Genomic DNA, 144179 nt, shown 5'->3' on the forward strand with positions numbered 1-144179 from the left:
ACCATTCTCCACATCCACCTGACTCAAGCATGCAGGACATGGTTCTGCCACGTGTCTACACATACCTGGGACTCCCACCCCAGGACACTCCACATGATCCCTGACCTCTGCGCATGACTGTTGCTCTTCTAAATAGGTCTGTAGGCACAGTTGTGCGGGCACCCCCTCAGCTGGTTGGGCCCATCACGGGTGAGTATGGTGCTCCATGTCTGTCTTGGATGGTACATTGTGACCCATGTGTGTCCTGTGCCAGACTCAGACCCCAGGGTATGGATGTTTGGAGTTACTTCTGAAATCAGGCATGGTTTGACTTTACAACACACACATGTAGTGGAATAATACAAAATGTTGGCATCATCTTGTGATTGTGATTAATTTTATTAGTGCTGGGGTACGTGTTTGGGGGGGTGACAAGAGGTGCTTGGCGGGAGTGTAGAATCCAAAGTTCACAGGGGGAGTTGGTATCCTTGCCATTGAAAGTCATCAGAGTCTGTGCCACAGTCTTTGTCAACATTGGTCAGACAGTGACCAGCAAGGCCATGTGGCAGAGAATGTCATTTGCTGCTGTGCTGCTGTTGGGCCAGAGGGCCAGGTGCCAGGCCAGGTGACCTGGGTGATGGTGATGTTCCGCTGACTCTCACGGTCTTTTGCGTGGACGACCCACCTTCCTGCGGGGACCCTCAGAAGCAGGCCTTGACGATGCTAGGGACGCTCCGTCAGATGAATCCTCCTCCTCCTCCCTCCCTGTTTCTGGTGCTGGTCTACGCCTGGTGGCACAGGGAGGGTTTGCCAGGCTTTGGGCGATCTGACGGAGTGATTGGCTCACGTCCCTGTGCACCGCCAGGAGCTCAGCCAGTCTTGCCTCCATCCGTCCATGGTGTTGTAGATGACTGGCATGATGCTCGACCTGCATGTTCTTGATCTCATTGAGAGTCTCCACTACCTGGTCGATGCCTCTGGAGTCACGCCGGTGGGTGTCAAGGATGTTGTGGACGTGTGACATTACCGGTTCCTGAGCCAACTGGTCAGGTTCGCGCCTCCGCTGTCCTCCACTCCCACCACCCCTGCCCACTTGCGCCTGGCCTGCCGTTGTGGGCACATCGGGTCTCCGGGACCCCTGAGGGATGGCATTTGCGGTGTCGCCTGCCTCCTCCTGGGTGCCCGGAGCACCTTGTCCCTCGTGGGCAGACTGGCTGTGTTGTTGTGTGCGGGCAGGGCTCCTGGGTGTCTCCTGGGATGTGGCAGGAATGGGGGTGGTGGTTGGCACAGTTGTACCTGACGCAGGTGCTGCAGGTGGTTGGACACCAGAGGGGCCAGGTTGGTCTGGGTCATCCACGAAGTGGTGAGAGCCGGACCTCCTCCAGTGATGTTGGCCTGGTTGTGGTCGTCCGTCATTTTGCGGCGGACCGTCCTCCGCAGATCGTACCACCTGGCTTGGCACTCATGCCTGGTCCTTCTGGTGGACCCAACAGCATTCACAGAATTGACAATCCTCTCCCACATGGCAGATTTTTCAGATATGCTGGTCCGTCTGACCAATGTTCCAAAGAGCTGTGGCTCGACTCTGACGATTTCGTCGACAAGGACCTCCAGCTCCTCCTTTGTGAACTTTGGATTCTTGTTAGTGGGCATGATGTGGGGTGTGGGTGTGGATGATTGTGGGGGTGTGGGTGTGGATGGTTGTGGGTGTGTGAGTGTGGTTGTGCAGGTGTGTGTGTGTGAATGTGATGAGGGTGTGTTTGTGATGGTGGTTGTGTGAAGGAGTTCAAGTGTAAGGTGTATTGATGTATGTAGTATGGTGCAGTGCGTTGTCTCTGTGGTCTGGCAGTAGGGGATCTGTTGCAAAGGATCATGGTTTGTGTGTGCTGGGCCTTTTTATTGGTCCATTTGTGGGTGTGGCTGTGTTTGAACTTTGGGTGGGTGTGTTATAAGGAGTGGTAGTGGTTTGGGCCTCTGTTTAGCTGTTTGTCAGTTGCAGGTCAGTGTATAGGATGTATTTGGGCTTGTTGGATATGTTTAGTGGTGTTGTGTGCATCGAATTGACTCTCCTTGTGTTTTTTTGGTTTGTCCTGGTTCAGTACGAGTGTTTTTTGCGTCTGTACGGTGCGTACATGGGCCATGTTGTTGTACAGTGCTGTCCTTTGCTATGGCTTAGTACGACTTGTACATGCGCGATGTTGTGTGAGGGTGCTGGTGTGTGGGCCTGGGGTAGGGTGCGTACGAACACGGGCAGGGTGTTGGTCCGCACCATCCATCGGTGGTGGTGTTTCGCACCGTACATACAGGGGGGGCTGGGTGTAGGGTCCGTATATACACAGGTGGGGTGTGGGTACGGTCCGTACATACATGGGTGGGGGTACGCTCCATACATACATGGGTGGGGAGTTGGTATGCTCCATGCATACACGGGTGGGGGTACGGTCCGTACATACACTGGTGGGGTGTGGGTATGGTCCGTACATACACGGGTGGGGGTATGCTCCATACATACACGGGTGGGGAGTTGGTACGCTCCATGCATACACGGGTGGGGGTATGGTCCATACATACACTGGTGGGTGTGGGTACGGTCCGTACATACACGGGTGGGGGTACGGTCCGTACATACATGGGTGGGGGTACGGTCCGTACATACACGGGTGGGGGTACGATCTGTACATACACTGGTGGGGTGTGGGTACGGTCCGTACATACACGGGTGGGGGTACGGTCCGTACATACATGGGTGGGGGTACAGTCCATACATACACTGGTGGGGTGTGGGTACGGTCCGTACATACATGGGTGGGGGTACGCTCCATACATACACGGGTGGGGAGTTGGTACGATCCATGCATACACGGGTGGGGGTACGGTCCATACATACATGGGTGGGGGTACGGTCCGTACATACACTGGTGGGGTGTGGGTACGGTCCGTACATACACGGGTGGGGGTACGCTCCATACATATATGGGTGGGGAGTTGGTACGCTTCATGCATACACGGGTGGGAGTACAGTCCTTACATACACGGGTGGGGGTACGCTCCATACATACACTGGTGGGGTGTGGGTACGGTCCGTACATACACGGGTGGGGAGTTGGTACGCTCCATGCATACACGGGTGGGGGTACGCTCCATACATACACTGGTGGGGGTTCGGCGCGTACATCCGCGGCCGGAGGGCGTTTTGCGCGTACATGCGGAGGATGGGGGGGTGTTCTGCGCGTACATACGGGGTCTGTGGTGGGGTGTTCGGCGCGTATGCGGGCACATGTCTCCATGGTTGCTATAGGAGTTCGGTCCGTACGGTGTTTTCTCCATCCAGTTGTAAAATCGAAGGGACGGGAGTGATCGTACTTGCGCGGTCTGACTTCATGTTTCTGATTCGTACGGTAAATCGTCCGGGGATGTGTCGGACACATTTTCCGACCCGAGGACGTGTGGGGAAATTTTCCCAATGCGATTCGTGTGGACTTTTTCCCATGCGAATCGTACTTGGCAGTTTGTACGACGCTACTTGTACGATTCGTACGGTAAAAAATCCGGATACGATTCGTACGGGGAAAATTTTTCCAGGATCGGAATCGGCCCCTAAGTGTTCATAGTGCAGAGAATGCAGTGCTCCAATGGTGACTATATATTCCAAGAACATAGATACAAGACATTGTATAATCCATAATGGTTTTATGCACTGAGTGAAAAAATTCAGGGTTTGTATATCTCAGCATGGAATCCCTTGAAATTAAATTACTAGTAAATTAATTATTTAATTGAATTTTAAATCCTTAAATTGTGGAATGCATATTGAATTTTATTTTAGTTACAGGATGCTTGCTTTTAGAGGTTCCAGGGTGGGAAGTTAATACATTTTTGATTGAATAACAAATATCTATTCATTGATAATTCATTATTTATTGAAAGTAAATATGCAAATATGACTTTTTAGTTTTTTAGATACATATGTATATTTTTTATGTTAACACTTCATTTTATTAATACTTTAAAATTTTTAAAGGAGGAGGAGGGTTTGTCGATGTTTTTACCTCCTGTGACTGTTAAGGTCTCTTCAGGATGTAATCATCTGACTACCAGGACTATACATAAGAGAAACAGAAATAAAAAGAACATTTGTAAGTCCTATGCTTTTACATACTGTAAACTCCCATTAAGCAACCAATGAGGCAACAGGCAACAGACACTCGTGCAGCAGAGGTTTGCCAAAAATGGTTGGGCTGTGGCCAGGTCCTTCGCCAAACTCCCTGTCAGTGGCCAACCTCCCCCACCATGCATGGTCAAGGGGTCCTGATGGTCGCTTCCCGTCCTGACATCCGGCCAGGCCTTGCGCTCAGCTTCCGTTGGACGGCTAACATCCTGTGGTGCATGAACACGGCAGAGGATTGTCCACTGCACTGAATCCTCCTTAGTTCGTCAGACCGCTAGGCATCCTCACCCCATATTTTTCTTATTTAAGTTTTTTTAAACATTATGTTACATTACTGCCATTCAAGGATCACCCGATGGAACAATGAGACCACGCAAGCTTCACTCAGTAGTCCCTGGGACTACTGTAGAAGACTGGTGCTGCAAGACTAAGCAAGCTTCAATGAGTGAAGCTTGCGCAGTTTAGCTGTGTCAATGTACCACGGGAGCCCAGCGATAGCCTCATGGGAGGGCTGCTCTGGGTCCCGCAGAGTACTAAGGTTCCCACGGCACAAATGTTATTGATTCATTTTTGGCCCTTGGTGGGATACCTCTGGGTTAACCCCAGAAGTGTCAGGGTACTCCTACATTGCCCTCCTTCTATCTTATTTTTTTTACTAAGTTCAGGACCCAGGAACCGAGTCCCTCTTCCTGTCATGGCAGCCGCAGCATTTTCTTTCAGGTTAAGGTTAGCCAATCAGACCACTCTTCACCACAGGACAGACAGTACCTATAAATCCATGACTAACAATTAGAGAGAATAGGCTACATATGTGAAGGAACAAACCCACCCATTCATGCCCAAATCAATACTATAGATGCAGACTGTATCACAACCACATCATCTGTGACCCCTGAAAAATGATCTCTATTAAGTCTTTGTTTTAGCCATCAAAGGCTGTTGAAGCAAGACAGACAACTTTCCCTCCAAATTCTTATTCAGTTACAAGTCTTGAAGAGTGTCATTCACAAGGAGTTAGGTGTCATAAAGTGAGGGAATTGTCTAAACCATCACTCACAGGTATAGGGTTGTGATTCTTCCAAAGGTAGTTCCACCCAGCCTATGTGTGTTCTTGTTAAGGGACTTGGAGTCCAGCTCTACAGTTTCCTTACCATCAAATTAATGAGAAGGCCAGGAGACCAGCAAGAAAGAGGGAAAGGAGCAAATAATGTGAAATTTCTTTTGAAGCGAAAACTGACATCTTGCCTGGTGCTCTGTTTTGGAATCCTTTGTCATGGATAGCCTCAGCATTATTTAGTTTGTCCTGGGACATCCGAGGAAGATCAGGGTGTCAGGGAACATTAACTCTCCACCTTCACACCAAGCACCAAATACATTTATTTGGTAGACTACATTGGCCTCTCCTCTCACTACTCTGATTCCTTCCTTATAAGAGGCAATACCTCTCTACTCATTCTCACAAGGGGAGAGTTATACACCTTTGAAACTATTTCATTCTCATAAAATGCCAAATTATTCTGCTGGACTTAAAAAAAGTTACTATTTATTTACTTCAATGGGATTGCCTTCCAAAAACCTTAATTAACTCCTCGGAGACTCAAGAATGTTACGTTATTGTGGGCAAAGTTGTATTTTAATGCATCTTTCACTATCAATTCCTGTTTAACATTTTGCCGCTTGTGTTCATGTGGTTACAGGTTGATTAGACAGTGGTACACTTGGCGAAACATAGACCAAGGCAATCTGGTTCCGTATATGGAATTTCCTTGCTTTTTGTTGGGTGAAACATTTATCTCACCACTTTTTCACTTAGCTACACTAACCTCAGACACCTCTGTACTGATAAGTAATGAATTGGGTAGTGCATATACCGGGAGTTTGGTCCCGCAGAAAATATCAGACCTGTGTGCTCCTAATATTATATTGTGTAGGCTGAAACATGGTGACCTCTTAGGAGAGGATCCCCCTGCAATTATAATTTTAACCCTTCCAACAAATGACAAATATAAACTGTGTGTCAGCTAGTTGGTAGTTTTATCCATATCTTTCCCTGCCACTTTCCTTTCCATACCATCTAAAGATGTTCAGATCCCAACAAAACAAGATGGCCTTATCCACCAAACAAGAAGCTTGTGATACAAGGGTTCCCCTACATGAGGTTGAGCATTTTCTTGTTGGTATAATTTTTCACATGCATAGGAGGGAGCTCTATGATGAAGCATTATTATTATACAGCTACAATGGTTCAAGAGAAAAGATAAAAATAACAACAATAGACTGTCAACGTTTTTACATAAATACCCAACAATAAATTCAAACATTTCAGAAATTGTGACAGAGTAAACAAATCATGAGAAGGCACCCCAAATGATTCAAAAGTGCGTATAATTATTAATGCAAAAACATCTTTTTACTAAAAATACAATTATATAGGATAACAATATAACAATACTTAATAGGGGATCATACAGTTACAAAGAAATAGCTAAAGACATAGTTTACAGTGTAAACAAGAAAACAATGGCAGAGGAAAGAAAATTAAAACAAAAACAAGTCTGACAGATCACAAGAACAAATCTTGCAATAAACGCTTCCTCTTTAATGAGTGCCAGGGACAAGTATTGACAAAGTTTCGACCTATTCAATTTGTAAGGTGATCATAAGGACAGAAAACAGAATTTTTTGAGCAGTCAGTTGAAGTAATTTGTCATATCTGAATCGGAACATATTCAGATGAAGTCAAAACAAGGATACCTCATGGTTATTTTTACGAAATTAGAAATCCAGCCATAACTGTTAAGGAACACCCTTATAATTCCTAAGGCCTTTATACGGCCCAGTAAAACCTTGGCATCAGCCGACTTGAAATTCAACTTCATGGGAGCAAAACTCTTCCCGATCAAGCAAGCACGTCTGATGAAGCAGGACACCAATCGTTGGGCAAGAACCTTTGTCCTTTTAACTGAACAACCCCGAGCGTTAATCGTAGATCTCTCCCAGAGTGGTCCACTCTTGAAGAGATCTGTGATTACCGCTCAGGGTTAATAATAAATGTCAAATACCCTGACCTAATGTAAAACATTCATCCCAATCATACAACAGAGAGAGGGGAAGTGAGGAGGGGGAGTGCGTTGGTCAACCACAATTACACCAACTCCTGGTTATGGATGAAAACCATTACCAATAATCCAGTTCTTCTGTTCTGTCTACTTGACAGCTGTGGTGTGGTGTTGAAAAAAACAGGTAGTAGGTATACTGCTTACAAAGTGGCATATTCTAGTCCTATCAAAGGCATTCAGCTAACCTCACTTCTATTAGGATGGAACAAGGGACAATAAGAGTGTATTCAAAACATATATCATAAAAAGAAAGCATTGCCTCTGACATTATGTCCAGGTACAAATCTCTGTTTCGACATCCAAAGAACATACAGATCCTGCTGTTGTAAAAGCAGTTACAAGAAGTGAAACCAGATTTGTGAAGCAATATCCATTTGATTTTGCACTCTATTAGCACCTTACTTGCAGTCCCCTACTTTCAGCAATCCAATCAGCCAATCATCTCAATCGTGAAAGGCAGCTTTCCTTCAGCGTATCATAATTCTCAGTGTGAAAATGTTATGGATTCGAATCTTTGCCTATGATTGGGTAAACCAACGACACGCATCTTGTGGTTTGGTGGTTCTTTCTGTACAGATTGCATAAGCACAAGACCACGTGCCCTGGATAGCTTGTCCCATGCACATGACCAAAAGTTAGATATTTCAGGCTACAACCAGAGAATACGGAGCAACTCACCTGGCGGCATTGACATTAGTCTGAGTGAGGAAGTATACAAACTTGAGACCTGCGTTTCTGAAATATTTATCCTGAGTAGACAGTAAAGTAGTCCAGTCATCTTCAGAGTATTTGATTTGTAGAGTAGATTGCCATAATTGTCTAGTGGCACTTGGGACTGGTTTTGATGAGTTTTTCTGAGTGCACCCTGGAGTTCAGATTCCAATGTTCCAAGGTTGCCCATGGGCTGAGGTACAAACTTTCAGTAGGCAATGTGATAGTTGTCAATACTGCCAAGAATAACTGTCGGTCAAGCTGAATTCAACACATAAAGATTGAGAAGATTAAAGGGTGCCAAGTGCAAACATATGATCTAAATTTGTGATACTTCTAGAGAGCCACTAACCCCTGATCTCAGAATTACAGTAGTATGCCTGGGTGGTGCTAAGAAATAGAGAAAGAGACCAACTGAAAGAGGGTTATGAACCGACCTCCAGACAGTCACGTTGGCAAAGACTATAGGGTTGCCCGGCAACAAAGGCAGCAATTTGTGTTCATAGGGCAAGGATAACCCCCTGTACTAGACAAAATGTTCCTTTCTATGATGACACAATTTGGAGGAGTTGTAAAGTGACAAAAAAAATATTAGCTGAAAGTATTGGTAAGCTAGGTAGTACAAGTCCATGGGGGAACAAAAAGATACGTCATATTTACAACAATATGGCATATCCCTGAGCACAATTGACTGCCATGCACCAGCGTAGGCACCCTTGCACCATTGCGCCAGGGTGCCTGCATTGTGGAGATGATTGTTTTTGTGCAGAAAGGGAAACCTTCCAGCACAAAAACAATCATGAGAGCAGTTTTCCTCTTTCTATGTGTCCTGCAGAGTGTCTAATATATATAAAAAGTGCCACTCCATATTAAAGTATGCCCTTACAGTGCCTTAAGGCCTAAAAACTATTTCACTGGTCTAGGTTGAGCTAAACTTTCCATAGAGCAGCCCTTCGTGTGATTACATTTTGTTATTATAGATCTACAGCTGGGAATGTACTAGTAAAGTCAAACACATTTATTTCCTTGCTAATTTTCTTAATCTGATATGATGGTAGTTGGAAATGGCCATTTTTGCAAGGTAACCCCCAAACCCAGACTCTGAGCACTTTACCACTGCTAATCAGCACTAAAGTGCATATGCTCTCTTATAAAACATGGTTTACATTGGCTCATATCCAATTGGCATATGTAACTTAAAGTGCACTACATGTGCCCAGTTCAGACTGAGGGTGCAGACTGATTTGAGTATGGCAGGGTCTAAACTGGAATGGGATGGTGAGCAAAATACGATAGATCTTGGCCCCGAACTCTGTACTGGGTGTGAATGTTTGATATTGTTAAGCAATTCGTCCATCAATTGTTGTTTTGCACTTTTAGAAAGTTGGCATTTTCTTACTCTCTAGTCACATTTCTGGGGTGAGTGACAGCTGGTCTTTGTGTAGTTCTCCTAGACAGCCACACACAATGGGAGCTTAGGTGTGACTTGATTGGCCATCCTGGGAGGGTGTGCAGGATAACCTGGACTCAGCATCACTTACACCCGAATGGGCTGTGTCATGTCCCCACACAAAGGTCTGCATACCCTCTTGTAGTGAGTCTGGAGCAAGGCCAGGAAGGCCAGGGACTTGTGCATTTCAAAGGCAAGTCTTTGAATCCTCCTCCACCTCAAAGGCTCAACTGGGTAGAAGTACTGGACCGCTGACACCACCACTTCAGTAGATTTCAGAACCTGTGGATATTCTGTCAGGAAGGACTCTTGTGCTGCTTAAAGGGCCACCACTCTGCTGGACTGCTACTCTAAAGGAGCTGCTGCCTTGCTCTGCTGACCTCCTACCTGCTGCCCTCTTGCATTGGGAAGAAGAATCAGACTTAGAAACCATCTTGAACATAGGACCACAGAGTGACTCAAAGGGCCTCCTAATCCGATCCTCAGGGACATAACAGGGCCCCCACAGCTCCTGAATCCATCTTCAATAAGTGTCTGACCCCCAAGAGGTGCCTTCAAGTACTGGGCCCTTGAATGTGGTCTTTTTACTTTTAAAATCAAGCCTTTGGGCTCTTCACAAACAAAAATGTTTCCATTCGCTCCGGATCCTTGTAGTTTACCTGCAAATCCAGCTCAAGGGGCTGCAAGTTCGTCTCTTCACACAGCAAGTATTGCCACTCACGACCCCGAGGCTCCAGCCCATCCGTCTGTGACACCCGGCTGGCTCTTTGCACCCCAGGGACCAGTGACTTTCCTTGCTCTCTGCAAACTTCTTCCCCTCAAACTGGACTCTTGGCACAATTCTTGAGAAGGTAAACCTTCAGCTGGACTAAGCTGTGACTGTATCCAACCCACACTCTTTTGCAGTTGGCCTGATCCTTTGGATTTGACCTAGTCTAATGCAGCGAGATATTCCCAGCTGGCATTTATGCTTTTAAGCACTGCATTGCATTTTAATCTTTAGAAGAGAATAACTCTGGTTCTACTTACTGAATATTTGTCATTTTGGTCTTGTTATGTTTATTAAATTAAGGTCTATTTGTGTAACCTGGTGTGGATTTTTTTAGTGTCGTGTTTCCACTGTTTTACTGTTTGAATTGTTGCACAAATACTTTACACATTGCATTTAAAGTTAAGCCTGACTGCTCTGTGACAAGTTGCCAGAGGGTGAGCAAAGGTTAATTTAGCATATACTTTTGCCTTACCCTGACTAGGACTGTGGTTACTGCTTGATCAAGGCTTATACCCAAGTCAACCAGGAACCCAATTTCTAATAATGGTAAACAGAATTTTGATAACAAATGTGGAAAACTTTTTAAAAATGTACTTTAAGCTGCCTAGCTTAAAACCAGCTCTGTCACTCACCACATCATTAGAGCAGGAATACACATCATTGGCTGAAAGGTTTAAGGTCCCTTGCACAGAAGACAATTGCCTGTCACTGAGCCAAGGAAGGACAGGTTGGTATTTATTGCTGGTCACATAGCAGGAATTAGCTCTTTGGGAGTGGACAAGGACAGTTGGGAGAGCAAAGGACAGATTTACCACTACCTCTTTTGTTCAGGGAAGACCTGGCTTGGCAGTTCAGGCTGGACTGTTCCCATGAGGCACAGGGTCAAGACTGATTTGCATATAGCTTGGTCTGAACTGAGGTGGTAAAGTGAGCTAAACAATGATGATGGATTCCACCCAGATCTATGACTGGGGGCAAGTAATATGTATCTGGAAAGTTTCAGCGCTCCGTCCATCATCAGTTTGTGTATACTTTTTTACAATACATTGTTTTATCAAAATTCCAAATAAAAATTATTCTTTCAAATTGATTACTCCATGTTTCAAGCAATATTAGCTGTCAAGATTTTGCAGTCCAACCCATGTGATTAGTGGAAAAAGCTCAGTTGGTCATGGTCTTCTTTACTCTAAACTCAGTAATCTCTGAACATAGAGTTATAAATTGGTAACAGTGAATCAAGAGGCTGTTTTTCACTAAGCGCTTCTGTCAAATAGACAACACCAGCAAAGCTCGAGTTGCCTATGATGTCACTCAGAACCCAAAGTGAAAAAACATCCCCATAATTCACTTTTAATCCATTCATACTTGTATGCAATATATGGCCTCAAAATCATCTTGCCCTGCTTTCAACTGCTACGCTGGGGAAGAGGAGTAATGGGGGAGCCATATATAACACAGCCTCTCCTCCTTGTTCCAAACTTAAATCTTTACCTGCAGTCCATAACCAACCCTGATCACCTTCCCTCTCCTGCAGCTGTGCTTTCTGCTTTCATTCAAAGCAGACAAGTAGAGCTGCGCTGACAGACTCTCAGATATCCCTGTCAGCCTGCCCTGGAAAGGCCTATGACTTCTTAAAAGTGGGTAACCAATTTTGTTATCAACTGTTGCTATGTCATAGCAGTGAGTTATGCCATTCAGAAACTGAGATAAATGATAGAGGATCTCTATGAGAGCAATACATGACACATGCTTAAACCAACAGTGTCTTATGGAGAGGCAAAGAATTATAAATAAATAATTGAATGCATCTCTATATACAATATCTTCCAATGAACAGCCAGGGTCCATGCAGGTAACAGCGGTGGGGCCGCGTGGGGGTATTTCGAGGGACGATGCAGAGGGAGAATTCATTATCTATTTAATTTTCTCTCTGCATCATCCCTCGAAATACCCCCAACGCGGCCCCACCGCCCCATCACTGTTACCTGCACGGACCACGGCTGCCAATGAACCTACAATGCTGTCTTGAAATCACGGATATGCTGCCTAATTTCTATGAGTTATGTAATGAAACTATAACTGAGACTTAGTATTAAAGTATACTTTCAATTAAAAGACGTGTTGTTCTATGATTTCCATTTAACCAAATGGGCATTTCAAATGGCTGCATTTAATTTTATCAACAGACACTGGGATGTGGGTAACAGTTCAAAGAAGTTACATTTTCTGAATTTAAGCAATAAGCCTATGTGAATGTTTTTTACAGTTGTGTTCCTGTATCATATTTAATATTGTATTTTTTAATAATCACGTTTTATTGATTTTAATAGAGAAAACACAGCACTAGTACAGTTGAAACTTCCCTGGCAAAGACAACACTATGGGGCACTTATGCAGAATGATCATTTATCGGAACCCAGGCATATACTTATTTCAGGTACAAGACTTTTTTCTGAATTAACTTAGCCGATTAAACACAATTAGTCAATTCCCATGCTGCTTAGAAAGAAACAATCAGGTTTCGTCAAAGGGCGCAATATCACTGACAATACCCGCTTATTCTTTGACATTTTATCTAAGTCATCACATTACTCTGACTTTTTGGCAGCAATCGCGCTAGACGCGGAAAAAGCTATTGATAGGGTATACAAGCCTTTCATTTTCCACGCTCTCGAATGGTTTGGTTTTGGACCGAAAAGCATTTCTTTAATTGCCCTACTATACTCTAATCCTAAGGCTGCCATTTCTACCAATGGCCTTATTTTCCCGTATTTTAATCTTAAACGTGGAGTACGCCAAGGCTGCCCCCTGTCCCCTTTTCTTTTCAATTTGGCCTTAGAACCTTTCTTATCAAGAATTCGCCAGAACCATCCAATTACAGGTTTCGTTTCTGACTCTCAACAAATTAAATTAGCAGCATATGCTGACAACATTTTAGTGTTTCTCTCCCAACCACAATCTTCAGTTACAGCTTTCATGGAAGAGGTGGAGGCCTATGGATGGGTATCTGGAGATATTACCCGTAACCAAATACACCTTTAAGGATGATTTTAAAGTCTCTAACTTCACTTGGAATCCTAAACATATAAAATATCTTGGCATCTGGTTCTCTCCCTCTATAAATACATCTATTTCCTTAAACATAGACAAATGTTCTGCTAAACTTAAAACATTAATCACAGGCTGGCATCCCCTTCATCTCTCTTGGTGGGGCCGTCTTGACACAATCAAAATGATGCTAACTCCAATAGTTTTGTATATCCTCTCCAACATCCCACTACCTATTCCATCTAAATTCTTTCAGAAGGTCAACTCTATTCTGATCTCCTTTTTATGGAATGCTGAAAAATCAAGACTGGCGTTACAGAAATTAGTAAGACCAAAATCTGAGGGCGGTGTCAATTTCCCCCATTTCTCCAATTATCACAAGGCCTTTCAGTTACGCCAACTAACAAATTGGATCATTCCCGCTTGTAGGAATATGGGTTTCATCAGGTGCCACGAAGCCTTTAGAATTCTCAAGAGTGAAATGGCTGTTCACATTGTGTTTGCTGTGGCCAAATTTCTGGGGGCTTTATGGCACAAGCGGAAACGGTATTTAAAAATGTTATCATGATTCATCTTGCACTGTGCTAAATGGCATATGATTTCATGTAATCAGCAGATATCTAGCTGTGTGGCTGAACCAATGTTATATTCCCTTTTATCCCCTTTTATTACTAATTTTAATACCAAATGTATGGTTTTTAAATGCTTTTATACTCATCTTATGTACTTTTATGGAGATTTCTCCGAAATAAAGTTTTCTTGAATGAATGAATGATTGCCAATCAGACTGAGGATAAACCTCTCTGGGTAGATCTTGAGATCTCATTTTTAGTTCCCTTCTCATTTCAGGAATATTTCTCGTTCACCCGCAAACCGCAAAAGCTCTCTACTCCCATAATTAAGCAATCTTGTAAATTACTATCTATTGCACCCCATTTAGTTCTACATAATTTAGATACTTTCCTCAATTCTACAATCTGGCACAACAAACAAATCATTCTTAACAAGAAACCTATATACTGGAAGAGCTGGAGAAACAAGGGTCTGCTCTGGATTCATCAACTTTTTGATCAGGGCTCCCCTTTTCAATTTACGCAATTACAGTCCCTCTATCATCTACCTTCTTCCTTTAAACCTACATTTTTGATCTTGCGGAATGTAATACTTGATACTTATACTAAACTCAATTCTTCATCTTCTTCACCCACCCAACCCCTCTTCCCTTGGCATAATCTTCTCCGCATAACCCCCAAAGCGTCCACCATTTATTTCATTTAATGGCACCCCGTGAGCTCCGTGATAAAACTAAAGTAGAAATTTTATGGGAATCTGATTTGGGAGTGAATTGGCCTATTTCATTTTAGTATAGAATTTGGCCGAAAATCAGGAAATCATCTAGAGCAGACAGCACAACACAAACACTTTTCTTTATTCATAATCGATTATTTTTTACACCTGTATACCTAAATAAAATTTACAACACAAATCTTAATACTTGCTGGACATGCTCCCAGGTTAACCCTGATCTTCATCATATGTTATTCACCTGTCCACATGTTTTTATATTTTGGAAACAGGTCTGGCATCAAATTAACACTATTTTTCACACCACAATCCTCCTCTCCTTCACAAATGTTTTCCTAGGCAGTCTAACACCGGACTGGGAGGGAGGCCAATCCCAATTGCTACTTATTGACTTATTAATAACCATAGCTTTTCAGCAGATATCAAAGAACTGGAAAGATTCCTCTAAATTTTCTTATTTAGCTTGGTGGTATGCGGTATGTCATAACCATCGCCTTGATACAGCATTTGTCCATCCTATCTCTCTTGCTACAAAATGACTACACCTCTGGGGCCCTTTCACACAATATCTAGACGATACTGGGAAGAGAACTTCTTTACCCGATCTCTCACAACAAGAAGTCTCCAATCCTCCTTGACTTCCTATTGCTCATTTTACAGTTATGCTTAGTTTGTCATTTCCTATAATGTCTTTTAAGATTATGTTTTATTCACAAGTATTGGTATCTACATTTCATGTGAACCTGTGACTATACTCATATCCTCTTCTATAATTCCTTTTATTATTTTCATGAGTATAGTATATCATTACACGTTTTATTGTACCTTCTTGCATTTGTGCATTAACAAATAATTGCTTATACGAAGTATTGGGTTTTTTTGTATGACCATATTAATATTTCTAAAAAAGCCTCTTCTTGAACTTAAAAAACACACAATTAGTCAAATATAATCAATATTGCATCAACTTCTCTTTTAACGCCTATCTCTAATTTGTGCATTATGCTGTAAGACTCATATTCACTTTTTGACACAACATTATACTTCTGTCTGCAAGTATCCACTATTCTTGGATGTGTGGCACATTGATTGCTTTTCTCTTTTAATGTTATTGACATTATTTAGAGGACGCCAGGGTCGCAGTTGCAACCCTTAGTTTGCCCTGGCCTCAGAGGTAGCAAAATCAGTGCCAAGAACACATGGATGTCTCGCATTCTCAGAGTCAGGCTCTAACCTCGCTTTCTGCTCATTTTTATTACATTAAGAATGAATATTAGTTCATTATTCACTATTAGTGTAATAAAAGGTGGAGCATCAAGATCTGGACATTCACTGGCATCTTAGATAAGAAAAAAAATGGTTTTAATGTATGTTGTGTGCATGCATGTGGGCGAGAGTGAGTTTGGTTGCGAATACTATGTCAATTCAGGCTAAGAGTGGATGCATGAAAGTAGGTAAAAATGAATGAGTGCAAGTCAGTGCTAATGATAGAATGATTGTTAATAAGTGAATGTAAGTGAGCATGTGTTATGCTTGCAGATCTGCTGTTGGACATGGCATGCTTCTTGGCTTATAGAAGCTTCCTTGACAAAATAGTGGCACTGGAATACTGGAGGCAATACTTGCATATGGGAAACCCTCAGCAAAATACTACTGCTGGCACTCTGTAGGTAAATATTGGCATGGAGATGGAGAACCCATGAAAAAATGCCAACGCTGGCCTCCTGGAGGAAATTCTTGGCATAGTTGGTACCTGTGGCAAATTGCTTGCAATGGCACATTGGAGAACTTTTTGGCATATGGGAAAACAACTGTGGCAACGTCATGGGGCCATCCATGACAAAATGTGCTCCTTGACATTTTAGGCATAACCTTTGATAAACATGACCTCCACAGTGCAAGAAAAGCAGTATTAGGACAATTCTTGCACTGGCATATTGTATTTAATGTCTGGGCAAAAGGGGCCACCATGGCAAAATGCTGATCGTAGCAATTGAGGTAATTTTTTTACATAAGGGGTCACACAGAGAGCATATTTAAAACCTAATTGGGTGAGCTTATGGGGACTGTCAGATTTCAGTAGCTTGGCACACCATGAAAGAACTTGACTATTTAGTGAGATTTTTTAGAGCCTATGGCTATTTAGAAAATTTATGTGAAAATTGTACATATAAATGCACTAGTGAAGCCCATTTTTTTCAAACTTTTCTCAGGGAAGTGAACCCCTCCTTTGCTCTCCCTTAAAAGAATAGATAATATTAATAATGCACTTATGCCTTCAGCAAATTATTATTGTGATGTCATCAGGATTAAGTTTATGACATGACTTCTTGTAACTAAGCAGGGTCAAAGGTCATATGATTTCCTTCCTGTGACATCATTAATGTCAAAGGGTATATGATGTCATTTCCGCTACCCCAGGCATTTTGGTGAATCGACAATCATGTTTAATTCTCGTGTTTGTTTCTAATATTTACAACTTTTGGACAGTTTAACAATTGGTCAATAAGGTGTATGCTGTCCTTCAATCGCGTTTTACTAGCTGTAATATGTAGAATTATTAATCGCCTCCCTTTTCTTTACTAGTACAGCGAAAAATGCTGACTGCTCGTGTTTATAGACCTACAATTATTCCAAATAGTACCAGTGTGGATCATCAGAATATCTATGGTTACTATCAAAAGTCCATATTTATTAACTATAATTTAATTGAATATAATTTCACGCATTGTGGTTAAAAACAAGGCATCGTTTATTTGTACAGCAAAGATCAATTAATTGAATTAATTTTACTGGCATAAAATATTCTACTTTTCCTAGTAATTCATATGAAACACTACGTTTCAATTCTGAATCAGTCCATTAGGCTTGAACCTGCTCATGATTTGTATCCAAATCTGGGTAAGGTGTATAACATTTTTGCAGTTATAAACACTCCGATTTAGAGTTTACGGATGAAAACATGTTTTACCAACTCCTCAAAATGGGATTGCAACTGGATACCAATTCGGTATTTGGCAGGGGCCTGTTTTGGGTGTTGATACCAAATACCAGATGTATCAGTGAATTGTGACTAAAATTCTAGTCGCAAATCATGGAAAAGGTACTGACTCCCAAGTTAGGAGTTAGGGTTGTACTTTATTTACTTCATTTCTGTTGGACTCCTTCCTCTTTGTGAATTGGGGCACAACTTTCAGGGGAAGTCATTTTTCCTGTTAGCCTCGTTGTAAGCTTTGTAGGCCGTATTTCATTTACACGTTACTACATAAGCACGCACGCTTTGTGCCACATTGTATTTTCACGCATTTACGTATTCTGTTCTTTTTCCTGGGATTTAGTCTGAACGCCATAGAAAAGGTCAAACAACAATGCCCCTTGTTATTCGCTCTGGTCGGACACTATCACCTAGACATAACATTAGAATGCAGCTGCTGTCTGTGAGCAAACATGTCTTGTCACATAACTGATTACATGTGTTCAAAACACACCCACTGAGTGAAGGTCCTGAGGCAAGATTACCACGTCAGCTGAGATGTTGAATGTCCATCTATGTATGCTAAGGTACGAGGTCCACCACTAGCCCCAGAGATCTTTGATATATAATCGTGTAGCTTCAGTGGAAAGGGGGGTAGGCTAATCCGTTTTAGAACATGACAGGGTTTTTATGATTTCTTAACCATGCTAGCAATATTTTTGCTAACCATTTGCTCTCTAACTGTGGTATAAATACTGCATCTTAGTGCACAATAGTTTAAATAAATATTTTAAACTTCCTTTGTGTCTCTTGTTTATCTTATTGTGGACAAGTGAGAGAGCGAAAGAGTGTCCTGTTACTGCAATCTCCGAGAGGATCGAGATTATTGTGTTCTGCCAACTCACTTGTTTCTGTGGAACTGTTTGGAGGGCAAGTGAGGCACTATATCTAGTCAGACTCTGGCTCATAGATATGAGGTAGTATGGTGACTCAGTCCCTACATGCAGATGTTCTATGATCCCAAGCATAGGTCTGTTCCGTAGCAGAAATCAGGAATGTTTCTATTTTTTTTTCTTTAAAACCAATCATAGGGACTATGGTTTGCGGATCCTTGCAGGTTACGATCCCTCTGATTTGGCAAATTAGAGTGAGTTGCTATTTGCACCCAGCCTAATTAACATTAATTAGTTAGGTCAGGCTCTGTATCTTTATTTTGTGAAGTGACCTAATAGTTCATTGGCTAGCTCGCAAAATAAGATTCTGGTTGCAAAACAACTGGTCACCAATTCCAATTGTGAGTAGAATAATAGTACATATGCCCAGTGTTTCCTTCCCCACAGTAATCAGTCTATGTCCCGTGCTCTTTCTGGTTTGCTGACTTTCTCCAAGATTTGGATTTGGTTGCTATCATATTTCAAGTTCACCCAATGAACAGTGACTGGTTCCTATACATCTCTCAGCCTTACTTCATTTTGCACCTAAAATAAAACACGCATGGTCATTTCTTCAGATAAATACGGTTGTCAGCCTCACACGTAGAAAAATGTTTCAGTAGAAATATTGTGTTTTTTCTTGGATGATATGCTGATGGAGCTGTGATATTTCAACAGTGGATACCATTTTAACAAGGGTATGTACCTTTTCTTTATATTCATAAATGGCTCTGAGACATTGAACTTCCCCTTAATTTTATTTTAATTAAAATGTCCTACATGTTTCTCCTTCACTTAAATGCCAGGATAGGTTTATTTGTTCCTTTCTTTCATTAGAATATCAATGACATCATGTAAGCCTTCTTTGTTTGAGCCTCTGTGAGAAGTGTTGGGTGTGAGCGGGGTCTCAGTAGAGTGATGAAATGGCACTGATGTTGTGTTAATATTGCACCTATTAGAGGTTTCTCCCCTGTGTCTTCTGATGCTAAGCTGAGGATCCTGAAAAGCTTTGAGGGCATTAGGATTGGTATATTTAGTTGTTTTACCATCCAGTGTCATAAGCATAACCGCTGGTTCTAGAGGGCCATGCTTTATATCCCATTATTTGATCCAGAGCTGTAGGCTAATCTATCAACTTTTCCATTGTCAGGGGAGTAGTTGGCTGACAATTGTATTGGACAGTCTTCGAAACGGAATAGATCACCTAATTTTTTCACAGTCTAAAGAACTGCCATGTGTTGGTGCTGTAACATGCATGCAGTTATAGGTCAGTGAGTGTTGGCCAATAACTTGGATCTGAAATTCCAGTAGCTCTGAGAATTTCTGTCTTGTAGTCATAGGAAATAAGGCTGAGAAATGCCAATCCTAACCTCTCCCTTCACCCTCTCTAGGAAAACATAAAGACCAATATTGGCGCTATGAGTATGACCTTCTAAGTCTGTTCCCTTATTTGTTTAGAACTATATCTCTACAATTTATCTTCAATTTTCGAAGCCACCTCTTCATAGAATTCAGGCCTAGGTGAAAGGAAACAAGATGTTGGTGCATAAACCTCACATCTATTGACATTTCCATCATTAGTGACTTTATAATGCCAATATTTGTGTTATTCAATTCAATAATCTTTATTCAGATAAAAAATGTCCATAAAAGCACAAACAATTCTCGCAAAGTTAATCACTTAAACATTTACATAAAAAACATCATCTGAGTTTATAGCATATATAAGAACAGGGCGATGAATCGTCATAAAGTTGACACAGAGGCCAAACATATGTATCAAATTATTTAGCAGCGTCATATAATAAAGTACAAAGTGCAAAGTGCAAATGGTTTTGGGGGGACTAGCAGCAGGGGAAAATAAGCTATTAAACCCCATACATAAAACTCCACAAATGTTGGACATAGGTCAAGAAACAAAAAGCATATTCTTTATCTGCATAAAACCAAGAGGTGCATATGATACAATCAAATCCACTTATCAGGGGTTCATAGAGGCACTTGAACGAATACAGACACGGAATGTTAAGTTTTCCCCATTAAGCTGAAGGATAGTCCCGTAAGCAACCTTGAAGTCCGCTATTCCAGTGGCCCTAAAGAAGGGAATCAAAACTTGTTTGCTGTACCTTTGACAGAAATTACAGGAGAACAGGAAATGTAACATGGATTGCTTACCTAAGTTGCCGCAGGGGCAAGGCAATTCCTCAATATTGGGCTGGAAGCCTAAGGGGAAGCACAACAAACATTTTAATTTACCCGATCTAAGGCGAAAGAGCAAGCTTCGATCCCAGCGGGTAATATCTCTTAAAAGATAACTAACTGGTAAATAGGAGGGGGAGCCTCCGTCGTCCACCATTGATATATAACATGCGACGGATACTTTGGAGAGCTCTTGTGCCAGTCTTATGTCCCAATTGTATTCATATATAGCTTCTCGGATAGTCTTTTTGTTAATACCCTCTAACTGGTCTGGGTTATAAAAAATGTGACCAAGATTTACTCTAGTTAAACTTGCCCTTACTTCTGCAAGCCACGGTATATCTCCGCCTTTGTCGCATTTTAAACAGTCGACTATAATTTCCCTGGTTAGCGAGGCTGCCGGATTTTGCCAAACCTTCAACCAAAACAGGGCAGGGCGAGACCTGATATAATCTTCTACATAAGATAATTTTAACTCGTTATGACAGACAAAGGATGAAGAGGAGATAGGTATCCCCAAAATTCTCCTACAAAATCTATTTTCTTCGACCTGGGTGGTTTTAGAATTTATAAAGCCCCAGATTTCGGCCCCATATGTTATAGTGGGTACACACTGTGTTCTATAGATTTTGAGTGGGGACAACACTACCTCAATTCTTTGCGGTTGGGGGAGATTTAGAATCGAATTAACTGCCTTTAAGAATTTACTTTGCCCGTATGCCAAGTGCGATGCCCAGGATCCATTGTCTGAAAATTGTAGGGCCAAATATGGAAAAGTGCGTGTGCGTAGCAAAGTTTCAGAACTAGAAGTAATAGCATTAATAAGAAATGTTTTCGGACCACAACACATTAAAAAAGATTTCTTAAAATTCGTACAAAGGTTTAGGCCATTCATAAAATCAACAAAACCCCTAACTAATATACGCAGTGCATTAGGTGTACGGCTCATTAAAACCACGTCGTCCGCATATAAAAGGGCGGGCAGTTTATTACCATTAATCATTGGGATATCTGTGGTCAGGTCAGACAACACATTATGTAACTTATTAATATATAAAATAAACAAGAGTGGGGCTAAGACGCACCCTTGTCTTACCCCTCTTCCAACCACTATGTCCCCTGAAACTTCCTCATCTGTGCTAATTCTCACCCATGCCCTTAGGGCCCTGTGTAAATATGCTAAAAAGTGCTCTATGTCCTCATTCAACCCATAGTTTAAAAGGCATGTCCAGAGCCGTGATCTATTAACAAAATCAAAGGCCGAGGTAAAGTCCATGAATGCTAGGTAGATGGGGCAGTGTCGAGCTATGGTATATTTACCTATGATCAAATTAAGGTTAAGACACTGTTCCACCATTCCAAGATTGCTTCTGAAACCTAGCTGACATCTGTTTAAAATATTTTCCTCCTCGGCCCAGGTTCTGATTTTGTTAAATATTACCCTCCCCAATATCTTAAGTGTATTGTCGATTAAATAAATTGGTCTATAACAACTCGGGTTGGATCTGTCACCCTTTTTAAAAATTGGAACAATAACAGATGCAGACCATGTATTGGGAATTTTAGCTATTGTCAAGTTATTAAAAACATTAAGTAAAAGAGGGGCCTAAAACTCTGACCTAAATTTTACGAGGTCAATAGGAAGCCCGTCCGGGCCAGGGGCCTTATTACCCAGACTTTGGTCAATAGCATCCTCAACCTCACACAATGATACTTGAATTCAGGAGGCAGCAAGATTATCAACAGTATCCTCGCACTGGGGCGTAGCAGCATATAGATTGGAAAAGTGGGCAACCCAGGCTTCAGTCGTTATATTGCAACTTAAAGGGGTGAGTGTATTGCCCAATGATCTTAGTGACTTGGCCGCTGTCCAAAATCCATTTGAGTTGTTAAATCTTGCAGCACAAGCCAAGTTGTTCCAATGTTCTTTTAGGATCTCATCTTTCCTCAGCTTAGTAACTCTTTTGTATTCATGCCTCAGTAATCTAATGAGGTTAGAATCCCTAGGGGCAGCTGAGAGGGCAGCTCTAAGCTCTCAGTTTGCCCGTGAGCAAGTGTTGTTAAACCACCTAGGGTTAGAGTTGGGTACAAGTGCGGGTCTTGAGATCAATTTTTCAATACCTGCACATAGTTGAACAAAAGCAGAAACTACTTCTGGATTAGGATCAGCGGGCGAAAGACAAGTCTCACAGAGGGATCGATACGTTTTTACAATTTTTTGGAACACGCTGCTATTATCAATACCTTTCCATTTGACAAGAAAAAGGCAAAAGAGGAAGGTGCACCAGTAAGAAGTCCAAGTCCAAACAATATCTTTGAAATATTCCTTTAATTTTCTTGTAATAAAGACTCGCAGCCAACGCGTTTCGTTCCACACTGGAACTTCTTCAAGGCTGAAAACATGCAACATAACCACATTTAAATACCAAAACACACCACAGAACATCACATGACACAGCACTACATTCTATCTGTTAGTCGAATTGTTCAGAACTGGCAGAGGCAAACAATACATCAAAAACTTAATTAATTAATAAAGACAAATGCGAACAACATCAAAAACTTCACAAAAAGGACAAATTTGCCAAAGAAAAAACATCACAACATTTATATCATAAATAATTAAAAACATAAAACCACATTTATATCATATATATCTTGTACAACTAAAAATACTGCGTACACGCCTATAATGAAGCAAAGAATATAAAGCATTCAGACGTCGTCAGTACCGATTATCAGGTAAATATCTCTAGTAAGTGGCTTGGAGGAGTTGATTTATATATATAAGGCAAGGAATCATACCCCAAAGATAGAATAACCACAAACTTCTATGAGAGACGTGAAAGAGAAGGGGAGAAAGGTAGAAAGAAAGAAAGAGCGAGAGAGAAAAGAGGGGGAGGGGGGAGGAGAGAGAAACAGGGGGGAGGGGGGAAAGAAAAAAGGGGGGGGAAAGAGAGTGGATGGGGGAATGGGGGGAGTAGAGGGAATATAGGGGGGGAGGGGTGGGGTTAAAAACCCAGTAAAAGTGGTCGACCAAAAAGTAATTGCAAGAAAACTCACCAAAAAACAGGCTTCCGTTAAACAAACAACGTAGTCAGGTGATCGACTCTTCCTGTGAGCGGCAGATTTTGTATTTTTAACCATGGCTCGGTGCGGCTTTCCTCGCCTTTTGCACTTTTCGGTTGTACGCTCTGAGGACAGGTTGCGGATTTCAAGGTAAGAGCCACTCGTGTCTCTGGATTTTTTGGGATGTGTTTGGAGCGTATACTACCTTTATAGATATACCCTGAGTCCTTCCGTAACGTCTCTTATGTACACGATGTCTTAAACACGAAATCGCGTGTTCTGCCGTCTTGGATGTTATTGCGCATTTACACAGCCATGTGATATGAGTGGTCTGACAGTGGACGACTATGCTGCCACCGTGACTTTGGGTGGTGTTTACCCTACATAGTTTCCAGCATAAGATCCACTCCTTACGGACTTCCGTTTTTTAGCTGACCTTTACCGAGCACCTAGCATGTAGCAATTACCTAGGCGTTCACTCTTGACAGACTTTCCACGATTACGAAACTATCTTGGCCAATTGTATAGTGTATTACCTTTTGATTTTGATGTGAAGGGCTTGACCCTGCAGACACCCCCAATTGGCCCATGTTCCATTTTGTTCCAGTACTATATTGTATATCTACCACTGGTTACTTGTACCATAAAAATACCAGAAAACTTGATTTCAGTCTTGGGGTGCAATTGAGTATTTTTAATTATTCATTATACTTTGTCTTTTAGAATATTGGAATCCTTGATATTTTTGTGCTCGTATTATGGAGCCGTTATTCTGGTCACCTGCATTATAAAGCTACATATGCTGTCGAGGTGACTCTTCCTGTTCTGAACTCTAACATGAGACGAAGCGATAATTTACTTTTACAATTGGTAAGCCCATGCTTATTATTTTTGAGATACTGTTAGTATATCTTACGCTTCTTTCTCTATCCCTTTTCTTGGAATGCCTTACTTGTAATATTTGGCTGTCTCATTTGTTCTCTCCAAAATAAATCTTATAATTTTCCCCCCAAAAATATCTTTCTTAAACAGATACTCTTACCATTTGACTACTGTCTGTGAACTTATATTCTTCATACGTGCGAGACACAATTACGTTGCACCCTTAACTACGTTGTTTGTTTAACGGAAGCCTGTTTTTTGGTGAGATTTCTTGCAATTTTTCAATTTACTTTTTGGTCGACCACTTTCACTGGGTTTTTAACCCCACCCCTCCCCCCCTATATTCCCTCTACTGCCCCCATTCCCCCATCCACTCTCTTTCCCCCCCCCTTTTTTCTTTCCCCCCCCTCCCCCCTGTTTCTCTCTCCTCCCCCCTCCCCCTCTTTTCTCTCTCGCTCTTTCTTTCTTTCTACCTTTCTCTCCTTCTCTTTCGCGTCTCTCATAGAAGTTTGTGGTTATTCTATCTTTGGGGTATGATTCCTTGCCTTATATATATAAATCAACTCCTCCAAGCCACTTACTAGAGATATTTACCTGATAATCGGTACTGACGACGTCTGAATGCTTTATATTCTTTGCTTCATTATAGGCGTGTACGCAGTATTTTTAGTTGTACAAGATATATATGATATAAATGTGGTTTTGTGTTTTTAATTATTTATGATATAAATGTCGTGATGTTTTTTCGTTGGCCAATTTGTCCTTTTTGTGAAGTTTTTGATGTTGTTCGCACTTGTCTTTATTAATTAATTAAGTTTTTGATGTATTGTTTGCCTCTGCCAGTTCTGAACAATTCGACTAACAGATAGAATGTAGTGCTGGGTCATGTGATGTTCTGTGGTGTGTTTTGGTATTTAAATGTGGTTATGTTGCATGTTTTCAGCCTTGAAGAAGTTCCAGTGTGGAACGAAACGCGTTGGCTGCGAGTCTTTTTTACAAGAAAATTAAAGGAATATTTCAAAGATATTGTTTGGACTTGGACTTCTTACTGGTGCACCTTCCTCTTTTGCCTTTTTCTCGTCTAGCTGGCCTACAGTGGAGTCGATCTACGGCGTGCTCCAGGAAGATCTGTGCACAGGAACTGAACTTTTAACAATAAATCTGTGGTTTGAAGTGCTCAACTTATGGTCAGCCGTAGCTTGTTCTTTTGTATAAACCTTTCCGTTTGACCCCTACGTTGTCCGTTGAGGATACTAAGTTACCGGCCCCTATCTCTTTTCTAGGACCACATCTGGGGGCGACCCTGAATAAAACTGAAATTGGGTTATGATCCCCAAAAGTGGATGGTTTAACCTCTGCTTTAACTAAGCAATCTTCTAATGTGGTTGTTATAAAAACGTAATCTATTGTTGAGGCGCAGCCATGATCTCTATAGGTGGGTATTGGGCTGTCCCTATTGTTTGTAGCTGCAATATCCATTACGTTTGATAGGATACTATTTAATAGATGGTGCAATAACTCAAGCCCCCTTTTACATGGATTGACCAGAGGGAGATAGAGGGGAGTTTAAATGTTTTCCCCTGCAATCTTTGCATTAAAATCCCCGCCCAAACAAATTCCTGCAAGTGTTTGATTTCCCATAAAATTAGGAATATCCAAAATAAAGTTAAAAAGGTTGGCAAAATTCATGTTAGGTGTGGTTAAAAACTAATTATTATGAAAATTAATAAACCAAATCGAGACCCCCGTGTGTATATCAGGGCTTGGATGTTAGCACTTTTGGTGGGGATTGTTTTTACAATACCACTCAACGAAATGCTCACCCAGGTGGATAAACCACCAGAAGGTCTGCCTTGTTTAGGGGGGGGGGGTGAGGTAATATTGAGGCATTCATACCCTTCGAGATAAAGCTCTGTTGTTGCCCAAGTCTATTGAAACATTAGGATATCATATTTGTTTACCATCATGACCCAATCATCACTACTTAGTTTGGAAGCCAAGCCGGCGACATTCCAGCTTAGCACATGTAACATTGGGTCATAAGGCTCAGAGCCGTCATTTTCTGAGATGGCCAACATAGGTGTCCAAGGGGCGATTTCAGTAGGATTTGGTATATATGACGGTCAATCTAAGCTGTCGAGATCAGAAAAGGCAGAGAACCTTTTTACAGACAGGTATGGAGGGGTAATTGAGGGTATCTGCTCAGAATTTGGTTTATAAAAGAAACCAAGAGGCAATGCCCCGATATTTGTAGGTAAAGAGCAATAAATCTCCTTTGCCATCAGTATTGATCTAACAAGTGTTGGTCGTCGAAAATTGATAACAATGCAATCTCCCTCAATGGTCTTTTCTGTCGGTCCAACCCAACCAACCCTACGTACCATTATAATGTCATTTATATTAAACCTCCAGAACCCTTTATGTTTAGCCAGCCAATCAATGCTTTTATTCCGTAGTTGGTCACAAGTCTCAGATTTGTTCCTCTCTAATGGGGGAACACCTGCGAGAATCAGGACATACGGGCAGGCTGCTGGCGGTAGACTTAAAACATCTTTGCTTGCCTCTGCGGAACAGCTAGCGTTGTAACTAACAGTATTGACGGCGGCTGTAGGGAGAACATGATCGGCAGTCTGGGTAGATGGATATAATGTAGTGGTAATGGCTAAATTTTTAGTTTTAACAGAGTCGCTGGGAGGTTTAAGAGGGATACAATCTTTGGCTTTACGGCAGATGTCACCAGAGACAACAGGGAATTATACTCCCATGTTGTACTTTAAGAGTTCCATCACTCAGGGTCTGTGAAATAAAAGTACAACCCTGTAGAGATGACTGCTTAGATACCTTACTAGGTGAATTTAATTTATTAGTTAGAGATTCTAAGCGGTCTAAATGCTTCCATAATGTAGCAAAATTCTTGTCTACAAGCTCTTTAACTCGCTTGTACATTGTGTCTATGATAATATCAAAGGCAGTATCCCCAAGTCTGAGATTAGAAAAAGGTGTCGGTGTTGATTCAGTTTGAGTATATACAGAGTATTTTAATGTCTCTAAGGTTGTTATATCAACAGAAGCGCTAACAGATACTAAGTCGACTGGACCTGTCGGACCCTGAATCCATGTAGTTAGCGCAGTGCGTTGGGGATTTGATTGTGGGGGTTGTTTCCGTTTCGGGCAGACCTGCTTAGCTGTTTTCCTTTTTCTTTTTGCCCCGGTAACTTCAGGGTTCGGGGAGACATTACAATTGCTGGTGCAAAAGTGTCCTTAGAGTAAGCCATGGATGCGGATTCCTCCATTGCCTCAATATGTCCGAAGTCCACAATTCCCTCAGCGCCCAGTTTGCTTTCTCGGGCAGACAAATGTAAATTATAATCAACTTGTGTAGTCAACATTGGTTGAGAGTCACTATTACCAATATTCTCAGTTTGAAAAGAAAAATGGGGTTTTGTTAAACCCAAGGACAGGCGCCTCTCAGCTCGATTTCGGTGCTAACAATGTTAACTGCTCTCTCCAGTATACTATCTATGGATGTAGTATTACGCAGTGCTGGGGTAATATTGCGTTTGCACATGGCGGTTTCTTCCCCAAACATGAAGACGATATAATTTACCACTCACTCACTCACCGCTGCAAAACACGTATGATGAGAGATGTCAGAGGGGTGGCCCGACCCGGCTTCTGACGGGGCCTGTGTCCCTGCGTTGCGGTGGGAGATGCGCTATGAGTACATTGGCCCCACCTCCCCCTCACTCGTGGCAGCTGCGGAGTACAGTGGTGCACTCTGGGGATTGCAGTCCACCCCAGAGTGTGAAGGCGTGGATGGCGGCGTTGCCCCTCAGACCCTCGTCCCACCAGGGCTAATCAGGAGTTGCTGTGTTGCGGTGGTGGCAGGGAGGCACCACAGACACCACCGGCAGGCAAGAGAAACCATAAAGGCGAAGACTCCCACCAAGCCTGAAGGGATTGGAAGTCCTGGAAATTGTAGAAACCTTCCTGAGGTAACACGCTGGTTCTGCGTGTTCTGTAGGTGATCCTACAGTCGTGAAAATACTGCCAGATTCTCTGACTCCAACCGGCTCCTTGGGGAGTTGAAAAGCAAGCCGTAGGCCGCAAAGGAAACAAAGTACAGGCTGCCAACTGCCCCAGGACAGCTCGCCAGAAGCGCTCTAGCCTGGTGTAAACACAAGGAGTTCCGGCATTCCAGGAATCCGTCTCGTGCACCACTGCGGAGGAAACATTTCCCGGAGCGGACCCAGAGGAAGAATGCTCGGAGCTTACTGCGACTCGTAACCGCGCTACAGCGTGGCAGACCCGGAAGTAGTTCCGTCGAGCGTTGCTGCTGCTGACACCGAATATGTGACGATTGTGAGACTTTTATTGATTTGATCAATTACTGCCGATTCTCGCGTTGCATCAAGGCCTTGGGTGGAATGACGCCCGTTCCTTCCGACGCCCGCCTCTCTGAGCGTTCCTCCGGAGCGCCGAGCTGAGTATTCTCTGTGGCCTGGTTCCGGGGGCAAGCAGTAACAATTCACAACAGCCCGTCCCCATGCGCTGGATGGTATTTGTATTTGTATTTGTAATTGAATTTATAGGGCGTGCAGCTACCCACAAGGGGTCTCCCGATGCATGATTATGCATCGCAGTTGTTATTGAGAGAAGGGCCAGGTTTTAAGGTCTTTGCGGAATTTTAACAGAGATGGTTCGAGTTTCAGTGTAGCCGGAAGAGAATTCCACAACCTGGGGGCAACGCAGGAGAAAGAGCATCCACCCATTCTCGTCAGTTTGAAGCGCGGAATCAGAAAGTTGCCATGAGCTGATGATCTAAGGAGGCGGGATGGAGAGTATTGTTGGACAAGGGCCTTGAGGTAACCTGGGGCCGACCCTTGCTTGATTTTATGCAGAAAACAGAGGGCCTTGAATTTGACACAGTTAGCGATACGGAGCCAGTGAATGTCTCTAAGAAAGGGGGAAATTGGAGATCTCCACGGGACCTTGCAGAGGAGGCGGGCGGCTGAATTCTGTACAAGCTGAAGTCTCCTCTGAAGCTCCAGGGTAACTCCTAGGTAAAGCACATTGCCGTAGTCCAGGCGAGAGGTGATTAAAGCCTGGACCACCGAGCGTCTTGTCCATACTGGGAGCATCCATAAAATTTTACGGAGCCACCCCAGGATGGAAAAACAAGTGGCTGCCACCTTAACCGATTTAATTGCTTTATTCGGGATAAAAAACTCATAAAAGCATGAAACATTTATAACATATTTACAATCTCTTATAAAATCTTTAAAATTATAAAACATCATGGCATCAATAATATTAAAATTCATCAATGAAAACTAAAGATCATGTCAAATGCAGTTATTTAGCCAGTATAAACACAAAGAGACTAGAATCTCATTGACTGGGGGAACAGGCAATGGACTAATATTCATTTCACCTAGCCTACTATTAGGGGAGAGATTTCCTTCTAATGGCCCAAGCCCAACCCAGAAATTTAGCAACTGCCACAGCAATGAATGTTGAAGGACTGTTGCGAATAATCCTAAGAGCCATGCCGCTCTCTCTCGTGCCTAGCTGTTTGCACATAGCCCTCAGCCAGACACGTCGGGGGACTGAATAAGCCCCACACACAAAGAGTAAGTGGGCAGTGGTCTCAGTGCTTTTTTTACAGACTGGGCAGGCTTGGGAACTACCCTCTGCCCATCTTCCAGTTAGTGATCTAATTGGGAGAGACCCCACTCTAAGCTGGAAATATAGCTTCCTATCCAGGGGTTTGGTTATAATATCCCAATAGGGCTCAAGGAAGAGGGAAGCTTTTACTTCAAGAAATAGTCCCTCCATGGTAGAAGAATCGGCGTCGTTCCAATCCCGATGTTCTACCATTTCCCAATACTTTGTTTTTATAACTGCTTTAGTCGGGAACAAGTCCTCCTCTGGATTCACCCATAGCTCATTCATGCCCAAAATCCCAAGCATTCTGCGCAAATCCCCCAACCAACCAATCTTATGGAACTTATCATGATTAATTAAATCCAGGAAGCCCCTTGTGTAGTGAGCGAGTTCAGGGGTGACGCAAATGCGCCGCCAGTATAAAATGGGTCTTAGTCTAGCCATATCTGAAATGGCTTTCCTGCCTAGCTCACAACGCAGAGGCCTCATGGGTGTACTTTTGGGAAGGCCGATGAGGTTTCGAAGAAATTTATTCTCGGCGAGCGTTAATGGTGCTAAATTGCCATTGCCCCAAAGCTCTGAGCCATAGAGCGCCGAGCTAATGGCTTTGGCCTCATATACTTGGAGTGCTGGCGCAATAGGTTTGGTCAAAGACCTTTTGTGTTCAGCACTTATAACACCAGTGTTTTGGCGAAATTTAAGAGCAGCCACTTCTGTGTATTTCCCCCACTTTGCGCCCTTGGCTATGTGGATGCCCAGATAAACAAAATCCGAAACCATTTCTAGCTTTTGGCCATCCATGAAAAAGTTCCCTCTAAAGCTGGAGTGGGGATTGAATGTCATGAACTTTGTTTTGGCTACATTTACTTCTAGGCCTCGATCAGTAGAAAAGCCCTCGAAGATATTCAGGGCTCGCTGCAGGCCGCTGGGAGTTTTGAATAGAATGAGCGTGTCGTCTGCAAATAATAGGATTGGCGTTTTCACTCCATCCAATGTTGGAGCATCTGCAGAAGCAGACAACATACGCTCCACTACTCCGTTAATATAAAGGGAGAAGAGCATCGGGGCCATGCCATTGCGCAGCCTTGGCGTACCCCCCGTTCTACCGGGAACTCATCAGATATTTTCCCATGTTTCCCCCACTGGATCCTTGCGGAGTTTGACTCGTGCAATCTCATCACTAGCGATAGTATTTCAAGTGGCATGCCCTTTTCAGCTAATACTTTCCATAACAGGGAGCGAGGGACTAGATCGAAAGCTGCACATAAATCTATGAAGGCAGCATAAAGACTGACCTTCGCCAGCTCTACTGTCTTCCAGTGCAGTAGCATAAACCGGAAGATCTGGTCTATTGTACTAGTCAATTTGCGAAAACCTGCCTGGAAGGGAGATAGAACATTATTTTCTTCCTCCCAGGCTATGATTTTTGCCAAGGTCATTTTACCTACGACCTTCTGAACTGTGTCTATAAGGCTGATGGGCCGATAATTCCCTGGTAGAGTTTTGTCCCCTTTTTTATATGTAGGAATTATTACCGCCCCCCAGCCAGGACTTTGGTACCGGAGCCCCTTGTGCTACTGCATTGGCCAAATTCAAAATATACTTGCCCCAGCATGATTTCTCATAGAGAAATACATCTGCAGGCACCCCGTCAGGGCCCGGGGCCTTGCCCCGAGTAACTGAATCCAAGGCCAATGCTACATCCACGTTGTTCAAAGGAGGAGCTTGGAATATAACATAGGGCACAGACTCCCCATTCCTGTCCTCCGGACGGCACCTATATAGGGGTTCCCCCGAAGGCAAACAAAGCCTAATCAGCTGCATGTCATTATTGCCTGTGGGGAGCTCTGCTATCTTACCGAAGAGAGCCTGCCGAGCCCAAATGGTTAGACCCCCTTTTGGTCTTCCCTTTGGCCCTTTGACGGCCGAAACAGAAAAATTAAGGAAGCCCAAGAGGAAAAGAGGCTCGCAGGCCCATGTCTCCTGGAAGATACAGACATCAAAGTCGTTTATAAACGACACCCACTCTGGAGAGTACATTCTAGGGCCCAAACCCGCGACATTCCACGAGACTATTCTGCCCCTAGACCTACTGGAATCACCCCCCAGTAGAGCGATGGCTGGCAGCTGGACCCCTGGGCCACTAATATTTCGCAGTTCACAACCTCCTGCTAGCTCATTAATGGCAATTCCTAATTCATTCCTCCCACCTGGGCTGGCCACAACATCTTCTGCCAGAGGAAAGTCTGCCAAGCCTGGATGTTCAGCCCCCTCCACCCTACTAAATATCTTGGGGAGGATCCTGCCCTTTGGCCCCTGTTGGACAGTTGACAACTCTCCTGGCCCACTATCACAGGAATCGCTCACTACATGCTGGAAACTAGTTTGGGTTAAAAGCGTAATGTGTGGTCTACCATTGGGTAAGGGTTCTGTGGTTATGAGAGGTACCTTTTGTGAGCCATCCACGGCAGTATTTATTGTACCCCCGAATTGCAGTCAATCTACTCCCTCCAAGCCTGATAGAACCCCTTATCGATTGTAAACATGAGGGTAGCGAACGACCTGCTGACGGGAAAAGTGCCTTGGATGGCCTACTTGGTATTGGAATGGTGCCCCAAAATGGTCTACCTGATTTAGAGATGGAGGCCCGGTGTGGCTGAGCTGGGATTGTAACAGGGGCATAACATTGATTGCAGGGGCCACTGAACCTCTTGGATAAAAATAAGTCAAATCCTGGGTGGAAATTACACTACTGCCGTTTTGGGGGAACCAGTTTGTGATGTGTCTAACAGCTCTATTATCACGAAAATTTATTATTACAATATCCCCTTTTATGTCCTTTTTTCTTTGGCCTAACCATGGGAGACGCCTGACATATAGGATTTCGCCGCTTATATTTGGCGGTAGAGGGCGATTCTGTCTAAGCCAAAATATGTCTTATTTTTCAATTGGCAGACAGCTTCTCGCCTACCCTCCTCTAGGGGTGGCACACCAGTAAGAACCACCACATACGGAACTGATTCCGGGGGCAGTTCTACTGAGTGCTTTTTTTGTGTAGTAGACCTCGCCGGCTTGTTCAAGCCGTTCAGTTTTGGGAGATTTGATGTTAAAACAGTTCTCGGAGGATTTGTAATTCCACCAACTTGAGCCCCCATGTTTTCCCTATTTGCATTTAGCCCTATAGATTTAGAGGGGGTTGCTTCGACAGTTTTGTCTTGACTACATTAGTTGCTGTTGGTTCCTTTTGAGGCACATAGTTGGGGCCCGAAGCGGAATCAGAAAGGACTGGAGATGGCATATTTAGATCCTTGGTTGCCCCTTTGATTGCCCAAATAGACTGTTCCAAACTATACAATTGTACAGCAATTCTTTTTATCCTCTCTACTAACGGAGATATAAGTGATCTAATTAGCTGTTCCATGCTGCCCATTAGGTCGGTAGTGGATGCATCTTTCAATGGTATGTGGAGGAGTTACTACTACGGGTATTGGTGGAACATTGAGAGAGGGGCTTTGCAGGATCCCAGAGTTAGAATGACTAAGCAACTTTTTTTCTGAGGACCATTCCCCCTCTTTCTCTTTTTCCCCGGTGGTGGGCCTTGGGCGCGAGGGGTTTTAAGATTTTTTTGGGTTTTTTGGACAGACTATAATGGTGGCAATGGAGTATCCATCGTAATCACATCCTGTGGAATCAAATTATTCGAGGAGGCAGAAACATTCATGATCAGTGCATCGGGTTCTACTAGGCTAGGGGATCTATCTCGTAGAAGTAAAGGGATACTGTCGCTTGGGGATAACCCACAATCCTCCCTTACACAATATGTGCTCAAGGCAGGCGAGATAGCTAACTGGATCGTGCCCAGAGACGAACGTTTGTTCTTCATAAATTCTATAGAGCGTCGTCTCTCGGCCCGTCGCTCTTCAAGTATGATTTCCCTGTCGATATCTGGGATAGCCCTGATGACAAAATTATCCAGTGTACCTTGATTGACTCCTCCAGCCATTGTAGGTTTACCTCTAACAAGAGACAACATCACAATAACAATAATGAAAACTAGTTCTAGTCGGGACTAAGGGGGCATAGTTCATGGGCCCTAGGACAATAACAATAGACTCTCCAATCGACCAATTAAGAATTTATAACACTCATTCACTCACCGCTGCAAAACACGAATGATGAGAGATGTCAGAGGGGTGGCCCGACCCGGCCTCTGACGGTGCCTGTGTCCCTGCGTCGCGGTGGGAGATGCGCTATGAGTACATTGGCCCCGCCTCCCCCTCACTCGTGGCAACTGCGGAGTACAGTGGTGCACTCTGGGGATTGTAGTCCACCCCAGAGTATGAAGGCGCGGATGGTGGCGTTGCCCCTCGGACCCTCGTCCCACCAGGGGTAATCAGGAGTTGCTGTGTTGCGGTGGCGGCAGGGAGGCACCACAGACACCACCGGCAGGCAAGAGAAACCATAAAGGCGAAGACTCCCACCAAGCCTGAAGGGATTGGAAGTCCTGGAAATTGTAGAAACCTTCCTGAGGTAACACTCTGGTTCTGCGTGTTCTGTAGGTGATCCTACAGTCGTGAAAATACTGCCAGATTCTCTGACTCCAACCGGCTCCTTGGGGAGTTGAAAAGCAAGCCGTAGACCGCAAAGGAAACAAAGTACAGGCTGCCAACTGCCCCAGGACAGCTCGCCAGAAACGCTCTAGCGCGGTGTAAACACAAGGAGTTCCGGCATTCCAGGAATCCGTCTCGTGCACCAGTGCGGAGGAAACATTTCCCGGAGCGGACCCAGAGGAAGACCCAGAGGAAGAATGCTCGGAGCTTACTGCGACTCGTAACCGCGCTACAGCGCGGCAGACCCGGAAGTAGTTCCGTCGAGCGTTGCTGCTGCTGACACCGAATATGTGACGATTGTGAGACTTTTATTGATTTGATCAATTACTGCCGATTCTCGCGTTGCATCAAGGCCTTGGGTGGAATGACGCCCGTTCCTTCCGACGCCCGCCTCTCTGAGCGTTCCTCCGGAGCGCCGAGCTGAGTATTCTCTGTGGCCTGGTTCCGGGGGCAAGCAGTAACAATTCACAACAGCCCGTCCCCATGCGCTGGATGGTATTTGCATTTGTATTTGTAATTGAATTTATAGGGCGTGCAGCTACCCACAAGGGGTCTCCCGGCGCCAGTAGAGTTAATGATTACGCATCGCAGTTGTTATTGAGAGAAGGGCCAGGTTTTAAGGTCTTTTTTAACAGAGATGGTTCGAGTTTCAGTGTAGCCGGAAGAGAATTCCACAACCTGGGGGCAACGCAGGAGAAATAGCATCCGCCCATTCTCGTCAGTTTGAAGCGCGGAATCAGAAAGTTGCCATGAGCTGATGATCTAAGGAGGCGGGATGGAGAGTATTGTTGGACAAGGGCCTTGAGGTAACCTGGGGCCGACCCTTGCTTGATTTTATGCAGAAAACAGAGGGCCTTGAGTTTGACACGGTTAGCGATACGGAGCCAGTGAAGGTCTCTAAGAAAGGGGGAAATTGGAGATCTCCACGGGACCTTGCAGAGGAGGCGGGTGGCTGAATTCTGTACAAGCTGAAGTCTCCTCTGAAGCTCCAGGGTAACTCCTAGGTAAAGCACATTGCCGTAGTCCAGGCGAGAGGTGATTAAAGCCTGGACCACCGAGCGTCTTGTCCATACTGGGAGCATCCATAACATTTTACGGAGCCACCCCAGGATGGAAAAGCAAGTGGCTGCCACCTTAACCACTTGATGTCGCATGGTGAGCGAATCGTCCAGGACAAAGCCAAGATTGCGAACCTGGGTCACTGGAAGGGGTGGTGGGCCCATTTCTGACGGCCAGTGTACAGGGCTCCAGAGGTGCTTTTGCTTCCCCAGAATGAGCACCTCCGTCTTATCTCCGTTCAGTTTCAGGAGGTTCGCCTGCATCCACTCTGCCACTCGGCTAAGTCCTAGTTTAAGAGCAGATGGAGCGTTTGCTGCAGCCGAGGAGAGGGAAAAAAGGATCTGAGTGTCATTCAGTGTATTAATCAATGAGATTTCTTTTACGATTATCCTCAGAGGAGTGTTCGCCACTCCCATATTCAGGGGTGCAACAGTGTGCCCTGCTACATAAATTGCCTCCAAGAATTAGAGATCTATTACCAGTTTTGAAGGAAACATGAAGGTCACCGACTTGCTCTACAATTATGAAATTGTAAGCAATAGTTGCAAAAGATGACAAGACAATCGCACAACTACAGTAAAATGCCATGCAGTAGTAATATGAATCAATAATTTGACCACCGGAGACCTGTGGCTTATTAGTCCAGTTTACATGTCTCAGACTATAGACATACACACAAAGGAGTGGCCACCAGCATATACCTTCATCACCTATGCATGCACTTCGGTCACAGGCAAATGTGAGAAAATTACCAGCTTTGATATTTCCACAGTGGAAACCGTTTTAACAAGGGTATGTACCTTTTCTTTATATTTGTAAATGGCTCTGAGACATTGAACGTCTGCTTAATGTTTTGTAAATTAAAATGTCCTACATGTTTCTCCTTCACACTTAAATGCCAGGATAGGTTTATTTGCTCCTTTCTTTCATTAGAATTTTAATTACATCATATAAGCCTTCTTTGTTTGAGCCTCTGTCGGAGGTCCTGGGCTTGAGAGGTGTCTCAGTACAGCGATGACATGGCACTGATGTTGAGTTTCATATTGCCCAAATAAGAGGTTTCTTCACTGTGTCTTTTGATGTTGAGCTGAGGATCCTGAAATTCTTTGTGGGCATCAGGATTGGTATATTTAGTTGTTTTACCATCCAGTGTCATAAGCATGACCTCTGGTTCTAAAAGGCCATGCTTTATATCCCATTATTTCATTCAGAGCTGTAGGCTATCAACTTTTCCGTTTGTCATGGGATTAGTTGTCTGGCATTTGTATGGGACAATCTTCGAAACGGAATAGACCACTACTTTTTTCACAGTCTAAAGAACTGCCACATGTTGGTGCTTTAACATGCAGGCAGTTATAGGTCAGTGAGTGTTGGTCAATAACTTGGATCTGAAATTCCAGTAGGTCTGAGAATTTCTGACTCGTAGTCATGGGATATAGGGTTGAGAAATGCCAATTCTAACATCTCCCTTCACCTTCTCTAGGAATACAAAATGACCAATATAGGCACTATGGGGCATATTCGCAAGGGCTGGCGATATAATTATCCCCGCTTTAGCGTCCGTTTTTGGGCGAAAAGCGGCGATAATTATATTGCAATATCATCAAGGACACGCTAGCGCGTGTTTCCTTGATGTAGAGCCTGTTTTTTCACAGCCTCACTAATGAGATGCAAAAGAGGCGTGGCTGTGAAACAACACATGTTAATATCGTGAAGGCAGCTTCGCGATATTAACAAGGAGGTGCAGCGATAAAAAAAATTGCGCTACCTCAGCCTTAACTCAGGAATTTAACACCTGTTAAATTCCTGACTAAGGCATACTTTTAATGGGATATGGATTATGCTGATAGGACCACAGGGTCCTATCAGCAATGTTATCGCTGTTTTCAATGGAACATCGCTGGAAAACCAGCGATGTTCCATTGAAAACACAGCTGTCGCTGAAATATTATCGCCATAGCGCTATGCGTTGTAAATATAGCGTTATCATGGCGATAATATTCAGCGATAGCTGGCGATAATTTTTCTATCGCTATGAACATCCAGCGATAATTATCGCTGGCCGTTGATAATATGCCCCCAAGTGTGTGATGTTTTAAGTCTGTTCCCTTATTTGTCTTGAACCATATCTCTACAATTTATCTTCAATTTTCTAAGCCACCTCTTCATTGAATTCAGGCCTAGGCGAAAGGAAACTAGATCTTGGTGCATAAACCTCACATCTGTTAACATTTTCATCATTAGTCGCTGTTGGAAATGGCCCTTTTTGCAGGGTTACCCCCAAACCTTTTGCTTCTTCCTCCTATTTTTTCCTGACCTGCTGATGTTGGTTTTAGGACTCTAGGCACTTTATCACTGCTGATCAGTGCTAAAGTGCATATGCTCTCTGTGTAAATTGTGTTATGGATTGGTGTTTCCATGATTAATTTATTTGATTTACTTGTCAGTCCCTGGTAAAGTGCACTGAGTGGGCCAGGGCCTGTAAATCAAATGCTACTAGTGGGCCTGCAGCTCTGATTGTGCCATCCACATGAGTAGCCCTGAAAAGGTAACTCAGACCTGCCACTGCAGAGTCTGCGTGCAGTCTGTAACTGCCATTTCAACTTGGCAAGTGCACCCACTTGCCAGGCCCTAACCTTTCCTTTTCTTACATGTGAGTTACCGCTAAGGTAGACCCAAGGTACCCCTGTGGGCAGGGTGCAGTGTATGTGAAAGATAAGACATGTCCTGATGTGTGTGGCATGTCCTGATAGTTAAATACTGCCAATTTCATTTTTCATTCTTGTAAGGCTATCTGCACTATAGGAAACCATGGGAGTTAATTTATAACATCTTATAAATATAACTTCCTATTGGGACCAGATAGGAAAATAAAGTTTAGTATGCCTGAACTCAGAATCTAAAGATGCATCTTTTAGTAAAGGTGAGTTTTACATTCTGTGTTTGAAAATACCACTTTTAGAAAGTAGGTATTATCGTGCTTAACCATCCTGTGTGCCTCTGCTAGGATGTAGATTGACTGTCTGGGTTTGGAGTGACAGCGGCTGGGGATGTGCAGTGGCTCCAGGTCTGGATGAGTCAGGGCTGGGCTGAATAGAGCAGTGGGAGGAGATTTAACTAGCACCTGAATAGGCCCGGTCTGCATTTAGAGTAGTGGGAGGAGATTCCTTTCACACCTGAATGGGCCTGATCTGCCAGAGAGAATGCTGTCTCTGCCTCCTGCTGGGCAGCTACACTAAGAGGACAGAACTGGCTCTGGCTGGGCACAGGGCACTGGGCACAGGGCTTCTCTGCCACCAGAGAACAAAGGAATTTTGGGTAAAAGTACTGGGGCCCATACACCAGAATTTAGAACTCTTTTGGAGCAAGAAGACTGTCAAGAAGAAGAGCTGGAGAAGCGGTGAGGAGGAACTACCACTTTGCTGTGTGCTTTGCTGTGTTGGCCTGCGGTGGCTGCTTCTGTCTTGGGCAGTAAAAGGACTGGACTGAACTTTCTGCAATCTACTTTTCTGAGTTTCTCCAAGGGCTTGAGGTAGAGCTTGCCCCCTGTTCAAGAAGTCTTGGGAACAGCAACGACTCCAAGTTCTTCTATGCTCAGCACTGGGGACTGTGTGTTTTGTGCTGCAACAGAAGAAAAAGCAACCCTACGCCATCTATGACACCGCTGCCGACTCTGTCCTGAAGGTACAGCAGAGGGCACCGCCGCAACGGCGCACTGCAACCCTGGTCTCACCGATGATGCCAGCTGACGCCACCACCGAGCTGCTGCTTTCACTGCGACCTGTGGGCACTGCACTCCTCACCGCCTCGCTTCACCTCATCGCCTTGGTATCCCCGACTATGCTGCTTCACGCCGACATTGATGCTGCTGCTTGCACTGTGGTTCGAGGGCACCGCTCGTAAAGTTACACAACGCACACCGTCCTCATCCCGCACCACAGCCTTGGCCTACCAACGCCGGCACCATCAACCCGAGCTCGCCAGCCGACGACAACGCTTCAGCAATGACAACGCTGCTGCTTGCACTGTGACCTGCCAGCACCGCGACGAGCACCGCATCACTTTGCACTGTGACCCTGGTATCACCGACGATGCCATCTGATGCTGCCACTGAGCCACTGCTACACTACGACCTGAGGGCATCGCATGCTGCACTGCTGCGCGTCGCACCGCAGCACCCGATGACTGCTGACGCCAGCGCTCCTGACTTCAACCGCGAAGAGTTCGATCTGCAACGCGCATGACTTCAAGGGCCCGACGACTCCTGCACCGACCTCTGGAACCGATGCCTGCAGACACCGTGCTTTTGGAGCTCAACGAGAGGTCACCGAACCCCTGCATTTCTAAAGGTATTGTTTTTCGGGTCTTCCTGACACCGTAGCTGGCCCGCAACGCCACGGTCAGCCAGAACTCTTCAGAATGTGTTGTTCATGACGCCGTGATAGCCCCAGACGGAGCTATCGAATTCAAATAACTTTATTTCAAGTTTATTTTGATAACTGAAGATTTCTAAGTACTGTATTGTGGATTTTTTTTAATCATTTTCGGTATTTCCTTAAGTATATACAAATATTGGCTATTTTTCTAAACTGGTGTGGTGTCCTTTTGTAGTGCTTACACTGTATTACTGTAGGTTATGTGCAAATGCTTTACACACTGCCTCTAAGATAAGCCTGACTGCTCGTGCCAAGCTACCAAGGGGGTGAGCAGGGGTTATTTTAGGAATGTAACTCCCTTATCCTGACTGGGAAGAAGGGTCCCTACTTGGACATAGGTACTCTACCTCTGCCAACTAGAGACCCCCTTTGTAACAGTGACTTTATAATGCCAATATCTGTTTTAATCAATGAGATTTCCTTCAAGATTATGCTAAGTGGAGTGTCCGCCACTCCCGTATTCAGGGGTGCAGCAGTGTGCCCCGCTACATAAATTGCCTCCAAGAATTAGAGATGTATTACCAGTTTTGAAGGAAACATGAAGGTCACCGACTTGCTCTACAAGGATGAATTTGTAAGGTAGAGTGGCAGAAGATGACAAGACAATCGCACAACTACAGAGCCACACAGTAGGAATAAGAATCAATAATTTGACCACAAGAGATCTGTGGCTTATAAGTCCAGTTTACATGTTTCAGACTATACACATACACAAAAAGGAGTGGCCATCAGCACATACCACTATGCATGCACATCGGTCACTGGCAAATGTGAGAAAATTAGCAGCTAAACCAATAATACAGGGTTGTACACACCAGTCTTACTAACAAGTCACAGCTACAAGGGACTGATGTTGACACTAAATACTTCCCATGAGGGCATAAGGCATTATAAGAAGAACCACTGGGCCCTGTTCAAATGTAGTACCTCAGCTGGTGCCTCAATAGAGCAGCAAACCCTTTTGTGATACACATTCTGAGGTAATGTTATTTGCAAATGCATAGCAGGATGGGGTAGACTAAGAAGCAAAAGGGAATCAGGCGAGCATGGGCTTGTGATACAGCCAGGACTTGTGACCAGCAACAGGGTCCAATCTTCTCCCGCCACTCACCTCTCTGCTGAGGAATGGCTCTTCGGGATCCTAGCCAGTCCAGGTTACAAACAAACACTGCCTGCTGCAGTGGATGGTCTGCTCTTTGAGCAAATGGTCAGGTCTGCACTGTTCATCATGTGTGCAGCCTGTCCAGCTACCAGCCTTTGTTGGGGTAAGGAGAAACATGCTGAGCTTCAGAATGAGGGACTTTGTTTCCCTGCATGCTCAACAGAAACCTCCCTATGCACAGCATGCATGTGATAGTGATAGTTACAAGTGGGTCGGTAACAGGCTCCTTACTGAAGAATTCTTTAGGATGCAGATATCTTAAGTGTGGCTAAGTTGGGCTACCAAGGGACATTTCAGTGAGGGGAAGCCAAATGGACTCCCACTTTGGGGGTATATTTTCAATATTTACATAGTGTGTCCACACCTCTACCACTCTGAAAGACATGGTTCAATGGGCCACGCAAACATGTTTTTTCAAGAAGTGCCTCCAGGCAAGCATACGCAGAGCCTGGTTAATATGTGATTTACCAGGTGAATGTATGGCTTGATGGCTTGTGTGAGCGAGTACCACACCTGACGGTGTTTGTTATATAACGTGAAGCCACTTCTAAAACTTCCTAGTGGGCCTAATCTATATGTTTTCCACTTGCGAGAGTTAGATCTTGTCCTACATTGTTACTAGAAGTGGCAAAGTAGAACAGTTTTTTTCTTGTTACCTTTGCATATTTCCTACCACAAGTACGAAAAAAATGCAAACACGAAATGTTATGTGATTTGGGTTCTTTTGTGATCAGTTGGTCTTTTTTAATGCATTATTATTATTGCCAACTTTGCATTTACATGTCTATACAAGTGTAATCTAGCCTTGCTATCCCCCATGAGCGCTGAGTCGCCTATTCAGGAAATGTATGTGGTATGCACCCAAGTACAAAATGGTCAAGAATTGGTGGTGTCATGTGATACTAATGTGCAATACATTTCTTTCATCTTTGGAATGGAGTTTAGTCTCGGAAGTTACTTGGCCAGGCCTTCCATCCTTCCTATTTCCTTGCTTTGCATTTTTGTCACCTGTTTGCTGATAGATTTCCTTTCATTTTTACTTTTAATTTTGTGTTTTTTAAAACAAATTCCTTATTTTTTTGCTAGGAACACTGCAGACCAGGCCACGCCTGGTGCAGCCACAGCAGTCACTGACATTTTGCAAGAGGGAGGGGGTGGCAAACACCTCCTCTATGTGCTAGCAACTAGTGCCAGCCTTAGGAAGTGCTGCCCTCTCTCGGAGAAATTAGTCCACTGGGGGCCTTTGGATAGGGGCCTACTCACCATCATGGTGATTACGTGCTCCCAAAGGGCTGACTTTATCTGCCAGGATGTGGACCTTCTGGATGTCTTTGGGCTGGATTTGTCAGCACCAAGGCATGGTTGTAAATAATGTTGCAGATTTCTCAGTTATTATTATTGTTCATTAATTCAATTAGTAAACCTGCTATGTTCTTCACAACTTTGCATACATTTTAAACTTTTGCCAGGCTTCCAGTTGCACAGTGGGCATAGTTTCAAAGATGAAAATACAATAAAAAGGGTCTTCTTCAATTATATCCATGTTCCTTATGCTGTTCAGGGCTACACTTAAGCTCCTCTGTGTGCCCTGACAAGCCATTGAATTCCTCCCCCCATGATGCTGAATTCCTAGTGCAAGACTTCTACCTGCAGGTAAGGAATAGAAAGGATGTCATAGACTTGGCAGGGCAAGTGAGTTTCATCGCTGCTAATCAATTTATGCATTTTTACGTGACTTAATTACTTTATGAATTTTAAAATAGGTCCTACTCTGCCATTTGGAACCTTTAAAAATGATTCACCCGACCACCCCCAAGGCAGCTCTCATGGCAATTCTAAATGCAAAGAACACGTTTAACATTTCATTCAGTTTTTCCCCATGTTCAGTTCTTATTTACCTGCACTCAGCAATACATCTTTCGCCTGTACAGTCCCCATGCCACAAGGCCAGCCCTAAAGCCTATTATGGAGAAGCACAGAATATCCTCTGTTTATTTGTGTAGGACTACTTTCTCTCTGAGACTGTCTGCAAATCCTTAACCAAATGCGACTCCACGGACCCCATGTCAGTCTGTGGATCATGTACATCCCACATGTATTCTTATATTGTAAATAAATCTACACAATGGGCCAGTATTCATCTAGGACTTCTGTTAGCAACATTCAAGAATGTACTGCTAGCACGGAAATCTCGTAGTAATCCCTATGGAAAGTTTAGTAAATGTGGCACAATTACCTTTAATTGACATTACCCTTTTTCCAGGCCAATATCTATTCTCGAGGCAATGAATCTTCACCACTGAATTTTTATCAAAGGCTCTTTCCTAAACACATGCAAGTATTTAAATGCAAATAAATATTTTAGTCAATAATGAGTTTGTGAATAGTTTTACAGGGTTTTATTCTCTAATTAAAGAATATGATTCTCTGATTCTTTATTCAGTAGCCAAATATCAATCAGGTTACAGAATTTATAACAGAAGAATGAAGTTTGTGCAGAGCATATTATAATGTGCATACAATGTGTTCCATAAAGGAAACAGTCCTTTTAAAGAAAAGAGGCGTAAATGATGTCAGTCAGAATCAATGAAGAGTTTAAAAATAAACGCAAGAGTGAGATTAGCATGAAGCTAAATCAATAGCTAATAAATGCAGAATCTCCCATTAAGAGAGAAATAAATTATAGAGCAAATAATCTTTGGCAAAGCCAGTCAGTCAAAGCATACATTTTGGATATAAAGTAAAAGTCAAATGGGACATAGCCTTCACCTAATCAGCCCTCATCTGAATCTGTTCTGCTCTCCATCAAAGTCTGCCCTCGCCTCCTTTGCATCTGTTCTCTGTGAGTCACCTCTGCTCTGCTCCCTTCAGTTCTGCATCTAAGTCTCAGAGGGCCAGATGTATGATGTGATTTTGCATGCACAAACTGGTTTGCGAACCCATTTGCGCATGCAAAATCACTGTTGCCAATGTAAAATTCCTGAATAGTGAGTCGCAATTTAACTGTGACTCGCTGTTTAGGAATTGGAGTTGCACTTAGGAAGGGGCATTCCCTTCCTAATTGCGTCCGCAATGCTATGTGTGCATGTTTTGTGACCGCTATTGCAGTCGCACACACACTCGCAAATTACCACCCTCTTCAAGAGGGTGGTAATGCAGTCGCAATTTGGAAGGGGACCTCTTCCACTTTGTGACTGTCTCTAAAAATATTTTTAAGGGCAGGCAGTGGTCCTATGGACCACTGCCTGCCCTTAAAGAATGAAATTAAACCGTTTAATCTTTTTTCTTTAAATGCATCCCGTTTTCCTTTAAGGAAAATAGGCCTCCTTAAAAAAAAAAAGAAAGCTACTTTATTAATAAGCAGTCCCAGACATGGGGATCTGCTGAGCCCAGCAGGCCTCCATCCCTGGGAGGGCTGGCATTCCCAATGGTCTCGCAAATTGCGAGGGGCTCATTAATATTAATGAGCCTCGCAATTTGCGACCCCATTGGGAATCTCAAAACAGTGTAACAACACTGTTGTACATTTCATTTTGCGCCTCGCAATTTGCAACTCGTAATGAGTCGCAAAATGCGAGGTGCTAAATGAAAGTGTCGTACATCTGGCCCCAAGTCTTCTTCTCTAAAGGAATCTCTCTCTCCTCTCTCTCTGCAGATCTCCAGCTCTAAGTCTGAAGCTCATAAGCTAGGAATGTATTTTTGAATCTGTACAAATGTTGCTAAAAGTATGTTGCATGTTCTACGTCTCTGCCAATGAAATCCATCTTTCTCCAGAAGCACATTTCCACCTCCTCCTGCTGTCTACACATCATACATCAGGCCCTGTTCTCACGGCACATTTGAATCTTATTTAAAATGAATTCATCTCCTAATCTTCTGTTAAAGAAATGTTTAGTTTACCAAAACACATTGCATTAGCTGCAAAGGAATATATTTAAGCAGGAATTATTCAAACTACATATGGGACTACATTTTGATATGCGCGTGCTTTTCTGTTCTCTCTAAGGCAAAGAAATAAATGGGGCTTTGGTTTAAAACATTTTACCAGCATCTAAATATGTTAAGTCTCTGAGGTTACTTGCTGTAAATTATACCAGGTGTCTCTATTTCTCATGAAAGGCACATTCATCTTTTATCTGGATGGTCAAGTTGGAGCTCTATGAGCAAGCTAAACCATTAGCTGTTTTCTGTTTTCCACACTTTAAAAAGCTGTGTCAATTCAATACAAACTATATGCTACTGCTGTACACATGTTTAAACATTTTTGTAAGTTAAAACCACATCCTATAATGTGGACAAAATCAAAAATGGTCACATTAAGGACAAACTATAAATTAATTGTGCAAAGTGAAAGTTTCTGGTTAAAGGTTTGTGAATATTAAAGCCTCATGTTTTCATTTGCAGCACCAAATGTCTGCGTGTCATGTTTGAAAATGCATTTTTATGTTTGAAGCTCAAGGCAGATTTGTCATTAGTAGGGCTTACTTCTATAGGACATTTTCATGCTTACTCAGTCCCTCCCTTTGATGAATTCTAAAATCATAACACCTCTAATGATTTGTAAACCATCACACCAACTTTATTCCACATGTGAAATCATTCAAAGAGCACTCTTATCATTAGTTGAATCAAATATATAAATATTTTTCTGTATCTAAACTATTGCTTCTCATTCGTGGTGTGTGTAGATGTGGTAATTCCATTAGCAGAGCTGATTTCTATTGGGTTTGTAAAAGGACCCTGCTACAACTAGTATGATCAGTATCAATGTTATTACAAAAATTGAGCACAACATAATTTGACATCTATTTCTAAGGCAACACAAGTTTATCTGTAATCAGATCATATATAGTCAAACTCAAAGGTTCAGTGCAGAGTTCCCTAAGTAGCTTCTTAGAACAGTTAGTTTTCCCCAGTTTAAATGTCTAAATAGTCAATCCATAAACCCACACCGTGTTCTTCTCAAAATGTTATCCCTATCTCTTCTTGTAGCTTTTTCTCAGGCCTAGGTTGATCTTCTGTAAAATAAGTAAGTAAAATAATAAATGTCATTGATCAATTATTATTTTCTTTTCAGCTCCAGATAGTTCTCAGGCATTCTTTCAGCTTTTCTCAGTCCTTTTCATCTCAAGCTTGAAATCAGAGTGGCTCCTACAGTTCAAATCCTGCATCACACAATTCATCCAATGTGATGTTCAGTACTTTGTCCGTGCAATAAGACCACTGAGGTGCTGAATGCCTCTGACAGGGCACCCTCAATCTTTTGTACTTTTTCAACCCAAGCCTTCCACTTTCATCTTCACTTTGTTCCTATTCAGACGTTTCAGCTATGGGTGCAAGTACTTTTTCAGGGGACAACGGCAGACTTCTCCTCGAGCACCTCTTTGGCCAGCTTTCTTTCATCTCCACTCATGGGCCCACTGCACTAGTTCCTTCATCAGAGGTAGGACCTGGCTAATTCACCACTTCAACACCAGTTTCATCTGAGTCAATTTCTACTTCTCGCTTTTCTGGTACCACCTCGGTTTGCTCTGGTGCTCTTTCAGACTCAGTATGTTCCCTTACAGCTTGACTGACCCCCTCCTGTGGCCTTTTGAACCCTGCTGGTATCTCTTGTGGAAGAGGAGCTGTTTTATCAAGGGGACATGAGACCCTATGGGTATGGGAGGCATGGACCCAGTTTGGCACTTCAGTACCATTAACAGAAGTACTCGTGACCAGAATATTATGGAAGGAGTCTTTCTATCTTGGTTTCAATCAAGTCTGCAAAACTTGCTTCTGGATCATAACACCATCTATCAGATCAAGGTTGTGGCACCATTCACTATGCAGATCTTGTGTAGCAGCTGCAACCTGGTGAGAAACTGTGTGCACCACATTTGCCAATCCTTCGCAGCAATTGCTCTTCTTTTCATCTGTGATTTGCACAAGTGTTTTAACAGGTACAGACAGCATCAAGCCACTTCTGTGATGTTGAGACACAGACATTTGCAAAGCGAGACTCTTTGGTGTCTTTGTGTTGTTCGATTATACTTGAAACTTCAGGTTGATAGCTACAGTGCAATCCTTGTTCACTCTGTAGTTCTGCACACATCACACTCGGAACCTGATTTGGTACAAACTCTTCCACATGGATACCAAATACTCCACCATGACCGCAAAACAGGAATCGGTGGAGGACTAGCAGTGATTCACAAGATAGGCTATGAAATCACCAGCACCCCCGTTTGTGTTCCAGATAGTGAATGTCTTCCCTTCACTATAAAATTCAGCCCCACCAATACGTTCTCAGGTTTGCTTATATACCGCCCTCCCGGGACGCAAGGACAATTTCTTTCTAACCTTGCCCCAACGGCTGCAAACCTCGCACTCAGCTCCGCTAACTTCACGCTCCTGGGTGACCTTAATACTCACCTTGATGACCCTAACGACTCAAACGCTAGAGAACTATCCTCCAGTCTAGGTGCCCTCGAACTACAGCAACTAGTCCTCGGGCTCACCCACCTAAAGGGCCATCTTTTGGACCCCATATTCAGCAACTGCCCGAACCTACAAGTTGGAAACCCTTCCCCCCTTCCCTGGACTGATCACTTCCCCATCCCTTTCACATGGACTCTCCCCAACCACCCCTTACCTAAACCCATGACTGCCCAAAAGTCACGTAACTGGTCCAAACTTCCCCAGCCGGTATGGCTTGGAGAACCTTAATCTAACCCTACCCACTAAAACCTCCAACCCCATAGAGGGCAACGAGAACTACAACAGCTGGATTACCAATTCTCTAGATCTGGTACTTCCATTTAAACGCACCCACCCCAAGCGGGGGAACCCAACCGCCCCTTGGTACACTGCTGACCTCCGAGACGCCAAACGCAACTGTAAAAGAATTGAGAGAAAATGGCGTCTCAACTACTTACCCACATACAAAACAGCTTACAAAGCAGCTATCAAAAGCTACAAATCTAGTATTAAATTAGCGCAGGCAAAATACATTGAGGAAAAAATTGACAAGGCAGCCTCTAAACCCAAAGAGATCTATCGGATAGCAAAATCCCTCCTTCAACTACCCGAGACACCAAAGGAGCACAGCAACACCCAGGCCCACTGTAACGAGCTAGCGGACTTCTTTCACAGAAAAATAGAAATCATTAATTCTTCTTTCTCACAAAATATCCCTCTGCCCAGCTGCCCTGTAGACTCAGGTTCTGTGGCAGCACCACCCGTCTCCCTCACATATATCCCGCCCTTAGATCTTAGCCATGTAGAAAGTATTATGCAACAGGTCAAATCAGGATCACCCACTGACCCGGCCCCTCCGCGAGTTCTCACCCGATCACCAGTCAGATCTCACCCACCATTCGGGACCTGCTCAACTCCTCTCTCCACACTGGCATCGTCCCGCCTTTATGGAAGAGAGCAATGGTCAAGGCTTTATTAAAAAAACCTAGCCTTGATCAAAACAATCCCTCCAACTATAGACCTATTTCTCTGCTACCCTGGCTCAGCAAACTACTAGAGAAATATGTCAACTCAGTCTTGACACACTTCTTGGAATCAAACGACATACTTGATTCCTCGAAGACGGGCTTTCGGCCCCTTCACGGATCCGAAACAGCTTTGGTCGCAGTGACGGAGGAGGCAAGAAGGATCTTAGACACCGGTGGGTCTTCGGCCATCGTTCTACTCGACCTTAGTGCCGCCTTCGACACTGTAAACCACAACATTCTTCTCCATCGTCTCAGTAGGATAGGAATCTCGGGAGCGGCGCTCACCTGGCTGAGATCTTTTCTCACAGATCGATCTTTTCAGGTATTTGAGAAAGACTTCACTTCCTCCAGTAGACCCCTGAACTGTGGGGTGCCCCAGGGCTCTTCCCTGAGCCCCACCCTTTTTAATGTTTACCTTAGTCCTTTGGCCGATGTCGTCCGTCCCTTTGGAGTGAAAATTGTCACTTATGCGGACGACACACAGCTGGTGGTGGCATTGGACCCCCTCTCAATTCTCACCACAGCCTACACAAATGTCTGACGTATCTCAGCTCACTGTAATCAGGCATTTGAAAGATGTTCGTTTGCATTCTATTGAAGACACCTTCTGATCTCCCTATGTGGCTCAGTGTAACGTGTGTTCTTTTCCCTGCATTCATTTGTTGACATGTCACATCTTGATGACATTTTTGTTTTTCTCAAAAACTACTGTGATCCAACCTTGTTGTTCTGCCTCTGAAACATTTTCTTGTACCCCTTTTAACTCTTCACAAGTGTAAGTTATTGACATCAACATTGAATAGACAGTGTCCTTCTCAGATTCACATGTGAAATTTTCTTTAAATGTGTAGGCTAGCAGGACACAATATTGTGCAACTGAATTAGCATCTCTCTTTCCCATGACAATAGTGACTCGCATTGAGCAGATGACTGCATGCTATGGTAAGGGTAATCAGTTTTGTAACGTGCTGAGGTAACTTCTTGAAGCCTTGAAGCTTCAATAACATAATTTATAGTGCACAGGGCATATGCTGCTCCTAATATGCCATTGTTACCTCTTAAACATGGACCATCTACAAAATGGACATAGTCAGGCTTAATCAGGGGTTCATCATAAATGTCTAACCTTGGTTTCATGCATAGATCCATGACACCTAGACATTCACATTCAACTCCATCACAAACATTTTCAATTAATGGCAGTATACTGAATACATTTGAAATTAGACATCTTTTGATCACAAAATACTTCAGTGGCAATTCCACAAAGTAAGGGACCATTTCAGTTACTGGAGATTCCATCATTATGTTCTCACTCTTTTTGTAACTGACATCAACCGCAGCTACTAATTTAAGGCAGCTGGGTATTTTATGCGATGATAGGGTGAATGGATGTTGGGAAATGCACCACAGACATTTGAATGTCTTCATGTTTTTGAACAGGCACTGAAGAGAGTGCAGCCCTCCCTCTCACTGCAAATTAGTTTATATTCTTTTAAATAAATTGGCATCCCTAGTGCTTGGGCACAACACACTTTCACTTTCTCTTTCAACTCTAGGAACGCTTTTGTGCAATTGTTGTCCCATGGTAGCGGATCAGACACATCCTTGTGCATCAGTCTTAGTAAAGGCTCAGCCACTAGGGAAAGATTTGGTATCCACTGTCTACAGTAGCCAACCATTCCCAAAAGCATCCTGACTTCTCTCTGAGTTCAAGGTGGATTCATCTAGTGAATTGCTTCCACTCTCTCTGTTGACACCTATCTAGCTCCTTTTTCAATTATGTGTCCCAGATTTTGATCTTCTTTTTGACAGTACTCCTGACTATCCCCATGTAATCGTACTGTGATACCAGCCTGACAATAATCAATAACAGTAAGCCATTTTTCAGTACACAGGATTTGAAAATGTATGTTGGCTGGATTCGGTGCCATGGGTCACCATGGAGGAATTATGCTAAAGTTCTGCACTAATCTGTACTTCTCATTATGTTTCTGTATTCTTCCTATCAGGTTTACAGGGCTTGAGTCACAAACAACAAATTGGTAACTTTCCTCAAATTAACCTATTTTTACTGCAACCTTCTCTAAAACTGGATTTGTAATCTGTTTGTTTAAAACTCCTACAACTTGGATCTCCTTTTCTAAGTGAGTTAGGTCTGGTTCTTAAGAGTTCTCACAATGGATCTGGTACCATCAGAAATGTCGGGCTAAAACTGTTATTTTCAAATACAGCAAACTGTTGAAACAGGTTTTGATTTTGGTTCTGATAAGAATTCAAATTTACTTTGGAAAACTGATTTAAATCAGATTTAAGGTTTCCCATTTTTGTGGGACCATCTGGGCTTGAAGAACTTGTATCATTAGGACCTGTTTATGAATTGACATTGCATTTGCTGAACTTTCACATTTTGTATCTGCATTCCTCCCTGTATTTGCACATTTCCATTTACTGCATCAGGTTTAAGTCTACACTTCCTCTTCTAATGCTCAAATCTGTTACAAAGATGGCAAAAGGTCATTTTCTTCAGCATCGAGAACATCCATAGCTGAATATGGACCAACCAAAACCCCCCTACCTCTATCCTGTGAAATACCAAATCTTCCTTGAGCACCTTGTACTCCTACTTGTGGAACGACACCTTGGATTCCACCTTCATTCACTGCAAACAACCTATTCTGAAATCCTGTCTAATCAACCTCCCTCTGAAACATCATACGTTTCTCCTTAGACTCTTTTCCCTTCATTAATCATTATCCCATCTATCAGCTTTCTCTGCCAACAAATCACACTTTGCTGTATATGCACACTGATCTGACCAGAGATCATTAATCCAATAACAAATTGAGACACAAAGAATATCATGTCATTTGCATCAAGACATTCTCCCCCGCTGTGTTGTTGAAAGGTGGGTCCCTGCTAGTCAGGGCCCCAGCCTCTCTGCTCTCTCTAAACAACTTGGAGTGCATATTAGATGCACTAGTGATTGGATACTGTGGTACCTTATGAGCCCCTAGTATATGGTACCTTAGGTACCAAGGGCATAGATACTTCACAGGCCTACCAGGGGCTGAAGCATGTATTATGCCACCCCTGGGAAGCAGATTAAATCTGACACCACAGGCCTGCTACAGCAGCCTGGGTGAGGTAGTGTTAGCACTCCTCACTGAGGTATAGGTTCCCTATATCTCACCTTACACACATATATAAACCTATCAGTCACCCCAAGGCAGGCCCTAACAATCCTGAGGGCAGGGTGCTTGGTTTCCATGTGAGGGGGTGCCTCTGCCTGAGCAGGGCCCCTCTGCAGCTCTCAGAGTCCATTCTCTGTGGCTGCTTGTGGATGCGGTTAAACCATATACTCTTAAGTGCAATATAACCTAGCAGTAAATGCTAACTTTGGGATGGCTGCATCAAAACATGTCGTGTTTGGTGTCAAACGCTTTGGAATGATACCCCCACACCAGTAACTGGTGTGGGAGTATGATACCACCCTTCTAGAGGGATAGACATGTACCCACTGTGGAAACACAGTGGAATCCTGAAGAGCCCTGGCATCACAAAATGGATGCCACCAGCACAGACACTGGGCTGCCCTCCTGCTGCTGACCGAAACTCGCAGTGGAGGAGGCCCAACAATAGGCATCCTGTCACGGGGAGGTGTAACCACCTTCCAGACAGGGTTTAGTGTATTGGGGCTGGGTGGGTGCACTCCTAGAGTGCTTTGAAGTCCTGCACTGGGGGAGCAGTAGGCTCCTCTGTGCATATGCCAGCTCAAACCAGTTCAGGGGCTACCAGCCCCTGCCTTGGCGTGAGACTGGACAAAGGGAAGTGGGTGTAGCCACCCACTCCCCTGACCCTCCTAATAGTAGTGGTCATAGAGCTAGTCCCTCCCTTCCTTGTAGTATAAGTTAGGGAACCCTTGCCATTGCAAACTAGATATCCCTGGACGACACTCTGAAGAAGAATCCTGGACCTTCGATGTTCCACTACCTTTGGAAGACTGAAGAATCTCCCTTGGAGTCAAGGAGTGACTCCCCTGCTTGGCAGGCACCAAAACTTTGCATCAACAGTCGCAAACTTTCCCGCTCCTGCCGGGGTCCGAAGTCCCTGCAGCCCCACAAGTAGATTTCCTGACTTCTCTACGGCCATCGTGAGTCCCCAGTGAAGCTGAGGCAAGTGGACCCCATGAGTGACGAGGAACAGCAATACACGGGTACCATGTACTATTGTCAAGTGCAACCCCTTCATGACGTTCTACGAACTTGTGCTTTAGGCCACATGTTTTCCAAGCCTCCAGCAGAATTTCCTCCGAAGATCAGAGGCCTATCTTGTCCCGAGTGACCGTGGGCTCCTGGTGAGGTAATCCTCCTGAGGCGTCTTTCCAATCCCTTGCCGGTTGGCTTGTGGGTCCCCAGAAGACTTTTCTACAGAACCAAAGGGCTCCCCTGGTTGCTTCAGGCCTGCCCTGACTTACCCTCACTGGGTGAGTCCCTCAGACCTTGCTGGTCTGCACCGCTGACTTTCTTCACTTTCCACAAGACTTGCTGTTGCCAAGGTTTGTTGGCTTCAATCCAGTTGCAGACACCTTGGTAAGCTGCAGACTTTGTGGGACACACCGAATCCAGCTCCTGCTCATCATCAACACCTCCTGGACCTCGTGACTGAAGAGTCAAGACACCTGTGATCACCTGAAATCACCCGACTACTGTGGACATCCAGCTTCCTGGCCCCGGGTCACTGGCAAGTGACTTTGAACACTGTCTCCTCTGCTTTCAGGTCTCCTTTCTTCTGAATCCAGCCTTGGATTCCACCGGACACTTCTCCTGTCTTCACAAGCAGCAAGTCTTCTTTGGCTCCCATTGAAAACGACGCCGCGACCCGACACCAAAAGACACCTATGCGCCCGGCTTCCCTGGGTGAGGTAACTCCAGCACTAGGGTGCTCCTGGGGGTGTTGGCTTTAGAACTACTTACCCTGTAAGTGACTTGCTTGTAGACTCTCCCGAAGTATCCTAAAACTTTAAAATTCCAACAGCGACTTGCTCCATTGAAGTCAATTGGGATCCGCGGCTGTGTTCTCACACTGCATGCGTCTCCCGTGGGTCCTTTACTGACCTGCCTTGGGTGGATTAGTGAGGCCCCAGTGCTTCTACAGGTCCTAGGCCCTGTCCCCTCGCAAGTCAATATTCTTATACCTCTTTTTTAGTATATGGTCTGGTACGCCCCTAGGGCCCCAGCCATATAAGTGCTTACTTTGTTGTGAAACGTTGATTTGTGCATATGTTGAATTGTACTGGTGCAAGGTGTCCACTTTAACTAGTGACCAGCATAAACCAGGCCAACTTCTCACAGTAGTTACTACACATATTGTAATTTCCTTACTCAGGTAGATTAATACTTTTTTCTAATATTGGTTCAAATTTTCAAGATCGAACCCATCCCTTATAATTTCTTCAAGTTAAATTTTGAACTTTGGAACATTAAGTGGTTTCTCTTTTTTGGGTTATGGGTCAACTTGTTATACCGTGCTCTCTATCTTTTGGTCCCAGCTGCTTCCTCAAACAATGATCAAAAATCCCATCAGCAAATATTTCTGTATCTCCCTGGGCTATCGGTCTTCTAAAGACAATTCTTCCCCATCTTTTAAAGCTTGAACTGTCTGGGGCAGTTTCCATTCAATAATCTGTGAATTCTCAGATATTGGGATAAACCCTGATGTAATTACTCCTTCTACAAATCTTTGAACGTCTTCAGTTAGGACCATAATAGTTAGGACAGTCACGATCTGTCTAAGCACTCTTTGTGCAGCTACAGTTTGTAGTATTTGTACCGAATCAGTGACAATTGGAGCAGTAACACCTGGAGGTATCACTGTCTGTATCAAGTCAACAGGTGGTAGGTCAATCTAAACTGTCTGTAGTTCTCTCAATCTGTATTTCTTTTGGTTCAGCAGAAGCAGTAGCCACTGTAGTATTTGCTGGTACACTATTGTCAGTATTTGTACCAGGGACCACATAAGGTGCTGGAAACTCAGTTAACAATGCTTCAAATATTTCATCCCCTAAATCACTATCCGTTTGAGGCTTTTTGTCATCCTTAATTTCCTTCTCCTGCACCTTATCCTTTTCCTGCTTCTCAGATCTCTCAGTAGTAATGGCTTTGTAGAATCTGGTTTACTCAACTATAACGTTCTTACATCTCTGTAGTGCTTCATCCCAATGAGCATCTGCATGATTACGCTCTGCTCACCTAGTTCCATCTTGGCATTTCTCTTTTTCCTTGTCTCTTGCTGTCTTTTCTGACACATTTAAGGCTTCAAATTGTGAGGCTCTAGATGGTGACTTTATTTCACATAACGTTTCCCTTAATCTGTCAATTATTTGCAATTCAAAAGTACCATATTTTGGAAAACTCAAAGGACCTTCTTTCTCAGTAATCTTGCACCATTGGCAGATCCACAAACATGAATTTATTCCCAAATTTGTTAACATAAAATGTGCAGGTGTACCCTCAGGTGGTTGCTCATCACCGACACAAATCAAAGTTCTCACATTACCTTACAAAAAAATTCCTAAGGCCTTTTAACCATTTAATTTCTACAATAATTCAATGCAATGTTTTTATTTAATTCCGTAAATGTAAGATTTCTTTCCTACAAACCTGTCACAGTTTTAAATTCTTGAAGACTTTCAACCTATCTCAAGACGGTAATCACTCAACTGACCTATCACAGTGCGGCACACTGACATCACTCTCACTCCTCACAGCAGCTCACCCTCCTTCATAATTTCTCCGTACAGAGTCGCTCACACAATCATCTTAAGTATCTGTAATTGTCTGCTTTTCTAAAAGAAATAAAGACACATTCATGCAAGAATACCCACTTGAAGTGAAATCTTCAGCAGACAATTATGGTGTCTTCTACACCTTCAAATATCCTCGGATCTTAGGCCATGTTAGACTCGATAGTAATTTCTTAAACCGACTCTCACAACAACTCTGCAAGACATTGCACAATCGAATCACCACCACAATCTAACCCCACGCAATTGCTGCAAATGCTATTACTGCAAACATAATAACCACATACCACAATCTTATCCAACACAATTACTGCAAATGCAATTACCGCAATTACAATTATCGCAACATATTTCTCCCTAATAATACTCACACCTTCTTCAGCAACCGCCTTCTTGTACCACCTTCTAATGCCTATTTGCCAGTCTTCAAGTTCTGGGCATTGGAATCAGGAATCAGGCTTTATTAAAACTTGTGCATTTATTCTATATATATTTTCTTGATTTATACAAAGAGTAAAAAGGAATTCATTTTCTAAACTTATTTCATCGTTATGTGTTTGTGTGTTCCCTTCATTGGATGATTAGTGAAATATTCATGACTCGTATTAGGTACATTAGAAACTAAGTTTACGTGACTCCCGACAGAACCACTGTTTTTGTTTTGCTAAATATCTGTGACCAGGGCCTAATTTTATTCTTATAATTTACAAAGTGCATGGACCTGCAGGTTGGTATGGCTTTTTTAGGAGAAGCTGTTCCAGGAGGTGTGGAGAGTGATGGCAGTGAAAGCTGAGTTAACACTACAACACTGTCTGTTGGGACTGTTGCCGTCCCTTAGGAAAGGTCACAAGATGCAGTACAGATTTGCCCAGCTGGGACTGGTGTTGGCCAGATGGTGCATCACCATCCACTGGGCTAGTCCGGCATCTCTGATACGGGTTAAGTGGAGGGGTGGTTTCTTGGAGTGGGTGGTGGTGAAAGAGTGCCAGCTCCCAAAGTTTAGACTGGAAGATAATGCAGAACAGGACATGGTGATGTGGGGTGTAAGGGTGGACCTTCTGGGAGGAAATTATGACACTGTGCTTGGCCATTCTGCCCCAAGTTCACCCAGAGATATGGCGATCTCTGCCATTGCATTGGTTGCGAACCTAGCCGAACCCTAGTGGCCCCGGAGGTACCCCCGCATCCTGTGATGTGGGTTGAATGCTTTGAGAGCTTGGATGGTTACTCCTTGCCCTGTAGTCATTGCAAATAGGGTACTGAGTAAAGTACCTTGTCTTGTTCGATCTGGGTCATTAGCGATGGATTGGCAAGGGCACATTGGTTCATGCCCAATTGTGATTGTGTGAATTCCATGGAACTCCCTCCCCCGGGAGATTGTGGATCATTCCTCCTTGTTGGGCGCGGTACTCCAATACGGCAGACTTGTTTAATTGATTATTTGTTACAGGGCAGTGTCTTCTCAGCCATGTTCTTTTTCTTCTTTGATATCTGTATTGTGTAAATTTAGATGCTTTAGATGTGAATTAACAGATTCTTAAAAAAAAGAACTTCTGCAGCTAATAAAATGAATTTCATACTCAGCTCTCCTTTACTAATATGTACCACACCTGTGTATATCACTAAGAGTATATCACTTGCCTATAAAGTGTTTCTATTTAAATACACAATGCTAATTACATGTATTCATATATAATATAGGGTCCCAGAACCTAGAAAGAAAACAGATTGATCATACTTCTCCTAGTCCTACACTGGACATCCACTAGAACTATATAATGTTAACCTAATTTCTACTCAATATGATTCAGAAACCTCCAAGCATATCCCAGAGGTTACCTATAAGCTATCACAATCTGTTACCATGTCCCAAGTACAACATTATTTTAGGGATGACTGGATACTGTAAACAATTGGTTTTGGATTGCGCTAGCACTGTGAAACCATTACAAGATTATTTTTTTAAGTATATACCAGCAATGTTGCTGTATCTCATGCCATGGCTGCACCGTTGATGATGACTAAAACTTAGCACACCAATCAATGTCCAGATTGTCTAAGTATGAAAAAGTGTTAGGTGCTGCTTTTCACATTACTCTGGTACAATGTACTTTGTTAAATCCAGCTTCATTGCTAACCAATTTCCTTGAAGGAGAACCACAAAACCGTCTCTTTTCAAGTGCCTCCTCACAAAGCCCGGTGTTGATGTCACTGATAGGTCACTGCTTGAATATGGCCCTATATATTTCGTTCACTACACTTGTTTTATAATGATGAAGTTCAGTTGGTTGCTTGGTATGTTGTTTGTCGCCTGCATGAAATTGTTGAAAGATGAAGTCTGTCACAAAGGGGTTTGCAGTTCCTAGGGGAAACGGAGGGGAAAGGGAGGTCTTTCTTCATGATGCCTTCACACACCCAGGAGGATGTCATGCTTCATCATTGGGCCTGCTCTTCATCGGGCCGGCGCTCCAATGCCCGATGGGCACCCATGAACGGGGCTCTATGGCGGAGATCTTTTGATGAAGCCGTAGGGTGAGTGTGGGTGTGTAGACTGGGTAGTACAGTGAGTAGGTGGAATAAAATAAGTCTAGGACAGTCAGTCCAACTGTTGGGTTTATTCTTATGGTAGTGCTAGCCTAATTAAAAATTGGTAAGCCCCTATATGGATGTAATGTTCCTATAGGGCTAAAGTGGTGTAGTGGGTCGACATGTTTCGTGCCTGTTAAGGCCCTAACAGGTCTCGTAGCACTTCATCAGGACCATATGTGAAGTTTAAAGAACAGTGCAATTCGTGTGCACTATAGCAAGTGTGGTTCAGTTAATTCTTTACTGATGGCCAGATGCAGTAGAGGGCCCCGGTTGGAATCATACCGGGGTGTAAAGGACCTAGGGGAAAAGGGAGGGAGAAAATAAAAGAGAGAAGACACCAAGGACTTGTTAAAAACAATGCGTAATTGTGGAGGCACTCAGAAGTTGGCCAAGCCAGAGAACATCTATAGTGTTAGGTGAGACAAAGGTAGCTCCACTGATGCATATAGTGAGAGATCCTATGTAACTTGGAAGTGTAAATGGGCACCTGTGGGCTACTCTCGGGCTAGTGAAGGCAATGTGGCTAAAGAGATCTGGGTGCTACAGATCGTGGTGCCGGTACTGTGATCTAGAAGTGTGAAATCCCAGCTGGTGAGTGACCGGGAGTGAGGATTACAATGCTAGTATAGGTAGAGGCATGGGCAAGTGACCAAGTTATTTTTTGGAAAGCTCACAATCTATGAAGGCAAAGGCCGACTACCAGCAAATCAAAACCGTGTGGTGGGAGTGAGCGTTTTGTGGCGACATGGTGTGCCTGTTGTGGCAATTGGAGGGTAATTACCGTATATGTGATAACGAACATGTGCCTGTGTGCAACCGGTCCGGGCTAATTATAGTGCATTGCAGCAGTGGCAGAAACTGTGCGCGTAGCGCTGTTGCTAGGTCTCAAATACAGAAACGGCGTGATGCTGGACAATACTCGAGTAAATACATGGGACTCACCAGGTTAAGGATGGTCAAGTACTGACGGGGGAGGCAGAGCACATCGTTGCTCGCGTTACTGTGGAAAAGAAAAATAGATACATATACATGTAACAGTCTTATCGTGATGGAGGTGAGGAAACAACTTGCTTCTGTCCTACCCTGGCTCTGGGCCCCGTAGAGGTTACTTTCGGGGTCAAGGCTTTTAAAGGGGCCTCAAGGACGTTCCATAGTGGAGGGCTAGAGCGCAACTTGTGGCGGCCATGTTGGATTAGTGTTATTTTTGTAATGGCCGGAGCGTTCAAAGTAAATAAGTAAAGACCTGCAGTGAGAATATGCCCACAGTGAGGCCTCTAAAGTATGAGGAACTTTTTTTTGGAAAGAAATCTAAGTCTCCCATGTTTCAAAGTGCAGGGCCGGTGTATTGCATAGGGCGGCCAAGTTAAATTGGGTTATAATAAGGTCAGAGTGTCCGGAAGGTTGGCAGGGACCTACGGTGAAATTGTACCCACATGGTGATCTCTGGGTAAATATAAGAAAGTCTATGTATCCCATGCCTCAGAGGGCCGTGGAGAGCACAGAAGGGTCAAAGGGCAGTTTGTTGGGCAGGGGTCACTGAGACTGATCAAAAGGTTGGCGGGGTTGTTTTTTGCCCAGGGAGCATTTTTGTCCCCAATAGTATGGCGAGGCCTGTGTGTCATGGGTAATCCAAGGTGGTGTTGAAACTAGAGGGACAACTGGTCATAGGTGTGTATACGGATAATGCTTTAGATTGAAGAAGAGCAGAAGAACATTTCAGTGTGTTCAAGGGCGGTTGAGTTCAGCCCAGGGAATGTCATCATTTAGACCATGTGTGTGCGAAGAAAATTTGAAAACCCAGTTCTTCTCCTTCCTAAAGAGGGCCACCTTGGTAATTTGTGGGAATGCTTTCAAGATAGTCCACGAGAGATCATTAGTGGTATGGTTGTGGTCTGCAAAATGTGTGTACCTTTTTGTGTTGGTTTTTTTGCACCTGATGTTAGTTCTATGTTTTGTCATTCTGGTTTTTACTAGGCGGGCTGTCATGCCTATGTATTGTAGCTGACAGGGACAGGTGATGAGGTAGATGCAATTACGCGTATTGCAATTAGTATGCCTGTTTTGGTGCCATATCAGATTGTCGGTAAGCATGATGCTTTTAGAAGCTTTTGTCAAGGGGCAGACAGCACAATTACCACATGGAAAGTGGCCTGTCACTGGCGGTAAGTTCCATAAGGTGTTGAGGGGTGGAGGGGCTCTCCTTTTAGGTCTGGTGTTAATAAGTAGATCTTTGAGGTTTTCGGTTTGTTTAAAGGCAAATCTGGGTTTGTCTAGGGTGTGATGCCCTACTTGGAGGATATTCCAGTGCTTATTGATTGCTTATTTTATCATGTTAGACTCTGGAGTGCTCACACAGGTCGGATCTCTTTAGCTACATTACCTTCACTAGCCCCAGAGTAGCCCAGAGGTGCCAATTTACGCCTCCAAGTTACTCAGCAGCTCTCACTATATGGGCCAGTGGAGCTACCTTAGTCTCACCTAACACTATTGATGTTCTCTGGCTTGACCAACTTTTGAGTGCCTCCACAATTACGCATTGTTTTTAACAAGTCCTTGGTGCCCTCTGTCTTTTATTGTCTCCCTCCCTTTTCCCCTAGGTCTTTTACACCCCGGTATGATTCCAACTGGGACCCTCTACTGCGTCTGGCTAACAGTAAAGAATTAACTGAACCACACTTGCGGTAGTGCACACAAATTGCACTGTTCTGTAAACTTCACATATGGTCCTGATGAAGTGCCACAAGACACGTTAGGGGCTTAACAGGCACAAAACATGTCGACCAACTACACCACTTTAGCCCTTTAGGAACATCCCATCCATATAGGGGCTTACCAATTTTTAATTTAGCTAGCGCTACCATAAGAATAAACACAACAGTTAGACTGCCCTAGACTTATTTTATCCCACCTACTCACTGCATTACCCAGTCCACACACCCGCACTCACCCTATGGCTTCATCAAAAGATCTCCGCCAAAGAGCCCAGTTCACGGGTGCCCGTCGGGCATTGCAGCGCCGGCCCGACGAGGAGCAGGCCCAATGATGAAGCATGACATCCTCCGGGGTGTGTAAGGGCATCACGAAGAAAGACCTCCTTTTCCCCTCCGTTTCCCCTAGGAACTGCACACCCGTTTGTGATATATTATCCCCTTGGAGCTTGTGGGCAGGACCTGCCTAAACATAGCTCCTGGTTTCCTCTTGTTTATGACATGAAAGTTGAAGTCTACCACAAATGTATTATGCCCAAGTTGCAGAACTAATGTTTCTTACCAGTGCTTGCATTTTAGCTGGTTATAAAATTGTAACCATCTTTCCTGATTCAAAGTAGGCATTTGTGGTTGCAGCGTATTTTGTACCACTCTAGTTTCAACAAGTGTTTTATAGGGCTCCAGGGACCCCGATCACAATTGGGTTTCATTTCAAAGAGTTTCTTGATATCATCCAAGTACCACAGAAAGGTACTGTTGTTAAATGTGCTTCCCATTATATTGATTTCTGTCAACTGGGAGGAAGAGTGTTCTGATCTACACCTAAATGGGCACTTTATACCTGATTGCGGCAACTACTCCACACAATTGTTATCCTTGATGGCCTGACTATGACCTTAGCCAACAAGAACTGTTGCTTGCTGCTGTCCAGTGAGCCACATCTACTACTGAAATGGTTTGTGAAGAAGGGGTTGAGAGCATCTTCATGGGATGCAATGAGTGCAATCCGGCCATATCTAATCAAATTACCCCTTTTCCGTATTTCACTCAAGTTGAGATTCAAAGAATAATTTTCCCTTTCAGTGTGCTATTTACCAAAAGGGGGTTCCTGATGAAACTGGGATTTACTACATTTGTGGAAAACAAGCTTGTGTGGCTACCCAAAGACAGTTCTGGATCTTTTTGTCTTGTACACATTGTGCCTTCTAACAGACATTTTGTCACACACCCTGATACCTTGAGCAGAAGGGAAAAAAGCACACCAGGAACTTCCGATTTCTCCGGCATCCTGATCTCAATTTACAGGATGGGTCTACCTATCTATAAAATTTGTTAATTTGCTTAAGTATTGGAGGACATGGCTTTTTCGAACGCTAATGTTCTTGCACTCATAATCGATAATGTGGTTGCTCAACACAATGAAGTTTTACCTTATAATGGCTTTGGATTTTGTATTCGCCACTGATGGTGGAGTACGCACTGTAATCAATGTTCAATGTTGTACTTGTACCACTGATTTGATCAGTCTTTTCTTCCTGACTTACATTCTCATCTGAGTGTGTATTGCCTCCATCTCAAATCTAACTCAGAGCAAGGGAACATGATGATGATGACAATGAGGAAAAATATGATGATGGTACCTCGGGAAGTAAAGAAGGCACTAAAGTGCAAGAAGCCTTTCAACTACTTAATATTGACTTGTCGTAGTCTTGCAATAATACAGTGCATTTGCATATCATAGTGTAAAGGAAGCCTGCTATTGGCATGCCTCCTTGCTCATGCTATTTCAGTTTACAGAGTGGGCCCCTCTCTGAGCCTCAGATGAGCTGCGTCTTAGTACTCTAGATGCAAAGCTTAACAACCAGCTTGCTACTCTTGAAATTATGAGCTCAGCTAGGCTCCTGCTAGTTCTCTTGTTAGGCCATTTGTGATGTGAGTGAGACAAAAACTGAGTGTGTAGTACGGTATCTTTTTGAGCTCTGCTTTGCATTGGGAAGCTTAACTCCGCAAATGATTTATCAAAGATTACATGTTGGTTATCTTTGTGATTGACAAACTATTACTTTTCATTGTAAAGGCTTGAAGACTTAAATAAAACTTGAGACAGAGGGCTTCATTTAGAGTTTGAAGTACAGATTGTACACTGTCAGGGCAACAGAGTAAAATTAAATGCTCCGAATTTAGAGATGTTCACCGACCCAGCGGATATCTCTAGTCTTTGGCAGGAACTGCTGTCACTGTGGTTACTATCAATGACTTAACAAATGAGGGCCACACATCAAACTCTTAAATAGTTTTTGCTTTTATAAAACACAAAATCCCAAAGCGGGATTGGAAAAACAAAAATTATTGACCTCCGCACCATGGGAGTTTTCTCCCACGGTATGGGGGTAATTTAAAAGCTTTTACAGCCAGGAGTTTCTTGATGTTAAGGAATAGTAAAAACTGGCCATTTGACCACCCAATATAAATGAGGAAGATAGTCAAATGGCCGAACTCCAAAGGACCATTACTCTGTCAGGTCATAAGAGGAGTATGTCCGTGATGGAGTCGGAGTAGGTTCCGTCACTGACATACTAAAGGTCTGTTCAGCTTTAAGTCAGGTAGGCGCCCCTCCAATTTTCACCAAACTCAAATTCAGACCCAGAGTTGTCTTCCACAACAGACTCAGGATCAATGTCATTTCTCAGACATCTATCTAAAGCAATGATATTCGGTCAGCTTTCCTGTGACCCACTGATTCTGGTTGTGTGTCCTTTTGTGAACCCTAAACCAATTGTAATAAATGCTGCACTCTTCCAATTTGTCGATGTGTTGAATTTGTTATTTTAAAAGAAATAGCAATATGTATTGCTTTTAATATTGATGACCATAATTTCACAACTATCTTGTAGAAACACAGAGAGAATAAATAATCTCGCAATGGCTCTAACTTTTCAGTTTTTCACGCTATTAAAGAAAGGCATTTTATTTATAAATAGTGAATGCTTTCTCTCTGTTCTGAGATTATGCCTCAAGCGTTGTCACGAACTTTCTGGAAATCTTTGAGCAGTAGCAAAAATAATATTCTGATGTTTACACCTTAGCACAGAAACGTCCTGTTATCAAAAACAAAGCACGTTGTTTCTGCTATGTGTTTATTGAGTTACATTATAAAACATCACCTGGGACTCTGAAAGCACAGTGCCTGTTCTGCAAGCAATCACCTTTGGCAATTTATTGTGAATCTAGCAAGTCCTGTCACATTGAGCAGGCTAAAAGGATGATGAATTCCATGAAGGCAATAGAATTTAATTGGCGTTTTGTGAAAGAGCCAGTACGGCAGAGTGATGGATGAACTAATTTAATCATTTTTTTTGTTCCGGTAGATGGCATGTGAGAAATTGGGTTGTTGTTTGACTGGAGTGTGAGCCCCAGCCAAGCAACAGCCACTATCCCTTGCAGATTGAACCACAACGTCACTAAATTAGCCTTTGTTTAACCCTGGGTAGCTTGGCACGAAAAGCAGTGAGGCTTAACTTGAAAGAAATGTGTAAATTATTTATGATGCACACAAACAGAATAAAAGTGAAAACACAACACAAGAAAAATCCTAAACCAATTTGAAGAAATATAGTGAATCGTAATAAATTATTTGACACACAAATTAGAAAAATCCAATCAGTTGAACCAGAGTTATGAATCTTTATGATTTTTTTGTAAAAACTAGCAGCTAAAAGATCAAAGCGCCAACCGTGGACATCGAGTCGCGCGAGACCAGGTGAAAGTCAAACATTAAGGCCAACCGTGATGGAGCGCTGTTCGGATTCAAGCAGTGGATTCGACCCGGTTACCACTAACCTTCAGACTTCTTGAAGATAAGTCTAAGAGGGTAAGGTTCGGTGGGGCAAGGCTGCAGGAGGTGTCAGTGGAGGGAGCGTCATCAGATGACCTTGGATTGAAACCGTAGTGAAGATTTCTACTTTCAGAGTAAGTCGCTAAAATGGAAAAAACTCCAGCAGGATGAAGCAGAGGGCTGCAACTGAAGACAGTTCCACGAGGTCGGATACCCCTTTGGTGAAGGACTTCTAATATTGGATTTGATCTTTTGGAGGAGGACGTAGCGGGAGAAGCCATAAATTCAATCTGACCAGCGATGCACCTCGGGTGGATAGACGAGCAGGTTGGTCCCTGTATACCCCTGATTCTCTTAGCAATATATGTCTGAATATTGTCTAAGTCCTCAGTTTCGGAAATTGACCATTTGTGCACCTTTAGCACATCCCACATCCAAGGGTCCAGGACTGGCGAGACACCTTTTAAGGGTTCAAGACTCACTCAGGCTGGGTCCAGGTGTAGGTCCAAGATGGTGGGATCCTGTTATGCCCCTGTAGCTCTGAACAGGAAGCCAGCAAACTAGCCTTTGGAGTTTCTTGTGGGAATCCTTGGTGCAGGTGGAGATGCAAGGCTGGTCTCTGAGTGGTCAAGGCAGACTCCAGTCAGCAAAGCAGTCTGGCAGAGTGCACAGCAGGTCACAGAAGCAGGCAGTCCTCAGAGTCCTTCTGCAGGTCCAGCAGTGAACTGAAGTGTTGGTGTCTGGGTCCCTCTTTTATACCCTAGTGCCTTGGTTCTAGAAGGTGGGAGACACTTCTAGACAGTGACTTTGAAGTGCATGAAATTCCTCACCTTCCCTGTCTCCAAGCTCCCAGGAATTACCATGCAGGGTCATTGGGCCCTTTGTGTGAAGGCAGATCACAGGCTAGTCAGTTCTAAGTGGGCCTGTGGTTAGCTCCTTCCCCCCTCCTGTGAGCAGAGGGCTCTTCGAGGCACACCTAATCCCACAATTGTGTGACTGTCTGGGAGGAATTCACAAACTCTGTTAGCTACACTTAGTCATGTGACTTAAGCCAGGCGACAGGCAGAAAAGAGCTAAGGGCAGGAAAATGCCAACTTTCTAAAAGGGCAATTTTCATAATTGTAAAGAAAAATCACACTTTACCATTGAAGAGGGCTTATCAATCCAATTTCATTGAAACCAAACATGACATAACCTCCAGGTCCCATTTGGAAATTACTGATTAATAAATGTAATAAGGAATCTCCAATATCATCCTATATGCAGGGCAGACCTAATAGTACTGAAAAACAAATGTGGGAGTTTTTCACTACAAGGACATAATAATAAACAATCTTTATTTGGCAGTGAAACCACTATAAAAGAGATCCTGCACTCAAACAGTAACAAGTTCATTAGAGCATGTTTCACATAATAAATATACGCATATCGTTATCATTTTTAAAGGATTCTAAATAAAAAAACTATTCTTACAATTTATCTTAGGAGTGTTTCAGAGTTACGTGTAATTGTTACATAAACTTTCCTGTGACTTAAAAAATTCATTCATATTGGCCTTCCTTTAAAAATAATCATATCATACTTCAAATACATTTCAATTATGTTATCTGCCAAACCAAGTTTCATAGTATTCCTCCTGAGCTCAATCAAATCTGGACATGTAAAACTTAAAAGTATATGTCCAAACATTTAATTACACAGCACACTGCTCTTTGGGCTACCTAGGCCCTACCCTAGGGGAACTTTTCTGTAATAAAAGGGGAGTTTAAGGTTCAGCAAGAGGGGTTAAATGCCAAGTCAACATGGCAGGTAAAAACTGCACACACAGGCTCTGCAATTCTTTATTTTTTCATATTAGTTTGGGAATTTAATAGTCTTGTGTTCTCATTTTTAGGTCTCGCCTGCGAACGCAGCGCGGAGCGCTGCTTTCGGCGAGATCTATTGTTGCTGACTTGCCTCGGAAGGGGGACAGGAGATGTGCACGCGCAGGCTCTTAGCGGATTTGAATTGGTGTACGCGCTTACAGCCACGCGGCGTGCACATCTCCTGTCCCCCTTCCGACCACATGTCAGCCCACGCAGCGCGAAGCGCTGCTGTCGCCAAGGACGCTGTGCCTCGATCAGGCACCAACAATAGCCCACACGGAACCCCCCAGCCCTTCTTCACTCACCGGGCTGCTCTTCTGGGGGGGGGCTCCTCCTCGCGGCTGGAGCACTTCTCTTGCGGGGCTTCCCTGCACTCCCTGGAGCCCCATGCTGCCGTGGGCAGCCTCGTCCGCCGCAGTCTTCACCCGGGCCCCCTCCTGGGACCCGGGGCTTCGCTCCACTCCGGACGCCACCGCGGGGCTCTCCCTTCAGCATGGGAGCCCCGCGTTAGCATGGTACGCCGTCTCTCTTCCTGCCGGAGCAGGCCCCGCCCACGTCCCGGGCAAGGGCGCCTGACTTCCGGCTTGTTTTTAGATGTCATTGAAGAGCTTTCTGCCAGGTAAGCCTGCATTGTGTTTTTGGGGAGATATTAATATGCAGACGTGTTTTAGCGGTTGGACGAATTTGCACGTTTAAATTGTTTAGCACTCGGTGAAGCTTGACAGAGTGGGCGGAAACTCGTTTTCGATCTGCTTTTCTCAAGCTGGGGACATAACAATAATTTAGTGAGCCACGTTTTGCAATCTTGCATTCATGCCAAAAGCCGATAACACATGATTCTTGCAAAAATTGCTGTTTGGTCAAGCAGAATTCCAGACGTAGCTTTGCCTGAGATGTGGAGGTTGGACAAGAAACAATCATTTGCAATGCAATACGTCTCGCATTTACGCACGTTTATGCTATTGGCATTGTAAATGACACCGCCTTTTATTTATGTTTTAAAAACCAAAACATAAATAAAAGGCATTGTCATTTACAATGTCAATAGCTCAAACTTGCGTAAATGCGAGACCTATTGCATTGCAAATGCTTGTTAATGTTGTTTGGTACTTCTTGAACTTAGCACAAATTTCACTACCAAGTGTTAGGTAGAGAGTCAATTAGAGCTCTTTGAGAGACCTCAGTTGCAACTATCTGCTGTCAGTGGGGTTTATCAACCATTTTTCGAGTAGGAGTCGCATATGCTCCTAAGGCCTTTGGTGAAGGTGTTACCAGCAAGCACATGTGTTTATCTGTAGTCAGCCTCAGATTGCCTAGCTGCAAGTTCTGCGATAGATAGACATAAAAACGACAAAAAGGACATAAAGTATGTATTTTTTTGTTTCACTGCATGCCTAACCTATTTAGTCTTTCTTGGTCTGTATTCCTATCCAGGGCAAAGATTAATGTTTTAAAGAATAAAATGAATCCTTAGAGTCTGTTTTTTACCCTCAAAAACAAGCAAATCAATATTGATTACACGTTGCAGAAATGACATTCTAGAAAATAAGGCATATTTTGGAATGCACTTTATATACACTAGAGAAGACTTTCTCAATTTTCTGTACTGCATCGGAGCTATGGGTTTGTGGAGCAAACAAACGATTTCATACAAGGTACACAAATTGCACGATAGTAATTGATTATGTATGTATTTTGTGAGACAGTGGGGTGATTTTTACGGTGTTCTGAAATGATTTGGTGTTCAGGCACCTCCAGATTACTCAGAATTTGTTGTTCGCTCCATGCAATGATCCATATAACCTGAACTTTAAGTGGGTCGGGTCCTGCCGGTGCTCAGCAATGCAGTTCTAAAAAGCAGAAGCTGAGACGGGTCCTTATCGAGCTCTCCATTTTTGCCATCACCCTAAGGATGACAAAAAAATATTAACTCTTCAGCAGTACCACCCTTCACTGGTGTTGATCTAATGTCAAAAAGACTCGGTTCTTTCACGGTCTCATTATTTCAGAACTGAAGCATTTTCAATATGATATACCACATGGAATGAGGCTGCCTGCGGCCCAAGCAGGGGGCCCCCATAGGAGGGCGGCCACCTTAGTGCCACATGAGGGCACCAACCCGACGGGGCTAGTGTGTGGATCCCCGGGGGTCTGGTGCTACTGCGTCATCTCCGGCATGCCAGTGGGCAGGTATATCTACCACCTCCGCACAGCTGGCGATCCTTTTTGCGGCGAGGCATCACGCCATCTGGTCTAGTGTCGTGTCTCCTGTCTCACGAGCAGTGGCCGTCCTTTTCTGGTTGCTGTGAGCATGGCCCCTACTTCTCTCAGTGAGGGTGAGTTAATGCTCGAGGTTAATGTGGCACTGGGTGCAGCAGTGGCCTCAACGTCTTGTGGTCGATTGAGGGGTCTGCCCCCCACCCCTGTACTTGGGGTGCGGTGTATGCGGGGGGCAGGCGCGTGTCTGGGCCGGTTTTCTCAAATCGGGGTGGCCAGGGGCCACATTAGGGTGAGTTAATGTCCTATTACTTACCGGTAATCTTCATTACTCCGGGTCCCGTAGTCCTCAACACCGTCATGGACAAGTGAGATGTAACTATCTCACTGACCGAAAAAAGAACGCAGGAATGCTGGACCTATCCTCCCCCCTCCCACTGGGAGTACCGGTCCCAGCATTCCTCCTGAAATACCAAGCCCCAATGAAGGCCGGCAGACAGGGAGGGAGGGAGGGAGGGAAGTCATGACGGTGTCGAGAACTACGGGACCCGGAGTAACGAAGATTACCGGTAAGTAATAGGACATTACCCCCAGGTCCCTACGTCCTCGACACCGTCATGGACAAGTGAGAAATACCAAAGCCAACCCCGGCATTCATACCAGAAAACACAACAAACCACCAGGACAGCAAACAAACCCAGAGATTTATTGGAAACAATTAAGAAAAAAACATCAGGAGCGAACAGAGCTCAACATCCCCAATGCAAAACCTCCATCATCCCCCAACAGATTGAGGAGCCGATAATGCCTGATGAAAGTATTAGAAGAGGCCCACGTGGCAGCTCTACAAATCTCAGAGAGAGGAACACCCCGAACCTCCGCCCAAGATGCAGCCACCCCTCTCGTAGAACGACCCTGAACTTCCAAAGGAGGAGGAGACCCAGACAGAGAGTAGGCCAAGGAAATGACTTGCTTCAGCCAACGGCCGATCGACACAGAAGAAGCCTTACCCCCAAGCGAAGCCACCCCAAAGGAGACAAAAAGGGAGTCCGACTTGCAAAACACCGCCGTGCGGGCAAGATAAATGCGCAAAGCCCGGCAAACATCCAACAAGGACCACTGTGGACCACCAGGAGAATCCAAAACAGATCCCAGGGCAGGTAACACCAACTCCTGGCACCTGTGAAATTGCAAAGAAACCTTCGGCACAAAAGAAGAATCAAGGCGGAGCACCACCCCACCCTCCGTGAAGGACAGAAAAGGAGCACGCGCCATCAAGGACCCCAACTCCCCAAGACGACGAGCAGATGTGACAGCCACCAGAAAAACCACCTTGAGAGTGAGAAATTTCAAATCCACCTCATCCAAAGGCTCAAAAGGAGGATTGATCAAAACCCGAAGGACCAAAGGCAAATCCCACAGGGGATAGGAAGGACGAGGCACAGGCCGAGAAATAGTAAAATGCGGAGAAGACGAGAGACCAAGTCCTCAATATCCGAAAGATTCCCCCACGGGGAACGAAATGCCCAAACAGCGGCCCACTGGGCACGCAGAGTAGACACAGCCAAACCCTTCTCGAACCCCTCCCACAAAAATTGAAGGACAACCTGCAAGGAACAGAAGAAAGGGGAGACGCCCAACGCCGAACACCAATGACCAAAATTACCCCAATGCCGATCATAAGCCTTGAGGGTAGAAGGCCGCCGGGAGCGCTGAAGAGCCACCGCTAAATGCTCCGGGAAACCGCGCCGTCTCCAACCCTGCCTCTCAACTTCCACACCGACAACCTCAACTGGAGAAGAGACAGGGACGGGGAAGACCGCAGGGGAGACGGAGACAGGGGAAGAAACCAGGGACCCTGAACCGCCAAAAGACGCACCGTCGGAAACCAGGACCTCCGAGGCCAAAATGGCAGGACCGCCACCACCTCCCGATCTTCCCGACACAGACGGGCCAGAAATCTGGGAACCAGAGCCAGAGGGGGAAAGGCATAGAGGAGACGCGCCGGCCAAGGTAGCGACAGCGCGTCTACACCCCAGCAACCGTCCTGCAGAAACCGGGAGCAGAATCGAGGGAGCTGAGCATTGTGCTGGGAGGCAAAGAGGTCCAGAAAGGGACGCCCAAACCTGACCGGCGACTCTCCAGGAGGGACCAACGACCCTGAAGGGAGCAAGACCCCAAGGTCGCACCCCAACCCAAGGCGCTGGCATCCGTCGTCAAGACCGGAGAAGGAGAAGACTGCCGGGGCAAACCCAGCGACAGATGACCCCTCACAGACGACCATAGAAGAACCGGGAGGACCACCAGAGACACAGGAACCAGAACATCCAAATCGCGGGACAGGGGATCCCAGAGAGACAGGAGGTACACCCAAAGGGGGCGCAGATGAAAACACGCCCAGGCCACCATAAAAACAAGTCGCCGCCATCAGACCCATAAGACGCAACCAAAGGCGTACCGGAAAGGCACCCCCGACCCTGAAACGTTGGGCAAGGGACACCAACGTCACAACCCGAGGCTCGGGGAGGAACACTCGGTTCAGATCCGAACGGAAGCGGGCCCCAATAAAAACCATGTCCTGAGACGGCGTCAGCTGACACTTGGGCAAGTTGATCAGGAAACCATGGGCCCGCAACGCCGAGAACACCACCTCCCTGGCCTCCAGCAACAGGACCCGAGATGGTGCATGGATCAACCAGTCGTCCAAGTAAGGGTACACCATCACCCCTTGGAGATGAAGCCACGTGACCAAAGGCGCCACCACCTTCGTAAACACCCTCGGCGCCGACCGGAGACCGAATGGCAACACCACGAATTGTAAATGACGCCCCAGAACACAAAACCGCAGAAACCTGCGGGACCGAGAATGGATCGGAACATGGTAATACGCATCCTGAAGATCCAGGGTACACATGAAGTGACCCGGCGCTGGTCCTATGTTCAAACTCCACAACTTATAATTTTAATCATCAATATATTGTTGTTTCTTTGAGTTTTCAGGTTTATTGTCTTTAATTGTTTGTAATATATGTTGTATATATGTTTCTTATTTATGTCATGGTTGTACAGTGTTTATGATTAGTCATAATTGTGCTTCAATATTTCGATGTTAAATGTATTACATGTATCATTATACAGTCTGAAAAATATATATGTATATGTTCTTTGAGTTCTTTGAAAAAATGATCAAAAATGAAAAAATGAGTTAATAAATGAAATAACATAGTTTTATACACCGTTGACTGTGGGTTCTACTTTATTTCATGGACATATTGCCTTTCACTTAAATAAATTAGTGTAGGAAGTTTTGTTTTTTGAATAACAAGTTGATCAGGAAACCATGGGCCCGCAACGCCGAGAACACCACCTCCCTGGCCTCCAGCAACAGGACCCGAGATGGTGCATGGATCAACCAGTCGTCCAAGTAAGGGTACACCATCACCCCTTGGAGATGAAGCCACGTGACCAAAGGCGCCACCACCTTCGTAAACACCCTCGGCGCCGACCGGAGACCGAATGGCAACACCACGAATTGTAAATGACGCCCCAGAACACAAAACCGCAGAAACCTGCGGGACCGAGGATGGATCGGGACATGGTAATACGCATCCTGAAGATCCAGGGTACACATGAAGTGACCCGGCAGCACCAAAGGAATCACCCTTTGCAACATCTCCATGCGAAAAGGAATCCTGGTCACCCACTTGTTCATAACCCGCAGATCTAAAACCAAGCGGAAACCCCCCGTGTTTTTGGGAACCAGAAAGATAAGGGAATAAAAGCCCACCCCTCTCTCTCACAGAGGAACCTCCTGAATGGCACCCTTCCGAAGAAGGTCCAGAATCCCTCGAGAAAGATGAGACCGCTTCACACGACTCGAAGGCCAGGGAGTCGGCCGAACTCCGGAGTCTGGAGGAGGAACCGAAAACTCCAGAGTATAACCCTGGCGAATGATCTCCAACACCCAGACGTCGGAACAAGACTGAACCCAGGCATCCAGGAAGAAGCGCAGCCGCCCTCCAACCAACAACCCGGGAACCACCGCCAAAGAGTCAGGAACGCGGCTTGACAGGCGCAGGGGACTTAGCCTTACGATCCCGACCATGGCCAGACGCAAACCTACCCTGGCCCCTCACAAACTGTCTACGAGAGGCAGGACGAAAGAAAGATTTGGATTTAGAAAGGACAGGAGCAGAAGCGGAGACTTTAAAAGAAGAAGAATGCTTTTTCTCCTTAAATAGCTTGTGCAATTTGGCCTCCAATTCCCCCCCAAACAACATAGTACCCTGAAAAGGCAACCTCAACGCGCATGACTTCTGAGCAGAGTCAGTTTTCCAGTCCTTAAGGACAAGACTGCGACGTGCAGCCACACAAGCCCCTCCGGACAGAGCAGAAGCACGCACAACGTTAAAGGAGACATCAGACAGAAGCTCCCCCTGACGCTCGATCTGCTCGAGCAAACCCGAACAGTCCGTGGCATTGTCCATAGATTGATAGAGTGACTTCAGGTCAGATAGCAGGGACTGCGAAACATAAGTCCCATAGATGCCAGCCCGCAAGGCCAAGTGGGAACCAGAATACACCTTTCGGAGTGCAACATCCGCTTTCTTGTCAACAGGATCTTTCAGCACAGCGTCCTCAGCAAGGGAAGTGTGCCCCATCAAACTAGCCACAAAGGAGTCAATGGGAATAGAATCCGGCAGATCAGAAGCCATATCCTGCAGAGGATAAAGCCGAGCCATGAATCGCGGAATCAAAATGCGATCAGGATCAGCCCACTCGCTCTTCAAAACATCTTTAATGAAGGGATGTACAGGAACATCGACTGTGGCAGCACTCTGAAATTGCCTCAACAAAGGGCCCCTAGAGGTACTAGGTGCGTCCTTGTCAGGGAACCCCATGTTCTCCTTAACATGCTTCAGAATACTGGGCATTGCGTCTTTGTCCACATATTTGCCCTTCAATTCGCCGTCCCCCAACCACGCAGACTGATCGCCACTAGAGTCCGAAGAAACAGGAGCAGGGCACCCAACATCACCCATCTCAGTCAAAGTCTCCCTGATCAAGCGTTTAATATGCGCATCACCACCAGCATCACAGCGCCTGGACCTGGCAGGGGAAGGAGACCTGGAAGCAGTAGAGGAAGATGAAGACCTCTCCCGGTGATGACGCTTCCTAGAACGCTTCCCCATCGCAGAGTAATACACCAAACACAGCCAAAACTCAATAGCAAACAACCGCTATGCTGTACTCACCCCATCGGCTCGTTTTAAACGAGCCTCCCACAGCCAGGAACCTCGAGGCGCCTGACTTCCGTCCGCACGTCCAAAAAACGGAAGTCAGGCAGGACGAAACCCGGAAGGGGAAGGAGCTGTAACCAATCAACGAGCAGCACACCGGCCGCGCCCCCTAGCAAGCCCGGCAGGCCAGGAGGGGCAGCCATCGGGCCATGATAGAGCCAACACGGTATTACACCGCCGCGCAGCTAAGGATCCAAAGAAGCCCGTGCCACTCCCCCCAAGCCCGGCAGGGAGGGAGAGGCCATCAACGAAGGGCCGCCGGCACAAGGAATGAACCAGCAGCCACCACGTAAGTCCAGAAACAAGGCAGGAGCGCCCCCGCTCCTGCCGCGTCCACACACTGTCAGGATGACAGAAAAAAGAACAGGAGGAATGCTGGGACCGGTACTCCTTATGTACTCCCAGTGGGAGGGGGGAGGAGAGGTCCAGCATTCCTGCGTTCTTTTTTCTGTCAGTGAGATAGTTACATCTCACTTGTCCATGACGGTGTCGAGGACTACGGGACCTGGGGGTAATGATGTGGTGTCGCACGGAGTTGCCGCGGGGCTTGGGTTTGCTCGGGTGAGTCTAGCCACTTCTCTTGCGGGCAGTATACTCAGTGCATGGGGACAGCCTTGTGATTGCACCAGGGTGCCCGAGAGATCAGCAGCCTTTCATTATTCATCACCGTTTTTGGGCATATTGTACCAGCAACGAAGGTGCTTGCAGAATCTGTGGGTGAGCCAAAGCAGCTGATGAGGAGGATGAGGAGGGCTCTTCGGCCTCTTCGCATGCCAAGCTGGTGTGCGTTCTCGGATGGGTGCATCCACGGGCCCCACTCCTGTGGGTTTCTTGTGCACCACTTGAGAGTGCAGCAGGCTCGAACCCTGCACCACCGCACGTTCAATGCCGAGGTCTGGCGATGCCAACAGGGGCAATTAAGGGAGACAGTCGGGGTGGGGGCACAGAACTGCATGCTTGTTGGTGGTGAGGATTGTTTTTCACGAGTTTGCACCGGGTGTAGCAGTGGCCTCCGCGTCTGGGAACCGTGGTCACTTAATTTGTCTCTCCAATGGCGGCGAGTCAAGGGGACTGGAGTGTAGCACGGCGCAAATGTACAAAATCCACAGTCTATTTATTTGTCTTTAATCGAAAGGTACAAGTTTGCTATGTTTTTTGACTACAGAAAGATGAAGGCGAAGACGGTGATGTCGAGATTCGGTTTGAACTTAACGCCATAGATAGCTACCTATAAGAAGTATACAGCCCACTGAGCTATTTATCACAATGGGACAACGCACGGGAATAAGTCACTACAAACAGAATTATGCTTTCATATTGATGAAACAACGTTCTCGAAACGAGCACAAGCATACTTTCTTCCCTTCAAAGCCTTCCTTATTTTCCAGAAACGCCCATACAGAGACATGCAGTGCAGTTGACACGTTCTCCCAAACTTTCGATCACTCACGCACTTATTAAGAAACCATTGCGTTCTTGGAGTGCAAATTTTAGACTATTTATGTAGAAAGAAAAAATTTGCTTAAATACAAAGAATATGTAAGTAAATAAATTGACACAATAGTATGGAAATATATACAAGGAGGGAGGCGGCTAGGTCTATTGCTGATTCAAGCAACAAGGGTCACGGATGGTTAGCAGGTATGGTGCATCTGTGATCAGACTGCAGTTAAGCAAGCCTGGTGGGAGGTGTAAGCTGTCACTCCAAGAAAAGGTGTGGTGTCGGCAATAGTGGGCACAATACACACATTCCCTACCTGATTTGATACCATTAATGTGTTCGCCTTGGGTTCTGCGATCAATAAGGGAGTTGCTAATGTCTAGTCAAACTCTGCAAAGTATTGCACCCTGGAACTGAAGGTAGGTTACAGGCTGCTGCAGTTAAGCAAAAAATCCCCAGCCCTGCTAGCCTTAGTGGGTAGGCTGTATGGGGAAGGGTCAGCCGACAAGGGTGCTCCTGTCCCAAAGATGGGGAAACAAGGGGTAAAAGCATTATAAGGCTACAATATAATAGGAAGACTGGGCATGTCCATTATTCAGGGAAATTCAGATGTGGAAGGAGCAGGTAAACTTCCACTGCTGGTGCAGTACACGATTATCAGTGTGAACCCCCAAAATTTGGGAATAAGAAAGTATGGGGGTAAAACAAGGGCTTAGTCTTCAGGGCTGAGGTGCATTGGAGCACCATGTGTTTATATGTGAGCAGTACGACTTCTGAGCAAACTAAGTGCAATCTGGCGTAGCAGCAGGTCCTAATATGTGTGCAGTGTGATTTCTGAACAAACGAGGTGCAACCTTGCATGGACCTTATACAATTGTGTGTAGGGTTGTGGGCTACTACTCAGGTGGGGACTCCAGCATGGCAACCCAGCATCTGTCACAAGTCTCCCCCTATCCCCGCCCCTTGACCCTCCCCAGGGGGTCTATATTTCTCTTGGTACCGCACATGGTCATCAGGGAACCTCCAAAGTTGTACATGCCAAGCAAGGGGGTAACCAAGGGCTTGGTCAACCCCCATCTGGAACTGCACATAATGGTACACAGTGAACTATGGAGTATACCCGCAGAAGCCTGGTCAAGAGGAGAGCAGTAGTTTTAATTTCTATAGTAATATCTCTGGCCGACTCTGTTCTCCCATACAACGGAAGTCAGCAGGTAACAATTAATAACTTAACAATCATACTGAGAGCCTTGGTGGCGAAGTCCATTATGTTTACCGCAAATCTTATACCAGGGACGGGGCGGTAATGGGTAAACACATGACTAGTGGTAAATAAAATCTTCTTTACCGGACTGAATTTCATACTGGATCTTTAATAAAAATAGCTCAGAATAATAAGAGGCAGAATCCGTGGTATAAGAGGTTTCTGAATGGGCTTTATTCCAAAATGGCCGACTCGAGTCGCGGCCTTCAGGTTCCGTCCCCACGAGGGTTCAGGAAGTGAAGTACGATATTTTATTGACAGACATGCATTTTTATAATAAGTACATTACAATGAAACGAATGTAGAAGGCGTAACATTTGATAAGAAAAGTGACATAACAGGTACGTAATCGAAACTAGGCGTAATAAGGAATAAAAGAAACATGATTGGTTAGGATTATCAGACATAGGTGGATCTATAAGATAATACTTGGCATAGATGCGCGCGCAGCAGCATGACGTGTAATTGACGTGCAACTAGGGGGTGAAGGGGACTTGACATTAACTCTACATATGGAGACGAAAAGTCTGGGGGGTCAAGTCAACCTAATCCCAAATCATATCTAACATCCTATGTTTAAAGAACTATGTTATCCACAAGGAAGGTCTCTCGGACAGAATCTAGTCTATACTGACTGTGTGCGTGCACAAACGCCTAAGTGTCTATATGAGATGCGAGAGGCAGAAAACTTTCCATGGCAACAGGGCTATGAATCACTTGCAGGAGGACGGAAAGGCTGAGTCCTTTGCTTGTGAGCTAAAGGAAATGTTTACCTAAATCACTAGACAGGAATGCATCGGCTGAAGAGCAAAATAGATAATTCGAAGGTGAAATACAGCTTCTTGGCAGGCAGGCGAAAACTGGCCGAGGCAGGCACCGTTAGCTGCACAGGGAGTAGGACAAAGTTCATGGATACAGATGCGAGCTCAAGCTGAAGCTGTCAGAGACAGAGAGCAGGGAAAGGCTTTGAGGACAGAATCGGGCCTACTTGCCTGAACTGTAAAAATGGAGTAACTTAGCCATATAAAGTCGGTGGCCTTTCATACTTAGGAATCGAATATCCAGCCCATTGATGGCGGATCTGACAGAGAACATGTCGACGGTAGACACACATATGTTTGCGTCTTAGAAACTGGAACTGGAGGGAACATACATGTACTTGTAACATGCATATAGAACCGTTGGGGTCCAAGATAGGGGACATAATCTGATCAGGAAAATCCACATTTCCACATTCCCTCCTTGTCCCCTACTTGCCCTTCAAGAGATATCAATCTTCATCATTCCATCGATTTGCTCATGGAGCATCATTTCTTCTTCCTTCTTCTTCCGGCATTTTGAACGAGAACTGTGATATGGAATGCATGATGTGGCACACAGACCACAAATCGCTGGTCCACATTGCAGGCATAAACAACAACTGAAGAGCATAAGAAGGCCAATACCTAGGAAGGATAGAATTCTCCATCCCCCGGCTGATATCACACTCCAAAACCACCCGGACCACGTCCAAGTGCCTGGATTCTCGTGTATCTGGCTTACAATCTTATGAAGGCGTGTTATAGCTTTATATACAGATGGTGAATTTTCTGGTATGAATATGCAGCAGCTGGATCCGATGACCCTGCAAGCTCCGCCCCTATCGGCCAGGATGACGTCAAGGACAAGACGATTCTGGAGAACAACAATTCTCATCACTGATTGTTCTTCTGTCAGATTGCCTAGGGCGGCTATAGTCTCGTTTACTACAGCTTCAAGAGTCTTGGTGAGTCTGCGTATCAGCTTACTATTTGATATTGTACCTATATAGGGAAAGATACCTTTATTGAAATCTACATACTTGTCCCATGCCGTCTCAGTATAATCGACAACTGGGAGATCTCTTCGCTCTCTATTGTGTACTAAATGAACATTTCGATAATAATCAGGGGGAGCTAGGAAAACAGGTGGCAAAAGGAATGCTATGTAACAGGTACCATCCCAATCTAGAGGCAGACGCATATATGCCGTCTGACCACATATAAAGTAAGAATGGCTAGAAGCTCTAAATGAAGATTTACCTTGATCACTATATTCTACTGTAGTAACGCATTTACTATGGCCCATATGTATGGAACCAACTTTTCTCACACATAATTCACCCTTGACTGGAAATACTGACATAGTGGGCAGAATTAGTTCAACTTCGGATTTGACATTCAAAATCATAAGATTAGGCGTAAAATTACCTAATTTATACACTTCATTTTCTAAATCAGTTCCTGTTCTACTGGGGTGACCCTCCTTATTAGGGTGACAGATTTTGAATAGAACTAGATTCAGATTTCCCCATATCCAATGTTGTTGATAAACTGCTGTGTCTGGGTCTATGGAATTTAATAACCTAAACCATGCTCCACAGGAGCCATTGTGTGTGAACGGATGTGGAAAGAAAGGCAGAACTCCTTTGTTATTCTGATAGGGAGGGAGTCGGCCACACACCCAACAATTGGTGGCATTACTAGTCTGATGGGAATGATGTAACATACTAATGAAGGTGTTGTTGCGCAGCGCAAGTCTGTAGGACAACTCATGTGGGGGTAGGTCACTAAAAGAATGTTCATCAGTTATATTGAAAGCACGTTTAGGAACAGGATAATACATATGCAACAATATACTTGCAGTAACTATTAAAAAACTCAAGAAAAACAAAATTAATAAAGTCACAATACAGTGGCTACGCAGTAATTTACAATAAGCATGTCGTTTCATTATGATTCTGGACTCTACATCATTCAGACCTAAGGGATACATGTCGGGACAGATTCAACCGCTTCACCTTGGAGAGGACTTAAACAATCAAATCGTCCGACAGTTTGGATCTGGACCTGAGTTTCTGCTTATGGAGTTCGGTGCTACTGGCCTCAGCCAAAGGTAGCTTTGAGTCAATGGGGGAAGACACACGGGGAGTACTGTTTGTGTCAGGAGGAAGTCCATGAAATTTCTTGATATGGCTGGAATGCACCCAGCCTTTTCTCCCTTCGATCTTCACAGCTGTTCTGGTCGTCAGCAGGACCAACTTAGGAAGCCTCCACCTTGGCTCCAGTTGGGTTTTCCGATCGAAATTCCTGACGAGAACATAATCGCCGGGAATTACGTCATGAGGTTTCACCTCGGTGTTGTCGGGAAAAGCTGCGACCACCTGTGAACGACAAGATTGTAGTGCAGACATCAAGGAAGCCAGGTAATCTGTCAGCATATTACAGTCAACATCAGTTATTTTACGGGGTATAGGCGTCCCCCACATATTCGGTGGTCTACCAAAGATCACCTCATAAGGGGATAGCCCTGTTCGAGAGTGTGCTACCATCCTCATGTAAAATAGCGCAACTGGTAAGGCTACTATCCAGTCCACACCTTTTTCCTGACATATTTTAGACAATCTGATTTTTAAAAGTTGATTATGTCGTTCCACGAGACCTGCTGCCTCGGGGTGTCGGACACAGTGGAATTTCCACTGATATCCCAACAAAAGTGAGACATGTTTCATTAATTCGGATGAGAAAGGCTGACCGTTATCTGAATATACAACACGTGGTAAACCGTACCGTGGGAAGAATTCTCGAACTAGCTGCTTGGCAGTAGTCGGGGCAGTGTAATCTGATACGGGATACGCCTCTGTCCAACGGGAGAGAGCGCAGACAACTACGAGAACATATTTGAATCCTCGACAACGTTCCATCTGAATATAATCCATCTGGAGGACTTCAAAAGGATGGTCAGGAGGCTGAAATCCACCCTGCTCTACGGGAACACTCTTTCCTGGATTAAACTGACAACATATCATACAGGTACGAACTTTTTGTTTAGCTGCGGCTCGTAAATGTTTGTTGAACCAAATGTGCTGAATGCTGTCTAGCATAGCCTTCTCTCCTAAATGTGCTGGACTGTGAACTGTAGCTATAATGGCTTGAACCATGGAATCAGGGAGAAACCATACAGATTTCTCCTTCGTCATCCATCCTTGATCTGTCTGGATCCCTCCTAGTTCAGTCCACTTCTTTATTTCGTCTGCTGTGGCATGTGTCTGTATGTCAATTACGTCAAGTGCGGGATCCTTAATTGTCATACACTGTGTTGGTGTCTGAACTATTGGCTTTGTCATGTCTAATGTGCGATTCTGAGCAGTCTGTTTAGCTGTTCTGTCAGCTAAATCATTGCCTTGAGAAATGATATCAATAACCTTCGTGTGTGCTTTACATTTCATAATCGATATAGCAGTGGGTAGATGTATTGCATCTAACAGGGCATGAATGAGGGGTCCGTGCTGAATGTGGGCACCATGGGAGGTTAAATAACCTCTCTCTCGCCACAGCACGCCGAAGTCGTGTACAACTCCGAATGCATAACGTGAGTCAGTGTATACATTAACTTTCTTATTTGTGGCTTGAATACAGGCTTGTGTTAGAGCAATAAGTTCTGCTGCTTGGGCTGACAAAGTATCTATACAATTTGTCTCAATAACTTCAGTGTCTGTTGTGACTGCATACGCGGCCACTAAATCTCCTGTACTTGTTCTCATGCACGATCCGTCTACATACAACGTCAGGTCTGGATCTAACAATGGAACGTCTGTCAAGTCTTGTCTAGGTTTCGTCTTTATTTCAATGATTTCAACACAATCATGAGCTAGTGGGTCTGTTCCAATTACAGGTAATAGTGTAGCAGGATTCAATGTATTACACCGTCGGATCTCTATGTGTGGTTGAAACAATGTTAGTTCATAACCGGTAAGTCTTGCTATGGTCAAGTGTTGTGTTTGTGTTCGGTTCACAAGAACCTCTACTGCATGTGGTACTTGTACTGTCAATGGGTGTCCTAATACTATGGCATCGCTTTGTCTGATTGCTAAAGCTGTCGCTGCCACTGATTTCAGGCATGCAGGCAAAGCCTGAGCTACGGGATCTAATGTACTGGAAAAATAAGCACATGGCTTGCGTGATCCTGCTTGATCCTGAGTGAGTACTGACAAGGCAGTACCTTCGCGTTCTGTAACAAAGAGTGTAAAATGTTTGCTATAACATGGTGTTGCTAAAACAGGTGCTTGACATAAAGCTTCCTTTAGGCTTTCAAAAGCTTGTGTATGTTCCTGAGTCCAAGGGAGAACAGTCGATGTGGCTGCCTCCTGTGTGGTTAACTGAATGAGTGGTTTTGCTAGAAATGCGTACTGAGGGATCCACTGCCTACAATATGAAGTGAGGCCTATGAAAGCTCGCACCTCCTTTTGCGTCTGGGGTATTGACATGTTAGCAATTAACTGGATGCGATCTGGTGTAAGCTGCCTTCCCTCCTTGGACAGCGAGTGACCAAGATAAATAACTCGCTGGACACAGAATTGCAGCTTAGAAGGAGACACCTTGTGCCCCTTGTCGGCTAGAAAATGTAGAACTGTCAGAGAAGCCTTTTCACATTCAGGTTCGCTTCTCGCGGTGATCAGCAGATCATCAACATATTGAAGCAGTGCAGTATTGACTGGCATATGGATACTGTCAAGTTCTCGTTTCAGTGCTTGGCTGTAGATGCTGGGGCTTTCTGTGAATCCTTGGGGAGCGCGTGAGAATTTAAAGCTGCGCCCATTTAGACTGAATCCGAACAAGTATTGGCTTTCCGGATCTATTGGGACGCTGAAAAAGGCATTCTTGAGATCGATTACAGTAAAGAATGTTGCTTCGGAATCAATTGCTGTCAACAATGATGATATATCAGGGACCACAGGGAATTGTGGTACAATGCACTTGTTTAGTTCACGCAAATCAATAACCAATCGGTACACGGGTGGGGCAGTAGGATCAGTTCGTTTAAGAATCGGAATTATCGGTGAATTACATACATTGGAGTCTGTTTCTATAACTACTCCCTGGGCAATCAGCTCATCAATGATTTTCAGCAAAGCCACTACAGCATCATGCGGTAACTTGTATTGTCGCATTCGTGGTAGTACCACTCCTGCTTTCAATGTGACTCGATAGGGTGTAATGTTCATGCAGCCAACATCCGTAGGGCCTTGTGCCCATAGATGTACTGGTAAAGTCTGTAGTCGGGGATCCATGTCTCTAGACACATAGTGACCTTTAAAATCACGTAAAAACAACCTTACTCCTTCCGGAGAACAACATATTATGGCTCCTAGTGCTTTCAGAGTTTTAATTCCTAACAGATTTTCTGGGCATGATTTAGTAAGCAATAAATCTGTAGTTCGTGTCAAAGGACCTATCGTAAGTGGTAGAGGCTGTGATACTTCATTAACAATAGGTTTTCCTGAAAAACCAAGGGAAACATTTTGAGAGCCTGAGAGGGGTGCCCCTGGAACTTCACTACGTTTTATAGTTGTTCGACTTGCCCCTGTATCGAGTAAGAATTTTCTATCTTGACCTAATAATTCACTATGTACATAAGGTCCTTCTTGATCTACAGGAATCTCGATAAGCGGTAAGTCAACTTCCCTCTCTAGGCTGGTTCATGCGTAACGCTGATACTCAGGGTATTCATACTGTGCAGTCTGATACATTTGTCGTGTTGTGGCTTGTGTGGCAGTAGCAGGCAACGGTGGTGCAGCTGGCACAAACTGTATGGGTTGCTGTGAGGCTGGCATTGACTGTTGCTGAACTGGCATGGACTGTCCATGCTGCATAGCTCCTTGTTCATTCTGATCTTGTCTAACTAATCGTGGTCTCTCTTTTGCAATACCTGTAGCTATATTACGTTTCAGGACTGGACAATCGTGTACATAATGGCCTAGTTGTTTACAGTAATTGCAGGTTCCCTTTACAGGAACTGCAGAATCACCAGAATGTGTCACACCCTTTTTGTGACCGTCTGCTGGTACTGTCTGAGAAACTAGCATTTTCATTTTTGTATCCTTCATGCGTCTATGCTCGTGTTCTTGTTCATCCCTAATTCTATTGTGATGATACTGTAACATTTGTAGCATTTGTGACGGAGTGTTACTTTGCCAGGTACTCTCGAATTTCAATATTCTATTCTTCACTGGAGGCAATGCATTTTCCACTAATTTTGTCACAAATAAATGTGGATATGAGTCACTACTTGCTTTTATACCACTATTTATACCAAAACATTTTTCAAAACGAGCATAATAATCGCTTGTGTCTTCATCTTGCTTTTGTTTGCAGGCTGTGATTGCACCCCAATCTTCCTTTTTTGTAGTTAATAAACGTGGCAGTACCTGTACTAGTAAACCTGGTAACAGTTTAACTTTATCCCCGAGCCCTGAACCTGCAGTTCGGCCCCTTTCTTCCTCTGCTAATGCTGTCCAGTCTATCTTTTGGTCTCCCACTTCCCACTCTTTTTCTTTCAGTTTTTCATAAATGCCAGCAGGCAAAAGCACCTTTAATATCGTCATAATATCAGGAAAGGTGTACTCTCCCATTAGTAACATGTCTTTAATTTCTCGGTGGAAACCCGCTGGGTCTTTGTCATGACTAGGTACTACTTTCTTCATTTCTAATAATTCCATTTTTGATATGGGTGTGTAAACAAATACACGGTGAAACTCATTGTCTTCGCCTTTTATTGGGTGCACTTCTCGTAAGGGATTTTGTCTATCCATATAGTACGGCGCTCTTTCTCTGCGGGGCAGCGAGAGAGAATCCGGACTTACAAAAAGGACATACTGTTTACGTGACACTAATATCTCTTTAATTAGCTTGTTACTAGAACCTCTCCATCTGCTCGTGAGTAGTTCCGTTAATATATCAGGTAAAGGACCAGGGTCAGCATGTTGGCTCTTATATAATATGAGGAGTTGCTGAATCATATAGATTCCAGCTAAACGTTGTTCATCTGTACTGAGATTAAAAAATGTGTGTGCTACGGTCTCATCACCGTATTTTTCAGGACTGTCAATCCAGTGAACGGCTGATCTGGCTAATTCTTGCTCATCCATGGAATCGAGGAGGTGGTAACCCCTTCGTTCTCGTAGTATTTTATCTGCGGCTTGAAACGAATGTTCAGGAGACTTCAGATTTATTACAGGCGTCGGATACGTTCTGCTATTATTTGGGCATACAGAGTGTATGGGATCAGAAAAACATCTAGTATTTTCACAGGATCTTCCTCTGCCTACATAGGCTATGGTCTCTGACTGTCTTGCGGAATTCCCTGATTCGGACACTTCATCTTGCTCGAACTCGTCTGTTCTCAATCTTTCTTCATGAATACGCTCTATTTCCCTACGAATTTTTCGGCACATGGCTATTATACAATTTTGCTTATCGTGTCTCCCTTCTGATATATTCTGGCTCCATCTTGTAAGAATAAGCATTGCATTCGGGTCTACCCCCGGACGGTCTTGATTTCTGATCACACAGTTTATGAGGAAACGTAACAGTTCCCCCTGTATCTCTACTTTCTGGAATTCCATAGCTCTGTTAATACATCCTGGATCTCGTCCTGTTTGGACAAAATGATATATGTTATCTAGATGCGTAGTCATTCCTGGTAACCTTGCTAAATACTCTGCGGCTCGCCTGATACGTAATGATGCCAGGACCATTTCGTCCTCTTTACCAACCACCGGGTCATATCTACAATTTACAAGGAGTTCCTTAAGCGTACGTTCACTTACGAATTTAGGTGTACGTGAATGTGCTGACTCTTGAAAGACAAGTTTATTTATTCTAGGTGGTGTAAAGGTATTGCTAGCACCTCCCGTGGCCCCATCTGGGGCGTCGGGTGTGAATGGGTTCGTTGAACGTGACACAGCAACTATGGGTGTCGATACCCCTGTAGAATCGACTGCGGAGACAGATGCGGAAACAGATGTGCTTGCCGAAGCTTGTGTCGGGACTTGCTGTTGCACGGGGACAGATACCTGATCCTGACGTTGAACCCCTCCGCCAGACGGTCTATGTGGTGTGGGGTTAGCATACTCGGGAGCTGCGTCGTCTAGATATGAGGAAAGAAAAACATCTTCTGCGGTTCTGGGATGCCCTTTTGGATGTACCTTAATTGGAAATAATGGGGGTGGCAAGTCTTTTGGCATCTCTGGAGCAGCCTTAGGTAGTCCTTCGGCTAGGAGGGGATACATACCATTCATAAGAGCATTTCTTTGTCTATTTACTTGTTCTGATTTCACTCGGATACCTTCCTCAATTAATAGATTTTCTTGAGCTTTATTTGAACCTTCTTTACTCCTCTCTTCTTGTCTACGTGCTTTTTCTGTTCGTCTATGAGATTCTTTACGCCATAACTCAACAGCGTCTTTCTGTGACTGTCTGACCTTTCTTTTCCATAACTCTTCCTCCACTTTCATGATGCACTCTGCATCCCAGGTTCCCGCTGCGGGCCACCTTTGACTTTCCGGCAATCCCTTGGTATAATCTACCCATAGATCAAGAAACAATATGGCATCCAAGCCATGCTTATGGTACATAAAATGCCCTGGAGTGTCCCTAGGAGGAATAGGAACTGCTTCTTCAAGCACCCCTTTTCTGGTAGTAATCTGTCTTAACTTCGAGAAGAGCGGCATATTGACAACTGATCTGATACTTACTCTTGAACTCACTTAATACGAAAAAACACAATAATGAACAGTGAATAATGAACAATCATTCATACCACAATATTTGAACACTTTAAACATTAAACATTAAACATTTTAACAACGACCGACAATGATGACAGTCTGCCTAACTAATCACCACGCTGAATTCTTGACAGTAACTGAATACTTCGGAATACTTGATATACTGCTAAACAGTACATATACACTGCTAAACAGTGCAGACCGGATTTGTGTACCCAAATCCGTCTTGACCGGCACAAACTATGTGCGCGTCAACACGCCTCCTCGGCGATGGTACTCACCGAGTAGCTCCTTGAAACGGAAGGCCTCAGAGAATGGACAGGACTCGATGACTGCGGACAGCGGACCCTCTGGACATCGGGATTTCGAAAACCTGGTGGGCCTCTGTATACCTCGGATCTTGCTCTCTCAGCTAGGCTCTGGTCGGGATACTTCGCACTTCTCACCGCCTCGTCTGGGTTGATCGCAGCCTCAGTCGCCCCCGCTTGACCGGAGGGAGCTTACAGGAAATCCTGCTGGTACGCGTTTATGGTCCGTCCAGCTGTGGCAGGAGACCGGGCCTGCAACGCACCGCCGGCGCGTGAGATGAGAAAGTGTCCCTGTTCGGGCGCCATTATGTGGTAAATAAAATCTTCTTTACCGGACTGAATTTCATACTGGATCTTTAATAAAAATAGCTCAGAATAATAAGAGGCAGAATCCGTGGTATAAGAGGTTTCTGAATGGGCTTTATTCCAAAATGGCCGACTCGAGTCGCGGCCTTCAGGTTCCGTCACCACGAGGGTTCAGGAAGTGAAGTACGATATTTTATTGACAGACATGCATTTTTATAATAAGTACATTACAATGAAACGAATGTAGAAGGCGTAACATTTGATAAGAAAAGTGACATAACAGGTACGTAATCGAAACTAGGCGTAATAAGGAATAAAAGAAACATGATTGGTTAGGATTATCAGACATAGGTGGATCTATAAGATAATACTTGGCATAGATGCGCGCGCAGCAGCATGACGTGTAATTGACGTGCAACTAGGGGGTGAAGGGGACTTGACATTAACTCTACATATGGAGACGAAAAGTCTGGGGGGTCAAGTCAACCTAATCCCAAATCATATCTAACATCCTATGTTTAAAGAACTATGTTATCCACAAGGAAGGTCTCTCGGACAGAATCTAGTCTATACTGACTGTGTGCGTGCACAAACGCCTAAGTGTCTATATGAGATGCGAGAGGCAGAAAACTTTCCATGGCAACAGGGCTATGAATCACTTGCAGGAGGACGGAAAGGCTGAGTCCTTTGCTTGTGAGCTAAAGGAAATGTTTACCTAAATCACTAGACAGGAATGCATCGGCTGAAGAGCAAAATAGATAATTCGAAGGTGAAATACAGCTTCTTGGCAGGCAGGCGAAAACTGGCCGAGGCAGGCACCGTTAGCTGCACAGGGAGTAGGACAAAGTTCATGGATACAGATGCGAGCTCAAGCTGAAGCTGTCAGAGACAGAGAGCAGGGAAAGGCTTTGAGGACAGAATCGGGCCTACTTGCCTGAACTGTAAAAATGGAGTAACTTAGCCATATAAAGTCGGTGGCCTTTCATACTTAGGAATCGAATATCCAGCCCATTGATGGCGGATCTGACAGAGAACATGTCGACGGTAGACACACATATGTTTGCGTCTTAGAAACTGGAACTGGAGGGAACATACATGTACTTGTAACATGCATATAGAACCGTTGGGGTCCAAGATAGGGGACATAATCTGATCAGGAAAATCCACATTTCCACAACAACACCTAACAAGATGGCCCTTGTTGGCACAAAGGGCACTATAGGGATTTCTTCCTGAAAAGTGGTTAAGGTAGAGATCAGTTGTCGCAATCCCGGGGAGGCCATTGAACATGCCCATGGGGGTAAATAAAGCTGGGGTTAAAACAGAGAACAGTAGTTCCCAAATTAAGTGGAAGCCATCGAACTTGCCTAAGTAAGGGTAAATATGCCATTTACAAGCCCACCAAGCAGGAGGGCTTGGTTCAACTCTACTTAAAAATCAAACAAAATTTGGAAGGACTTGGTGAATTAGGCTTGGTCTCTTTTGGTGCATACACCAGAAGGTCCCCCCGATGGGGCCGGTAAACACCTGCAGAGGCAGAGGGGAATTGTCCAGCTGGAAGGACTGCTAACCATGTCAGAGGTAAACGGGAATTGTCTGGGTCTGGAGAGGCCGTTGAAATTTCTCGCAGGAGGGTAAACGGCGCCATGGGCAAAATTCACGGAACAGAAGACCATGGGATGTTTTGATGTGGATGGGGGTCTATTTGTCTATAATGGGCATGGACCTGTTTCTGTTGGACCTGGGTGATGCCCAAGAATCAGCAAGATGTAAGTAAGAATGCCTGCCTTAGTGGGAGGCCCTGGGTATGAAGGGTTCCATACCCAGAGCTGTGGAGGAGTTACAGGGTGATCCAGAGGCTGAATGGTACATAGGGGTACCCTCTTCAGGAGCAGAAGAAGGGTGCAAATGCCAAATAGTCCCAGGAAGTCCTTACAGCAGAACCCTGGAGGAATGACGGTGTCATGTTATTCCTTCGGGCGGTTGTAAACCTGAGCAACCGGGGGTTTGCCTGGATATGCTCCGCCCCCTCAAGGGGCATGAGTAAATGGGTGGACTGGTGGTCTACAGGATGTAAGGGGTAATCCCCCAAAGTGGTTAGCACCAATTGGTTATGCCATGGTGCAATTTGGCTCCTCAGGTGGGCAGGCAGCATAGGAGCTGTCTGCCCTTGGATCGCCCGTAAGTTGACCAACCATGTTGGCATATTTCTTATGCAAAATAAACCTGCAGCAATGTTTTCTCCAACAACCAATGTGTCTTGTGTGTTCTTTTTTATGGTATTGCTGTGTTTGCGGGTTGGGTGTGTTGCAGATATTGGCACTAATGGCTGGTACTTATTTATGCTATGCAACTAACAACCATTGACAAAGCCAATAGTAAGTGTAATGTTACTTTGCTGTATTTTATACCTGGATGTAATGACAGAAGCAGCAAAATGCCAGTCGGAAGGCACACTAAGCTAAGCATAGATTTTCAGTTTAGTTGTTTTTAAGCCACGACGTTCATTACATCGGTCACGCCCCTTTGAGAGACCCCCAGTTTTTTCATCCCATTTAAAGACCTGCATATAAATCATCCTTTAGGCATAAATATATATATATAACTCCCCTGAAGCTTAACACTCTCTCCCTCTGTGCCCAGAAAATGTCTAAAGGTGTAATGCTGGGGTCCCAAGCCCAGCAGGGGCCCGTACTCCTTTTCTTCGTCTCCGTCACGACCCGGAAAAACAGGAAGTGCCGGGCCCCGGGGGAAGCAGAGTCGCAGACTAGTCTTCCCCCGGGGTCATTCGCGCGAGGGTAGGACCAGGTAGGGTCAAGGGGTGGAGTTAGGGGGTGGGTATATGAGCGCAGGGGAGGAAGGCGACTTCCTCTTCCTGCGCTCGGCACCATCAGGAGGGTTTAGAAAAGGCTCTTCCTGCGCTCTGCACCATCGGGAGGGTTTAGAAAAGGGTGTGTGACGAGAGTAGTGTAGGGTTAGGCCTTGGGTAGTTTGTCGGTGTTTCCTCGTTGTGGGAGGCGGGACGTTGCGGATGGCGTTTAACGGTGCAGACGGTGTGGCGACCTCTGAGGAGGTGAGGTGGGCGCTGTTGGTTCTGGGGCGGGCCGGGCGGGAGGACCTCCTGCGGCCCGGTGTGCTGGGGGAGGCGTGGGTGGGATTTGAGAGGGCCCCGCGGGCGGCTTCGGCGGGGGAGCGACCTGGGGGGTGGGGGGGGGACCCAAGCCGGCGGCTGTCAGCAGAGTTAAGGGGAGTACGGTGGGGCGCAAGACGGCCCCTTACCGCCGTCCAGAAGCAGTAGGGCGGTCCGCGGCGGCCATCCCTCCAGCGTGGGAGCGGGCAGCGGGGGGGAAGGGGTCACGCATGTCTGGCGCGGTGAGTGGCAAGGGTGTGAAGAGAGCGGTGAGAGAGGTGTTGTGGGTGCCTGACGGTGGGGAGGCGGAGGTGGAGTTGGATTATGAGGCGGAAAGTGATGAGCTTGAGGACGGGGAGGTGCGGGATGACTGTGACGAGACGGGCGCAGGCAAGGACAACAGGGGGGTTGGTGTGTTACAGGTGCCCCAGAGACCGGCGGACAAAGAGACGGTAGAGACGCGGCGGGCGGCCCCCTCTGGAGGACGACTCAGCGGGCGACATCCGACTTTGACAGGTGAGCGGGTTTGGTGGTCGGTGTGGGACGGGGGTCCCAAGGGTGGAAGGAAGAAGGCTTATAGGTCGGTTGGGGTTGGAGAAGGCTCCGTGAGGGAAGTGGTGGGGGTCCCCAAGGGTGGGCTCACGATTGAGGACAAAGCGGTCAGGAGCAAGGCGGTGGCGTCGGCGGGGGTGCAGACAGAGAAGGACGGGGGCAAAGAGGAGGCGTCGGGGAGTAAGCTCCCGAAAAAACTGCCTTACATGGGCCTGGCTATGCCGTTGGGGTCGCATTTGTCTGACAAAATTAAGGGTAAGATCTGGAAGCACGAGTACGTGGACGTGTTTAAATTACTGCATAGCGAGGTGCAGACCAAGGAGGGCTCCAAGGAGGAGGAGTGGGAGCTGACTAGGCGGCCGAGGGTGCCGGTGAACATGGAGAATTGGACTTCGGCCTTTCTCATTTATGCGAGTATATATTGCGAGAAGCATCCCGATAGGGCAATCGCATTGTTGAAATACATGGATATAATCAGGAAGGCTCAGATGCAGTTTGGGGGTTTCGCGTGGCTGAGTTACGATGAGGAGTTCAGGGCACGGGTCAGTGCGAACCCCGAGAAGCATTGGGGTGAGGTGGACCAGGAATTATGGATGCAATGGATGGCGTCCACGCATTCATCCGCATCCACTCACACGGCGAGTGATTTACCGGTCACGTACCGGTCTTTTCCGTCGTGTCCCGCCCATACTGGGGCGGGGGGGACCACAGCACCCACAGGTGGGGCCGGACAGACTAGCAAGCCCGGCACTTACAATACCGGGGCCTGTTGGAGTTACAATAGGGGTTATTGTTCCAGGTACCCGTGCAAGTTGAAGCACAAGTGTTCTAAGTGCGGGGGGAAGCACCCCCTTACACAATGTCTTACTCTCACCACTCCTTCCGAACAATGGCGGAATTCCAAGGGGAGGGGGCAGACTGGACAGAAGGGCCCCTACACCGGTTAGGGTGGAGGCGATGGCCCCGTGGCTCTCCCTTTACCCGGACAGGGAGGCCGCCTTGAAGATTCAGTGGGGCTTTACAGACGGTTTTCGGGTCGGGTATCAAGGTCCCAGATCACGGAGATGGGCCGACAATCTCAAATCAGCGAAGGAATTGCCGGGGGTGGTGGCGGCCAAACTCCTGAAGGAGGTGGAGGAGGGGAGGATTTGGGGCCCCTTTTATGAATGGCCGATGGAGGATTTGATCATTTCTCCACTGGGGGTGGTGCCCAAAAAGGAGGAGGGTGAGTATCGAATGATTCATCACCTATCGTGGCCGGAGGGACAGTCAGTGAATGACTTCATCGCGGAGGAGGATTCCCGGGTGCTGTATGCGTCGGTGGATGATGCGATCCACCTTGTGCGGGTGTGTGGGCCGGGGGCGGAATTGGCGAAATGTGACGTGAAGTCGGCTTTCCGCTTGCTGCCTATACACCCGGCAGATTTTGTGCTCCTCGGGATGCAGTTCGGGGGGGCCATCTTCGTCGACAAAGTCGACCCAAATCGCACACCCATGGGGTGTGCGATTTCTTGCGCCTTGTTCGAGATGTTTAGCACCTTCCTGCAGTGGGCCTTCACGCAGCGGAGTGGGCACCGGGATGTCACGCACTATCTGGACGATTTCCTCTTCCTGGGGAGGGCAGGTTCGGGGGACTGTGGCAGGGCTCTGTCAGGGTTCCAGGAGTTGGCGGAGGGATTTGGGGTTCCGTTGGCGCCCGAAAAGACGAGTGGGCCGGGTTGCGTCTTGACATTCTTGGGCATTGAGCTGGATTCCGTCCAATGGACAGCGAGGCTCCCGGTCACAAAGGTATTGGAAATTCAGGAGTGCCTCCAGTGGGCGATTGGTGAGAAACGGATTGCGCTGCGGGCGGTCCAGCGGCTGCTGTGGTTCTTGAACTTTGCGTGCAGGGTGGTCAGGGCGGGGCGGACGTTCTGCAGGCAGCTCGGCATGGCCATGTCGGGGGCAGTGCTTCCACACCACAGGGTCAGGATCTCCATGGGAGTGAGGGCGGATCTGCGGACATGGTTGGTGTTCTTGATGGATTTCAATGGGGTCTCCTTGGACTTTGTGGAGGAAAACACGGTTTGGCAAATCCAAATTTACTCGGATGCAGCCAGGGCAGATGGCTTTGGTATTTTCTGGGACGGGAGGTGGTGCGCAGAGACCTGGCCGGAGCACTGGAGGAAGCAGGAGAGGAGCATTGCCTTTTTGGAATTCTTTCCTTTGTTGGTGGCGCTGGAAGTGTGGGGTTCTGAGTTTCAAAACAGGGCGGTGTTGTTCCATGTGGACAACATGACGGTGGTCGAGTTGGTCAACCGGCAGAGGGCAAGGGACCTGAGGGTGTTGCGCTTGTTGAGAAGTTTCATGCTGAAGTGTTTGCGTCTGAATGTGACTTTTCGTGCCAAGCATGTTCTGGGGGCGAATAATGACATTGCGGATGCTTTGTCTCGTTCGCAGTGGCAGCGATTCCGGCGACTGGCACCTGGAGCAGATCTGTGCAAGACGGGGCTGCCGGATGGCATCTGGGCCCAGGGGGAGTGAGGGTGGTTGACCTAGTGGAGAATTCTGTTGCTGTTACCACCAGGCGGACCTACAGACGGGCGTGGGCAGAGTTTGTCGCCTTTATGGGTTGGAACGGGGTTTCTGAGGCTGGGGAACAGGTGGTGGTGGAGCGTGGAGTGTTACAGTTTGTACTGCACTGCGTGGATAAGGGGTTGTCGGCAGCAACCATTTCAGGAAAGCTGGCAGGGGTGTCCTTTTATTGCTGTCTGTTTTTTGGTTTTGACCCTACAAAAAGTGTGATTGTTAGTAGGGTGTTGCGGGGTTGGGTTAGGGAGAGAGCGGGGGGCATGGTGCCGAGGGAGGCCATAACGTTTGAGGTGTTGGTTCGGTTGGTTGCGGCGTTGCCGCTCTGTTGTTATGATGAGTTTGAGGTTCGGATTTTTCGCTTGTGTATGATCTGGATGTTTTTTGGGGCATTTCGGGTTTCTGAGTTACTGGGTACGCATGCTGGGGAGGGGCGGAGGTATGAGGAAATCAGATTGGATGCGGGGCGCCTGGGGATTTGGCTCGGTCGGTCGAAGACAGACCAGTTGGGCCGGGGTAAGTGGGTTTGGCTGAATGAGAATCAGGGAGGGGGTGTGTGCCCGGTGGCTGAGTGGCGGGCGTGTGTGAGTGTGAGGCAGCTTGGGGTAGGGGAAATATTTTGTCACAGGTCTGGGCACGGGTGACGGCTGGCCAGTTGTTGGCGGTGTTGCGCATGGCATTGGTGCGTGTGGGTTTGGAGCCGGCGGGTTTTGGAACTCACTCATTTCGGATTTGGGCAGCGACAGCGGCGGCCCGGCTGGAGTGGTCCTGGGATAGGATCCGGCAGATTGGGAGATGGAGGTCAAGGTGTTGTGAGCGGTATGTGCGGAAGTGATAGGGTGGGGTGCAGGGCGTGGGGGGTCGGATGGGGCTGGGGAGTGGTTTTCTTTGTGCGTCTCTAACCTATGTTTCTCTCTTAGGTTGCGTGGGAGGCCCTGGGGCCAAGACGGTCACATGGATCGTGGGGCATTCATTTGTGCACTGGGCGTCGAAATACGGGGAGCAACAGGTGTACGGGCGTAACCTGGGACTCAAAGGACAACTTCACGAAGTGCACTGGTGGGGTAAAGGGGGAATGCGATGGGGGGCACTACTGCCCTGGCTCGCGAAGATGGTCCCACAGAAGGGTTGCCCGGATCTGTTGATTATACACTTGGGGGAGAATGACTTGGTTCGGCTGTCGGGTTTAGCGCTCTTACAGCTGATGCAGAGAGACTTGGAGGTACTAAAGCACAGACTGGCAGGGGCTTGCATTGCCTGGACGGAGTTTGTTCCGAGGAGGATCTGGAGGGGAGCTGTTAAGCATGGGGCAATTGAAAAGGCGCGACGGAAATTGAACAGAGCTATGCAAGTTTTTTGTGGGGAGAAAGACATTAAGGTGATCAGTCACCCGGGACTACGACTGGAGGAACCACTGTTATTTAGGGATGACGGGGTGCATCTGTCTAGACTGGGGAACGCCTACTATATGATGGAGATGAGGGATGTGGTCAGCAAGCTCTGGAATGAGGCAATCTGGTGTCGCAGGGATGTGTGAGGGGTCCTGGCCTAGGGGGTGGGGCAGGTATCCGCCCTACAGGGGGCTACCTGGTTGGCGGTACTTTGGAGGGGTGGGGGGAGTCATTAGCGGGCACACCCATCCCTCGGGGGGGAAGAGTGAATGAGGTGGGGGTATTGGAGGCGTGAGTGAAATGGCCAAGGAGAGCCGGGAGGATGCAAGGAGGTTTGTGGAATGGTGAGGAACGGAAGGGGCATGGAGTGGTACAAAAGGGGAGTGTGGAGTGGGTGAAAGGAGTGAAGGATGGTAGAGTGTTGTGGGAAAGTTTTATTCAGATAATGTTTGGTTATTGTTTAATGTTGTGCAGCCTGGTCCTAATAAATGGCCTTTTACGCTAAAGACACGGTGTGGTCTGTTAATTGCGCGATGCCGGGCCCCGGGGGAAGCAGAGTCGCAGACTAGTCTTCCCCCGGGGTCATTCGCGCGAGGGTAGGACCAGGTAGGGTCAAGGGGTGGAGTTAGGGGGTGGGTATATGAGCGCAGGGGAGGAAGGCGACTTCCTCTTCCTGCGCTTGGCACCATCGGGAGGGTTTAGAAAAGGCCACCCACCCGCCCTGCAGTTGAGGGTTGGGTTTCAGGGTTGGCTACAGCGTGCCAGTTTAGGACAGGCTGCGGGGTGGCGGTACTTTGGAGGGGTGGGGGGAGTCATTAGCGGGCACACCCATCCCTCGGGGGGGGGAAGAGTGAACGAGGTGGGGGTATTGGAGGCGTGAGTGAAATGGCCGAGGAGAGCCGGGAGGATGCAAGGAGGTTTGTGGAATGGTGAGGAACGGAAGGGGCATGGAGTGGTACAAAAGGGGAGTGTGGAGTGGGTGAAAGGAGTGAAGGATGGTAGAGTGTTGTGGGAAAGTTTTATTCAGATAATGTTTGGTTATTGTTTAATGTTGTGCAGCCTGGTCCTAATAAATGGCCTTTTACGCTAAAGACACGGTGTGGTCTGTTTATTGCGCGAGATGATTGGTAGGCTATGTTTTATAGCACCCATCATCCCTACGTCCCACGTCACTACCACCTCCTGCTTTTCTTTCCTGGACTGAGGCAGAGTGCACCTCAAAATTAAGGACTGTGAGGGGGACATTAGGAACCAACGGGTGAGATTTACCGGTAAGTAACCGGGCAACAGGGCGGGCGAAACGCAGCTTTACTGCGAGGTACAGGAACAGAAAAACCACGAGAGAGCGTAGCCTTTACCTATTTGTAGTGCTTTTAACTGTTATTTACTTTACGTTATTTTAGAATGCATTATCACCTTGTTGGCAAATTCAGCATACACATTATAGGCAATGTATGATTAAGAGCGTGGCTTCAAGGCAGAGATATAGCAGCAAACAAGTCTATGAATGTTAATGAGCCGCTGAGCTCACTCACGGACTTCTTTTCCGTCGACCTTGCAGTTGTAAGGACAATGTGGGGAGCAACAGTGAATAAAAAATGTATACTCCATGCCGCCCAGTAGCATATGCCACAATTTAGGCCATGCTTTGTTTTCCCGGTTTCCGAAATGTAATTCCTTGCTCGTATTAGCGAAGATTGCTTTTCTGTGGCTGGAGGAGGCGGCGCGCGCTCGGCTGTCTTGAAGACCCGCGTCTCCGACAGAGTCAGTTAAAATCGAAAACTACCGCGGCGTGAAGATCAGACCAAAGGCAGTGACGGGGAGCAGCAGGTTCGAATCAGCCGTGATTACTCTCTCATCCGTGAATTAAAACCGAGTGTGTAAAACCGTCAAGGTCGCTAGGGATGGACAGAGCCACAGATGTGCGTCCCCGTAGGAACGCTCAGTCTGACAAGTTCACGCGCGATGTCCTAAATTAGCTGTAATTATAGAGGCGCTGGGGCTCTGGACGTCTGGTATTCCGAATCTTCACAACAGACGTTTTAAAGATGCCACACATTTTATTTCCAGAATCTCCGTTTTGCTACTGGCAAGGTCAATGGTTTGAGGCAAATTGATGCACCCCACCCACTTAGTCCTCTATGTTACCCCCCTGCACAAGGCACATCTGGCGATGTCACGCAACCTGCTGTATGGGAACGGACATAACAAGAACCGCGCTAGGAATTAATAGCGCCCTCATGGGTTCCACAGTCAGGAGGATTTAAGACAGGCATCCGCCCCTTCCTCATCAGAACTTCTCACCGTGGGAAGAGGCGTCTTCTAGGTGCTGCATGTGGTTGGACAGGCTCCTCCCCAGAGTAACCTGACTGCAGATATGAAAGAGCTATACATAGATGTGAAGGAGGTGACTGTTCCAGATCATGTACACAGTAAGGGGCAGAGGAGTTCTGTAAGAAATTCAGTTGTTTGTTGACGGGGTGTGAGCCCTGGATAAGCAGCAAGTACAATCCTTTTCAGGGTGAGGCACAAATCAGCCCTAAATGAGCATGTGCGCACATTCTGGTAGCTTTGCACAGAGCAGTCAGGCTTAATTCAGAGGCAATGTGTAAAGAATTTGAGTAACATCACAAACAGTGATAACGTGAAAAACACAACACAAAAAAAGGATCCCTTACTGAAATGGAAAAATAGAGCTATTTTTAATAAATAAAACACGACCAAAACACCAAAAATACAATTAGTAGAACCGGGTATATGTAATTTTAAAGATCTTAGTATAAATATCACCCAAGAATGCAAAGAGACAACTGTAGAAATCTGGTTGCGCTGGACTGTGATAAAGTTACCAATTTGGGCTGACAGCGATGGACTGCAGGCCAGCTGCCAGGACCCAGTTAAGCTTGCTGAACAAAGTACCCTAAACCCTGGTTCGCGGAGCGTTGCAACAATCTGAGTCGAAGGTGCGTCGCAGAGCTGAAGCGATGCACCAGTTCCTAGGTGCGGCATGGCTGAGAAGTGAGATCCTTCATCATCGCTGAGGATCCCATCGACGAGGGTTTGCAATGTGAAATCTGGCATCAAGGATGCGTCACACAGTCGAGGTGATGCGTCGGTTCTAGGGAGCTGGGAGGCTGCGACGCGGAGTCTTGCATCATCGTCATGGCTGCTGCTGACCAGGGAAGCTAGGGCCTTCGTGGAGGATGCGTTGCGCAGCATCGGTTCAGAAGAGGCTGAGGAGGCGATGCAGATCTTTGCGACAAGTCTGATCCCCGCAGCAGTGGCGATGCATCAACTCTGCTCAGAGTTGTGCCGCACTGCAGAGGAGATGCGTTGGTTCCACTGGGTCCACAGCAGGTGGCAATGCACATTAGGGCCACTTCCAAGGGTCCAGGACTGGGATAGCAACATTTGGCAGGGTAGACTCACAAATGGCAGAGTCCAGGTGCAAAGCTCTTGAAAGCCTGTTATGTCACACCTAAGCTCCTTATTGTGTGTGGCTGTCTAGGAGGAATACATGAAGTCAAACTGTCAACTACACCCAGTCATGTGACTCAGAGACAGGCTGCAGGCACCAAATGGCTAAGGCAGGAAAATGCCAAACTTCTAAAAGTATGAAGTAAACTAGGACGCAAGTCTTAGAGCTCTGCATGCATTACCTAAGGTCACTCTAAGGAGTGTTTAACAATATAACATAATGATGATCATGTTGCCATCAATCAGATGCACAAAGTAAACTCTTCAATACAATAAGTATATTGAAGAAAATTCTCTGTAGAAACTTTTCTTGCTTTCTATGACTTTACCTCTAGTCCTCTCGTCCTTTTCCTGCTATTCGTTTTATGTCCATGGTCATTTGAACCCTGTGAGTTTATAATGTCTGTTCTTATGTGCCACACTTTTCTAGCTCATTGTTATTCATTTTTAGTCTCCACCATTAGTCATGTCATTATGTTGGGGGATCCTAACTTGGTTAGGCACCCCGTTCCATATGTATCGTTCTCATATTATTTTCACTTTGATGAATTGTTTTCACTTTGATGTCTGGATGATGATCTATAAGCATCATAATTTGCATTTATGATTTCATTGATGACATTGTTTTTTCACCATTCGTCTCATTTAGAATTCACTGTCATTCTTATAATGCACTACATTTGTATTTTTCTACACTTGATATGTACTGTTTTATCTATTGCACATATGCAGCATGAGCATTTTCGTTTGAGTCTTTCCTTTATCTCTAATTTTTAAATAGTTTTATTTTCCCATCAATCTCTTCATCTGCTACTTGACACTGTCTTAATTCTTTATTTCTATTTACACTTGTTACACTGGTGGTATGGGTATATGAGGACACTGCAAGCCCTTTTGGTAGTTCATCTTCGTTCATTGCACTGTCCCTTTAGTGCATGGCGCTTGGTTTGACGTTTTTTATTTAAATGGTGGTCAAGTACGCATACGCATAGTTGCAAGCCTCGGTGACTATGCTTTTTTCCTTGGATGTTTGCTGAGATACGGCGTTTCTCTTCACCACTTGGGGTCATATGTATCAAATACTGTTATTGCGATTCTCAAATAGCGATTTTTAGGGAATCGCTATTTGAGAATCGCAAAACGGGATGTAATAAAAAATTTGCAAATGTTTTGCGCTTCCTTGGCATTCCTTAATTGCGATTAGCAAATTGCTAATCACAATTAAGGAATACCTTCCCATTCATTCCTATGGGCTAGGAGTCCGATAGGAATGAATGGGAAGACATTCTCAATTTGCGATTCGCAATTTGAGAATCACAAAATGAGAATGCAATTTCAAGGGTGCCAGGGTGTCAAAAGCACACCCTGTTGCACCCCTGAAATATGTATGTGCACAAATGTGACGCACATATATGCACTAAGGACATGTATGTGCGTCACATGGCACTTTGAAAAATGCAAAAAGGTGCATTTTTCGAAGAAATCCCAAATTACCACCAACTTGAGGTTGGTGGTAATTTGCAATTACTTATGGCCAAATCACACTTTTTCTGTGCTTCATACATTGCATTTAAGGAATCGCAATTTGCATACGGAAAATGGCACAGAAAAAATAGATCAACTCCGGAGTACCACGGAAGAACCCTGACCGACTGCAGAGGACAAAATGTACCCCACAACATCCAAGCACCGTGGAAGAAAAGTACCAACAGGCACACTGCATGAAAGAGACCAGTGGAAGACAAATCAGAGCTGCAAGAGCGACTCGCCCACCGTGCAGCATACGCACATAAGTATAAGTGCACCTCGACATTGACAACATCCCGGTACAAACAGCAACACCTCCACAACAGTACACAGGACACAACTGGTTCCGCAGATGTGCACAACATGGCAAATCACATCTCAAACTGTAGGAAAATGTAACATGACAATGTACAAGTACAACCTGTAACCTGCAAATATGTTTTAATCACACATGCAGTGCAATTGGACATCTTCTATTGTTCCATGATTGCCATGGATGGCCACAATGTGACGTGCTCATGAGAAGCAAGTGTAAATGATGGAGTACCTACGGGCCATTCCTGCCGCAGCTGCAGTGGGATGTGGGCCACCTGCCCCAACGTCACCATCATCGCCCGGTACCCCTGGAACTGGGATCCATGGGGCATTGGTGCGAACAAAGATGTTGTGCAGCACACAACATGCAACGATCATCTTGTACACGGTGTCCGGGATGTACAGGAGCTTTCCACCTGTGCTGTCCAGGCACCTGAAACGTGACTTCAACACGCCAAATGTGCGTTCAATGATGCCTCTGGTGCGTATGTGGGCCGCATTGTACTGCCTCTGGGTAGGTGTGTCCGGGTCTCAGAGGGGTGTCATCATCCAAGGTCAGGGTGTATATCCTTGATCGCCTGTGACAGTGCAGGGAGAAAGGAGTCAATACTTGGTTCGGCAAGATGTGATGGCAGACCCACTAATCCAGTGACGCCTGTGCTGGCTGTGTGTGTGGTGAGTGTAAGCCAGCCCAAAGGGAGTAGCTGGTGCTGGCAACAACTCCAACAGTCATCAGGCACTCAGAAATGCAATGTCAGTACAACAAGGGGGAATGACTCGAGTCGCACAGGGCCAGTGGCCCCGGATGTACAGAGGCCGACATGAGCCCACCGCCACAGGACGCTGACCTGCGGGAGACTGGGGTAGGATCATGAGGGCAGAGCAGGGCCTTGCATGTGTCATAGGTGCCTTGCGCGGAGTGTCACGGGGGAGAATTGGAGGTCTACCCCAGGGCATGATGCAGAGGGCACATGCCAGCTGTGTCTGGCAACATGGCGGCTATGAAAGCCACAGACCCATGCCAGTCACCAAGTCCGTACCTGCCCCCAGGCCACAGGCTCAGACACCAATGATGTTCCACCGGAGGATGACGGTCACTCATGGCGCACAGGGTTAGTGGCACCACGTTTTGCAGGCCTGCGATATGGAATTATGCCTCACTGATCGAAGGGAGTCTAGTGCTGTGACCACTGCCACAGACTTGGGGTCATAGCCATTCAGGACACTGTTCCACATGTGGGACATACTGGGATGAAGAGGATGCCGGTGGAGCATGTTAATAAGTTAGGAGTGATGTGGGCCAGCGATGGTCTGCGGAGGCTGCAGAGGTCGCGGGACTGGGGCTTGGAGCTTACACCGGCACGTGGTAGGCCCTCTTTGACACACAACGGTGTCGGCGGGTGAGCAGTGCGGCCCTGGTGCGCTGGGGCAGACAGGCCTGGTCTGTGCATCAGCGTCCTGGGTTGCAGCAGGTTCACAGGGTCACATGCCCTGCTGCTCACGGCGTCGGCCTCGTGGCAGGCTGCGCGGCGCTGCACTGTCAGTGACGTTGGCCTTCCCGGGAGTGAACCACGCTCTGCGCAATGGGGTTTTTGACCACACCCCTGCGCAGCCCTGGGGTACTCAGGGCCAACCCACTACACTCACGCACACAGGGGGGACGCAGCGTGTGACACTTCCGCTATCTGACCCACGGCTTGGAGTGACATGGTTGCGTCCACTGCTCACTACTCTCCAGTCACCAGCAGTTGTGGTCTGCATGGACATGTCTGTGGTTTGCATACCCATGTCTGTCCTGCACATCCACGGCTTAGTTCTCGTTGTGTACATTCCCATTCATGGGTCACTTGCATCCTCGCACATGCCTTCATTCCGCATCTCCACACGTTCAGCTGTTGTGTGGCTCTGGTGCCATGTTATGTCTGTATTGGGTGCAGGGGTAGCCCGGGATGACCATGGAGTGGTGTTGTCATGTCTGGTAGGTGGTTGTGTAGTTTGACATGTTGTCTGTTGTTTGGTCACGTGTCCATTCCCACAGTTGTGCGTTGTGTGGTGGTGGCTTTGGGGTGTGTGATGTGTTGATTTGGCACTTACCAACGAGCAGTCCAGATCCATATGTGCCATCCTGGAAGCGCTGGTTGATGATGGACTGTCGGAAGATGAAGGAATCATGCACACTGCCTGGGTAGTTGGTGACGACATTTGGTGAAGAGTCCCCGGTGGTCCACTATTGCCTGCACATTGATGGAATGCGTGTGCTTTCTGTTGCAGTAGTGTTCTGCAGTATCTGCAGGGGGCACAAGTGGGACATGTGTGCAGTTGATTGCCCCCAACACAACCGACAATCCGGCTATGGCGTAGAAGCCTTGCTTTGTCTCCAGCTGTTCCTGCGCAGTGTTGTGGAAGTGAAGGTACTAGGGTATGAAGCTGAGGATGGCATCCAGGACAGGTGTGATGAATTTTGATAGGGCTCACTGTGAGACCCCTCCGACTTTGGCAGTTGTTTGTTGGAAGGTACCAGAGGCCAACAGGTGCAGCACAGCCATCAGCTTTGTCTGCGGAGGGATGTTGGTTCCCCGCTGTGTTCGGACCATCAGCCTGTGGGCGATGTGGGTCATGATGCGGAGGATGGTTGTCCTTTTGAGACTGTAGTGGGCAATGACTTCCTCGGGTGTTAGGTCTGTGAGAGTGGTGCATTTTCGGTAGGTTCGCTGTTTTACTCTGTGCTGCCTCTGTGGTGGTCTGGGGGGGCGGGTCCAGGTTCTGAGGGTGGTGGCAGTGGGTGTTGTGGCCCTGTTGGGGCTCCGAGCTGCATGATGAGTAGCTCCATGACGTCGTTTGTTCTTCGGGTGTGGTTGTGTGCGGGGCTCCGTTGCCTACCCAAGGTAGTCGTCCGTCCTTACACCTGCTTGAGGCAGGTGTTAAATACCTGCGGCTACCGTGGCTTATTGCCTGATTTTGGTTCGCTTTGCGGATCTGGCAGTTCGTTGTGAAAGTGGTGTTGTGTTTTTTTTGTGTGTTTTTGCACAGGAACGCCTACTCTGCATCTCATTAGGGTTAGTTGGTAGTGTCCACTGTGGAGATACATTTTGGGACAGTTATCGCGGGAATACTGGCGTTATCTGCAGTTCACACTAGCTAGGGAATGGCGTGTTCGGTCTATCTCCACTTTTGATCTGTTAAGGTGGAGATAAATCGAAGATAAGTCATTGTGAATATCCCCCTTGGTGTGCAATTTACCACCACTTTTTTCTGCCTGTCTGTTGGTGCATCTGGCATGTTAGCTCCATTTAATTCCTATGCTGCCTATGAAGCTGAAATATCTCATTAAAAGAAAAGTGAGCGATGCCATTGCAAGGGTGACCTTGTCATTATTTCTTATTGCCAACATTTTAACATTTTTTAATAACTCAGTCTGATTATCTGTCAACTCAAGCTGAATGCAATTTTCATTCTTCACTACCCATCATTAGTTTGCGGCGGGTGTTGTGTTGTAATTAAAACATTTTTTAAAGAAAGTGGCATTTGGACAGAGCATGTTCGAGAATTGCAATACATGTCAAGGCTGGCGTTCCAGTACATGAATCAAGTGATGCACATACGTCATAAATGTGAAAGCAGGCTCTTCATAACCAACCCACTTTCTAAAAATATCATTCAATTTGATGGATTCCCTGACACAGCAGGGGTGAGATCAACCAAACGATTGTAAAATTGTCTCTACTTCAAAATTATATCAATAATTTAGAAATGTAAGCATACTTTGTGAGACCATGTTGAAAAGGTGTTGATGCATATATTCATTCATATAATTCCTGTTTTTAATTGTTTGTGTAAATTTGTAAGTGACCTGAAACCAGTGACAATTTTGTCACTTAAAATTGTTGCCTTGGAAACAGCTACACTGACGTGCATTTCGCATTGATTATGAGGCTTTAAACATAACAAAAGGAATTGAAACAGCATTGTTTCTATGTTTTTTCAATGTTATGGACAAATATGTGAATTATTCCCAATAAGTAAACTATTTAACACATTCCTCCTTGCGATATTTCCAAATTTGACGGCCCACAGCTTAAGATTGTTGGAAGTGTAAATAAAATGTGTGTTAAATGTTCCATATTTGTATGTCAACACATTTAGCATGGTTTTTGTATTTACATGAAATTAGTTTTACTACATAAACAACTTCACTACACAGGAGAGCAATGCCTGGCAGCAGCATCAGAAACATGTAGGAACACCAATGTAGCCTGTTAGTCTTCATTTAGAAATCCGTTTCTAGTTACATGCCAATTACTGGTTGCAGTAATGTAATCAATCTAAATGTTTTATTTCCGTATTAGTCTATACCGTGTGTAAATGGGGATCTGAGCATTTAGTAAAACAGGGAGCTATGCATGGATGCTGTATGCCTGATTTATAAACTGCATTCTGTAGTACATAAGGTAGTATTACAGTAGTACTATTCATGTAGTGTAAAATGCAATTCCCAAACCTAAGTTTGGAGACCTCTACCTGTCTCATCTTTTTCTGTAGCAAAATCTTCAGCATGGAGGCAGAGGTCTAAAGGGATGTAGGTATAAGATTTAGTTATAAATGAGGAATGCGGAGGAGTGGTGGAAAAATGAGGAATAATTACTATTAAATGGGAGGGATATCGGAATTTAAGAAGAGGATTGGGAGGGACTTGCTAATACAAACAACACATCCATAATAGAATAAGAAAATTGCAATGCAGATAACACACTTCTAAAGTTAGTGCAGCCCTATAGGTGTCAAAACAGGCTCAAATGTACTCCACCCTAGCCTTGGAATAAGTCAAGCATCCCACATTTCCAACCACTAGTAGTTCAATACACTTCCATAGAAAACAATGGCAGCTGGGAATTAAAATTACACCACATAGGAACAAATATTCAAGAAATTAAATAGACTATTAAAATGATAGATACGTATATTCACTGAAAAAAAGGTTATAGGGACATTAAAGTTAGGCTCAGATTTCACTCATACAAATTCAGCAGTTATAATTAGCTGAGCTAACTGTAACTTAGGCCTCTTCAATGTATTGCTTAAGACCTCACATATTACACCACTCATGACATGCCCAGTGACATCATTGATGACATCTCAAAACATATCACTGAAAGCCCCAGGGCTCAGAGGAAGTCCAGAAGGGGGGTTCGCATGGCACCTTTCCAGCATGTAAATAAACCACGTGGAGGTGGTGGTCCCCAGAACTCTAAGAGCCTTAGGAGGGGGGCCCGTGCATCCCCCTCCTATTTTCCAAAATGCTCCTAGGCCACCAGCGGCTCATTTCAAAACTAGTGCAGGATCCTACTTATTTTATTTTAATTTTGCCACAAATCCACAGATCCACTTGCTATTTTGCAGCAAAATTGAAAACAAAAAATGTGTTAAAGTCTCACGTAAACCATGTTCAAGTGGCAAATTAGGCAGAGTATGTAGCGTAATGCTTAGAGCGTCCGACTTTGAAGCTGGGGAGCCAGGTTCGAGTCTCGGAGGGAAGATCAACATCCTGCGATTCTGGTCAAATCATTTAATCTCCCAGTGCCTAAAAAATGAATGTGTCTGTCTGTAATGCAGCTGGTGCTCATGAAAAGTACTCCGATACCTTTGGGTCGAGTTTGCACTATATAAAAAATTGCAGTTATTTAATTACGAGTGTGTGTTGTTGTGCCTTATTCAAGATTACATATTGTAAATCCCATTAGTGCGTTTGGGAGCCAAGCAGTAGACCATGCATACATTGCATATTTTGCTCACTGAGGGAAGAGGGCAAGTGGGGTTGGGCTGGAAATGGATTGGCAAATGTTGATAAAGACAGATTGAGTGAGAACATTTTTAATAGATTCCCTGCTACATGCATGCTGCACTTTAAATCGTATGCCACATGCTCACTCAGAATTCGAAGTCAACTGTCGATCTGGCAGGTAGTGCCACTGATGTATCGATCAAGACACTGATGACAGTGGCAGAATGAGGGGCCCATTGCTCGGAATTATGTGTGCATTGTTCAAATGTGCAGGGCCAATGAGCTGCTTATTTGCCCAAGTGTCTTCCAGTAATAGGTTGCACTACATTCTAATAACTGCAGCATTTTCTTTAACCTTTTAGTTATGTGGTTTCTCATTTACTCTTATTAAGATATTGCCAATTCTTTCATGTGATGCTTTCCAATCGAAGAACACGTGTTACACTCTAGGAACTCTAGGGGTCCAGGATAGTCCTACCCTTCTCGCTTTTTCTATATTTTAAACATTTTTTGTGGGACTTGGCTGAAGCAGAGTCCCAAGATGGCTGACAACACTTCCTGGTTAAAGTGTTGGCAGACAAACAGATTACAGATTAGGCACTGTCAGATCCATAGAGGATCCGCGTCCCGAGAGATACAAATTTGGGTTTTGATGAATAATTCTAAAACAACTGAACGGATTTACACCACAGGCACTACTGGACCAAGATCTATCTTTCTGCCAAATTTGGTGTAATTCCGTTCAGTGGTTCAGGCTGTAATCATGTTTAAAAGCCCTATGGGAATTAATGTGTGAAAATGCATTTTGAAACCCCCCCATTTTAGTCAGCCCTCCGCTTCACAGATCACCCCAAAACTTTCCAGACAGCAGCAGAAATGACCGTCAAATTAGTTTCAAACATTTAATGAAGATTCGTCAAACGCGCCAAAGATATTGGCAAAACAAAAAAACGCTTTACCCAAGGAGAGTGAATCCTAACTATAACTACCCATTGGCGACCACCAGTAGGTGATATATATGAATATACATATATATTCACTGTAAAAAAACAAAGGTTACAGAGATATTATAGTTAGGCGCAGGTTTCACTCGCGCAAAACCATAGAAATTCAGCAGTTATAGTTAGCTAAGCTAACTATAACTCGAGCCCCCGCAATGAACTTCTTATGATCTCACATATTACATCACTCATGACATGGTCAGTGACATCACAGATGACATCTCAAATGACATCACTGATGACATCATCCAGTGACTGTGGCTGTTTTTAAAAGGTTTATGAGTGTTAAATATATATATATCAAGGTATCAATGACTGTATAAGTGAGTGATTAGGTGTCTCAGTGAATGTATGGGTGAGTGACTAGGTTGTCTAAATGTCTGTTTCAGTCTGTCAGTTGGTGTCTAATATTTTATTTATTTATTTATTTAATTTATATGGCGCAACAGCTACCCAACAAGGGTTTCCCAGCGCCTGAACGAATATACTGAAAAGGAAAGAGATTATTGATTATTGATTATTGATTAAAAAGCCAAGTCTTAAGAGAACGACGAAAGTGGGGATAAGACGGCTCCCTGCGTAGGGCAAGAGGAATTGAGTTCCAGAGAGAGGGACCCAAGACAGAAAATGATCTACCTCCCATTCTAGAAAGTCTGAACCTGGGAACATGGAATTTTTCAAGTGAGGCGGAGCGGAGGAACCGAGTTGGAACATACGGACAGACAAGAGTCTGTAAGTAGTCAGGTGCTAAGCGCCACTTGATTTTATACATAAAGGTGAGAGCTTTGAACTCAATCCGTTTGTCAATACAAAGCCAGTGTAGGTCCTGGAGATGAAGGGAGATAGAAGAACATCTAGGAACTCCGCATAGGAGTCGGGCAGCGGAGTTTTGCACAAGTTGCAACCTACGGGATTCCGCCTTATTAGCACCCAAAAACAGAACGTTACCATAGTCCAGCCGTGACGTAATAAGAGCATGGACTACGGTTTTTTGGGTGTCTTTAGGCAGCATCCAAATAAGTGGCTGTATGGGTTGGTGAGTGGGTACGTGAGTGGCTGTATGGGTGATTGATTGGTTGTCTGAGTACCTGTGTGGGTGTATGAATGTCTGTCGGTGGATAAGGGTGTGTGTGACTGCTAGCATGGATGAGTGAGTGGGTGAGTCATTGGCTGTATGGGTTAGTGAGTACATGTGTGAGAGGCTGTATGGGTGACTGAGTGTGTGTATGGCTGTGTCAGTGAGTGAATGCATGTGTCAGTGGTATATGGGTGAGTAACTGCATATGTGAAAGGCAGTATAGGTGTATGTTGGAGTATATGGGTGCCTGTATGTGTGAGTGAGGGATTGTGAGAGTGGCTGTATGGGCAAGTGTGTGCTTGTGTCGCTGACAGTATAGGTGAGTTAGTATGTGTTAGTATCTATATGAATAAGTGAGTGGGTGTGTGTATAAGTGTATATGTGAGTAAGTGGCTGTGTGATTGACCGTGTCACTCTATGGGAGATTGACAGTGTGAATGACTGTATGGGTGTATGAGTGGATATATCATTGGCTGTCTTTGTGAGAGAGTTGCTGTATGAGCGGCTGTATGTGTGATGGAGTGGATTTGTGTGTAGACCTATGAGACTATGAGTAGGTGTGTAAGTACTGATATGGGTGTGTTAGTGGTTTTGAGAATGGTAGGGTGGAAGTTGGAGTGGGAATATGGAAGGTTATATTGGGTGTGATTGGGTGCTTCAGAGATTCTGTGGATGGTATCATCAGTGATGTCATTTGAGGTGGCATCCAGTGATGTCACTGACCATGTCATGAGTGATGTAATATGTGTGGTCATAAGCAGTGCATTGCGAGGGCGCAAGTTATAGTTAGCTCAGCTAACTATAAAAGATGAATTTCTCTGGTTTTGTACGAGCGAAACCTGGGCCTAATTATAACATCTCTGTAACCTTTGTTTTTTTCAGTGAATTCCTAAGGTTTTTTAAATGCTAGTTTCTAACTATAACGTTGCTGTAACCTTTGTTTTTTTCAGTAAATTTCTATGATTTCTTTAACCCCTTCGCTGCGGCGGGAATTCCGCCGCAGCGCTGGGGGGGTTTGGGGGCAGCACGGTGGCGCTGTGCTCATGACGGTGCCACTCCGTCATGAGCCACGGTTGAGCTGTGCTCATGATGGAGTGGTTCCGTCATGACTCCGCCCACTGCGCTAATCGCCCGCACAGGCGGGGAATTAGCGCCGCGTGGGCGGAGCGGCCGCCAACGGCCGCGGCATGACGGAACCACTCCGTCATGAGCACACGGCGACCGTGGCTCATGACGGAGTGGTTCCGTCATGAGCAGGGGAGGGGTTAACAAGTAATCGCGTTCGCCCAGTGGTGGGGAAAAGAGGATAGTCCGCCAACCAGCTCTCAGGAATCCTGCTGTGTAGGGCTTACAGGAGGTACCAGGAGGGCTTCTTGGCCTCCAAGGTCCCTCAGGAGTAAAGTGAACTTAATCCCCCAACCAGTAGTGCACCATGAGCCGTATTTGCAGAGTGGTGGAAAAAGGGGGCTGTGTGGGACTTACTGGAGATGACAGGAGGAGAAGATGAAAAACTGTGCCCCGGAGAGGTGGTGGTCCTCGGGTTAGGGGGGTCCACAAGGCCCCCCACATAATTCCAATTAGCTCCAAGGAGGTGGTGGTCCTGGGGGCTGCAGGCAGGCCCAGTGGGCCTACCCGTATTCATAAATTGAAAAATGACCTGAGGAGGTGAATGGCCCTGGAGCATGGTGGGTCAGCGAGGCCCCCCATATTCTTATAATTAGCCCTGGGGAGGTGCAGTCCTCTGGGCTGCAGGTGGGCTCAGTGGGCCTGCCTGCATTAATAATTAAAATTGCCTTGGAATGTGGCTGTCCCCAGGGCTTTAATAAACCCTGGGATGGGGTTCAGCCTCCCTCCTATATTTGGCATATGCCACAGGGACCTGGCCCACCCGGGGGTTAGTCGTAAGCAAGCGTTGGAGCCCGCGCTTGCTTTTTAATAACCTTTTTCCACGGATTCACGGATCCACCTGCCAGTCCACGATAAAATGTCAAAAAAGACATGTTTTTTACCCTGGCGGGGTACCTGGGGGTCAGGATATTCCGACCGTGCCCCCTTTACTTTTCACTTTTTTCTGGTGTTCTTCTTCAGACCGAGTCCCAAGATGGGTGCCAACACATCCTGCTTGAAGTCTTGGCAGCCAATCAAATTGAAGTAGGATCCGTGAGTCCACTGCAAGGACTTACGTCCCCAGATATCTATATTTGTGTAAGTTTGATATCTGAAAAACTACTGAATGGATTTACATCAAATCACAAAAATCACGCATTCTGGAGCAACATCTAGCTTTCTGCCAAACTTGGTGTAATTCTATTCAACAGTTCGGGCTGTACTCGTGTTCAAAAACCCCCAAGGAACAAGCGTTTTGGAACCCATATATATATGTTCACTGAAAAAAACACAGGTTTCAGTGACCTTTTAGTTAGGCTGACATTTTCACTCTTACAAAACCAGAGACATTCAGCCGTTATAGTTAGCTGAGCTAACTATAACTCGCTCCACCGCAATGCACTGCTGATGACGTCACATATTAGATCACTCATGACATGGTCAGTGACTTCTGAAATGACATCACTGATGACATCATCCTGTGACTGAGTGTTTCTAAAAAGTTTAAGAGTGTTATAAATAAAAATAAAAAAAATAGTTAGGAATTTGCATTTAAAAAACCTTAGATATTCAATGAAAAAACCATAGGTTTCAGGGACGTTATAGTTAGTTGGACATTTGACTCATATAAAACCAGAGAAATTCGCCAGTTATAGTTAGTTGAGCTAACTATAACTCACGCGCCCGCAATGCACTGCTGATGACGTCACATATTATATCACTGATGACATGGTCAGTGACATCACTGATGACATCACTGATGACATCTCAAATGACATCACTGATGACATCATCCAGTGAATGTGTGTTTCTCTAAACTTTAAATATTTTTCATATATATCTATGCCAAGGTGTATTGAAGAATGAGTGGGTTTACAAGTGCCTGAAGGGATTATTTGGTAGGCACATGACGGACTGTATAAGTGAGTGATTGAATGTGTCTTACTGAATGCATGGGTTAGTGACTAAACTGTGTGAAAGTCTGTATTAGTCTCTCAGTTGGTGTGTAAGCGGCTGCGTGGGTTGGTCAGTATCTACATGGGTGTCTATATGGGTTATTGATTTCTTGTCTGAGTATCTGTATGAGTGCCTGAGTGTCTGTGTGGGTCGGTGGAAGGGGTGTGACTCTGTGCACAGATATCCTAAGTGGATAATTCACTGGTTGTATGGATTCAAAAGTGCATCTGGGAAGGGCTGTATGGGTGACTTAGTGTGTGTATGGGTGTGTGGTGAGTGAATGAATGTCTCAGTGGTATATGTGTGAGTAACTACATATGTTTTAAGGCAGTATATGTGAGTGTTGGAGTATATAAAGGACTATATGTCAGAGTAAGTTATTTGAAGAGTGGGTGTATAAATGAGTGTCTGCTTGTATCACTGATTGTATAAGACAATAAGTATGTCTTAGTATCTGCATAAATAAGTGATGTGGTCTGTGTATAAATAACTCAGTTGGTGTATATAACTGTATGCATAAGTAAATGAGTATGTAATTCATTCTTTGCATGACTAGCTAGGTGTGTGACTAACTCTATAGAAGAGTGGTAGTGTGTGACTATGTATAGGTGTATCAGTACATATTATAGCACTGTATTGATGAGTAACGGTATGTGGAAGACACTGGATGTGTGTGTAGACCTAGGAAATAGTCGGTGCTATGTAGTATCTGGCATTCTTGTGTGTATGATTTCAAAAATAGTAGTCTGTATTTTAGAGTGCGTGTATCATAGTTTATATTAGGGCATCAGTATGTGCATCAGATTATCACGTGGAGGATGTCATCAGTGATGTCATCAGTGATGTCATTTGAGATGCCATCAATGATGTCATCATTGATGCCACTGACCATGTCATGAGTGATGTAATATGTGACGTCATCAGTAGTGCATTGTGGGCGCACGAGTTATAGTTAGCTCAACTGTCAAATGTCCAACTAACTATAATGTCCCTGAAACCTATGTTTTTTTCAGTGAATTTCTAAGGTTTTTTAAATGCTAATTCCTAACTATGACGTCTGTAAAACCTATGGTTTTTTCAGTGAATTTCAACGTTTTTTTAAATGTTAATTTCATATTTTAATATCAATAAAACCTATATTTTTTCTAATTGCTTTTTAATATTTTACAACACTATTATCCTTTTTGTAACTTTAAAAATTCTGTAATGTTTTATATCTTCCCCAAAAAATATGCATATCAAACTTTATTTTTTTTAGAAAACTACAGTTCCGTACCAGTACTCTACAAACCTCGATCAGCACGCGAATCCTATCCACCACATTTAACTGATGCGCATTTCGTATCCGACAGGTTTGTGACACCACATCCCGCGTAACAACATGTACGTATGAGGTCATGCCAGCTGCTACTTTAGTATGCGATGGGTACGCACTACCAAGCCGTGCGTTACGTCATGTACATATGGGGTCGTGCCCGCTGCGCGTTGCGAATGCGACGAGTGCACGCTGCCACACCCTGTGTTACATCATAAATGTACGGTGTTGCGCCGCGTACGCCATTCCCTCATTTGTCTTTGTCTCAAACCTATATCTAAATAACTTTAAAGTGTATATGAGAGCAAGCGATAATCTAACATATTTTAAACATTTATATATTTCTAACTATAATAAACATATTTTAGCAATTATATTTTCTCAAAATCACATTGGGTGCGGTCTCCTTGCTCACTAGGTGCGCGATTGCCATGTGACCATAAAAAAAAGCATTTCATTAGTTCATAACATTTCCCATTGTAACAGTTGGAAAACGCCACCCATTTTAGTCAATCTCTGTACTGCATTTGATGAGACACACCTCTTCTGCTTAGAGAGCTTTTTTCTAAACATTTTGCAATGTATACATATCTTACACTACACACAACATGCAACCATCATCTTCATCAATATTCATGGTCTGTAAAGTAGCCTTCCACCTTTGATAGCCATACACCTACAAGTTACATAACCAAAGTTTTCCCCACTACCAGAGGTAACATAGTTACATACACTGCCCACAGCACAATGTAATATCATACGGCCTAAGGGCACTATCATGCATAGATAATGAACACACGGACAGAGATAGATAGCGCTCAACACCGTTTTATTACCAGGGTCACATATCCAATAACGTCTGTGGTGGATGCGTGTGGAGTCAGTGTAAACCATTCCTCAAGGAATAGTTGCTGCTATCATCTACTACGACAGTAATCATTGGATCACATATAGACATTCAATAATAAAAGAATCAATAGTTTGTACTGCAGTAAGGTAGGAACAGTAGATGTGAAGTAATACAGAAACATATTCTATCGTAAAAGAAACACAACTTATGATATACTGAGACACAATTAATAGATCAGAAATAATACACAAAAAGATGTTATCGTAAACAGGCCAATCAGTTTTAGTGCACTCAGAAAGCCACATCAAAATCATTCAGCATGTCAACAACCAGCAATGATGTGTGCTGTAGACGGGCAGGCCGTACTTGGAGTAATATCTGTTGCCATCAACAGAACATCATCAGCAATAGCAACTCAATCTAAATTGTGAACACTGCTGTCTACAGTGTAGGCCAGAGAGAGCGGTCTGCAAGAGCCCACAGCTACATAAGGTGGAATTCAGCTACACAGTTTGTCATACGCGAAGCAACAAAAAGTGTGTCTGGAACCTGTAATAATATGTATTCATGGTGTAGACAGAGCGCACTGGAGCAATGTCTTTTCATACAGAACTGCGTCATCTACAAGACCAACTTGATCCGAATTGTGAACACTGCTATCTGCAGTGTTAATTGTAAGCAGTACTCATTCAGACATTCATGAATTCTTTCTCTCACTTCCTCTTAACAAAAGACAACAACATAAATTGCAGAAAAATCTGCAATAAAGAAAAAAACAATTCAAATACAATTTCTGCTGTCTACAGTGTAGACTATTCAGTGTTCCTTTGCACTTGCAAATTAAATTTGGTCATTGTGCTAAACCTATAAGTCATTTAAAAAAATGTCTTCAAAGAAGTATAGTAAAAACATAATATGTATATTCCAATAGACGTTGTAGTTAATTGACTACTGGATTCTATAATTAAACAATCAGCACTCGATCTGAATTGTGAACACTTCTGTCTGCATTGTAGGCCAGACTCACTATTCATTAACACCTGACAGACATGTACTGTTCAATTCGAAAGCATGGACTTGCTTGCAGCAGATCAGAAGGGGTACACAGAAATAATATTAAACTTCAACTTCTGACATCCTCAATCATACAATCAAGACCCCATTTCACTGTTCGGACCTGTTGTACCACAGTGTACTCCACCGACTAGTGTCAACCAAGCACAATAATAATGTGAAACAGTTAGCTACGGAAACACTAAGTCTGATGCACCTCAATGGAGGGAGTTTTATGAAAACCAAGCCATAAGTAATATCGGACATCTTCCATTGTGAAATCAAGACACCGTTCCACTGTTGGGCCCTACAGTTGCTTGCACCTGGTCGAAGGGAGTACCTTCATCTGCACTCTCAGATGAAGTTCTAGCATCCTCCATTGTTAGATCAAGACACCGTTCCACTGTTGGGACCTAGAGTTTGATGCACCTCTTCGGAGGGGGTACCACAAATCATCACAAACTGTAACTTCTGACATCCTCAATCATAGAATCAAGACCCCGTTCAACTGTTCGGACCTGCTGTACCGTGGTGTATTCCACCAACTACAGTCAACCAAGGCCATTAATCATGTGCAGCAGTTAACTACGGAAGCATAAAGTCTGATGCACCTCAACAGAACCTGCATGTTATATCAGACATCGTCAATTGTGGGATCAAGACACCGTTCCACTGTTGGGACCTAGAGTTGGTTGCACTTGGTCAAAAGGAGTACCTTCATCTCCACTCTCAGATGCAGTTCTAACATCATCCATTGTGGGATCAAGACACCGTTCCACTGTTGGCACCTAGAGTTTGATGCACTTCATCTGAGGGAGTACACAGAAATCATCACACACTTTAACTTCTGACATCCTCAATCATAGAATCAAGACCCTGTTTCACTGTTTGGACCTGCTATACCACGGTCTATTCCAGCGACAGCAGTCAACCAAGCCCAATAATCATGTGCAGCAGTTAACTACAGAATCACAAAGTGTGATGCACCTCAACAGAGACAGTTCTGTGAAAACTCAGCAAAAGGTTATATCGGACATCCTCCATTCTAGGATCAAGACACCATTCCACTGTTGGGACCTAGAGTTGGCTGCACCTGGTCGAACAGAGTACCTTGATCTCCACTCTGAGATGCAGTTCTAACATCCTCCATTGTGGGATCAAAAGACCGTTCCACTGTTGGAACCTACAGTTCGTTGCACCTGATCAGAGGGGGTACACAAAAATCATCACACACTTTAACTTCTCACATCCTTAATCACAGATTCAAGACCCCGTTTCACTGTTCGGACCTTCTGTACCACGGTGTACTCCACTGACTGGTGTCAACGAAGCACAATAATCATGTGCAACAGTTAACTACGGAAGCACAGTGTCTGATGCACCTCAACGGAGGAAGTTCTATGAAAACCAAGCAACATGTAATATTGGACATCTTCCATTCTGGGATCAAGACACCCTTCCACTATTAGGACCTAGAGCTGGTTGCACCTGGTCGAAGGTGGTGCACAGAAATAAACACAGACTTTAACTTCTGACATCCTCAATAATAGAATCAAGACCCCGTTTCAGTATTCGGACCTGCTGTACCGCGGTGTACTCCAGTGACTATACTCAACCAACCCCAATAATCCTGTACAGCAGTTAGCTACGGAAGCACAGAGTCTGATGCACCTCAACAGAGTGAGTTCTGCGAAAAACAAGCAGCAGATAATATCATACATCATCCATGGTGGAATCAAGACACCGTTCTACTGTTGGGATCTAGAGTTAGTTGCACCTGGTCGAAGGGACATCCTCAATCATAGAATCAAGACCCGTTTCACTGTTCGGACCTGCTGTACCGCATTGCAATATCAACTTCATGCATAGCAATGGCTGCTGCATTTTCCAGTATTGCTCGTCCAAGAAGATCGTGACTACATGGACCACTAGTTTCACTAGCTTGAGAACTTTCATTACTAATTTCAGCTGTAATAGTCTTTTTCTGTTCAACTTTATCATTCAACATTTTTAAATATATAGCAAAAGCTGTACATGCAATGCTACTTTTACATGTATTACAAGAATCTTCCTAACAGTCAAAGTCTCCAAATAATTCACTTTCACTACACCATGGCTTAAACAGTTGCAGAAGTGCTAAATAGTAAAATTCTCCCTTATCTATACTTTCACAACAAACTTTCTTGTGGTTTATGAGATTACTCTTTGCATGTTTTACTAAACAACCATGACATCCAACTACTGCATATGTTCCTTCTTTTCCATTCTCTTTAACATTTCAAGCTGTAATGTTGAAGTACTTCATACAGACATAGCTGTTCCAGATGTTGACTCCTTTTCGGTTAGTACGTGTCCAACATATTAGTAGTTTTAAAATTGTCTGTACTGTCTGCTTCATTTACTGCTAATTCTTCAATTTCTTCAAATCATTTCAAGACTCCATTTCATTTGCAGGCAAGACCTAAACTTACCCAAATGATTCCTTGTGACTTTGAATTTAAACTTGAAGAGCACAATCAGTCTGAACATCCATACAATCCAATTTCTCGGTGGGAAAGCATTTTCAAAGTAAAGCTGTACAATTCTTTACTAAGGCTTTTCTCTTGTGTAATTTCTTCCCACAGTTCTTTCATCTCAATTTTTTCTGATTTTATTATGTACGATGAAATGTACCATGCAACAGCAATTGAGTTATCTGCATCATACTGAATGTCCATATTCGCATTCCTCATTTTTAAAATGACTGGATTTTAATCATTGATATACTTTGACACTTCTCTTCTTTTTAACTTGTAGTTATTCTTTTGAGATTTCCGAGTTATTGTGTGCCTTACAGAAGAAAAAAAAATGTACTCTTCCTTTACAAATGACTGGGCAGGAGAAAGCAAACCAACATCTGGTGTAAAATTTTCCTTTAAAGTTGTAGTTTCTACTGCAATACTTTCAACAACTGTGACTTTGGAAATGTAAAACTTACTATCCCAAGCTTCTACCTCTTTCTTCTCTTGGTATCTCACATGTCACATACTATTCAATGAAAGACAATACTGTTTCATCAGAATCATTTCCAAATTTAGGTTCATCCTTGATCCAAAGTAGCATATGTATATGAGGTGCACCTCTGGCTTGATACTCCTTCCTCCAAAAGAAATTGGTAACCTCTCAAAGAGCTGTATTCTTTTTATTGCAGATAAAAGACGTTATAGGTTGAAACCTATCATTACAATATCTGCACACATATACAGGATCCAATGAACATAGTTCACCACAAGTCTTTATTTCAACATTTTTTATCTTGGAATTCGCTTCTCTTAGAAAGTCTAGCAAATCTTCCCATGCATACTCTGCACAGCTAAGTGAGACAAACCATGTACTTGTACCTACGTTCCGTAACATACACTTGAGTTCTTCATGACGACAATACCAATACTCATTTGTTCCACGTTGACATGCCATCAAATTGATTAGGTGTCCTTCTAAATTTTCATCTCTTTCTTGAAGTTTCTCCTCAAATTCTTTCGCAGAAAGAACTTATTGATGAACTTCAGTTTTAAGTATGTGGTTCACTGCATACGACAAAGAAGACAGATCACTGTCAAACAAAAAGGTGAAATATGTGTAAAATGCGCTGTTGAAATCTAGGATCTTCAGAATATAATCTGAAATTTCAAGTGGTCAAATCGAGAAAGTGGACAAGTCAAGAACTGGAGATATTTATGAATATTACGCAATATGTCCTTTGCATTCAAAAGAAGTAATAGGAAGCAGCAGTGAGTTATTTGAAATGAAAAAAACATAGGGAACTCCAATAAGTGTATGGGAGAAAACCTTGGAAGGTCATTATTTTCCACAGCTGTTTCCTACAGGAGAAGGTGGACGGTATAATGATCCACCTGTACCAATTTCAGCTTCAGAATTCCGATCAACAAGATTCATCTTCTAAACTTATTACCCGTTCACCCACATTTACAGTTTTGTAATAAATACTTTTATCTATAAGATATAAGGTAGCCTTTTCAACTTTATTAAAACACTCACAAAATCTTTCCATATTTTCTGACTTTCTGTTGCTACAACATTTACTAGAATGACTACTGCCTAATTTTCCTCTTTCACTCCAGCAATAGTTTCAATATTTTTCTTAAAATCCAAAGGTAAGTACCCCACTCTTCCTTCAAACCTCTTTGCAAGTCTGTTGGGGACAGTTTACATGTTTTAGGCTCCATCCAAATTATAGTTTGAAAAGAATTAACACATTGAATTAGAACAGACTCATATGTATTCAATTCTGCCAGTTCCTCCGGAATAGCTACTAATTCTAAGTTATTATGTACTGCTCTAAAAGGCATTTTGTTCTCTTCTAATTTGTTATAACAATATTTACATTTAAGTTGATCACTACCTAACTCAAATTGACCTTCCACCAACAAGTACATTGTAAATTCTACCCACTTATTATTGTTCTCCTTTTCACTTTTCAAATACAAATCAACATTCCTACTTTGACTTTTATAATCAGTACGTCGACAACAAACACAAACATAGTCTAGTATTTCACACCACACTACATTAAACTTTCCAATTTCTTCTTCCAACTGATCAGTGCTAATCACTTTCCCATCTCCTCCAACATCTGTAATTGTCAAACTTTCACGTTCTATGAACTGCTCCTCTGAACTAAAATATCGCATTTCAATATCATCACACTTTTTTTGAACAACTAATAAAGAAGCATATAAAAGACTTGTACTCAGTTCACTTAAAAATAATAGAACTTTTTACATAGTACACTTTCCTCACAAACTTCCGCATTTCTGAATTACATACTGCTAACATCCTCAACTGATAAAAAACACTTTTACAAACTTTTCTTTAAAGACAAGCCAGAGAATGCCCATACTTCTCAGTATATTTTCTTACGTGACATAGATCTAGTCCTTGCAACAACTTATCGTTCTGTTTAATACTTTCTCTTCAAAATCACAATGAATATGTTCTGTTTTAAATTGAAAGCACTATCCACTATACTTTCAATAGGCTGGTTCTCTTTCAATTCAAAAACATTCCTTTTATATTTGAAGCATACTTTCATTGAATTCTAAATCACTCTAGATCGAAAAAGTCTCTGACGATTTTCATGAAACTCTTTTTGTCTCCGAGTAACAGATACTATTTCTTTACCATCTTTCCTTTTCCTTGTATTTGAAATTGAAAAATTCCTATTTTTCCTCTTGTGTGATCCTTTTTTCATCTTGTACTTATAGTAGAACAAAGTTTTTCTGTACTACTCCCATTTTTTCCAAATACAAACTTTTGCCTTTTGCACAAATACATATTTTTCTTTCCTTTTCTTTTTTTTTTTACTTCTTCTTGGCATTTCCAAATTTTAATCCAAACGAAATAATTTTCCGAAAAAAAAATAGATTAAATTATTTTTCACATTTGTTCACTATTTTAAAATTATAACATACAATTACAAAACTTCCACTAATGAATTCCACACCCAGTGCTGCACCGTGATTGAACATGACAGAGCAGCACTAACATGACAAGTAGTGCCATAGAACATACAGCAAGTAGTTATTGAATTATTTACAAACACCTTTACAATTTATATGTAACTGCACTACCTCGTACTTTTCACCTTTCCGCCGCACCCTGCCACCCCACACCACTCTTGCAACCCACCACAGACAACTTTATAGATAGTATTTTAAAAAAAATGTAATCTATGTACTTAAAATGATATTATCAACCAAAAAACACACACAAAAAATTACCATTATTAGCCTACAATTGTATCTAGAACTTTCCAAACATAACACTGCCCCCCCGGTATTAAGTGCGGGGGGTGTGTCTGTGGGTGTCTGAGCAACAGCACTTTATTTTAGGTGGCTTCGAAACAGGTCTTTATGGGGGTCTACTTTCGGGCCTCGCAAACCTCATCCCTTTTTTTTCTGTATTGCACTGCATTGAGACTGTGAGAGCATGCACATTACTCACTACTTAGAAGTGCAGACATCATGCCAGGTGACTCGCATTGTAGGAGAAGAGAAATCCTTTAAAAACACACTTTTTCTCTCAGAATTTCCCTTTTCTTTTTGCAACGCAGGAGCAACATCATCGTGGGGTAATTAGCAAACACCACACCAGGCGCGCATCGCCCATTGCCCCGGACTCTCTCAAACAGCTTCCCGAGCACACACACACAGCCACACCCGAGTACTTCACAGGTTTTCAAAAGATAATTTTTTGGTAAAGATGACTCTGTTCTTTTTCACCCCTTCTTACAGCCCCTACATCCCCACTCTGCCTATTGCTGAAAAAATTAGGCTCCCCCGAAATTTTGCTCTGGTTGCGCCTCTTCAAACGACCACAAGCAAGCAATTCCAGCACGAACCTGCTCTGACCTTACACATTCTCTTGTTTTAGGGCTATGAAAACACACGCTTTGCCTGCCTCATTTAGTTCTCACACCCCCTCTTTAATATGAACATAAAAGCTTTCCACTTATTTTTATATTCCTATACTGTACTTCACATGGAAATATAGAAATCAAGGCTCTCACCACCCCAAATTACCTCTCTGGTATACTTTCTCAAATGTAAGAAATACAGGTATTCAGTATCTGTCAGTCACGGCCACTTTTAAACGTTATGTTTCTAAATTAACGTCTTACACTTAAAAGCTCCTTTACATTTCTTTCGCTATATGTACCTTTCTTTAAAACACCACCAGAGACGGATTGTAAATTATGCTCCGCAATGAGCAACTCAAAGCTTTGTTATTCTCTATAAAATAATCTGCCTGTTAATGCTTTTCGCAAACCTTTTCAACCCCTTAACAGGCTGGATGGATGAGTATATTACGTCCTATTTAGGATCGGGGCAGACGATGCCCGAAAATAAGAACGTATAGTTGAATAAAAGGCGAGTGGATGCATGGCCAGATGCATCAATGCATATATACAGAGATGGATGTATCAATGTATGAATGGAAGGATAAATGAATACAGGGACCAGTACTTACGATAGACTGGTGGACTAATAGATGCTAAGGATTGGTTATGGGACAGATGTATTTATTGATATATAGGCGTCTGGCTGCATGAATGACACAGTGCTTACAATAGGCGAGTGCGCTCATAGATGCTTAACTTAAGTGCAGGAACAGATGTATGTATGTGTATAAGTAGGAATGTATGCATTAATTAAAAGATGGTTGGATGGTGCAGTGCTTAGGATAGATGAATGCTGGGCGTTAATTGGGCTGGGTCTGAGGACCAGAACTTATTTTCAAGGAGCCTCCAAAAGGGTCTCTATCAGGCTCTATTTTCAGCCCTCGCAAACATAGTCAATTTTATTTTCGGCTCTCGCAAACATAGTCAACTTTTTATTTGTTTTATTGCACTGCAGTGAGAGCATGCACATCGATGTACGCATGCTTATTTTGCTCACTACTGAGAACTGGAGACATCATGCTATGTTACCCACGTTGTAGAAGGAAGGGAAATCCTTTAAAGAATGTTTTTTTCCAACGTAGGATAATTGGAGAGGATTTTCTAAAGCACACAATTATACTTATTTTGATTTAGACCACGGCCCACCTTGCATAGCCCACACCCCTTTAAGAGCTTTGCCCCCCTTTTAGAGCACCCCCACTTTCTGAAACGCTCATAAGCAAAGCGTATTAAAACATGCAAATTTGCGAGTAAAAGATATACCATGCCATAGAGCACTTTATAAGTGGTACTACATCACCTTTATTAGCTCGACATCTGCACGTTACTATATTCTGTGTTTTAATCAATAACATACCCACCTCCCCCACACCCACAACCACCCATACCATGCTTACCCTTACGAAATTAAACGAGCCCCTGCACTCCCGTTACCGCCACTATAGCCATAGATAGACTTAATGTCAACAGGTGTCTGCCGGAATGCTCATCAGCAAAAGCTATTAAAACGTACAATTTTGGAACTCAAACATACACCATACCATAAGACGGTTTATAAATAGTCACAGTACCACTACACCACATCAACACCCGCCCTTGCTTAACTTTACGCAATTAAAGAAAGAGCCCAAGCAAACGTAGAAGCGCCACTATAGCCATACACAGCCTTAACTTCAACAGTAGCGCCACTATACCCATATACGACGTTAATTTTAACAAGTGTCTGCCGGAATACTTATCAGCAAAAAGTATTCAAACATGCAAATTGGCGGGTAAAATATAAACAATCCCATAGCACATTTCTGCATTTCGTTTATCGCTTTTAACTTAATAACACATACGTCTCCTACCACCACCCCCACCCCACTATTTCCACAAAAAGTATCAGTTGCAAACGTGCGACATTTTCTTTATCTCCCCAAATACATTACAAACTCAAATTATGGCTGTACCTCATTTTCAAAACAATACAGTCCTATAAATATGACAAACTACACTTCTTCTCTGTGAAAAATTCCTAAACATATATAAAATACTTATATAACATCTCAAATTTTATGCATATTTCAAAACCAATATCAAACACCACACTTTACTAACACTATATTACTTTGAAATAAAAAATACTTTCAAAATTAAAAACATCACCTCAAATACGTAATCAATACTATAAAACACATAACACACCTTGTTCATTTCTAACTCACCTTTGTAGTTGTTATCCAGATTTCAAATGACACACGCATACAATTCTCTCTTTCTCACATAGTACATGTAAAGCTCCGACTTCATCAAGAATGAAACCAGGAATGGCACAATTTCTCTGTCGCTCCACACATAAATAAATGTAAAGAACAAATCAGAATACTTCATTCCTTCAACGACATTCCAAAACTTACCTCCATTGGTTAATTTTGAATTTTCCTTCCGAAAAGCTACTTATTATTCCGCGCCACATACAGGTCACAAGTTCAACCTATTTTATCACCACACTTTCTGGAACCTTCTACGACACCTGCAGGTTAAAAGTTCATCATTTTTTTTTAACCTAACGATATACTTTTGCATCATATTATCGAACATTTAACGGCACGTGCACGTTAAAAGTTCACAATAGGGGTCAGTAGTTCATCAGCTTTATTCTCAACTCCAGCAGCAACACACCTTACGCCCCCAGCGCCATCAGACCCGTAGGAGTCAGTGCTTTCCACTTTCCAAATACCAAATTCATTTCATACACACAAATTTACCTTCACACTCCCTATATAACACCCGCTAAGCACCATACACAAGTTAAAATGTTCGAAACAAAAGTTCCTCCACATAGCTATAATTACATGCTGACACTATTTGCACAGATGTGGCACAGCGGCCAGAGCACATGACTTCACAGCATATGACACACAGTTTGGACTCACGCTTTCATCCCCGAGTCCGGCAGCAGCTCAGCTTAGCAGCATGAGACTCTACACACTACCTCACATATTTTCCGTACCCCAGAACCTTCAGACCAGTATGGGTCAGTAATTCGTCCTAGTAGTTATAAACACATGCTGACACTACTTCCACAGCTGTACTGCAGTAGCCACAGCACATGACTTCACAGCATAAGACACACAATTTAGACTCACACTCTAATCCCCGAGTCCCGCACCACCTTACCTTAGCAGCATCACACTCTAGGCAATGCCTCACTTAATTTTCGTAGCCTAGCACTTTCACACTGGTAGGTATGATTAGTTCACTTCGCACCCCCTATATAGCACACCCTAAACACCCCACAGAGGTTACAGTGCTCCTACCCTCCTATTTCCCACTTATTTTGCCCTTTTTTCCCCTTACACGCTTCATCGGAATCACAAAATGGTGGCCAACACTTCCTCCTTCCATGAGACTCTAGACAATACCTCACATATTTTCCGTACCCAGGACTTTCACATCACTACGGGTCAGTAGTTCGTCATAGTAGGTATAAACACATGCTGACACTACTTCCACAACTGTACTGCAGCGGCCAGGGCACATGACTTCACAGCATAAGACACACAGTGTGGGCTCACGGTTTAATCCTCGAGTCGTGCACAAGCTCACCTTAGAAACATCACACACTAGCCAATACCTAACTTAATTTTTGTAGCATAGAACTTTCACACCGGTAGTTATGATTAGTTCACTTCACACCCCCTCTATAGCACACCCTAAACACCCCACAAAGGTTACAGTACTCCTACCCTCCTCTTTCCCACATTTTTCCCCCTTTTTCCCCCTTACTCACTTCAACGGAATCACAAAATGGCGGCCAACACTTCCTAGTTGCAAACACTCGCAGCGCTTGAAGCCAATCAGCAGCAAGTTCGTGCTCCTAACGCCTCAGCCAATCAGATGGCAGAATTCCCAAATAGCGATATCTGTAAATTTCGATATTTCTCAAAAACTACTGAATGGATTTACACCAAATAAACAAAAGCGTGCTTTCTAGACCAAGACCCTTCTCCCTGCCAAATTTGGGGTAATTCTGTTCACCCGTTCGACCTGTAGCCTTGTCTAAAGTTTCCTATGGACATTAACATTGAAAAAACACGTTTTGGGACCCCCTTTTTTCTCGGCCCCCATTGCGAATCACCCCCAAGCTTTCAACATAGGAGCTGATCTCAACAAAGAATTAGTTTTGAAAATTTCACGAAGATTCATCAATCGGTGCCAAAGTTATTGCGAATAGAATGTTGCCATTTTCCTATAGTAACTAGGTCCTAACTATAACTACCTACTGGCGACCACCAGTAGGTAATATATATATTTATATATACACCAATGTGAATTGAAGAATGAGTGGGTGTATGAGTGTCTGAATGGATGATTTAGTGGGTGCACGACTGACTGTATAAGTGAGTGATTAAATGTGTTTTAATGAATGCATGAGTGAATGACTAATCTGTGTGAATGTCTGTATTAAGCCTGGGCAAAGCACTACGCTACGCTCGCGTAGTTTGCGAAGTTCGCGCTACTTCGCACTACGCGAACTGCACGTAGCACAGTGCGAACACGCGTAGCGTAGTGTTGCGTAGTGCTGCAGTCATTTTTTGCTTGCTCGCGGTCCTCAACGTCAAGTTGGCGACCGCGAGCAAGCAAAATGACATCCCGGCGAGACTTTTTCCTTGTTCGCGATCAGCAACTTCAAGTTGGCGATCGCGAGCATGGAAAATAAACCTCCCGGCGAGATTCCCAACGCGAGGAGGTCAGGTTTCTCATTGCGAGTGGTCGCGTATGCTCGCGACTGCTCGCGATGAGAAACTACCAGTTCGCGTTGAGAAAGCTGAAGCTCGAGTAAAAATCTACTCGAGCAGCAGAAAACTACAGCTCGCACTGTGCAAGATGCCATTTTCAATGATTGCACAGTGCCGGTTGCTTGTCCGCACTGTGCAATCATTGAAAACAACATCTGGCACAGGGCGAACAAGGTACTACGCAGTTTGCGAAGTGCTACGCGTAGCTCGCGTAGTGCGAACTTCACTTTGCGTAGCTTCGCGAAGTGCTACTTCGCGAACTACGCCCAGCCCTGGTCTGTATCAGTTTGTCAGTTGGTGTGTAAGTGGCTGCAGGGGTTCGTGAGTGTCTTTATGGGTTAATGATTGGTTGTCTGAGTCCCTTTATGGGTGCCTGAGTGTCTGTGTGGGTGTGTGGGGAGGGTGTGTGACTCCCTTCATGGATGTGTGAGTGGTGATTCACTGGGTGTCAGGGTTCATGAGTGGATCTGTGAGGTGCTGTATGAGAGATTGAGTTTGTGTATAGATGTGTTGGTGAGTGAATGGATGTCTCAGTGGTATATGTGTGAGTAACTACATATGTGAAAGGCAGTATATGTTAGTGTTGGAGTATATAAGTGACCATATGTGAGAGTGAGTGATTGTGAGAGTGGCTGTATGGATGAGTGTGTGCTTGTGTCAGTGATTGTAGAAGAGAGTAAGTATGTGTTAGTACCTGTATATAAGTGAGGTGGTGTGTGTATAACTGTATAGGTGAGTAAATGGCAGTGTGATTGATTCTTTGGGTGACTGACTCGGTGTGTGAGTAACTCTATGGGTGAATAGTGGTATGAGGTGCAGAAAGAATGAAGAGAGTTGTAGAAACAGGCAAGAGAGATACAGAAAAAGGGAACAGGAGTAGAGAAAGAGGCAAGAGAGGTGCAGAAAGAGGGAAGAGGGGTGCAGAAAGAGGCAAGAGGGGTATAGAAAGAAGCAAGAGAGGTGCAGAAAGAGGTAAGAGAATTGCTGAAAGAAGCAACAGAGGTGCAGATAGAAGCACGAGAAGTGCAGAAAGAAGGAATAGAAATGCAGAAAGAGGCAAGAGAAGCACAGAAAGAAGCAAGAGGAATGCAGAAAGAGGCAAGTGAGGTACAGAAAGAATCAATAGAGGTGCAGAAAGAGGCAACAGAAGTGCAGAAAGAGGCAAGAGAGGGGCAAGAAGAGACAAGAGTGGTACACAAAGAGACAAGAGAGATGAAGAAAGAGGGAAGCGGAGAGCAGAAAGAAGCAACAAAGGTGCAGAAAGATGCAAGAGAAGTGCAGAAAGAGGCAAGAGAAGTGCTGAATGAGTCAAGAGAGGTGCAGAAAGAGGAAAGAGGGAAAGGAGATGAAGAAAAGAGGCATAAGGGTTGCAGAAAGAGGCAAGAGAAGTACAGAAAGAAGCAAGAGGAATACAGAAAAAGGCAAGTGAGGTACAGAAAGAATCAATAGAGGTGCAGAAAGAGGCAACAGAAATGCAGAAAGAGGTGAGAGAGGTGCAAAAAGAGACAAGAGGGGTACACAAAGAGACAAGAGAAGTGAAGAATGAGGGAAGAGGAGGGCAGAAAGAGGCAAGAAAGGTGCAGAAAGATGCAAGAGAAGTGCAGAAAGAGGCAAGAGAAGTGCTGAATGAGTCAAGAGAGGTGCAGAAAGAGACAAGGGGGTTCAGAAAGAGAAAGAGGGGTACAGGAAGCAGCAAGAGAGGTAAATAAGGAAGCAAGAGAAGTGCAGAATAAAACAACGGGTGTAGAATGAGGCAATAGAGGCACAGAAAGAGGCAAGAGAAGTGCAGAAAGAAGCAACAGGAATGCAGAAAGAGGCAAGTGAGGTGCATAAAGAATGAATAGAGTTGTAGAAACAGGCAAGAGAGGTACAGAAAAAGGAAACAGGAGTGGAGAAAGAGGCAAGAGAGATGCAGAAAGAGGGAAGAGTGGTGCAGAAAGAGGCAAGAGGGGTACAGAAAGAAGCAAGAGAGGTGCAGAAAAAGGTAAGAGAATTGCTGAAAGAAGCAACAGAGGTGCAGAAAGAAGCACAAGAAGTGCAGAAAGAAGAAATAGAAATGCAAAAAGAGGCAAGAGAAGTACAGAAAGAAGCAAGAGGAATGCAGAAAGAGGCAAGTGAGGTGCAGAAAGAATCAATAGAGGTGCAGAAAGAGGCAACAGAAGTGCAGAAAGAGGCAAGAGAGGTGCAAAACGAGACAAGAGATACACAAAGAGACAAGAGAGGTGAAGAAAGAGGGAAGCGGAGGGCAGAAAGAAGCAACAAAGGTGCAGAAAGATGCAAGAGAAGTGCAGAAAGAGGCAAGAGAAGTGCTGAATGAGTCAAGAGAGGTGCAGAAAGAGACAAGAGAGGTGCAGAAATAATCAACAGAGGTGCAAAAAGAGGCATACTTTGACTATACCTTTTCACAGACTCATATAAAGTAGCCTAATCACTAATCCTTTTCCCAAGATGTCTTAAACCTCACTTTTCTCTTGAAGGTTCACTATGCATTGACTGCTCAGAATGATAGTCCTACCAAATGTAAAGCAGCATTTTTCTTTTTTTGCAGAGTTTTATATAGCGCTAACTTGACCCGAATTGGGTATCAGAGCGCTTTACATAGCACCAGTTGCATCACATGAGGATATATTCATTTTTGTTAGGCACAGGGAGATTAAGTGATTTGCCCAGAATCACAGGATGTTCAGTGTAATTGCCGAGACTCAAACCCAGTTAACCAGATTCGAGGTCGACCGCCCTAGCCATTAGGCCAACTCCTCTCCCCAATCCTAACCATTTCACTGTTGTAAGTTTGACCAAGTTTGTAAAGGTTGCATGCATGTCTCTGCTTTTACCTAGTGACATGTTACATACCAATAAACATACAAATACTTGAATACCTGTGTTTCAAACAGCATACTCTGTAAATTTGTGTACAAAAAGGTGTATGTATTTATTTCTGCTCATAATACAGGGCACATGGGTATTCAATAGTATATTTGAGGGGCTCTGTAACACCTATATACATAAGACATGTCTGCATGTGCAACCGAATGACAGAGCAGAACCTATAAGATTTGATCACCTATAGGAGAAGCTACCCACCTTTTAAGCTACCATTTTCAGATGTATACCACATGTGAGAATACATGTACAAGTGGATGTATACCTCATTCACGAGAGCATGCAGACCTTTCAACTTGACAGTTTGCACTTCCCATTCAAATACAAAAAGAGGTGAGAGAAGTACAGAAAGATGCAAGAGATGCAGCAAAAGTAAGAAATGTGCAGAAAGAGGCAAGTGAAGTGCAGAAAGTCGCAGGAGAGGAACAGAAAGTCGCAGGAGAGGTACAGAAAGAGGGAAGAGGGTGCAGAAAGAGGCAAAAGGGGTGCAGAAAGAACCAAGAGAAGTGCAGAAAGAAGCAAGAGAAGTGCAGACAGAAGCAAAAGAGATGAAGAAAAGAGGCAAGAGGGTTGCAGAAAGAGGCAAGAGAGGTACAGAAGAAAGCAAGTGAAGTGCTGAAAGAAGCAACAGATGTGCAGTACGATGCAATAGAACTGCAGAAAGGCAAGAGATATGTAGAAAGAGGAAAGAGGGGTGTAGAAATAGGCAAGAGAGGTGCAGAAAGGCAAGAGAGGTGCATAAAGAGGGAAGAATGCTGCAGAAAGAGGCATGAAGGGTGCAGAAAGAAACAAGAAAGGTGCAGAAAGAAGAAAGAGAAGTGCATAATGAAGAAACACAGATGCAGAAAGAGGCAAGAGAGGTGTGACAAGAAGGAAAAGAGGTGCAGTAAGAGGCAAGAGGGATGCAGAAAGAAGCAAGCTAACTGCAGAACGAGGGACAAGAAGCGCAGAATGAAGCCACAGAGGTACAGAAGGAGGCAAGATAAGTGCAGGAATAAGCAACAAAGATGCAGAAAGAAGCAAGAGAAGTGCAGAATGAAGGAATAGAAATGCAGAAGCCAAGAGAAGTGCAGAAACAAGCAACAGGAATGCAGAAAGAGGTAAGTGAGGTGCAGAAAGAATGAAGAGAGTTGTAGAAACAGGAAAGAGAGGTACAGAAAAGGGGAACAGGAGTGGAGAAAGAGGCAAGAGAGGTGTAGAAAGAGGCAAGAGGAGTGCAGAAAGAGGCAAGAGATGTGCAGAAAGAAGCAAGAAAGGTGCAGAAAGAGGCAAGAGAATTGCTGAAAGAAGCAAGAGAGGTGCAGAAAGAAGCACGAGAAGTGCAGAAAGAAGGACTAGAAATGCAGAAAGAGGCAAGAGAAGTACAGAAAGAGATGAGGGGTGCAGAAAGAGGCAAGAGGGGTACAGAATAAAGCAACAGGGGTGCAGAATGAGGCAATAGGGGCGCAGAAAGAGGCAAGAGAAGTGCAGAAACAGGCAAGAGAGGTGCATAAAGAGGAAAGAGAAGTGCAGAAAGAAGCAACAGAGGTGCAGAAAGAAGCAAGTTAGAGGTGCAGAAATAGGCAAGAGAGGTGCAGAACAAGGAAGAAGGGTGCAGAAAAAGCAAGAGAGATGCAGAAATAAGCAAGAGAAGTGCATAAAGATGCAACACAGGTATAGAAAGAGGCAAGATGGGTGCAGAAAGAGGCAAGTGGGGTGCAGAGAGGGGCAAGAGAAGTGCAGAAAGAAGCAACAGAGGGGCAGAAAGAGTCAAAAGAACTTCAGAAAGAGGCAAGAGAGGTGCATAAATAGGCAAGAAAGGTGCAGAAAAAGGGAACAGGGGTGCAGAAAGAGGTAAGAGGTGCATAAAGAGGGAAGAGAGGTTCAGAAAGAAGCAGGAGTGGTGCAGAAAAAGGCAGAAGTGGTTCAGAAAGAGGCAAGAGAGCTGCTGAAAGTAGCAATAGAAGTGCAGAAAGAGGCAAGAGAGGTGCAGAAAAAGGAATAAGGATGCATAAAAAGCAAGAGAGATGCAGAAAGAAGCAAGAGAAGTGTATAAAGAAGCAACGCAGGTGCAGAAAGAGGCAAGAGAGGTACAGAAAGAGGGAAGATAGGTGCAAAAAGAAGCATGAGAAGTGCAGAAAGAGGGAAGGGAAGTGCAGAAAGAGGCAAGAGAAGTACAGAAAGAGGCAAGAGATGTGCAGAAAGAGGGAGGAAGGTGCAGAAAGATTCAAGAGAAGTGCAGAAAGAAGCAAGAGAGGTGCAGAAGAAAGAAGGAAGAGAGGTGCAGAAAGAAGGGAGGTATAGAAAGTGAAAGAGATGTGCAGAAAGAGGCAAGTGAAATGCAGAAAAAGGAAGAAAGGTGCAGAAAGAAGCAAGAGAAATGCAGAAAGAGGCAAGAGGTGCAGAAAGAGTTGTTTGCACACAATTAGTACCAATTTAACACCCACATTTAGCAGTCAGTAATAGGTGTCCTTTCCAGGTTTGCAAAGAGGCTTCCAACGCTCTGTAAGACGGGTAAGATTTGGTAAGATTTGAGCCGCTTGAGCTAAGCTAAAAACAATGTTTTTCTTGTTCAAATCTGCAGGTTATGCAGCAGGTGAAGGATTATGTGGCAAATGTGGAAAATGAATAATTGTGCGAAAATCGGTGCAGCTGAACAGTCGCATAATTCCAGTGGCCCTGCTCATAACTCTGACTAGGTCAATAAGTGCTCCTCAGTGGTTCCTTCTCTTTTTTGTCTCATTGAGTTTATAGTTGAGCTTCTATGGAAATGAGGAAGACTAAACCTGAGGTTAGCACTCACGTTAGTGCTAAAATATTCTTGACCAAATTCCTAACTGCACTTGAACTTTAGTTTACACATTGCTCTAATATATCAATGGCAAATGTCAAATTTTCTTCCCAAGATTGCACTATCAGGTTGGACCCTCTGATTGATATAAAAGTGCAAATGCAGATTGCTATTTAACATCTAATTCCCTATTTCTTTCCTCATCATATAATAGAGACAAAGAAATGTGAGTGGTGTTTTTATGTATTTCATCATTTCATATAACCTCATGTGTTTTCCTAATTATTATCAACTGCCCAAGGAGAGGCTACCATTAAATGTGGACATACATGTCTTCTTCCTACTTAAGGCCATGCGGGATCTTGGTATTGTGCATGACAATGTACCTTGACTCCAACAAGTCTTGATTCTCTATTTCCCCCCTACTATTTTCAAGGACTGAGTCAATTACAAAATAGGAAAGCTCATTTTCACTATATATATATATATATCTTTATACACTTCTCTTGCTTCTTCACACACACACATACATATATAACTTTCTGCCAACTTTCTGCCAAATTTGCTGTAAATCCTGTAAGCCATTTGGGCTGTGTCTAAAGTTCCTATGAAATAAAATGGGGGAATCACATTTTAGGACTCCCCCTTATTAGTTCTCTAATCACCCCAAAACTTTCTAAAAAGAGCTGATGTGAAAGAGTCTTTTTGGGGAAAATTATGTGAACATTCATGTAGGAGAGTAGGATCTGCACTTATGTTGCCCACACTTTATTTCTGATGTTTACATTGGATTCTGGCTATAGTCTGTCTGGGACCCTGCTAATCAGGGCCCCAGCCTCTCTGTTCTCTCTAAACAACTTGGAGTGCATATTAGATGCACTAGTGATTGGATACTGTGGTACCTTATGAGCCCCTAGTATATGGTACCTTAGGTACCAAGGGCATAGGTACTTCACAGGCCTACCAGGGGCTGAAGCATGTATTATGCCACCCCTGGGAAGCAGACTAAATCTGACACCACAGGCCTGCTACTGCAGCATGGGTGAGGTAGTGTTAGCACTCCTCACTGAGGTATAGGTTCCCTATAGCTCACCTTACACACACATATAAACCTATCAGTCACCCCTAAGGCAGGCCCTATCAATCCTGAGGGCAGGGTGCTTGGTTTCCATGTGAGGGGTGCCTCTGCCTGAGCAGCGCCCCTCTGCAGCTCTCAGAGTCTATTTTCTGTAGCTGCTTGTGGATGCGGTTAAACTATATACTCTTAAGTGCATTATAACCTAGCGGTAAATGCTAACTTTGGGATGGCTGCATCAAAACATGTTGTGTTTGGTGTCAAACGCTTTGGAATCATACCCCCACACCAGTAACTGGTGTGGGAGTATGATCCCATCCTTCTAGAGGGATAGACATGTACCCACTGTGGAAACACGGTAGAATCCTGAAGAGCCCTGGCATCACAAAATGGATGCCACCAGCACAGACACTGGGCTGCTCTCCTGCTGCTGACCGAAACTCGCAGTGGAGGAGGCCCAACAATAGGCATCCTGTCACAGGGAGGTGTAACCACCTTCCAGACAGGATTTAGTGTATTGGGGCTGGGTGGGTGCACTCCTAGAGTGCTTTGAAGTCCTGCACTGGGGGAGCAGTAGGCTCCTCTGTGCATATGCCAGCTCAAACCAGTTCAGGGGCTACCAGCCCCTGCTCTGGCACGAAACTGGACAAAGGGAAGTGGGTGTAGCCACCCACTCCCCTGACCCTCCCATAGGAGTGGTCATAGAGCTAGTCCCTCCCTTTCTTTTAGCATAAGTTAGGGAACCCTTGCCATTGCAAACTAGATATCCCTGGACGATGCTCTGAGGAAGTATCCTGGACCTTCGACATTCCACTACTTTTGGAAGACTGAAGAATCTCCCTTGGAGTCAAGGAGTGACTCCCCTGCTTGGCAGGCACCAAAACTTTGCATCAACGGTCGCAAACTTTCCCGCTCCCGCCAGAGTCCGAAGTCCCTGCAGCCCCGAAAGTGGATTTCCTGACTTCTCAATGGCCATCGTGAGTCCCCAGCAAAGCTGAGGTGACTGGACCCCATGAGTGATGAGGAACAGCAATACCCGGGTCCCATGCACTATTGTCAAGTGCAACCCTTTCACGACAATCTATGAACTTGTGCTTTGGACCACTTGTGTTCCAAGCCTCCAGCAGCATTTCCTCTGAAGATCAGAGGCCTACCTCATCCGGAGTGACCGTGGGCTCCTGGTGAGTGATTCCTCCCGAGGCATCTTTGCGATCCCTTGCCGGTTGGCTTGTGGGTCCCCTGAAGACTTTTCTACAGAACCAAAGGACTCCTCTGGTTGCTCCAGGCCTGCCCTGTCTTACTTTCACTGGGTGAGTCCCTCAGACCTTGCTGGTCTGCACCGCTAACTTTCTTCACTTTCCACAAGACTTGCTGTTGCCAAGGCTTGTTGGCTCCAATCTGGTTGCCGATATGTCAGTAAGCTGCAGACTTTGTGGGGCACTCCGAATCCAGCTCCTGGTTGTTGTTGACGCCTGCTGGACCTCGTGGCTGAGGAGTCAAGACACCCATTAACCCCCATGATATCACCCGACTACTGTGGGCATCCAGCTAACTGGCCCCGGGTCACTGGCAAGTGACTTTGAACACTGTCTCCTCTGCCTTCAGGTCTTCTTTCTTCAGAATCCAGCCTTGGATTCCACCGGACGCTTCTCCTGTCTTCACAAGCAGCAAGTCTTCTTTGGCTCCCATTGAAAACGACGCCGCGACCCGACACCAAAAGACACCGATGCACCCGGCTTCCCTGGGTGAGGTAACTCGAGTACTCCGGTGCTCCTGTGTGTGTTGGCTCTAGAACTACTTACCCTGTAAGTGACTCGCTTGTAGACTCTCCCGAAGTATCCTAAAACTTTAAAATTCCAAGCGCGACTTGCTCCATTGAAGTCTATTGGAATCCGCGGCTGTGTTCTCACACTGCATGCGTCTCCTGTGGGTCCTTTACTTACCTGCCTTGGGTGGATTAGTGAGGCCCCAGCGCTTCTGAAGACCTTAGGCCTTCTCCCTTCTCATGTCGTTCTTCTTATACCTCTTTTTAAGTATATGGTCTGGTACGCCCCTATGGCCCCAGCCATATAAGTGCTTAATTTGTTGTGAAATGTTGATTTGTGCATATGTCCTTGACTTCTAATCTCATAAAGAGATTAGTAGAGTGTGTCTAGTAATAAATACATATATATTTTATATATATACCTCTGTGGTGTCCTTTCATTTAGTGATTCAAGAGATTACAAGGTAAAACAAGCTGCTTTACATTCCTCTAAAGACTTAGCCTGAAGGCTGCTCTCCACAGCTACCACTAGGATAGCTTTCTTTAAAAGGTTGTCTTAAACCTATCTACCATAAGTGTCGAATTGTACTGGTGCAAGGTGGCCACTTTAACTAGTGACCAGCACATACCAGGCCAACTTCTCACATTGGTGGGCAGCGTGTGGGATTGCAGCTTGCCATTGTTTTACCAGAAAATCTCTATTTGAATTACTGACTGAAAACCACTAGGTACTCAAGTCAAGCTTAGTATCAACAAGTTCTACTGAACTTAGAGCTGTGTGTGAAGGGATAGCACGCCCTTGCAACAGCTCAAGCTAGGATCAGTAGGCCACAAACTAGTGTAGGTAGTACAACACTGCACAACACTATAATGTCCTTAAGGGTTGGAACCAGTGGGTCCACCCAGCCTCAGTATAAAGACATGACTTTCTTTGACTTGAAAGCCATTTGTGCTGCAAGGCACCTGAGGATAGGACAGAGAGCCTCCACTCTACACCTGATAGATCTACTGACAGCAGATGATCTTAGATTAGCTCTTGGAGCTAAGGGGTCTGAATCAGGGAGTGGGTCAGCTATCGTCTCTGGGTCAGATGATGAAAATCAAGATGACCTGGACTCTGTGGTTGAAGGGCCAGATCCAGAGAGAACTGAAAAGGACAGAGGAATTCTCCCTAAGAGAGATGACAGAGTGGAAGAGAGGCCTAGGTCCCCTTCAAGGGAATCTGACCACTCCTCTCACTCTGGCAGAGAATCTGTCCAGCAGAGGAACTCATACTTTAATAGAAGAGAGACCTCCTCTGAAAGAATGTACGAACTGCTGCAGTATGAGGAAGCAAGAGTTGCCCTCAAGGCCAAGCAGTTGGCATTAGACAAAGAAGCCTTTGAGCTCCAGAGAGCTTCTAAAAGAGAGGGGTTAGAACCCCCTGGTGGCAGCAACAGTGTCCCTAGAGTCAGAGATTACATTCCAGACCATAGGAACCTGTCCAAGGTTGTTCCTCCCTACCAGAGTGGGGATGATATCCACATATGGATAACTGCTATGGAGAGCGCCTGTAGAGTACAACAGGTCCCCCAGAAGCAGTGGGCAGCAATCCTGTGGCTCTCCTTTTCAGATAAAGGCAGAGACAAGCTCCCCACTGTTAGAGATTATGAAGTCCTGAAGAGTGCATTAATAGATGGGTTTGGCTTAACCACTGAACAGTACAGGTTGAGGTTCATAGACACCCAGAAAGCACAGAATCAGGACTGGACTGACTTTGTAGATTGTGCAACCAAGGCTCTGAAGGGTTGGCTGGTTGGTAGTAGAGTTACTCATTTTAAGGGATTGTATAATCTTATGATGAGAGAACAGATCCTTAATAATTGCCAAAAACAGTTGTTGCATCAGTACCTGGTGGACTCTGATCTGACCTCTCCCCAAGAATTGAGAAAGAAGGCAGACAAATGGGTCAGAACCAGGGTGAGACAGAAAACCCAGAACCAACGGGGTGACACTAAGAAGCAAGATCCTAAAGGCTCTGAGAAAGGTGGGGATAAGTCAAAAGACCAGAAGTCTTCACAAGGGCCCCAAAAATCTGCATCTGGTGGGGATTCATAGTCTAACAAGGGAAAAGGCCAAAAGAAGCCCTGGTGCAAATTCTGTAAACCGAAAGGACAATGGACTTCTGACTGTAACAAGTCCAAAGACCAAACCACCACCACTCCTGCCCCTAAGGCAAATGTTCCCCCCTAGTACAGCTACTGGTGGATGTGGAAATCAGAATAAGGGTGTAGTAGGGTTGACCCTGGGTTCTGAAGTGGACTCTGGCCTAGTCAGAGTACCCACTCAGGCATTGCTGATTTGTGATGGAGACATTGCTATGTCCTTCCTAGTGAGGCCCAGTAATCTGGGCAAATACAAACAGCAGCCTCTAATAAATGGCAAACAGGCTTTGGAATTCAGGGACACAGGTGCTAGTGTCACCATGGTGGCAGAGGATCTTGTGGACCCTGGGCAGATCATCCTGGGTGAAATGTACCAGGTTACCAATGCAAGCAATGCCAGGACCAACCATAGTCTGGCAGTTGTGAATTTCTCCTAGGGAGGGGTAACTGGTAGTAGTCAGTGCAGACCTCCCTGTCGAATGTCTATTGGGCAATGATCTAGAGACTTCAGCCTGGTCTGAAGTAGAGTTATGGACTCATGCTGAGGTGTTGGGCATACCTACAGAGGTATTTGCTGTGACCAGGTCACAGGCCAAAATGCATAAAGCTGAACCAGCTCTGGATCCTGAAACTATGAACCAGATGCTACCCAAGAGGAGGAGCACTAGGGTTAAGGCAGTGCCTTCCCCTCTGTCTCAGATCACAGATTCCCCTCCCGAGGGAGGGAAGCAGATCCTGAAGAAGGAACTGCCCCAGAGGGACTTGAGACTGATCAGGTTGAGTTCTTGGGGGTAGGGGCCCTTCTAGGGAAGATCTGAGTAAGGAGCAACAGTGCTGCCCCTCTCTTGAACCCCTCAGACAGCAGGCTGCGGCTGAGCCTGCTGGGAGTGCTAGTGGGTCCCATAAAGTTTATAGGGATGAGGGACTTCTATATTCTGAGGCTAGAGATCCAACCCCTGAAGCCACCAGGAGGTTGGTAATACCTCAGAAATTTAGGGGGTTCCTCTTGACCCTAGCACATGCCATCCCTTTAGCAGGACACTTGGGCCAAAACAAGACCTGGGATAGGCTTGTTCCACATTTACATAGGCCACAAATGTCAGAGGACAACAAGGAGTTTTGTCGCTCCTGTGTCACTTGCCAAGCCAGTGGCAAGTCAGGTGGCACAACAGAGGCCCCCCTGATACCACTACCTGTGGTGGGGGTACCCTTTAAAAGGGTAGGGATTGACTTTGTTGGTCTCCTTGACCCTCCAACAGCATCTGGGCACAGGTTTATCCTGGTGGTAGTGGATCATGCCACCAGGTACCCAGAAGCAATTCCCCTGAGGACCACCACAGCCCCTGTGGTGGCAAGAGCCCTCATTGGAGTTTTCTCCAGAGTGGGTTTCCCAAAGGAGGTCATATCTGACAGATGTACCAACTTCATGTCAGGATATCTAAAAGCAATGTGGAAGGAGTGTGGTGTAAATTATAAAGTCACTACTCCCTATCACCCACAATGCAATGGGTTAGTTGAACGTTTCTACAAAACCCTAAAGGGAATGATTAAAGGCCTCCCAGAAAAGCTTAGGCGAAAATGGGACCTTTTTCTTCCCTGCCTTCTGTTTGCATACAGAGGTTCCACAGAAGGGGGTTGGTTACAGCCCATTTGACCTTCTGTTTGGGCATCCTGTAAGAGGTCCATTATGTTTGGTGAAGGAGGGCTGGGAGTTACCGCTCCAACCTCCCAAACAGGATGTGATGGACTATGTACTTGGTCTCCGCTCCAGGATGGCCGAATACATTAAGAAGGCAACTAAAAACCTGGAGGCCAGCCAAGAACTGCAAAAAACTTGGCATGACCAAAAGGCTGTGCTGACTGTATACCAGCCAGGACAGAAAGTGTGGGTGTTGGAGCCTGTGGCCTCAGCAGCTCTCCAAGACAAGTGGAGTGGCCCCCATACAATTGTTGAGCAAAAGGGAGAAGTCACCTATGTGGTAAATCTTGTAACTCCCAGGAGCCCCCTTAGGGTGGTCCATGTCAACAGATTGAAACCATATGTTGACAGGGCTGACATGGGCTTGCTCATGGCAACTGATGAGGAACAGGAGGAGGAGAGCGACCCTCTCCCTGACCTGCTCTCACAGAATCCTGATGATGGGTCAGTAGATGGTGTTGCTTTGGCAAGCAGCCTCACTGATCATCAGCAAACTGAATGCCGACAAGTTTTGCAACAGTTTAGACATATGTTTAGCCTGACCCCTCGTCAGACTTCCTGGTGCACCCATGAGGTGGACACTGGAGACAGTCTGCCTATCAAGAGTAAAATCTACAGGCAACCTGACCATGTCAGGGACTGTATCAGGACTGAATTTCAGAAAATGTTGGAACTAGGTGTGATTGAGCCTTCAGAAAGCCCAGTAGTCCTAGTACCCAAGCCTCATACCCAGGGTGATAAGAAAGAAATGAGGTTTTGTGTAGACTAAAGAGGCCTCAATGCAGTCACCAGGACTGATGCCTATCCAATTCCCAGGGCAGATGAACAAGATTGATACTTTGGCCTCAGCCAAGTATCTGTACATTTGACCTAACAGCTGGCTACTGGCAGATCAGGTTAGCTGAGGATGCCAAGGCCAAAACAGCATTTTCGACCCCTGGTGGGCACTACCACTTTGTGGTGATGCCCTTTGGTTTGAAGAATGCACCTGCCACTTTTCAGAGGTTGGTTCTGACAGGAATGGAAACTTATTGCTCAGCTTATCTAGATGATATTGCTGTCTTTAGTTTCTCCTGGCAGGATCACCTGGTCCACCTCAGAAATGTTTTGGAGGCTCTGCAAAAAGCAGGCCTCACTATCAAGCCCACTAAGTGCCAGATAGGGCAGAGTCAAGTTGTGTACCTGGGCCACCTTGTAGGTGGAGGCCAGGTTCAACCTTTACAGAGCAAAATCCAAACCATCATGGAATGGGTTGCTCCAACCACCCAGACACAGGTGAAGAGCCTTTTTGGGCCTGACTGGGTATTATAGGTTTGTTAAGGGATATGGATCTATAGTGACCCCCTTAAATGATCTTACCTCAAAGAAAATGCCAAAAAATGGTTCAGTGGACAGCTAGCTGTCAGAAGGCATTTGAAGACCTAAAGCAGGCCATGTGCACTGCCCCCATCTTACAGAGTCCAGACTACATCAAAAGGTTCATTGTCCAAACAGATGCTTCTGAGCTGGGTGTGGGAGCTGTGCTGTCTCAACTGAATGATGAAGGTCAAGACCAGCCAGTAGCTTTTATTAGTAGAAGGCTGACCCCTAGAGAGAAACGTTGGTCAGCTATAGAGAGGGAGGTCTTTGCTGTGGTGTGGGTCCTGAAGAAGCTGAGGCCATACTTGTTTGGCACTCACTTCATAGTTCAGACTGACCGCAAGCCCCTCCTATGGCTTAAACAGATGAAAGGTGAAAACCCAAAACTTTTAAGGTGGTCCATTTCCCTACAGAGGATGGACTATACAGTGGAACATAGATCTGGGACCCAACATGCCAATGCAGATGGACTCTCAAGGTATTACCAATTGGAACACGAAGACTCAACTGGTCAAGGTTAGTTTAGTGTCCCTGCGTTTGGGGAAGGGGGTTGTGTAGGAGAGTAGGATCTGCACTTATGTTGCCCCCAGTTTTTTTCTGATGTTTACACTGGTTTCTGGCTATAGTCTGTCTGTGACCCTGCTAATCAGGGCCCCAGCCTCTCTGTTCTCTCTAAACAACTTGGAGTGCATATTAGATGCACTGGTGATTGGATACTGTGGTACCTTATGAGCCCCTAGTATATGGTACCTTAGGTACCAAGGGCATAGGTACTTCACAGGCCTACAAGGGGCTGAAGTATGTATTATGCCACCCCTGGGAAGCAGACTAAATCTGACACCACAGGCCTGCTACTGCAGCCTGTGTGAGGTAGTGTTAGCACTCCTCACTGAGGTATAGGTTCCCTATATCTCACCTTACACACACATATAAACCTATCAGTCACCCCTAAGGCAGGCCCTATCAATCCTGAGGGCAGGGTGCTTGGTTTCCATGTGAGGGGGTGCCTCTGCCTGAGCAGCGCCCCTCTGCAGCGCTCAGAGTCTATTCTCTGTAGCTGTTTGTGGATGTGGTTTAACCATATACTCTTAAGTGCATTATAACCTAGCGGTAAATGCTAACTTTGGGATGGCTGCATCAAAACATGTTGTGTTTGGAGTCAAATGCTTTGGAATCATACCCCCACACCAGTAACTGGTGTGGGAGTATGATCCCACCGTCCTAGAGGGATAGACATGTACCCACTGTGGAAACACGGTAGAATCCTGAAGAGCCCTGGCATCACAAAATGGATGCCACCAGCACAGACACTGGGCTGCCCTCCTGCTGCTGACCGAAACTCGCATTGGAGGAGGCCCAACCATAGGCATCCTGTCACAGGGAGGTGTAACCACCTTCCAGACACGATTTAGTGTATTGGGGCTGGGTGGGTGCACTCCTAGAGTGCTTTGAAGTCCTGCAGGGGGGAGCAGTAGGCTCCTCTGTGCATATGCCAGCTCAAACCGGTTCAGGGGCTACCAGCCCCTACTCTGGCGTGAAACTGGACAAAGGGAAGTGGGTGTAGCCATCCACTCCCCTGACCCTCCCATAGGAGTGGTCATAGAGCTAGTCCCTCCCTTTCTTTTAGTATAAGTTAGGGAACCCTTGCCATTACAAACTAGATATCCCTGGATGACGCTCTGAAGAAGAATCCTGGACCTTCAACATTCCGCTACCTTTGGAAGACTGAAGAATCTCCCTTGGAGTCAAGGAGTGACTCCCCTGCTTGGCAGGCACCAAAACTTTGCATCAATGGTTGCAAACTTTCCCGCTCCCGCCGGAGTCCGAAGTCCCTGCAGCCCCAGACATAGATTTCCTGACTTCTCAACGGCCATTGTGAGTCCCCAGCAAAGCTGAGGTGAGTGAACCCCATGAGTGACGAGGAACAGCAATACCTGGGTACCATACACTATTGTCAAGTGCAACCCCTTCAGGACATTCTACGAACTTGTGCTTTGGACCATGTGTGTTCCAAGACTCCAGCACGATTTTCTCTGAAGATCAGAGGCCTACCTCGTCCTGAGTGACCATGGGCTCCTAGTTAGTGATTCCTCCCAAGGCGTCTTTGTGATCCCTTGCCGGTTGGCTTGTGGGTCCCCTGAAGACTTTTCTACAGAACCAAAGGGCTCCCCTGGTTGCTTCAGGCCTGCCCTGACTTACCCTCACTGGGTGAGTCCCTCAGACCTTGCTGGTCTGCACAGCTGACTTTCTTCACTTTCTATGAGACTTGCTGTTGCCAAGGCTTGTTGGCTCTAATCCAGTTGCCGACAACTCAGTAAGCTGCAGACTTTGTGGGACAATCTGAATCCAGCTCCTGGTCATTGTTGACACCTCTTGGACCTCGTGGCTGAAGAGTCAAGACACTAGTGATCACCTGAAATCACCCGATTACTGTGGGCACCCAGCTTCCTGGCCCCGGCTCACTGGCAAGTGACTTTGAACACTGTCTCCTCTGCTTTCAGGTCTTCTTTCTTCAGAATCCAGCCTTGGATTCCACCGGACACTTCTCTTGTCTTCACAAGCAGCAAGTCTTCTTTGGCTCCCATTGAAAACGACGCCGCGACCCAACACCAAAAGACACCTACGCACCCGGCTTCCCTGGGTGAGGTAACTCGAGTACTCCGGTGCTCCTGTGTGTGTTGGCTCTAGAACTGCTTACCCTGTAAGTGACTTGCTTGTAGACTCTCCCAAAGTATCCTACAACTTTAAAATTCCAACCGCGACTTGCTCCATTGAAGTCTATTGGGATCTGCGGCTGTGTTCTCACACTGCATGCGTCTCCCGTGGGTCCTTTACTTACCTGCCTTGGGTGGATTAGTGAGGCCCCAGTACTTCTGAAGACCTTAGGCCTTCTCCCTTCTCAAGTCGTTCTTCTTCTTTTTTTTTTTTTTTATAAATTTTCATTAGAAACATGTGGTCACTGTACAGCTCGGCATTGTGCCTACATCCCTTCTGGGCGGGCAATGCAACAACCACTCTTTGCATATATCGAAGGAGCTGGAGGTAGGGGAGTACACAGCAAGCCGCCTACAACCCTTCCGGGCCGGCCGCGTCTAGAGGTCATTCGGCTGTATCACCTACAGCAGTATCTGACACATGCGATGTTTAGCAGTAATTACAGTCAAACAACATAAGTAACATTCAGCTCTACTTGTGACCATAAGATGGTGAAGTGTATCTACGCTGTTGGAGTACCGTATTTTACCCCGGGCGGCAGTGTTTCATAATACCCCGCGCCCTCCAGTGTGCTATATGTGTGGGCTAAGGGCAATGGTTGGGGATTTCGCTGGCGGTCCCGACGTGAGCATGTCCCCGTCCATGACAGCGGCATGTTCCAGCAGATAAGCTTGCAGGGCCCGATATATCTCGTGGTCGAGATGAGGGGGGTTGGAGATCCGCATATACCTGCAGCTGTTCTTGACAGTAAGTAAGATCACAGATCCAGTCTTTGAACTTCGGCGCCCTCCCTCTGCCCCACCGGCAAGCAATTCTTCGTTTAGCTAACAGTAACGCCAATGAGGTGTATCTGCGCATTTTGGCAGCCAGGGGTTCAGTGTATCCAAGCAGGGCAGTAAGGGTGTCCACAGGGATGAGTAGTCTTGTCATCAGGTTTAGCGCAGCGAAGACCTCAGCCCAGTAGCGCTGTGTAGAAGGACAGTCCCAGGCCAAGTGTTGAAAATCTGCCCCCTCCTCCCCACATCTGTCACACCGATCGTTATCCCGGATTCCCAATCTGTACAGTTGCGCTGGTGTGTAATAGAACCTATGGATGAACTTGTAGTGTATGATTCTAAGTCTACTGCTAGCCGAAATTTCTCCCGTCTGTTTACAGCAGCAGAGCCACTGTTTGTCTGTGATGGGTTGATCCAATTCGGCTTCCCAGAGACTGTGAGCTAGTGGTGGGATGTAGTCCCTGTTGAGCTGGACAGTGCGGTTTAAGAGTGAGAGCACGTGCGCAGGGGTATCCTGTTGGAGTAGAGCATGCAGCGCGGGCATCACCGGCGGTTCATTGGGAAAGGCAGATGTAGCAGCCTTCACGCACTGTCGAAGCCTTATGTAGTAGAAGCGGTCTAAGGGGGTGGGGTTTACCTCTCCCAAAAATTAATCACTAGTACGAAACTTTCCGCTGATGTATAGCTGTCCCCAAGTGTGAAAAGCGAGTCTACGTAGGAGCTGTCTGCAGCCTCCCTCCTGTGTGACCGGAAGGTCCTGCCGACCAGAAAGAGGCAGGAGCGGGGAGTACAGAATCGTACGTCGAGTTGCCTTGGCTAGATCGTGCCACGCACTGACAGTGCACTGGACAGTGGTGTTCAAGAGGTGTCGAGGTACTCCTTGAGCGCTAAGATATGCAGCGCTAGGGGCGGGCCTCATGTAGCCATCTTCTATTGCCAAGTGTGGCATGAAAGGGGGGGTTTCAACCAGTAGGCAGCGTAGTGTGCCTGGGCGCAGCTATAATACAGCTCAATGTCTGGCTCAGAGAATCCCCCCGCCCAGAAGGGTCGCGTGATGATGTCCCATTTCAGCCGAGCCTGCTTCCCGCCCCACAAGAGGCGGATAAGTTGGGTCTTCATAGTAGAAAAGAAGTGACGGCTAGGGGCATACGGAATATTGATGAACAGGTAAAGGAGCTTAGGTAGTATGACCATTTTGATGATCGCTGCCCTACCAGCCATAGAGAGGGGCAGCGCAATCCATCGCGCAATTCTATCAGTAATGGAGTCCAGAAGCCGCCCATAATTGTCTCGCATGAGCTCCATGCGATCCCGGGAGATACTGACACCAAGGTAGATGATGGTGCCTTCACACCATCTAAGGGGATAATCAGGTACAAACCGCTGCATGGAATCGG

Source organism: Triturus cristatus, chromosome 5_2 (assembly GCF_964204655.1).
Source record: "Triturus cristatus chromosome 5_2, aTriCri1.1, whole genome shotgun sequence".
NCBI lineage: Eukaryota > Metazoa > Chordata > Amphibia > Caudata > Salamandridae > Triturus > Triturus cristatus.